Source organism: Apus apus, chromosome 1 (genome assembly GCF_020740795.1).
Source record: "Apus apus isolate bApuApu2 chromosome 1, bApuApu2.pri.cur, whole genome shotgun sequence".
In the NCBI taxonomy this organism is placed as follows: Eukaryota; Metazoa; Chordata; class Aves; order Apodiformes; family Apodidae; genus Apus; species Apus apus.
In genome coordinates this window covers 44,873,975-45,018,153 of record NC_067282.1, presented here as the reverse complement: position 1 = coordinate 45,018,153, position 144,179 = coordinate 44,873,975, and the positions used below count along the sequence as shown (strand labels likewise).

The 144,179-nt window shown below is 39.4% G+C and overlaps 1 protein-coding gene across 4 annotated transcripts; it reads right to left on the bottom strand.

Moving 5' to 3' along the window:
- Positions 1-52,416: 52,416 nt before the first annotated feature.
- Positions 52,417-133,539, bottom strand: NDFIP2 (Nedd4 family interacting protein 2). Of its 4 annotated transcripts, none has more exons than XM_051608420.1 (9): positions 133,406-133,539; positions 114,151-114,307; positions 112,545-112,672; positions 108,673-108,732; positions 105,453-105,540; positions 97,176-97,300; positions 94,026-94,092; positions 91,343-91,448; positions 52,417-52,462 (listed from the first exon to the last, which is right to left on the bottom strand). In XM_051608420.1, exons 1-8 carry the CDS (start codon positions 133,439-133,441, stop codon positions 91,345-91,347), a joined length of 765 nt encoding a protein of 254 aa, XP_051464380.1. In that variant the 5' UTR covers positions 133,442-133,539; the 3' UTR covers positions 52,417-52,462; positions 91,343-91,344. The 4 variants fall into 4 exon arrangements, with proteins under 4 accessions (XP_051464380.1, XP_051464378.1, XP_051464381.1 ...); XM_051608418.1 differs by lacking the exon at positions 52,417-52,462 and adding an exon at positions 87,808-89,613 and having other exon boundaries at positions 133,406-133,538; XM_051608419.1 differs by lacking the exon at positions 52,417-52,462 and adding an exon at positions 89,620-89,718.
- Positions 133,540-144,179: the final 10,640 nt, after the last annotated feature.

Here is a 144,179-nt window from a genome sequence, read left to right as displayed (position 1 = left end):
GCCATGTGGCAGAGTTAAAAAGTAAGTTGTCTGCAGTATTTACTGGTAATTAATTCAGAAAATCACAGCTTATATGCTGCAAATTCCACACTGACACTTTTTCGTCATACAGAGGCAAAGCAAGGTAAAGCATCAATGTACTCTGCAGCACTGAGGAAGAGGACACTCCCTGCCTTACAACTCAAAAGCAAAATTGAGATCACTGCAGAGGGCAACTATGAAGTGTATGCTCTTCCACAATCTCACTCAAGACCTTATGTGATTCATCAGCTTGACTGGTCCCTAATAGCAGCACAAAATTCAGCTTGGGTGTGCTTTATGGGTTTTGTTGTAGCTACATCACTGAATCCTGTCCAGGCTCTGACATGAAAAGCTAACTTTGCCTACCCAAACTGCAAACACCACGCTGATCACATTGTAAACCTACCCTGGAAATGACCTAGAAGACCAGACATTGACTTGAGGTCTAGGAGACCTGGCTTTCATCACTAAGGAAAATGCATCTTTAAATGATGGGAAGATTTTACTAATCAGCTATTAGCTCTCAACTAATGTGCTTTTTGGAGGGCTGTCTGACTGTACCATTGTCTTTTCCCTTTTCATTGTTAATCTGCCAGACCCAGCTGAAGGGAGACGTCTCCAGAACAGGTTGATTTATGCCGGGGAAACTTTCTGGACTGCTGAAATCAGGAAAGCAATTTGGCACTCAGCTTGTACTATTTGCAAGGAAAAATGTAAGGGGGTGTGGGGAGGGGGGTGGAGGTGGGGGTGGGGGGCAGAGGGTGTGGGAGAAGGAGAGGAGGACATGCCTAAGAAAATAAAGAATTGCCAATAATGGTTTGGCAGGACTGCTAATAGCTTTTTCTTATTATTCTGATATTGCATGCTGATAATCCAGTGGCTTGTTAATTGATTAATAGGTGTTTTTTTTCAAAAAGTTTGTGCATTTTTGAGTGGCCTTCCATGGTTTCAGCTATTTTCATTACCCCATCACCATTAGGTTCTAAGTACTTACTGGCAAAGTGACACACATGTGGTTAACACATGAGTATCTATGAATTGGTTTCTTTAACAGGGCCCAAGGGATAATTCTTAAAACTGTCTGTCTACATGCTGTCTCATTTTTACTAGGAAAGGAGGGGTAGTTTGAAGAGGGACACTTGTAAATTGAATTTACTAAAGCATGTGATCCAGATTAATTGTAGTCAAGCATGCTTGCCTCAGACCAGAGTTTAGGGAGACCCTGTGGTGGGAAGCTATAATGTACACTAAATGATGTTACTAGGGCTCTGAAAAGATTGGATCCTCCAACCATCACTCTCAGAAACAAATCTTTTAAGCATGTTGTTTTTATACCTCTTTCCTGTCTTTTCTGTATCACAAGAGGCATGTTTAAAGTGAAGACAGATGCAGGCCACCATCCTGGCTACCTGGCACTTAGTGCAGTTGGTGTATTGGAAGATGCTAGTGCTCGTTCATCACCTTTGAATGTACTTTTTCCCTGAAGTGAGGACAGAGCACAACCACCTCTGACCCTAACATGCAGCCCAGAGCTACTGGGGTGCAGGACTACAAGGCACACCACCCAGCTTACTTAGCCTTCTGTGAGGACATGGCTCAGGTGACCCGGAGAGAGAGAACACAACCCTAGAGGAAGGACCCAGCCATAGAAAAAGACTCTGAAAATTGGGAATAGAAACAGGCTGAATCATATTCTGCTACTGATAATTTCAGACAACTACCACCATTCCAAACAACAGTCCAGAAGGCTCGGTGCCTACAGCCACCTTTTGTTAACCATTTTCTAGACCTCTGCAAGCCAGAACAAAGGCATCTTGGGCCCATGAAACTGTTCATTTAGGCATTATGAGAAGTGAATGCTAAAAGTCAACACCAATCAGTTTCAAAATTCAGTACGGACTTTTCTCTTTTCTTTCTTCACTGTGGCAGTGATTAACCATTGGCAAAAACTACCCAGGGAAGTGCTGGGTCCTTCATCTCACAAAGCCTTTAAATTAAAACGGAATAGCTTTCTGGAATATACACTTTATCTAAAAGCAAGCTGTGGGTTTCAGCATAGGAGTTAACTAAAAAAAATTATGACATCTTTAGATGAGATAAGACTGTTATCTAAGACAAGAAAGGAACATTTCATAAACCAAAAAGTTTTTTACAGAAGGTTCTCTCAGTATTCCCTTTATTTCTTCTCTGTTCTGACTATTATAATCCATCCATTTCTTAATATTAACACCTAAACATAATATCCTAATATATCTTGGGGAATGCCATGGGGTAAACACAGAGCAGCAAGTTCCAATATCAGAATTTCTTATTCAATTCAAACAATATTGAATTTTTTATAAGGTAGAGTCTTGACTTACCTAATGCTACAGTAAACTCTAGGGACCTCTTATTGTTTCTTTTAAAAGTCTCAGCATGACCCCACTAATTTGAAGTAAAGGCATGATTTAGACCCACACTCTCCTTCTCCTTTTCTTTGAGATTGAGTCTTTTATTCAGAGCAACTCCCCAACATCCTTAGTTGTGGAAATACCCCTTGTTATTTGTACCAGCTAAGCAAAGCTGGTTCAAGAACCATGTGTAAAGGAAAGCTAGAGAAAGAGGGTAAGTACTTAAACCTTCCTTCACCATTTCCCTGTACCTCTAGCAAACAGATAAGCCCTTCACAAGGTCAGGCAATGTTTCCCAGGCAATTGCACAAATAACAAACTGGCAGTGCCCAGCCAACTGATCTCTCAACATCCCTAATTTGCAGAGGATGGAAATGAGACTGCATTTGCCTAATGCATCCTGGAGCTTGACGGAGATAATTCTGCATCCAAACTGTCAGAGAAGAGATGGAGCAACAGGCGACCTTCTTCCCACGCAGACAGCTGTAATGAAGACATGTCCCTATCCACTGTTTGTTGAATGAGACCTAGATGATAGTAATCCTGTTGTAACCACACAAAACCAAAACTGAATTCATTCATTTTATTGAGCACCGTAGATTGACTACAACAATAAAATGGTAATACCTGTCCTCCACTGATTTTATCTTTATTGTTCACAGCTTAATTATCCCCCTAGCACTAGGATATACAAATGCATTATTAAAATGAGACATCTGGCAGTGGCCCTAAATGCCTCTATGTCAGGAATTTACTGTGTATTACTTGTAACAGTAAATCTGTTGTGCACATCTGCGGTGGCAGAGAAAATCACATCTGACAGCAATGATACAAAACATTCACAGGAGCTTTGCAAAGGCACGAGACTGAATGAATCCAGGCTTTTACAGTCCTTTACGATCTTCACTGAACCTGATCGAGCTGAAGAAACCCATTTTATGGCACTTTTCTCAATTTCAAATCAGCCATCCTTGCCTGAAGCAGAACACCAAGAAATCTTTCAAATAAATATGCCTATAGATAATTATTTTTCATGGCAGTTTTTATGAACTGGAAATTGAGTATATGTTTGTGTGCTTTGTGGATTGAGGCCTAGCTGTTTTGCTTACCATAAGAAACCAAAATATTCCTAAACAATCCATGTGGCCAAGTTACTACCTCAAAACTTTCTTCCATTAAAAGGCATTTCTAAGACAAGGATTTCCTTAAAAAATACTCAGTAGTATTCTTGTAATTAAGGAAATGATAACATTTCTATAGTTTCTTCTTGCCCTAGGTTTAAGAAGGAGAGAAAAAATTCCCTTGGAACACAACTTCACATTTAAAATCTCATTCCAGAAATTATTGTAAGTTTTATTTGATGGGTACACAGTTCTGCTTTGCAGAGCCAATGTTCCTGAAATTTTGATAAAACTGAAGTGATAGAATTAAAAATTTAAAAATCCTAATCCCTCTGTGGCCTCCGCAAATTTTTTTGCTTAATGAAGATAATAAGAAAGGAATAAATCAAAAGGCGGGGGGGGAGGGAGGGAAGTAATTCCTTCATATTCCTTTTTTTTATTATGAGCAGCTCATTTATAATATGAAAAATCCTACCTTTTAAACATGTAAGGCCAGATTTATGCTTTTCAGGTCCAATATGGAAAAAAAAAAATATGATAGTATGAATACTTGCAGTACATCACATTAAAATATTAGATTTAGCCTTAAAAGCATACATAATGTTCTATGTTACCTGAGATATGTAAGCTTTCAAAGAATGAGTGACATTGAACTCATCAAGTTACAGAAAAAGCTGATTTTATAACTAAAAGCATAGACTTGCACTTAGAGTGGGTTTTTTTCAGACTAAGCCCTAGTTTATCACAGTCATACAATAAGGTATAAATTTGGTGACATTCTCACCTGGTAATTACTTCTCATACTTCTGTCCTTATATGTATAAATTTAAAATAGTCATGTCCAATGAGCAAGCCAAAGAACTGGTTTTGTCTGCCAGGACCGGTACACAGTTTTTTTCTACATTTCTAGAGTAAGGCATACATGACATTTCTGTCATATATTCTGCCACTTCTCAAAATCAACAATAAGTACGTCTTAGAATAGACTCAGAAAATACTTTCTGTAAGCCTGTTTTGCTTGGAAACTTTTTTTCTTTTTCATGACACTGAAGAACCAACTCTGATATCAATAACCATTTTATTGTCTTAATGTAGCACCCAGGGGAAATAACACTACAACTCCAAATTCTCTCTTTGCTATTTCATCAAACCAGTAATTCTCTCTCTGGGTGACACAAATGACAAGTAAATCATGAAACATCCCTACACATTTTAGACACGGTTTTGCAAGTCACAGGGGCGATCCTGCAATTCTTCTTTAAGCAGGAAAAGAGAGCAGAGACTGTGTCTGTGCACAGGCAGATAACTCCTACCAAAATATGGAAGTATCTGATCAGGAGAAAAACAACCCTATGAGGCTACACAAATGAGCAAAACAGAGAGTTACACACTGAGGCGAGCACAGCCATGTACTCCTGACATGAAAGCATGGTAGCTAACTGCTCTGCTACAGGGACATGCCAGCTACAGAGCAAGCATTGATCATTTTAATTGCCAGGAATGCCACTTCTCAACTAGCAAACATGTGAAGTATGGAAGGCTTTGAGGAATATCAGATTCAACACTTGATATTGTACCAGAAATACAAAATAAGAATAGATTGTTTACATAAAATGGAACTAGTACAAACTCAGGAGAACTGGCTTTATGTGCTTCTTGCACCAAACAGCTCCTATTAGCAAGATACATTTTTAATAATTAACTGATAGTTCCAGGTGGTCTGTATTGCAGTAATAAGCAGCATGGTAAGCTTGTATTTGCTCTATCCTGTCACGTAGATGCTCTTTTGTGAACAGATATCATGTGCGAAACCAGGACTAATCTCAAACATCTCTAGGTTGTTGTACTTTTGAACAAAGGGCAAGCCAACCCTTTCAATAACAGGGATTAACATCAGTTCTGCTATGCTTTCTCTCTGCTTGAGTCAGAATACCAGGACCATCCCCTGTTCCTTAGGCTTAACTCAGGATACCAGCACCATCTTCTGTTCCTTGGATCCAGAGAAATCATCTTCCACGCTAGAGTGTACTGCTTTGTTTTATGTGGAAAGAAGCCATCAGGAAGAGCAAGATTACAAACCAGCATAAGGACAGGAAGGGAAAGCTTAAGCAGAATGTATTCCTCCAAATTGAAACCTGGCCAGCTCCCAGGAGTTCATGTTTCCACCAGTGAAAAAATTAACTGCCCTGGGATCCAGAACAACAGTGATCAGTCACTGCATTACTCTCATGCCCCTTCAGAAGGACAGTCCTTTAAATGATGCTGCATACCTGGATAGTGGGCCATAAGTTCAATATTGACAGAGGGAAGCTTGCCACCTACTGAATCAACACCTGAGTCACCCCGTAGCTGAACCACATATTAGAGAGCTGGAAGCTTGTGCTGCCGTACTGGAAACCATCGGCGATGATGCTACACTGAGGTCTGAGGCAAAGGAACTTGGAATTTCACAGGTTGCAGGTTTTCTGTCTTGTGGTTCCTTGGCACAGGAAACATGAAGTGTACACAACAGGCTATAAAATCCACTTTTAGTATAAACCACAGAGCTTGACGTGCATGAGGCTTGAGAAAATAGTTTCCATTTTCTGTAATAGTGATAGTGTATACAACTTCTACCTGTAAATGTAAAATACAAACTTGGATTATCTAAACATCCGCCTGCAAGCCTCTCACAGCTGCAAAACCCCTGAACGAGCTGAAGGAAGAAGCATGGCAATGGTTAGCGCTACATTTGAACCACTGGAAAAATAATGACTGATCCTTATTAAAAACTTAAAACTGTTTGAGAGTTTTTTTCCAGACCATTGAAAATGTTAAGGTGGTGGTTAGTCTTGAGCTCATGTCAGCTTGCTCTCTGTTGCTTCTGCTTTCGTTACTGTCGCATGAATCTGACCGTTGTTACTTGAAGATTTGCTGCAGATGTTTGCAGAAGGAGCTTTAGTCAACCTGTGCCAGCTAACCTGGTGCCTGCTCACAGGCTATCCTCAGGTACACCAGTGGAAGCACAGAGTCATAGGCAGGATAAACTGCAACCAGGTTTTACTTTTCCTTTACATACATAAAACAGAAGTACAACATGGTTAAGCAAGTATCCTAGTTTTGATGTTCCACATTTCATCATTCTTTACCGCTTCAATCCTTTGTCATCAATTGACAACAACCTTCATCTGTCCAAATGTACGGTGGTAAAAGCACTCATCCCACTGTCTTGTGTAGGATTCTTCCCCCTCTGAGCTCAGGAGCTCTCTGTCTGATACAAAGTCAGTGAAAAACATGTTCTGCTTGGGGAAGGGCAGTGGCAGAGCCAGTGTTTTTGCCATGGTGAAGCTCCCATTTTGGTGAACAGGTTTGGTCCCTGCTATGTGGTGTGGTTAGTAGGTCAAGGGAGGTTCTCCTCCCCCTCTATTCTGCCTTGGTAAGGCCACATCTGGAATATTGTGTCCAGTTCTGCGCCCTACAGTTCAAGAAGGACAGGGAACTGCTTGAAAGAGTCCAGTGCAGAGCCACAAAAATTATGGAGGGAGTGGAACACCTCCCTTATGAGGAAAGGCTGAGGGAGCTGGGTCTCTTTAGCTCAGAAAAGAGGAGACTGAGGAGCAACCTCATCAGTGTTTACAAACATGTTAAGGAGGAGTGTCAGGAGGATGGAGCCAGGCTTTTTTCAGTGACGTCCAGGGATAGGACAAGGGGCAATGGGTGCAAACTGGAACATAGGACGTTCCATGTAAACATCAGAAAAAAAACTTATTTCCTGTGAGAGTGACAGAGCACTGGAACAGGCTGCCCAGAGAGGTTGTGGAGTCACCTTCTCTGGAGACATTCAAAACCCACCTGGACGTGTTCCTTTGTGATGTGCTCTAGGTGACCCTGCTCTGGCAGGGGGGTTGGACTAGATGATCTTTCAAGGTCCCTTCCAACCCCTAGGATTCTATGATTCTGTGATTCTATTCCAATGACACTCTAGGAAACCAAGCCCATGTGGGGCTGAGGTTGGAGCCGCAGCTGAATTGGGTATGATGATACCAAGTCACGGGAGTTAAGTGTCTGCAGAGTGGACATGCTGCAAGGAAGGGGACAAGGGCAGCCTGTCCCTTCAGGAAGGGTGGCAGATTGCAGCCACTCCAGACCAGAGATGTCTTAGGGAGCCCAACTCGTGGATGGGCCCCAGGCCTGGCTTTTGTGAGCTTGTTAGACAGGCAGGCTTTTATTTGCATGCAAATAGACTTTAGGCAGCCATTAAAATGTAACAAAAAAGTATTTAATGCCCTAGCGTTACCGAGCTTATATCAACCTCCTTATTAGACCTTTCTTTTCTCTTTTTTTCTTCTCCTCCCCTCCCTTGGCATGGCTCCGCTGCACAAACAGCCCATATGGAAAACAGCGCAGCCTGGAAACACCTAGCTCTCTCTGTCCTCTTTTGCTTTTGGCTTTTGCAGCTGCTGTTTTCTCAGTGTTGTCTTGGGGCAGTTTCCTGTTGCCATAGCTGATAGCCTGCCAGCGCCTGCCTGGGCCTTTCAAGTGTCAACACTGCGAAGTTTGCTGCGATGGCCAAACGCTTGTTAATGAGATATAGCAGCTGGGTAGGGGTGAACCACTGAGATGTATAAAGGCACACCGCTGGTGCAGGAAGCGATGCCTTTTGAATCTTTTCAGTGCTCTGAAAGCATTCAAATCAAAGAGGGTATGTTGTATTCACTAATAAACCGAAGTTCCCATGCAACTGCGTTAAAGCCAGGAGTTTAACTTTGCAATGGACAGGTGATTTTTTCAACAGTGTTTTACACCGGAAGACAAAGGGCAAGAAAACAAGAGTTTATGTACTGCCAAAGGCATTACTTCCCTATCTAGCAGCCAGACAGAATTGTTAAACTGAGCTAGGTATTTGCCATTTCCTGACAATAAAAGCTTCTTTTTTTCCTGTATTTTTTATGCTTCAAAGCTCACAGCAGCCTGCTTGATCTCTGTCTCTCACATTTTTAAGACCCCTTGCTTAATTTTTTGTAAACCATGACTAAAATGTAGGATATATATAAAAAAAAAAAAAGGCAAAAAAAAAAAGGCAAAAGAAAAAAAGACAACTTGTTAAAAAAAAAAAAGACCAAAAAAAAAAAAAAAAGAGCCAATAGACAGGATTAATGACCAAAGCTGCTTTCATTCAACTGGAGTAGTCCATGTGATCTGTAGTCTGCATCTGTTTTGCTATAGCAGAACATAGGAGTGCCCAACAGCTGGGCAAAATAGGCAGAAAGCAAAAACAAAGGAAACTAGCATAGAGTGCAAAGTTTTAAAGGCAACATGAGCCAAAACGCATCTTAAAGACTTTTCCAGCATTTTTTATTTTCTTTTTATTCTTCCTTTCTCTTTTTTTTTTTTTCTTTTTTTTTTTTTCTTAAGAGAGGGGCAGCTGGGGAAAAGATTGAATGCTAGGAAAACATGTTTAAAACTGAAACAACCACAGTAATAATAGTGACAAAATTGCTTTGGAAAAGTTAAACAAAAGAAGTGTTAGAAACAGGAAAGGGCCATATGGCTCAACACGCCTGCCATTTTCTGGTTTATCTTAATTGTTTCCCTCACTTCTCTGCAAATGAATACAAGTGTCTCAGACTCATTTATATGCTTTCATTTCCCTTTCACAGTAACTTGTTCCAAGGCAGTTTAAGCCAAAGCACTTAAGTGATATTTAGCTATTTGACTGTTTAGAGAACAGCAGTTTAGCTATACTCATCAGCCCACTGCAGCTACTGTACTTGTTTTCAGAATTCAGTCACACCAATCAACTACCTACTAAATGATCCTCTCTGGATCTCGAAGGCCCTGACCCAGAAGCTGCTAAGGTCAAGAGGAGTCATGCCATTCACTTGAACAAACTTTGTTTCAAGTACATTCTTCCATTCTGAAATTTAATTCCAGTGAAATATAAAGGTTTCAAGTGGGTTTTGTTCTCTTCCCAGGAATTTAAGCATTTATTTTACATTTTCTGTAAAATGTTTCATTTTAAGATAGTCATGTATAACATTATTGTGACTGAAATGATAGATGAAACCTGAATTCCCTGTAATACTTCCTAAAAAGATTTTCCACCAGAGTTTGTCTCTCGGGAGGGCGCTGGAGAGAGTACTGAGGCTTGAAGGATATTTTTGTATGTGAAAAATCCAAAGAAAAGATTTCAAATCTAGCCAGACCTACTCTTAGGCAGGCTGTCATGACTCTGGCCCTGATTTTAGTTGTTGTGTTCCCTGTGCTGCCTACCTGGTTGCACAGATATGACTGCAGAACCTGTGGAAAGGGACCAAAGGAAGGCACATTTAGATATCTGGAAATGGCTGTGGTGCAAAAAGGACCCTAAGTCAGAAAGGAAAGAGTGTCAAAACAAAATACTTCCTATTAACAATAACATCAAATGAAACCATGGCAAGCTGTTAAGCCTTTAAATAAACATACCATGACAAGCTGAAGCATAAGCTTCAACCAGCTTGTTAGAACATAGTTCTCTACCATGACAGAAGTTGATGTTCTGCATGCACAAAGCTTGTGCCAGGGCACAGTCCACATCGTGGCTACCCTGGCTACTCAGAGTAAGCAGCAGATTGTGGGGGAAGCTCTGTTAATGGAGGAAGACAGGGATCATCTTCAGGCTCTTTTCAGCCTCAGAAAATTCTGAGTTGTAGAATCTGCTCAGAAAACTATTTCAGACACAAGCCAGTAAATTCACTCATTCTTACAAAAGGTAATAAATTATTAATAAATGAGTCAATGCGGTGAATGTCTGGCCTGTGCTCCTCCCCATATGGCTTCAAGAAGATAATTGCAGCAGTGGGGACACAGAAAGGCGGGACAGACATCTGTTGAGTGAGAGTGGAGGTCATTTTTTTAAAACCAGCTCCCGTAGATGTACTCACTTAACAGAAAAAAAGGAAAAACAGGGATTTTCATATCAATTACTTGACTGAGTGCTTAAAACAAGGCAGGAATATAAATACATGCATCCTTCTTCTACCACAGTAGCACACCAAATGGGGGAGCAGTGAGCTTTCTAGGGTACCTGGACCAGAACTCTTGCCTTCTGTGGAAGATTTAAGTAAAAAGAGCTAGAAGAGAAGCCAAAGTATTCCCAGACCTGTCCAGTTTTGTGCTGCCTTTTTAGTCATTTTTAGGTGTTCACAATCCTATAAAACATGTAACCCACAGTATTCCTGAAAAACAGGGAAAACGTTAATAGATAGCTATGGATATTGTCATATACAATTGGTTTTTTTCTATTGCCAAGGTAGAGAAAGTGTAAACTGTTCTCAGAGATTTTTCCATTAAAAATAAAACATTTTTGAAGATCTCCAAAAAGAACATCTTGAAAGCTGGATAATGTCCTTTGGAAGAACTCACATTTCTTACACAGTGTAATTTATATATATGCACACAAAAACACCACAATAAAGGGCTGGTGGTAAGGGCAAGCAGCTTTTCTAGATCCTGAAAACACTGCCTAATCTTACCATAGCACACCACTGTGTTTTCTGATGTTCTGTTCCCATGTCTAGGCTTAATTCTTAAGCTTAGTTTTGTCATAAAATCTCCAAATCATGTTTTTTTCCATATTAAATGCAATCTTCATTTGCGCTTCCAAATATACCTTATATCAGCATGTGTTTTGTACTCCAAGTACATTGTAGTTTACTTTAGATGTGTGAGATTTTCTAAATTGCAGACAGACAGACTGTGACTGGTTCCTTCCCTGGGTATGTTAGCCCTGACTCTTTTCTCAGCTTACCCTTTATAAACTTAGGTTTGCAGAATGCTTCTGAGTCTCCTTCTCAGCTCTTTGGTGTATTGTATATTATCCCCTGAGCTTAGATGCATAACAAGACCACTGTTTAATGCTAGCTCCTGAGCACAAGGAAGCACATCTCTTTCCCAGATATGTCCTCGGCACCTTAAAGAGAAAGCCACACGTTCATTTGCCTTTCTCCTCTCATTCCCAGAATAGTAGATCTATGTGGACATTTGTTAGGACCAAGCCCCTGAAAATCTCAAACTCTCCCTTCTTCCCAAAAGAGACACTTCTGTATCCCTACAGTTTCCTTCAGCTTGCTTTCCTGCAAGCCTTCAGTCCTTATCTTTCCTCAAGGAATTACAGACCAACTGCCTGTTCCTAAAACAGACACCGGGGCGTTTCCTCAGGGGAATAGTTCAACTTGTTTTACACCCCCTTTTCAGAGACAGCCTGCAATAAGCTATGTGGATTATGGAGAGGAATGCTGGAGGGGACCCCAACATTATGTTATATCTGCCAACCTGACAGGTTCAACAGAAACCTCTGAAGTTTCCTATCCCCATGCAGTGACCCATAGCTAATCTGCATGACAATATATTGTGTAATTGCAGGAAGCCACTGCAATATCATTCAGGAAAAGGAAGCTTGGAAACTGTTTACAGCCACAGCTACGGTGATGAAACCTGTCATTACTTTGTGCACTATTTCTTCTGAAACATGGGTGCAATTGCAGAGTCTTATCACTCAACCTTACAGGGAAGATCTGCTGAAGGAAAAAAAAATAACATGGAAAGAGCAAAAAAGAGGCCAGGCTTGGTTGATTGCTGTCATGATTACATTACACAAGTTGAAAGACAGTTTCAGCAATTGCTTATTGTGCATGAGAAGACAGAATTGTTTGCCATCAGTTAGGCTTCAGTTAAGTTTACTATTCCTTATCTCTTGTTTAAGGTAGTACTTCAAAGGAGTACTTGCTTTTTGTCCTTTGACTCAAGTGGGCACAGCAATGGGATGCCATGTGGGAGATGTAGATTTGAGAGCATTCATGTGCTCACAACCCTCAGGCTAACGAGAGGCAGGCAATTCTGCCAATTCTTTACTCTGCTAATTTAGATTAACTCATTAATTCATGCACAGAATTTACTAAAAGGAAAACTACACCTGCATGCTGAAAATAACTAGCAAGCAAACAAGCACATCACAGGCCCCCAGTAGCTGAGTTTTAGACACATTTGTAACCAAGCTGGGCTTTTAGGATCCATGTTCACATTCCAGAAGAATGAAAACAAAGGAAAGACTGTTTGGAACAGAAACCTATGAGCTTCCAGGGCAACAGTTTCAAATGAAACACAGCTCCATAGGTAAGGATTGTCAAGGAGAAGAAGCTGTCTCAGATATATATAGGAGCTGTTATAATTTCAAAAATTTCCAAAATCAGAGAAGTTCTTGTTAAGAAGTAACCTTACAAATCTACTATTAAAAATTCTGAGCTATTCATTTAATAAGTATCCTAAGCAGGCAACCATCAGGTCACTAAATGCAATAAACCCAAAGTAGAAGGTGTATTGACCAAATGTGGATCTACAATACCACCTTCAGACTGTCCACAGTGGGAGCATTGTCAACTCAGAGATGACACAGTGGCGGTCATGCTAATATCACCTTCTCTTAGAAGAGTAATTGGTTCACTTGGACTCAAAGGATGCTATGGAAACTGAATATACAGGATACTAATAACTATTGCTAGAACTGATTTAGTCACAGATTCTTTGGTTCACTAACCAAGCCCTTCCCTCACACCCCAAGCCCCCTGGAAACAGATTTGATAAATTTTATAAGAATGCACCAAGTGCTTCAATAGCTAAAATGGGAAGAGATGTTTTAATTCAAATTTTTACTCAGCTGTATTGTTCTTCTGAGATTAGGGTTTGAGCTCAATATTAAGCTACAGAGAGCTAGTATATTTTTATTTGTTTTAATGCTGAAATTAAGATTATTTGTATTACAGCAGTGTCCCAATATGCAGGTTGTGGGGTATTATGTTGTGGTCTACAGAGCCAGACAGTAAGAGACAACTTTTTCTCAGTGAAGAATGTATAATAACCTAAACATTTAGAGTAGAATATAGGGAAGCAAACAATCTGTCCAGTTGTTGGTCAGAGACACGTGCAAACACGATAGCTGGGACTCATCTGTCCAAATTTCAAAAGCTACAAAGTACATACTTATGTTTGATGGATGTTTTCTAGACTAATTTTTTAATCAACAGAGAGAATTAGGCCCTTCCAGGGGGCCTGTTTATTTTATCTAGGTCACGTGGTCCACAAGCATCTGGTTTTCTTTTTCCTTTAGGAAGGCAATACAAACTTGTATATTAGCTGTGATGTTGGTACTGTTGAAGCCCACAGCTGGGTGTGGTAAACCCCACACTGTGGGCCAGGGAGCAGTGAGAACAGGTTGCACCAAGAGGGAAGGCAGCCTGGGAGCCGCAGGTCAGCCTGCCTGACAAAAGACCAGCCTCACAGAAGCCATGCAGGGCAAGGTGGGGCCAGGGATGGTGAACAGCATCAACTGAGAGCCTGTCAATCAGTCTATGCATCCATAAGGGTGAATCAGTTGTCAGGCCTAACAAAACAATCAAGTCAATTAATCAGGATCAAGGTCCAAATTGGGAACATACAAGACCAGGCACAGGCACAGCTCCAATATAGCTCAGGCAGAGACCAAGGGTGAGAGCCAGGGCTTAAAAGCAGCTCCCAAGCAAAGGAGAAGTAGCCTTCTGAGGCGTGTCATGGCTGGACACATAAATCATCTCTATGCTGGCCTGGAGACCAGGCAGCCAGATTGTCCTCTGGGCACTGTCACCCTGTTTCTCAAAGCTTCCTCCAGTACCTTCTGTATCAGACCACAAATCTGGAGATGTAAAACTACCCTTTTGTTCATAACCAAGCAAAGGTAATGCTTTGGGATCCTGTGACCTTCAGTCATAAGGTGTTTTCAGCAAGTTGCCTCTGGTGTAGCCAAGCCACGTACTTTGAGGTCAGTCCACAGATCAAGTTCCAGTCTAATGTCTGCATGGGGAAAAGGGGTGTATGTGGCTAAACCATACCAAAGCTTGGAGTAAACGATTTTCCTTGTTCCTGGCATGTACCAAAGTGAGCTCCCTTTGTTACCAATACCACTCTGGCATACGTGCTTCTATGTAGTTTGGTTATCCACACCTGCCTTCAGGGTCCCGGGAAAGCTCATGTTATCACCTTTTTATATTGCAGTGACACTGTTTTTAATAATTACATACTTGCAATACATAAGGAAAACATCTTGTATAGGTGACCTTATAGCAGGTATGTATTTTAATGGCCAGAACCCTGTTCCTTTGAAGGAACACTGTATACTGCCATTAGTACTATTACAATCTTAAGGACTCTTGTCGAGGAGGGTACTGCTGATTCTAAGAAAAGATATCGGATTTGGCCCTAAATGAGTAACTGTTCAAAAAGCAGGAGAGCTCTTCTCTTTAATCAAACACTTTTTTTTTAAAGAGGAGGAATTGAAGGAGCAGAAGAGAAGAAGGGGAGTGAGAATATGCCTAAGAACATGTTCTAGTGGTTTCAGTCCTCCATTTAAGTCAATGTCTCCCATGTCCTTGAAAATACCATTGGCATCCAGTCACTCAAATTTAAGTACACATCTCTGAGCTGACTGTATGATCCACTCATGTTTGATTTGGGTTTTTTTTCCTCTGGTTACAAAGGGGATAAAGAAAGAGAAGGAGAGAGTAACTATATTTCAAAAGATAAGTGCACATGTTTCAATCACTCACAGTTTCCATTGTTCATGATTATACTTTTATTAAACAACTGTTTCACTTTCAAGTACATCAGAGTATTTGAAATATTTCAAGGGTGCTTCTTTTAGCTTCTAACAACTAAACATTTCTGTCACTGTAGGACTACTGTTTAGAAGGAACATGAACCGGAGATATTCTGACCTCAAAAGTCATGTTGCTTCACTGACAGGCATGTAGTCAGGTGTAGCTTAAGTAACGGAATCCTTATTTGTAATTGTTACCAGGATGAATTGGGGAAATTAAGAAAGACTCAAGAAGCATTAGACCCAATTTTCCAATTGTTCTCTTAGCTGCAGTAAAACGAATAGAAGTACATTAAGCCTAAGCCAGTGAGAAGTAGTATCATTTCTGCTTCTTTACACTATTATTATAAAGGATTGTCATAATTTTCAACTTCCTGCTTGTAAATAAAGCAGAAAGCAAATTCCTTAACCTGTGTATTTGGTTGTTTAACAAGACTTTAAAAACAAGTTAGCCAAAGGTGTGTGGTGGGTGCACAGGTTTGCTTAAACGAAAGCACACCAGTGTCCTACTTCTAAATGAGACTCAACCCATTTGTAAACTACTTCTCAGGTGAATTTTTGAGTCATCTGGCACCAAAAACCCCTGCAAATTCAAACGTAATGCCTCTGAAACACCAAAGGAAAACAGCACATGATAAAGGACTAGTTTCCAAAAGTATTTCTAAATATTTTCTTACATATTCCATAGCAAAATGTCCTACCTTTATTATTACTATTGCAACTAATCCAAAATACTGGGGTGGCAGAGGGGGGGAGGAGGAGAAAAAGCCCACCTCACTGCTAAGTCAAGCAATTCAAATAAAGTCTGAGGCCAGACTTTCATTTTGTGTCAAATTCTATGTGCAAGTGGTGTTTCCTGAGTTCAATATTATACCAAAGAATGCAGTAGATGACTGAGTTTGGTCTCTACCAGCTAGTCAAATAGATGATATGGTTCTGGCTTTACACTGTGTTGGAAAGAGATCCTGTACCTCTGTAGTTTATTAGTCTGCTTATTATCAGTCTTGGGGAAAGAAAAGACGGTCAAATTTAGATTTCCACAGAACGTTTTGATTTAAGTAAAAGAATTCAGTGACCACCAGTTTGGAACATCCTTCTGGTGTCGTAAGTAAGTAGTAAGCAGATTCAAAAAAGCTGTGCATGTACACTTAATTGATTGAAGTGAAGAACAAAGAGAATATCAGCCTTCCAGGTTTAGATGAGGATCAGGTGGTCTCAAGCTGAAGAGGAGCCTTTGTTTCGCTTTACGCAAAATTCTGGAGCCTCCATGTTTCCAGACATTCTGCATTGCTCTAAAATGAAGAAAGAAGCCTCTACAAAGACACTTGAGGGAATTTGTTCCTATATTTCCCATAATTGATCAAATTCCCTCAAAAACATTGCTCTTATTTAGGTAAATAACAACTAGAGTAATGCAGTAACACCGGGCCATGGCACTTGAATAGGGCTTGACATTACAATGCTTCAACTGGAAAATCCATTGCCTCAAAAGTACTTTCTAATTATTTAAATCCTACAGAAAATAAATAAATAAACAAACAGATAAATAAATAAATAAGGTCATATGGAAAAGCAATGAACTTTAAAAAAGTGAGAATGATTGGCAGATCCATCAGCAAACTGTAGCACTGGGAGGATTAGCACCAGCAGCCAGAGATTCCGCTCTTATTCCTGTCCGAACACTTGGCAGCTTATGCTGCTGCCTGGCTGAAGTGTGAAGGGCTGCTCCCTTCACACTTCTGCACTGTAGGGTTAGGAAATTCCAGCTTGCTCAGAGTTCTCACTTCAGGAGCTTATGCAGATGGAGAATTAATATTCCACTGTATTTGGCCCTCTGATGGCACTCTTTGGCTAATATGGAATTAATCTGCCAAGCTTGCCTCAAAAAATGCATCAAACAAGGACCCCAGGTGCTGAGGAGAATGTGTTACTCTCCTATAACATAGCAAGGAATGCTGTACCATATGGTGGCCAAGTGAATTATTTTCAATAAATAATTTACTTTCTGTGGACAAAAAGACAATTCATCTGGGAAAGGTTCTTCCATGTGAATCAGATTTGGCAAATGTAGGTTGGCACAAAAAATTAGGAAAATGTTCAAATTTACAAATTAGCTCATCTAAGTCGTTCTGAAAATAAAAGACAAACCAACAAACCACCAAAAAAATAACAACTGATAAAGAGAGACTACATTTGTGAAGGAGATTTGGAACGATTCACAAATCAGAGGAGGCATATGTCTTACTGGTTAGGGTAATATTATCCAATATAGGAAGCCAATGTTCAAACCTTTCCTTTTCCTCATTCACTGTATGAGTTTAAAATGTGTCCTTCAGTGTTCCAGAGCACATACCCAGCCTATCAAATGTGAGCTTTTGTGTGGAAAGCTGCTCTGCTTTGCATCACAAATGTAAGCAACAAGGACTGGAATCAAAGAATGACTTTTCTCTCCTAACTAGCCACTCTATAAGCCTCAATTTCAGTAGGACAGAAAAGTACAATCTGTCTCAAGGATCCTTTTATTTAGTTATAAGAATTCAATTCCCTACTGTAAAGTTCTAACCCAGAGCCCAGATCTGATGAACTAGATGCAAAGTTGTTTGAGTGCATGTGTCCCTCCTTCACCACCAGCCAATACTTTTACCACTAGAATTTAGATCTAAAGGGAAGTGATGTATTGTCCCTCTGAAGTTTGGGATTTTTCTTCCCATTTTAAATGAATGGCAGTCCAGCTTCCACAGTAGTGATGGAGATTTCCTCCATTCAGGCATTGCTCATGCAATTGCACTCAGGTCTCCCAGTTACATCAAGCTCTGGGTTGTTGCACAAAAGGTAGGCTCATCCATGGCTTGTGCTGACTGAAAGAGGGTACGACTGCTCTGCACTGTGTGGCTCTTCAAACAAAAGCATCATAGGACCAACTCCCAAAAATGTTGCTCTCCAACTGCTTTGCTATTTTTCTTTTCTCTTTTTCTTTACTAAATTGAATCAAAATAATTGTCTTGTTGCCCTACCAAGTTAGAAACTGAGAATAGTGAAATACATCCTAATGAAAGAGATCAGCTTTGAAAGGTGCTTTTGGTTCTGAACTACACTATTATACCTCATAAGGAGCTAAATAATTTCATCTCTGAAGAATAAAGTTTATAACAAAGTAGGCTATATATAGCAGAGTTCTATATTTGAATGAGAAAGACCATCTCTGTTCTGTCACAGGGATTATCTTTGGCTGATACTATCTGGTTTGTGTAAAACAAATCTGAGAGCACAGTGTGCATATTTTAGGCTGTTAAATTCCCTCTTTTGTTAGTGTTAATGTCAGTATCAGGTTCCTCATGTATTTGACATAGGTGCATTAAAGTTGTATCTATGTGTTCCTGCATGTGGACAAAGTAGATAAATAATTAATTTTTCCCCTCATACATTTATTATATCATGATTCTTCTTTCTGTCTACTTTAACTGCCAAACTGTCTGATATTTCATGCATTTTCCATTCTTCACTTTAAAAAAAAAAAGTTTGTCTGTTCAAAGTTACATTGTCCACACTTCAGTCGTGGTACAGCTGATTGAATTGCTACACAGAATATTTGTAGATCATGGTCAATTCAGCAGTTCTAGTTTTTGAGATGTTGCTATAAACATGGGCTCACTAAATCCACATTTAATTACCAACAGCAGCATTTTACATAGACTTATGGAACTCCTTAGGATGCTTGATATGCATCATTGTAAATTCAAATGAAATCAGGTATTAAATCTGGATATGTAACCCTCTGTAAAGGTGATTTTCTGATCTGAGACTGAAGCATGCAAGCAGAAAATGCAGGCTGCAATGGACATTCAGAGGACCTTCTCCCTGAAGCTGCGGGGGGTCCATTGTAGTAACACTTGAGCTTCCGTGGCACATGGCAGAGATATTTCTTTACACAGGGGAAACTGAGGCACAGGCTTGGGACTCTTAAGTACTGAGTGCTTAAAACCTGAATAACTTTGAGGATTTTGAGCAAAGAGAAGATTCCCATAATGGTTTTGTGGAGATCTTAGCTTCATGATCAGCTCCCACTGAAATCAGAAGAAACTAAATGCATGAAATCAGCTCCACTCCTAAATTTCACAAGACCTAACCCTAACTCTTCACGGAGCACATTTTCTCCTTCTCAGTGGAGAAGTATTGCAAGATACTTGCAAAGATTTGGGATGGAGCACAGTTAAATGAATGTTTAAACAAGAACACAGGAGATGGTAATTTGTGGCAGAGGTGATACCAAAGAACTGGGACTGTGCTAACCACCTAGCACATCAGCTGCTGAAGTCTTTGAATCTCATTTTCAGTGACAATATTACAGAGCACTACAAATGCCTAGATATATGGATAATACAGAGCTTTCTAGAATGACCATTTGCACTGCCATCAGGTGCTCAAAATTAATCCACACCTTAGTTCACAAGAGTTTTTTTAGGAGGGATAAGAAAGAAAAAATGGAGATTACTTTCCATTTTTTTATTAGGAATAATCAGTATTCTTACAAGCCTACATCAAAATTCAGTGCTCTAAATTTGGTTTTGGTAGTCTTTCAGAGACTTTTTCTTGAATGGAAATAAAATTTCAAAAGGAAATCAAAACTGTCATCAAGAGGGCTAAAAATACACTACATCTTCTTCAGGCTAAAGCATAACCTGATTTACTTTTTTAGCACTTTAATATCAGGGATTCTAAATTTTTGTTTGTAAAAGGCAATTCCAGTGCTTCCATTTTAAGTAGAAAATCGATAAACATTTATGTGTTATCAGATATTTCCGCTTATAGATTGAAGAGGAACTTGATAGTCTATTTGATGGTCTTACTGAGTGTGCTGACAGAATCTTGTCTCTGTATCTGCATCAGAAAAAACCTGCTGATCTGTGAATTGGAATGAAGGCTTGAAGTCTTGCCTGGGAAGTCTAGTAAACTAACAAAATGTTAAGTCCCAGAAATAACTGGCTTATGATCTGAATCATCTCTTTTCCCTTTTTGTTCTCCTTTGTTTAAATACTACCTAAGAAAACCCCAGGATCCTCAGCTGGCCTTTGCCTACTTGTTATCAGAAGACATGAGTTCTCACTGTCCTTAGTACTACATATAAAACCTATTCAGATTTTTAATCTTGACATATACATACAGATATACATAGAAATTGTTCAGTCAGCAGAGGGAAGAGCTGGCTTTTTTTCCCCGGGTGTTCCTACTCTATATGTCCTTCCACAGTCCCTTGAGATGCCTCCTATGTCCACCAGCTCTTTGGTCAGGAAACCAGTAACACGTGCAGTCATGTGGCCACCAGCGTGTGCAATCTGGTCACCTGCAATCCCTGCAGACATTGCAAGGCTGGTTTATAAGGCCTTTTCCCTCAGTAGCAGCCCTTATTTGGGGTTCTCTTGCCACTTCAGCCATCAGTTTCCACAAAATGTATAGGAAATTAAGGTTTCTGGGACCTCTTGCTTGTTAGTTTTGGTTGTCACCTAGCAACTAGTTCCAAATTTATTATGAAGGAGGAAATGAGCAAGACATATGGACATACTCTTCACTATATGATGGCCTAAGCCTCTTTCCTCTCAGAAACCAAACTAAACTCACACATGTATGTGTATATATTTAAGTCAGGGAAAATACTAAGGGAGTTCTCTCCATTTAAATATACAGATTATAAAAACTGCTGAAGAAAAGTTCAAACAGAAAAGCAGGGGATTTTATGTGACGCTTTTTATCCATCTCACAGTTTAAACAAGGCAGTCATGTCATATCTCATTTCATTGACGTTGAAGTGTAGCATGTGCAAAGTAGGGATTCAGGTAGTTCAAGATCCTAATTCAAGCTCACAGTAGCCTTACTCAGGGAGGCTGTTGATGCCTGCTCATGCATACTTCCCAGTTTTACTATCTGTCTTTAAAGTGTGGCTGCACCAGTTCCAAACCAACCTGTGAAATCTGAAGTGTGTTTTGGAACACTATCAAATGATGTGAAACAATAAACCCATGAAACAGTAATGCCATTAAAAAATCATGTTCAAATAGGTACCTTGTCATCCAAGGAGTTAAAGGGAGTAATGAATCGGATTTTCATCTTTGACAAGTCTGGAAAAATAACCTTAGATTTTTATAGAAACTATAAAACCATATGATTAACTTTTTTTTTTTTTTCTCTTTTGTATGTTCTTGGACCAACTCTTGCATTGCTGGAACAAAAAAATCCTTTAAAAGGAAACGGAAGTGTATGTATGGGTACAGCAGGAAAGCTTTGGTCCACAGCCTTTCTTTTAGGGAAAGGCTGGTGCACTAGTAACAGCTGCATTTGCAAATCAGTCAGAGAACAGTATTTGGATTTCCATAAAAGATATTCTAAAGTGTGGCAGAAAGCCCCAAAGCTGCAGAATACCTGCTAGTCAGCAAGCCTTGGTTCCTGTCTCTCCTGCTCAAGTGTCTCAGTGTTATGTAACTGGAGAAGGGAATGTTCTTCTCTTTTGGCAAAGGACACTGAACCCAGCAATTTGTCTTGATGGGACTGAGCAGAGCACATGAAACCAAGTGAGTTATTACGGCCTGCGGTTTCAGGAACTGGTTTAAAGATAGCCTCCAAATTATCAAAATTTACATAAAGAAAGACATCTGACTATGGCCATGAAATACTTCTTCCAAGTTTGGAAAGCAAAGCTGAAGCAATGAATGGTCTATGCCATAAATCAATTTTTTGGCTGCATGAACAGGCCAGCGAAGAAAGAACATTGAATAAGCAAAGGTTTTAATATTCTGACAATTATAAACAGTCCTTTGTTTTTCTTTTTCCCTTACATGCGTATGGGTGTGGGCTGGGGAAGCCGTATATTCATAAAACATCTGGTGTTCAGCTTGTTGTTATAATCAATCAGTCTTTTTATTTTATTTTTCCAACACTGAGGGGAAAAAAAAAAAGGACTTGGGCTGCTTAATTAAAGAACCAAAGCCTCCTTCTTCTGGATACAAAGGCAGTGGGATCTGGCTCACGGGCTATTCTTTGCAAGATTTGCCTTAAAGGAGAGAAGTCCTCACTGTAGGAAAGAGCAGTTTCCTGTTTTTTTAATATCTTATGGTAAAAGCTATTGAACTGATGCTAGATAGTTTCCAGAGCAATTGTTTACTCACAGGACAGAGAATGGCATTGCTGACTCACTCTTTTCATGCATTTGTAGTCATTAGTCCTGATTTAAAAAGACAATACATAGTGGGAAAATTATGCTTAACTTTAGTCCCTATACTTATAAACAAGGTAATAACTACATAGTAGTGTATTAAGCACACATAGTAATAACACTCCACAGAACTGAATGCTTCCTGGCTCCCATCATTCACAATAAGGCATTGCAGCTGATGATTCATAATCTGCTAGCACAAAGCTTGAAACCACATTCAGCAGTGAAGGTCACCCCACTTGGTGGTGGTGGAATCTTTTTGTACCTCTGAGAAAGAAGGGCCACATTTACAAAAGCACTTTTCATCCTGCCATCCCTGCAGAGGACAATGAAGTTATTTGCTGCAGGATATTTGAAAATCTGACTCTGTTTCTGAAAATGTAGTTTGTGGCACTGATTTTCATCTGCTCTCTTACCTGTAGTTCTATTGTCATTCATGCTGAGGGAACACAATTGCTGAGAACCTACATGCTGGCTGTCCCTTCATCTTTCAGATCTTTGGAGTCTGAGAAATAAATAAGTACTAAGAATAAAAGTAGACATCAGCCATACTTCCTTCAATACAGTAGGCGTGTCATATTTATGTGTCTGTTTATGCTTCTGCATTAGTATAACTACATGCTGTTAATATGCTCTCTCAATTTGCCTACTTCAGACACTGCTATTAAAGCCATAGTTTATGGCTTCCCAGAGCTACATGTAACTGTTGGGTGGGTGGTGGGAAAGATAACAAAGTCATGAGTCTGACCTTTCAAAAATCATTGAACACTAGCACTGAGAGATAATACAGAGAAGAGTACACAACAGCAGAGGCAAATACTATGTCCATACTACAGTGCACTGATGCAAAAACTATGAAGACAGGCTGAGAGGGTTGGTGTTGTTCCGACTGGAGAAGAGAAGACTCCAGGGAGACTTTAGAGGAGCTTTCCAGTACCTGAAGGGAGCCTACAGGAAGCCTGGAGAAGGAGTTTTTACAAGGGCAAGTAGTGATAGGACAAGGGGCAATGGTTCTAAAGTGGCAAAGGGTAGATTTAGGCTAGATATTTGGAAGAAAATCTTTAGAGTGAGGATGGTGAGACACAGGCACAGGTTATCCAGTGAAGTCATGACTGCCCCATCCCTGGAAGTATTCAAGGCCAGATTGGATAGAGCTTTGAGCAACCTGGTCTTGTGGAAGGCATCCCTGCCCATGCAGGGGGTTGGATCTAGATGATCTTTAAGGTCCCTTCCAACTCAAACCAGTCTGGGATTCTGGGAAGATATGAATTCTAGATCCACAAGGTAACTTGCAAATATTTTTGCATTTCCTCCCCTCCTTCTTCCCCCCCCAGGGTTTGTATCTTATAAACATATTAAAACACCACAAGGAAAGGAATAAGATAACCCACTGCTGAAATGACTAGCCACACCAGCGTACTCACTCTGCAGGAAACCTCGTCATGACTTTGCCTTGCCTACACTTTAATGAAAAAATCTTGTGTTTTGTAAATAAGCTCTGCAAAGTCTGGTGGAAAAGTGCTTTCTTCCTTGTTTCATCAATAAAGTTACTATGCGACTTTTAAAAAATTCCACTGCACTAGGAAAACTTCTGTTTCCTTTTATGTCCAGATTTAGCAAGTTTTTCAAAGCCCTTCTTATTAAAAAAAGTTGTGGCTGGAAACATGGATAAGTAGCTACAACGATTCCAGAAGCTATAAATATTCAGATTATGATATTCAAGAAATTATCCTCTCTGAGGTGGGCTTTATTGTCTCCTAGGGCCCACCTGCAGCTAGGTAAGGGCCTCCCAAAGTGAAGTGGATGGCCCTAAATGATCATAGGTGGTTTTTAAAAAATAAACACAAAATTAGTTTCACACCTACTTAGACAGTTTAGAATTTTAATGTGCAAAGTCTGCCAGGGCTTTGCAGTGAAATAAGGCCATGCATTCAAGCTCCCTGAAGCCAATCAGAAAGCCAGGCTGAGTACTACCCATTTCACAATTAGGAATCACTGCTCAGTTCTAGACTATATTATTAATGATCAAGCTGTTACCTTGATAATGTTTTAATATTTATAAGCTCACAAAAACTAAGTATGTTTAAAAATGAACTGTTCTAGCCTCAAAACACTGAGAAGAGTTGAGATGTGTTTCATGTCACTGTCTGCAGGCACTCTAGTATGTAGCAGGCTTTTTCAAATTTTTCTGAACCTGCTCCCCATCAGCCAGCTTTCTGCTGAGAGGCTCCCTCTAGGCATATTTAGGTACATTTATAGTCTTGTTTATGATTTCTGGATGTCTGGTAGCCCTGACACAGGTCAAAAGCTTTATATCTGGGGTCACAAGCCGTATGACGGCTCTGTCCCATCTCCTTTGAGGTGCCCTGACTGGCCACCCACTTTAACCTAACACCTCCAGAGAGTGACAGCAGACAGGCAGTCCAAGCACTGCTCCTTGCTCTGCACGTGCAACCCATCCAGCATGTCCTGCATTTGTCTTGGATTTATTCCATATCTGCCAGACAGCTTTTATGCACATTACCCATTTGGAAAAGCTCTAGGTATGACTGAGCCTTACTCCAACCAGTCACTGGCTTTAGAGGAGTGATGGATAAATATACGTCTCACTGTTTCATATCAGCATTTCTTCATGTCATTCAACACTGGGCAGTGCTTGTTCTTACTGGAGCTCTGGTATTCTGAGGGATTTAACTCTGCCACCTCTATTTCACCTTCAACGGAGTGTGACAAGGCAGCCTCAGACTGTGCAGTTTTCCTATACTGCCTGCAGATCCTAAATAGGGATCAGCCTCCACTGTGCCTGGCACTGTTTGGATTTGTATGAAAGAACATTTATTCATCCTGGAAAAGCCTTGCCAATTAACATTGCATTGTTTCAGGGTTTTTTTCCATTTGCTTTCAGTGACTCCTAAGTCCCAAAAGATAGGAGTTTATGATAGCAGGATAATTCTGTCACTGATTTTTATGAGGGCACTTTGTATTAATGGGTTTCAGTCTCATGAAGTTCCTGGCCAGCAGCACATACAAACAATACCACATTATGAATGTCACCATAATTAGATTAATTAAAAGACTACAGTGCCCAAAGTGCACCTTCAGTTAAATCCAGACCCTCTGTTAGGCCTAACCTAATTAGTCAGTGAAGGACAGGTGTCACAGGAGGACTCCACCAAAGCCAGTACATTATTCATATGGGGAAATAATTTAAGAAATAATAATTATTCTTACACTGCCAGATAACTTGGCAATCCCCCATACACTCTCGATTATCTAATGTCCCTAAGCTAATACAGAAGCCCTCATTAGCTCTCTGGTTTTCTTTTGAAATGAAGCAAGAGGTTCTTTGTGACACCAGACTTGTGAGATGTCCCAGGGACACACAACTCAGGCATCACTCCCACCTGCCCTTGTGGTTGCCCATGGCTGCTGCCCCAATGCCACTGCCACTACTGACCCAGGTAAAGGGAGAAGGCTATTTTGCATCAGCTGGAACAAATGCATTTTGCTGCAAAGACACAGTCACCGTGGACAAAGTCATTCCTGAAACATTTCCTTTCTTTGTCCCTTATGTTATCCCAGCTACTTGAAGGCCACAAGCTAGAAATGTTTCTGATTTTTTCCTTGCTAAGTTGGTGATGATGATGATGATGACAGCAACAGCACCACTTTTATATAATAACCTATATGCAGGTCTAAGGGGGGCTAAAATTTAAGCACCCAGCTCTAGGACACATGTGCCTACGCCTGACATGTATCACCATAAAAGAGCAATACAGTCCTGACAAATGATGCAACATGTTTGCCTCTAAATTCAGTGAAGGGGCATATGTGTCTATGAAGAACTCCAGAAGACAAACCAAGGACCCTAAGCATATATTTCTCAATGCAGACTATACAGAGAACCAATGTAAATGCTGTGTGGCCCCATCCCAGCTGAAACCGGGGTCACCTTCCCTTCTTACAAGAAGAGGACCCACGCTCAGAAAGTTGGGTATTTTTGCACAGTAATGTAAGTGTTAGAACATGTGCACTGAGACTCTACTCATTCTAAGACATTTGTTAAACTGTCACCTATTTAATTTTAATGACCCACCTACAAAGAGTAGGTTTAAATGACACAGATTAAAGTGTTAGCTGTCCCTTTTAGCTTCCCTTCACTAGCAATCACACCATTATGATTTCTGTAGGGGATAAAACAGCATTAGTACTGGAAAGGAAATGTAAAATTACTTCAGAAGCTATTGTTTTAATTACAGTCAGTGGAATGGGGAAGAGGACAGAATAGGAAATATAAATACAAAAGGAGTATAAATAGCATTCTCTCTTAGGACAGTACTATTTATCTAACTCTGGCTATAAAGTTGTTTTATTTTCTTAACTTCCTCCTTTGGAAAGCCGCCACTAAATGAAAAGAAAATGTGGTTTTGTAATGCAAGGATGATTTTTTTAAATTATAAAACTGTAGAATTTAAAGCAATGTTTAAATTGAAAAGCAGATTGGAGAAAGATTTTGCTAGTTCTAAATTATTTTTTTAAAACAACACAAAACCAAAAAAAACCAAACCAAAACAAAGGTAAGGGTATCATAATTCCATAAATAGCTATATAGAAAAATAAGAAAAAACAGATTTTGCAATCGATTACTTAAAGAAAATTGGTAAAACTGTGATTAATGAATAAGTGTATGATACAATTGTGTAAACTCATGGCCCTGTAGTGACTGCAGGTACCACAGGATAGCTCAGTGGGTGCCTGGCCTCCATACCAGAAGCAAATTCCCCGTAGGCTCTGTGCTGTTTCCTAGTGCTGAGAGGTCATGCTTGGTACCTCAGGGCATCTCAAATGGCTCCAAATGCCTTTTTTTGGGAAACTGGACCTCTCCCATAGAGTCCTCCTTGTTTTTAAAAACATTTCCTAACTTCTTTGAAACCCAGTACTTTACTTGTACCTAGGGCCCATTGAACACACAGTCATCTAACGTTGCTGTAGCACGGGCAGTAGCTGTGTCTGTGCTGCTAAATCAAAAGTAATTTGGCACTGGTTGGCTTGGGCCCTCCTGAGAAGATTTGTCTTGGAGACAGCTATTTGGAGAGGTCCAAAACAGAGCCAAAGAGCCATCTGCTGACAAGGGTGGATGATCACAGGTCTTGCACACAAACCTCTCACCCTAACCTCTCCCCTTCAGCAGTGAATGTACCCACACACCAAGATGCATCCCCGTGTGTGCATGCACACACATGTGTGCATCCCCATACCCAAGACCTAAAGACTCCAAAGCTCACATGGAACTTAATGAAGACCTGCTGTAGTACTGCGTTGTCATATACCTCCATAACGAGACGCTGGACAGCCATGATTGTGAAATTCTAGAAGCTGAGCACTAAAATCAGGTTGTCATGTAGAAACGGCTATTTTCTCTCTGAAACAACAACCAACAGAGTGTTCTAGAGTAGGCATCCAGCAGCCTCCAGGAAAGAGAATGAAGGAAAGAATATCTTGTTCCATCTACCTCCATATCCAGTGAAGAAGGACAAGCCTGCTGAAGGGATGTCTAGCTCACCCATAATTTAGGACATACTAAACAAGCATCTGAAGGTGCTTGCCTCTTTCCACTGACCACAGAAGAACCGTGATTGGTAACTACAGACTAGAGAGACCTCACTTTTCAAAGAATAAAATAGGTGAGTTCCTGCAAGTGACTGCAAGTTTGCATGTAGACAAAATTGCCTGTGATGCTTAGATCAGATGGGACAGAACAGAGCAGACCTTCTTGTAGATCAGGGCCTCTGTGAAGCTGGATGGGGTGCAAGTGCCCTGCCACTAACAGCAGGGGCTGCAGGGTCACCTCTGTGAGGAAAGGCTGGGGCTGCCCCGTGCCAGACACAGCCGGTTCCAACTGGCTCCAGCTGACCCCCTGCAGGGCACAGATAAGCCCCTCAGACAAGGTGGTGGTACCTCAGGGAAAATGTGTTTCAGTAAGGGTAAAAAAGCCACAGGGCATAGAGTGGAGATGAGAATAGAAATGAGAAACAATGGAGGGAACACTAAGGTCTGAGGAGCAGAAGAGGTGCTCCAGGTGCCAGAGGAGAGATTCCCCTGCAGCCAGCCCCTGAAGAACACCACAGTGGAGCAGGTTTTTCCCTTCACCATGCCAGAACGGGCTCCAGAAATGAACCACAGCCCGTGGGAAGGACCCACGCTGGAGGAATGGAAAAGGGTGAGGAGGAAGGAGGGGCAGAGAGGAGCTGTTATGAACTGACCCCAGCCCTCACTTCCCATCCCCTTGCACCACTCCTGGGCAAGGAGGTAGAAGAGCTGGAAACACAATAGTGATGCTGGGCCTGGGAAGAAGGGGAGGAGGGGCAAGGCATATTAGTTTTAGTTTCTCACCATCCTACTCTGTTTTCACTGGCAATAAATCAAATTAATATTGTCTATGTAGAGTCTGTTTTGCCTGTAACAGCAACTGGTAAGTGATCTCCCTGTCCTTATCTCAGCCCGTGAACTTTTCCATCCTCTTTTCTCCCTTTGGTCCAGTTGAGGAGGGGGAGTGAGAGTGGCTGGGTAGGCAGCCAGCCAAGGTACGCCCACCGCAGGAGGTTAAGGTGTTCATACCTGACATAAAACATAACTAATTCAGAGCGCTTCCAACTCCTGCTGACCTAACAGCAAAAAACAAACATAAAAGCCATTGCAAGAACATAAATGGAACCAGCATGATCTGTGCTGGTTGTGAAGTAGTGGGATACAGTGCCAGGAGGTGCAGCAATCGAGAGTTGCACCAGTCTGGGCCAAAACTCTGACCCAAACCATTAAGTACTTCTTGTTTAACACTGAAAATTACATGTAGTTTTAGGAAGAGAACATCATAACCTACTTTCCTCAGTATGCTGGAGCTCATCCTCATTTTCATTAGGCCCATTCATGATTGCAAGATAAATAGATGTGCCATAAATAGAACTGTATTGGCATAAACATAATTTCTGTACTTGGCACTTGAATTAGGAAAACAACCATGCACTTCCAGCAGTCCTTAATGTTGGGGCCTCATCATTTCACACTGTCAATGCAGCCTTCTACAGTTAGGCAACCTAAATATGAGGCAGGCTGAACTGGCTTTTGGGGTTGTCTGCTTTCCTCCATTGATCACAGAAAGACTGTCTGTCAGCAGCCTTGGCATTGGGTTCTCAACAGTTTCCAGCAAGTTCTCTCAGGTACACTAGTTGGAAGCTGTGGACATTAACACAGAAGTCATTTACAAAGCAGCATCTCCAAGGTTTTCAGATGTTACAGGTTACTGAAATAACAGAATGCACAAGATTAACAAATGTTATCCCACACAGCTTTCTCCTAGAAAGAGAACAACCACAAGCAGTCTTTACAGAATAATTAAGATGTAATGCAGCATCTAAAAGTTTGGTTATTTGTTGTAACTGAAACTCCTACGCCCTAGCTGAATCCATGTGCCTTTAAATTCAGTGTGTGTGGAGTCTGTTGAAGGTACAGGGCTGTCAAGTCCATATAGAATCAGCTTCAGGAATGAAGACAGGAACCAGACATGGTAATTATTTGCAGAAGAAATAACTTCCTTGCACTGAAAAACACACCCAAAGTTAAAGCAGTGCATTTGTGATTTTTATCTTGTTGTGTAACTCCAGTTTGTGAGTTAGCTTCTTCTGCAGAGCTTGCAGACTCCTTCAATGGCAGTGCTGTTTCCAGTGAAGCATGCAGCGAGTAGTTAATCATTAATTCTTCATGGTTCATATTTGCTGTCTGCTTTACTGGATATAGTTTGATATAGTTCCTTCCAATAGACTTAATGCTGTCATTAGGAGTCACATGCTGGATCTTTATCTGAACTATTGTTACAGTCCAGACATAGTATTACAGCCTCCCTTTGTAAGCCAAAGTTATGGAGTTCAGAAAGGCTTAAAACTTAATAAATACTATGGTTTTTATGGTAATGGAACAGCTGCAGTGCAGACTCACACACACACACACACACACACACATCCCCTGACTGACCCTGCCTAGTTGCTGTAAACAGGTGCATCTAGAGGCTAAAGCTCTTTTTTTTCTTTTTTTTTTAACCATTACACTAATTTCATTGTCAGAGTCTAGCTTGACAATTGTGTGTGTGTTAGGATAATGTAAAGGAATCCAGACACATGTGGTGAAGGAAATTCTTGGCTCTTGCAAAGGGGGTGAATTTTTAAATTGAAATTGCTGTTATCATTATACAGATAAAACAGCCAGCCACTTGCAAAGAAAAATAAAAAGTCTTTTATTATTACTGGAAATCATAAGCTGTATGGCATGGGGAGACTGCCCTCAAAATAATAAAAATCACCACAAAATGGTGTGAATTATAGTATGTAGCATTTATTCTAGGTATACTCTAGGAAGCTCAAAACCTTTATTTTAAAGTCTCAGACATAGTCTGGGATCAGATTCTTATGTGCTTTGGAAGAATTAGTTTCTCACTGTGTTAAAGTGCACAAGTGGGAAGGGAGAGGCATTTGAAAACTTTAGCCCAAGTGCCTCAGATCAGAACACTAGGCCTGTGGCTAACCTGTTCAACCACACTAGCAACACTTTCCTTCTCCTCACTGTGCATTTGTCTGCTTATTTCTTGGAAGATAATCTCTAGATCAGCAGCAACAGTAAATAATTACATTTGGCATTCCCATTTGTGAAGACCTTCCATAGGGGTTGCAGTGAATTTGACTTGTATTGGATGAGTCATTTCTCATGCAATTGTTTTCTTTCCTCTAGCCACTTTCAGAGTCTGCTTAACAGGATGTGACACCCCAAAAAGCACAACTAAAATTGAAATAGATTACTGTGGAACCACAAAAAAAATTCATTGCATTAGTAGAACACCTCCCATAGGGTAATAAGCTCAGCTGAGAAGCAAATTATATGAGCCTGGGTGAAGTAATGTGTTCATACAGCTGCAATGTTTCCCATAACGAAGCAAGATTATCCAGGGCGCCTTCCAGTATCTCTGTGTGACACTGAACTGTGTCATACAGACATACCATCACTCCATGGCTTTTAAATGGGCTGGTTTTCCTTGTTACAGGTTGTAAAGGACTTTTGCTCATCCACGTGGAAAATCTCATAGGCTTTAATAGAGATGAGACCAATAAAGACTGTGGAGAAGAAGAAACTTAGAATTACATCCTCTCTGAAAATATGTAAGCCATTCAATTAAACTGGACACAGGATTACATCTTCTTTAGAAATCGATGAGTTGATTGAAAGGTGAATATGCTCTTTAAATTCCATGGGGTTTTCCTCTAATGGGTAGAAATTGTGTAGAAACAGACTAAGGTCTTTTTAGGATTCATATTCTCCCAGCAAGACATCGAACCTAGAGTTTCTGAAGACAGGTTTTGTCACCCGTCTCTCATGGACTCTTTCATTGTCTTTAAAATTGGCAGCTGTGACCTGAGCATTTATGGAGATATCACAATCAAGTTTCCTCTGCTTGATATCTGGAAAAGCCATCTTTACTTGCCTTGGAGAAATTAAACTTTCCAGACAATGCCTTGTGTTTAAGTAAAAAAGTTTTGATACATTTTTCAGAAACTAGTCTATCAACCAGTGGTCTGCTGTCAGATTTGATAAAAGTTAGTTACCATATGTGCTTAGTGTATGATCCAAAACAGGAAGCACAGCATCCGATGCAGTAGATGACAAAATGCCAGCAGCAGATATCTGGAATATGCATTCCTCAAAAAGAAAAGATATTTTACCATTGGGCAATAGTTCACAGAAATCAGCTGCAATTGTCTCTTTTTACTTGGTGCTCTGCAATTCAGATATTTGAATTCTTTTGAGAGCCTTCTCCACACCCCTTGAAATTACTGAACCAAATGATAGTGATTAATGTCTTCTTCTGCCAGTTTGTCAGTGAATGAAGAGCATAATTTCCCTTTAACACTTCTTCAGTGTGCACTGCAGACTTATGAATTCAGTATAGACTATAATTTCAGTTTATTTCAGGCAATTTTTAAAAAACATAGAATCATAGAATCATAAAATGGTTAGAGTTGAAAAGGACCTTAAAGATCCTCAATTTCCAACTCCTCTGCATGGGCAGAGACACCTCTCAGTATATCATATATGTTTCTTTGTCGATCTTTAAGTGTTTTAGTCTTCCTTATAACCACTACCCACAATTTTTGTGGTTTCTTCTGAGATTGGCAAGGCCCTGCAGTTTCAAATGTTTCTCTCATGTCTTAAGTGGATGGCTCAGTCCCTTGCTCTCTCCTGTTGAGGCACTGACATTCTGATTAACATCACATAGGTGTGCTCTGGAAACACTTTATCGTCCTGTAACTTTCTTTCATCAATGTTGTAAAAGATTGGTTTTGTACTTTCCATTCCCAGTCCTAACAAAATAATCTACATTAATACATGAATATGCATAAATTATATACATTTTTTGTTCATACATAATTGCTACCTAGATACAATAGGAACAAAGGTCCCAGACCTTTAAGTGATAAAGAAAGCCGGGAGCCCAACTGGGTTTTTAGAGATGCCAAGAATCACCTTTAGCTTCTTCACAGAGACCTGGGTCCACACACACCTGGAATGACTAGAAAACATCTGTTTATAGTGCTTATCATTCTTTGCTTGTTTGTTTGTTTATTTGTTTCTTTAAATGTAGAGAGCCTGTATTTTACCACATTCAAATCCTGCTTGTACCTTACCAGTATTTTTCTTTTCAGTATTGTCTCAATTTTGGTTTTCGTGAAGTATCAGTTGTTGGTTTTCTCTGTTATTTCCAGTATTCACTTATTTTGTTCCACTTTTCCATGCTTCTTTTACAACCCTTCTCCAGATCTCTTGTGTCCAAGTGTGTTAAGTATGCAGACAGCTATGACAGTATAGCACTAACCAGAATATAACATGTAAATAAATCTGTTTCTCAGAAGTAACCACATTTCTTTTGGCTGTTCTGTGGCATGACAAACCTTAGTTCTGCTGGTGCCACCTAAAGTGAAGGGTTACTATATCTGCTTTCACTGAAGCCAATATAAACCAGAACTAAGTTAGAAACCTTAGCCACAATAATGAAATTACAACAGTAGCAACGGAAAAGGCAAGTGCAATATACAACCATGCACATGCCCCAACTCATTTATAGATCAAGATGTGAGTCACAAATTCTGGATTCACTAAACAGGCAGCAATATAGCCTGGTCAAGGGAAAAACAAACTCCTTACCCAAGGAGAGATTACATTGCATATTTTTATTTAGTATTGAAGCAGGCTTTTACAAATTGTTTTATTATTTTTCCTCAGTTCCTGTGGGAAGACTGGCTGCAAGATAAAGAAACTAATAATAAGAAATTGTACAGTAATTAATCAGAACTACCAGAAGAGTTCCTGTCAATCTCCAGACTCTGGGTTTTCATCTGTGTTTAAGAAGTCAAACAGACTCTGCTCAGAGGTTCAGCCACCAGCTCTAAACGATTACCCCAGAAACAGGGAGCATTTGAAATAAATGGAACAGCTGTCTGTATCGACTCAGCTATAAAAGAGACTGTATTTCAATAAAGAAACACAAATAATGAAGTGTTTTCTTGGGTTATGGTAGGAGGCAATTGGGAGCTTTTCCCTTCCAGCCTGCTGGTTCCCCCTGGAGCTTAGAGACCACCTGTTCCAAGGAGCTTCTGGGGATGAATGGCTGGAAGGTGCATTTCCTCCTGAGACAAAACCAAAAGACATGGAGGATACCAGCACCCTAGAGTAAGGGAAGGCTTGCTATTGTTGTTGCTTCAATTGTTTGAGTTATTTTGCTTCAAATAGAAGGGTGATTTCAGCCAAATATTATGTGCTTGCTCGAGGCTTGTGATTTTTTTGGTAGTTTGTTCTCATGCTTACATTTTTTTAAATCTATTTTTAAAAAGACCAGGGGAATTTTTTTTTTCTTTCAACAGACAAAGAGTAAGAAACAAACCTGAAGAGGGGTTTTCCCCTTGCTCTTATTTGCACAGGGCTGTTTTGAGTCATCTGACTCATGTGACAATGTCTAGGCCAGCGCAAACACCTGTTTTTTGTGACACAAAATATTATTGTACAGCAGTTAATTTTGTAGCCTGACAGAGATATGCATTTTGTCATTATTTTAAATTAAATTAAATCTTCAAGTTTGGAAAAAGAAATGTTTAAATTGTCTTGGGGCTGGGAGGAAGGATTAGAGACGAAACCTTTCTATCCCTCTACTTCTCTTCCATCTTTCTGCTGACTGCTGGGACAGAGCCAGCACAATACAGGATAGCCTCTGCTATAAATATAACAAGTGACAAATTGTGACACACTCCCCCTTCCTCTCCCATCCCCACTGAGCAAGGTGCAACCTAGGGTACATTTGGAATCCAGGGATGCACCTCTGGGAGATGGAGTGACTCCAAGAGGGTTTGTGATTATGTGGTTTATGTAGTTCATCATGAATTTCCAAGGGGAGAAATTCCATATTCTGAATGAGGAAGAAGAGATGGCTATATTGTTTTAACAAAAATAACTTTTGGTTTTCCATTTAAAACAAAACAAAATAAAACCTCTTTCAAAACATGAGACTGTTTCATTTAAAAATAAAACTCATTTTTAAAGCATATTAAAAGCGTTAACACAGTGTCTGCTGCCAGAAAGAGCCCCACTGCAGTGCTGTTGAAGGAAGGAGGACAGCACCGTTATTTATGAGCGTCTGCACTCTCTCAGCCTTTCATGAAACCCTAATTTTATCTGGCAGCTCTTAAGAATCTCTGAGAAACTGGGTCTTTTGTTACCACTGCATCCATCTACTTCTGCACCTAAAAAGACACGGACACTTTTTCTTAAATAAAGAAAAGAAGTCCAAAGTTTCTGACATTAACGTCACACTACTGTTTGTAGGCCCTAAACCTTCAAGCTGCTCTCTCTGGGCAAGCACCAACAAGCTCCTCTTTTTGCTCAGCTTCCAACTCTAGCTTTTACAATAATTTTGCTGAGAACAGGATCAGGCCTCAGTCATCTGTTTTCATTGGGGGGGAAAACAAGACAAAACAAAACAAATAAACCCCCTTTATTACTCTTTGACAGGAGTAGACTTAAGCCGAGGGGGTTATTTTTCTCCCATTAACTTTTTCTAACCTCATGCCTCCCTCATTTTCTTTCTCAGATTTACTCCCAAACAGTTCATGCATACGTGTGCATGTGCCTGTGTGTCTATCTGTGTATATGTGTGTACGTGCACATTTATCCTTGTACTGAAAAGGGATTTATCTGTTCAGATAATTTGCTGTTGTTTGCAACATGATACAGCTAGTCCTTTTGACTTCAGTGTGAATAAACAGCCTGATCCTGTAAAATAGGCCTTTTCTCTCCCAAGAGCTTGTTCCAAGATTGTGGAACCCAGGCTAGCAAAGAACATCTGCAGCAGTTAGTGGAAACCCTAAGAATTCTTGTGAATAAATAGATTGGAAACAAAGTTGGAAATTTCTCAGTGAGATATAAATTTTAAAAATAAAATCCAGTTGAAGTACCCAGTTTCCCTGGGAGAACACAAGTCTAGCCAACCCAAGTCTAAATACATGTGGTAATGATCACTGTATGCTGTTTTCAGTTTATCATCAAAAACAATCATAGCAAAATTATTGTCATTCAAATTTAGCTTCTAATAAATAAATGTTACAATTTTTATCATAAGTTTGGTTGGAAACCTCCTTTATAATGAAGATATTAAAAATGATGAAAGTATGCATTTCTTAAAATTTCCTCCATATTTTTTTTCCCTGTTGGCAGATACAACCTCAATCCTAGATAAACATTAAAAATATCAGTAAAGGCCACCAATGAAGAGCGATATAGATCAGGTAGACCTAGGGGAGGTAATTCAAATTTTACATCAGTCTGCTTTTCAAAATATTCATGGTAGTAATTCTTTGCAGATCAGTCTCAGTGAAAAACCTCTTTTTAAAGGCTGAGATCTCTTATCTGTTTAGACTTTCACTTTTATGCTCTCTTTTCTTAGATGTGACCTCTTCATTTCAGTTTCATGCTCACTCTCCCAGTTATTAAGTTAACACAGTCCCCTAGAGACTGTCTTCAGGTTCTGATTTTTTAAAAATGTTTAACACTGACAGAGTGTTATATAACAAAAGCATTTGGGTTATATAGATTAGAAGTTAGTAGATAGAAGTTACCAGCTTTGTGGGAAATACTTCACTCTTCTAAAAAAAAAAAAAAAAAACAAAAGGGCAATATTGTTTGGTTTGATTTAGTAGAGCTTTGGTACATAGAAGAAATCATTTGCAGCTGGCTTACCCATGCACATGCTCTGGGTGTGAGGAACACGTGCATGTTATCAATTCATTATTTGTGCTGCAGTTCGTTACCACTTACGTGCTGGACAGCGACATCACTGTCTACCCTACATCTGAGGGTACAACATTAATGGCAGTAGATATCAAGCTGCTGGGAAGAAAGTAAAAACTAGGCTGTGGTCGGATTAACGTTTGATTGCCTAAACAGTAGAGCTTTGAAAGCATGGGAAAATTTGCCTAGTGAGCAAGCTGGATTTTTTTAAAAAACATAAAGCCTGCCAAGCTCCCAAACCTAAGGGGAAAAAAAGCTTGTGGAGAACTTTAATTAAAGTAAATGGAGAAATCTCCCCTCCTTTTTCTGAAAAAAACCTTAAATGTGCTATTTTAACTCTATGCTCATACCAGCTCTATTTTTCAACTACAAAAAAAAAAAAAAAAAAAAAGAAAAGAAAAGAAAAAGAAAAAAAAAGGTAAAGGAAGAAATTTTCACAGATATTTTCCAGTCTACAGGTCCCTATTTCCCCTTTTTGCTTGTTACAGTGAAGAGGAGAAAGCCTGTTCAAGGGAATACTGGCCCCAATTGTTCCACAAGACCTAGTGTTTCTCATAAATATGCACATGTACGAAGTATTTACTCAGTTTAGTCTACTTTGGAGGCAATATGAAGTTTGATTCCACTCTTTGCTGTATGGATACAGACTACTGAAGTGGCTGTACTAAGGATGCCCTCTACTGAGAAAAAAAGGATAGAATTCTAAATAGGAGAGCCACAGAGAATCTTCACTAGCTAGTACAAGTAGTAAAAGACTGATGGTTTTGGGGAGTAGAGAACATTGACCTTTATTTCATTTTTCAGTTTGAGAACAGTTCTGATGAGGCAGTGGACAGATTTGGCCACAGAATCATAGGTTATAGCTGTAGTAGTAAATTAAACTGGGCCAGAGAATGTTCCCAAATAATTTGTTTTTAGCAGCTGCACTGTTCAAATGCTAGAAGGGTCTCTACACAACTTTGGCTAACATCAGTTACAGCTTCCCAGACAACTTCTGGGCATGATTTGGCAGCTGGAACATGACAGTGTCCACCTTCAGTAAGGTGGATCTGACCACCTTGTTTTGGGTGTCCAGAGTAGTTCAGCATAATACTGTATGCTACTAAGCACCATGTCAGAAACTGACCCTGGACAGATTTAACTTATCAGTATGGATGTAGCCTCAGAAAACAGGCATACAGGGAGCCTGATAAAATTACCTGCTTCTTGCAATGACAAATGCTCAGTGCTCCAGACAGATTTTTGTCCATACAGTTCACAAAAATCTCCAAGGACAAAGATACCATAATCACTATTGGCTGATCATTTAATTGATAACCACACCTGTTTTTCTTCAAATCTAACCCAGATACATCCTATAGCAACATTAGGCAGCTATTATTTTCCTAACTCAGTGGACTTTTGAAATAATGTTTTTCTTTCCTCTTTGCAGCTACCATTTAATTATTTGGGATGACAATATATGGTTTCAATCTTTTCTTCTTCAGATTGAAAATACTCAATTATTTAAAAGTTTCTTGTTGGCCATGGTTTGCAGATCTCTAATATCATATACATACGTGAGGTATTTAAGTCAACACATTGACAAATAATAGAACATAAGAAAATTCAGTCAGCAAACTGAGTCCCTGTCTGTTGTCAATGTAAACACATACACAGCTCCTAATGTTGAGTGATCTCATCCAACACCAGCAAAGAAGTATGACAAATATGTTCTGAAGATACCTCTTTCTTTCCACTGACAATAGAATTAATCCAGGTTTACTAACTCATACTGAAATGTCTTAGAGAACAAGAGCTGGAGAAGGAAGCGTGATCAATTCTGATTGTGAAAAATGGTTAAAAAGTCTGCCAGCACATCCTGAATGCTTGAAAACCACACTATCTGTGACATATTCCTGTAATAGCTACCACAGGTTCAAACAGAGCCAGACAGCTTCCTGACAATATGAATAATTTTGTTCTGGCTCATAAGCTTTCATGATCAATAGCTCTAGTGCAGCCAGCTAGCAGATGGGCTGCAGACATTTATGTGAAAGCTATAAATGCTCCACATGCTGGGTGAGTAGATCTGATGACCACAATATTTTTGTTCAGAGGAGTCTCCTGAGGGAAAACCAAATATTCTGTATGAATGTGGTCTACATGGTCGTCTTACTACTATGCACAGGGTGACATATATTGTGTAAGACATTACCAACCATTTACAAACGCACCCTCAAAAGTGATAGGTTTCACTGAGCCCATTCTTAAAGGAGTATCCAAAATACATCCTCCAACATTTTCTTGTCCTCTTATCTATAAATAAGAGACAAATATAACTAGTCTTGGTCATTCTAAGAGCTCTCTTCCTGGAGCCTGAATACCATCTACAGTAATTAGGAAAGCATTTGTATGGGAAAGAAAAGCATTTGGGTTAAAGCATTTGGGTTTTTGCCAGAAGGAATGCCATAACAAGAAAATTATTTTTTAAATTATGTTACCCACATGCATTATTGACCAAGTTTTGTCCCTGTCAAAAGGAGGGCCTGTTTTATTGCCTATTTCTGTGTCAGAAGTGGCCCACTCCTGCCTTTAATGTAGGAGGAGGGAGCCCACCGACATTTTTTCACTGACACAATCAGGGCATTCTCCTGAGTCCTCTCCCTTGTCAAGAGTCTTTGAGGTTTTTCCATGTCTTTTGATCCCAGAAAAGATGGAGCCAGACAGGCAAATGCTTCCCATCACTTGATGGCCTAGCCATTGTTAACTGAAATCCTTTGAAGCTGGAAACCTGAAGCTCTTATCTGTGCCATTGTCTCACCTTTCCTGTTAAGTTCTACAGCCTTTCCTTTTACAGTTTCCTTTGACTTGACTGGGCATTCAGGGAGGCATCAGTACGAGAGAAAGCAGAGCCACACAGAGCCCCTGAAACATCACAGATAATTTTCCAGCATTGCCACAAAGGCAATTTCAGGGCAGGAAGAACAGTAGGGTTTTTTACATACGTCAAGAGAGTCTGCCCAAAATATCACAAGAAAGTGATTTCTTGGTGACTATGACAAACCGCACAGGGATGCACGTCAGTGTACATGCATTCCCTGATTTCACCCTCTTTTGCATAGAATGTGTGTCTGGAAGCTGCAACACAGTTATGTGAGACTGTAGGTCCCCAGAGTCTGAGGCATCTTCCCACTAAGGTCTCTGGTGACAAGGAGCCCTTAGATAAAGTCCAGGCATTTGGAATTATTTCTGTGGAAGGATATTCTGCATTCTAAAAAAAAATATATGTCTAAAACCTGAAATTAGATCAATGCTGTGCTCTTACTTTCACTGTGTTTTTTTCTGTATTGACATTCTGATCATGTGATATAGAAATCTTTAGATTTGCTTGAACAGCTGCTTACTGTGTGAGGCAGCAAGGATCAAGATTTAAGTATGTATCTTGCACAGGTTACTCTCAAATTACTTAATGAAGTGCCTAAGTTAGGAGACCAGTGTCCCTTGCATTCCTTTATGGTCAATGGAGAAAGAGAGAAAAAGATCTCCAAGGTACTGTGTAGAAAATGTCTCTCTCTGGAGAAATATTTTTTTGTAATGATAATTAAAAAAAATACAAGTAGGACAATGTTTGCAGGCAGAGGTAATATCTGTTACTTGATCAACTGGTGTAGGTGGAAGAATTAGAGAAGCCTTTAGATATAGAACCCTTTCTTCAGGTTGGAAAAAGCAACAAAAACTTTGATACCTGGAATTGGAATTGAATAGTATATGCTTTGTTAACAACTTTGGTATACAAAAGAGGGAGCTATCAAAATGAATTGTAGAGAAAAGGAAGGTATCCTTAAGAACATCTAATATCAGATAAGTAAGAGAAGAAATGGTCATAATTGCTGGATTTTTATTTTGCTTTTTATTGTCTCAATAGCTTTCAGTTTTGTCTCATTCGTTTCACATAATAATTTTAAAATGGATATCATACTTGATTTTCATAGTACTAGTATTTTCCTAGTTAAAGCTTCTCTTTCAGATTTTTCTGGTTAGAACTGGAACATACAAAGAAAAATAACAGTCATCTCCAGAAAGAACTGGATGAATAATCATATTTTTGTTCAGTACAATAACAAAAAAAGAGCAGAGAATGGGAAAGTGAGAATAGTTCCAAAAGAACCAAATAATCAAATTAAGACATTTTTGCAAAATGGCCAAACAAGCTTTTGGAAGATTTTTTGGTATCAATACAAAATACTTCCGTTTCCAATGAAATATATTCTTTAATTGGTAGTTTAGATAATTTCCCATCCACTTTCGAACTTTTTATCTTTTTCTTCGTTTGTTTCATTTAAGCCACTGTTTTAAGTTAACGCCTCACTTCAAAATGAAAAGTCACAGAGTTTAATTCTAATTGTCTCAAAAAATCCATAGACAGTTCCCTGGTAGGCTGATAGACTCATACCACAGATTAACATGATAACTAGTACTGTATGGTTGGATGGAGGCAGGTGATTAGTCAAAAAGTGGAATATTTTCCAAAATAATAAGAGGCTGATAAAATTGTGAAGGAAGAACAAATGGGTTTCAGAATCTGTTGATTCTGAAAGTTTCTCTCCAAAAGTTGCCTATTTATTCCTCTCCTTTCACTTGCCTTGCAGATGAGCTACCAAGTAGGTTGTTGGAGAGCTGGGTGAGAAGGCTGCCAGCCCTTCACTAGTGCAGAGGATAGAGATAGAACCAACACTGTTAAATACATCATTCCCAAAGAGTGATGTCAATGCTTAGTGCCACACAGTTTAAATGTTGTGAGTAGAATATATCCACACTGGTCAGCTTTAAACTCTCCAAAAACCATGTCTACCTGTCAAATGTTACTAAGTTACTTCTGAACTTGAGTTTGTCTATGTCCCTAAAACACAGCATGCTAAACTTATGCTGATCACTAAACCCAGAAAATCCCTGGCACTTAAGAGAAAACCTAGGAGTACAATGGGCCACACAATTTTGCAAAACTGTCCAAAAGCCAGCAAAACAATAATCGCTTAGACAAGGAAGATGGCAACATAAACACTACCTTAAATGACCTTTCTTAAGCGGAATATTCACTTACGTCACAGCAGAACATCAGTAGATCATGAAAGCAAGAGGAATATCATTACTTTTAAGCTGGAAAAATGCACACAGGCTAATAGACAGTCAGAGACAACATGACTAACACTATAAGAAAAATATAATCTGAAGAAATAAGACAAATCATAGAATCATAGAATCATCCTGGTTGGAAGGGACCTTGAAGATCATCAAGTCCAACCATAACCTAAATTCGTCTACCATAAAACATTTCTGGGAAAGAAAATGGACTAGAGTAAGGTCAGGACCACTGTCACCCGTTTGTCTGATCAGAGGAGGAATGGATACAAGAGTGTAGCTGTTACAATGTAAAGTTGGGAATGAGACACAACAAAAACACTATTGAGAAGGAACAAAATTTAGTGCAGGACCTTCCATTCTTAGTTGTCCACAGGTGCCTCCACAGGGTATGATTATTATAGTTCTCAGGCAGCACAACAAGCAAAAGTGTAAATCAGTGGTTTGTGCATGTCCTACTCAAAATGACAAATAATATTGCTTATGGTCTTATGTTATGGCATAAAGTATGTTAGTGAACAAAACTGCACTAGACCAGGTTTTGTAGTCAGAACATGCACCTATCAATCAGATAATGGGAAAAGCAGAAGAAAGGACATCTTTTCCTTACCTCCAATAAAACCAGTTAGAGGCAGCCCTGGCAAAAATAATTGACTGTGCCTCTACTACTAGACAAAAAAAAAAAAAAAAAAAAAAGGAAATTATGCCTGTTCTTTAAGCCACATGGTAAAGACTTGCTTGCATCCAAGGTGCTTATCATGTGTCCTGTCAAACATGGATGGTGGGAGGACCTTATAATTGTGTATAAAAATTGACATTAATATAGTGATGAAGAAGAGGTAACATCACTCTTCTTAGTAGTACCCAGTGATAGGACAAGTGGCAATGGGCACCAGTTAAAACACTTGAAAATCTATCTGTGAAGCTGGTCAAACACTGGAACGGGTGCTCCAGGAAGGTTGTAGAGTTTCCTTGGAGGTTCTCCTCCCCATCTACTTGGCCCTGGTGAGACCTCACTTGGAGTATTGTGTCCAGTTCTGGGCTCCCCAGTTCAAGAGGGACAAGGATCTACTTGAGAGAATCCAACGGAAGGCACAAGGGTGATTAAGGGACTGGAACACCTGTCATATGAGGAAAGGCTGAGAGACCTGGGGCTTCTCAATCTGGAGAGGAGAAGACTGAGGGGGGATCTAATTAATGTCTATAAATATATAAGGGCTGGGCATCAAGAAGGCAGGGACAAACACTTTTCAGTTGTGCCCTGTGATAGGACAAAGGGCTATGGATCCAAACTCGAGCACAGGAAGTTTCACCTCAACATGAGGAGGAACTTCTTTACTGTGAGGGTTACAGAGCACTGGAACAGGCTCCCAAGAGAGGTTGTAGTGTCTCCTTCTCCTGATACTTTCAAGACCTGTCTTGGTGCTTTTCTGAGTGATCTGCCCTAGTTTTTGGTCCTGCTCTGGCAGGGGGGTTGGACGTGATGATCTTTGGAGGTCCCTTCCAACCCCTAATATTCTGTGATTCTGGGATTTCGTGATTCAAAACTTGACATAGTACTGGACAACCTGCTCTAGATGACTCTACTTGAGCAGGGGGGGTTGACTAGATGATCTCAAGAGCTCCCTCCAACCTAAACCATTCTGCAAATCTGTGAGACTTTGAAATGACCCAAAACCAGACAGGGAGTGAGCTAGCAGTTAAACCGTGTGTGTACAGTCAGGTGTTCAAAGAGGGGGTTCAGTGTTTGAGTTAGGCTTCTTTTTCTTAGCAACTTAGATGAACCCATTTTACAAATAGCCTTTCTCTGTATTCCAGAAAGTAGAGGCATGAATGTCAGTAAGCTAATTGCCCAGTAAGATACCTAAAAACAGCAGCTCCAACAAGTTTATAGACACTTGTGCCCTCAGACATGACATAACTTTAACTAATAGAATTGCAACTGCCTAGGAAAGATTTGTACCAATAGGAAAACAACACTACTGCACACAGCATATCAAGCTGCATCTAAATGGCAGACAGATGTTTGTTGTGTTTCTTGGTCATCCCATGGTACCTGCTAGAGCTCACAGCAGCTTTATCAGTGCTTGAGCAGGCTTCCCTTGCACAACCTGGCTGTGGGAGTGGTAACCGGCTTAGTGATTGGGGATGCCACTTTTCCTTTTTCCATGAGGGTGATATAAGGATAAAGCCATGCTAGACACTGAGATGTGTGCTGCAGAATTGTCCACTCCTCCACATTCAGAAATCAAGAGTCCATGAGCAAGCCAATCTATAAAGCTTTCCTTTTACTTCACTTATCCATCCATCTGCTCATCTTCCATCTGGATTTCCCAGTAAAGGATGATGAAGATCCCCTGTTAACCTGACTATTTGGTTTGTTCTTTCTATCTAGCCAATTAATATGTGCAATGTTCAAAATCAGACACACTACAGGCTGCCTCTTGTCCCAGAAAGGATGTGAAATGGGAACCCAGGTAGCTACTTACTGTTATTTCTGGTTTTCAATAGATATAGCAACTGTGAGGGGGTGGGGATATAGGAAACACATTTATAACAGAGTAAGTTCATAATTTTCACTGATGATGGAACAGCTTGCAAATAATTTTCACTCAGGAGTAACCAATTCACTTTCAAATAGTTTAAATTATCCATATATATTGAACTCTGAATTTTATTGGTATGGTTGAGCACTGACCATTTAAACATGGGCAATCATGTGAGTAAATTTGCCTCCCCCCCATTCATACTCACTCAATTTTAAAACTGGAATTCATGAGAAGTTCCCAGGCTTCTTCCTGTGACCAAAGATCCACAAGTACTTTTATTTTTCTTTTTTTTTTTTTTTTTTTTCCAGATCACAGCTTTCAGTGCTCTTAGAAGAAAACAGAAATATCTTAAAGGAAATAGTAGGTAATGCCTGTTATTTTGCCAGCCAAGGACTCACACTGTGAAGCTATTATATTGAGCAAGTTGAAAACACTTTTAAGAAGAGAGGTAGGCTCTAACTGTATTCATCCATGCTGTTTGCAAGCAGAAAATGATTCTGATATTTCAAAGAAGCTGGGAGGGGGGTGGGAGAGGGTGTGAAAAGTCAGGATAAACTTTTGAACTTAATTTCATTTGATTTTTCTTTGTAAAGTGAAATAATGGAAATTACAGCTCTTAAATTTGTGAAGGAAATTTTCTGGAAATAGGTAAGCAATTAGGTTGGATGAAGCAGACCTTAATGGAAAGGAAGAAAATGGGTTTAGTGTAGAGAAACATATTCATGAAGAGTTCACTGAATTGCACAGTCTAACCCTGACACCATCAGAGTTAATCAATGTTACTACTATTTTCTTTGTGGTTATCATAGCACAGGACACCAAATGCTCTTTGTATTTTAGAGAGCTAGCACAACTAGGCAGTTATTAACCCGTGTTATTGTGTCTAAATCTGAGGCAAAGATAAACAAATGTGTTAGAAAATTCCATGTTGGAGCTGCTATGTGTGAACTTTAGTATCAAGTGTAATAACAAAGCTGAAACAGGAGAAACCATGAGTATGTATATTTTTAGAGCTGTAGGAATGTTTTGAATTCAGTCTGACTGGACTATATAAAAAATTCTGCCAGAAAGGATGTTATTCAAGTTATTTATGAACTCATGGTGTTAACAATTTATTTCAGTCAAGCAGGTGAGTTGCTATATTTCATATATAACAAATGAAATATTTAGTTTATCACATATTGTGAGAGAAATATGAGGGAAGATACCACTTTGTACCTGGGGCATAGCTGCAAATTCATGAGCAGGTCAAACAAAACATAAAATCTATTTGCAGAAAGTTATGGAACTTGACCAAGGACTTTATAATTTAGCCATGTTTGTTGTAGAAGAGAAGGCATATTTCCTGACTTAAGAGAGATGGAAGTTGAAAAGAACATAATCCAATTTTTTTCCCAGCATGTAGTCCCTCAACTTTCTCTAAGAAATTTATTTCAAGAAAATCTTGATAACTCTCCAACAAATCAATTTACTCCACATTTAACTTCTGAACAAGGTGATGGGGTGATGGGAACTGGAGCAGTGGATGGACCACCATCCGTGCCTGGTCAAGTGACAGAAGCACAGCACCCTCACTGTATCAGGCGATAGGGTTTGCTCCAAAATCATGTAATGATATGCTAAAATCAGTGACAGGTAGTGAATCTTGGGAAAAGAGGGAAGCTGTAGGGTCACAGAGCCACCAAGGACTGGATGACATGTGACAGGGGGTGGAAAAGGAGCCAACAGAGTCAGGAAGGACCTTAACCTTCCTAATCCTCACCCTGGATACAGTAGCATCAGAAACAGTGCCTATTAACTTATGAGAGAGAGAGACCAATGGAGCAAAGGTATCTGTAGGGTAACAGGAGAGAGAAAACTGGGAGAGAAAGATCTTTGGTACAATCTAGTCTTCATTCCTCTGTGTACCCCTCCCCTCTGCCCCATATTTTTCAACAGTGTCCAAAAGACAGCCGGAGAAGTACTAAAAGGATACATTAAGTAAGTGTAGCTAAGCTGTCCTAGTCTCTGTAATCAGATGTTATATAGTTGTTAGTTTTAACCTCTCTGAGACAAAGATTTGTAGCTCTGAATTAACATACTATTTCAATTCTCTGTCCTTCAGTCTCAGTAGCAGGACAAAAACTACAAGGACTATGGATTTTAAAAAATATATATTGGTTGATGTCTAAATTGTGCAGAGAACATACTATTTCCCTAGCATGTAAAGTCATTGCCAAGGGATATAGTGACTTAATTCAACAAAGCTGAATTCTGCATTCATCTCTGATTGTTGCCCTCTATCTACTATAGAATTAGTGGCTTAAATTGGTTCTGAAGGTGTCAGTTATAATTTTGGTTTTATCTTTGTGTGATTCAGCTCTGAGCGATGAGTGGCACAGTCTGTTCTCTAGTTTGCCTTATGTGTTCATTCACTACTGTCAAAGAAGCTTCAGTCATATGCACATCTCAATATTCATACAACATTCAAACATTTGGGTTTAGGCCTCAGTGCTGTAATGTGATGGACATCTGGTGTTTGATACAGACTTCCACTGCTTATGCTGGAAAATAGAAATAAAATACACAATTTTCTAAATAAGCTTTTTTTTTTTTCCCCCCATGAGGAGGTAAAATGGGTTAATTCCACCTGATGTCATGTGGTGCAAATGGAAAGATCAGTTCCTACAGTTCCATTATAATTTTTGCAGTTTTGTGAATGTATTGTCATGTAAGGAGTTTGTTCTTTTAACCTACAAATACATCACTCATTTACTTGTCACTGGCTTGTTTGATTTAGGATAAGAACAAACAAATGATTGTTTTCTTTGAGGCAGTATCAGCCACAGTAAATTCAGTGTAATTATGTTGTGTTTTAAGAGTATTTAAACCTTGTATAATATTTTTCTCTTTTCAAAAAAAAATCTATTTATTTCCCTTCCTTGCGAATGAACCTCAGAATAGCGTGTTTTCAAAATGTATATTCAATTACTGGTTTTCACATCTTGCAAAGAAAGGCAGTCATGTTTATTCCATCAGGTATGCCACAGAGAGTAAAAATCTTGTAAGTGTTCTTTCTGTGATGTTTTCTCTATTCTAATGCTATAGAACTTTAGGAAAATGGAAATTTACTATAAAAATTCAACAAAATTCTGTTTCAGATGATACTGAAGGTCCCTGAATTACAGTTTTCTCTGTCCTATTGAAAATAGGAATAAATGCCAACATTTCCATTACATTTTTAAAGGCAAGTATTTTTACCAGTTATTTATGTGCCTTATTGCTTACCAGTTTAGCCATCACCGATATTCTGCTGTGGCCTAATTTGCTTTGTCGTGCTCTGTTTGTACTCATCTGCAGCCATAAAAAGCTGGTGGACACTCCTAACAAATCAGTACAAAAGATCTTTGCACATGTTTTGTCCTGTTGTTTAGAAGAGCTTTTCCTTTAAGAATATGCTTTAGGATAGCATTTTAATACATATAATTGAAGAATTAGAACCTGATTACTCCACAGAAGTATTTGTCAGTTGTCAAATTAGTCGCAGATAACCTTCCACATTGTTCTGCCACTTTTCAGTAACTAAGCAGTTTTGAGCCAGAAAGTGATTCTAAAGTGCTTTTTTCTTTTTGTCCACGTGCAAGGAACTGAAGCAGGAATGGATTTCCACAGCCATATCAGATGCAATGCTGAACCAATCTCCTTCCTTCTGCTGCTCATCCTTGCAAGGCTGAGTTGTGTGCACTCAGGAACGGAGTGTAAGTGAGAGGAACAGACTGCCACCCTCTTTTTCTTTCCTCCAAATACCATGCCACACTATTTATATGTGGGCCAGACACAGCCAGACAGAGGAACCTGGCATACGTAGACTAAGGCTTCTGCCAAGCAGTGCTTAAACTCAAGTACTTAAACTTGATCTTTTGTTTAAAAAAAAAGAGTGATATCCTCCATCCTACACCTACTACAGATCTGGTATAACAGACCAATGACGAAAAGGGTGAGCAGAAAAATAAGATGGGGAAGTTCTCTACAGTTCTTGCCATTGGGTGACACCTCATAGAAGGCATGAGATAAGAAACAAGAGAGATTATTGTGAACTTTCTTTATCCTGTAGAGCTGGGAGGATGTTTACTTCCACTTACCCGGTGGCTACATATCAGAAATTTCTCAATATCTGTCTTGAAGCAAACACACCTTTTTATGATGTCTTTGCCACCTCACTTTGGATTTATATGCAGTCTCCATGGAGCCTGAGAAGCAAACGGATGTGAACAGTCTTGACCAACAGGTGAGATAAACAAAGAAGATGCCAAAGCAGGAAGACAACATTCCTCCTTGTACAAATATGCACACACTGAGCAGCAGAGGAGAGGGCAGAGCGGTGAAAGTTGTGATGGAGAGTAGCATCCGGTTATGGTCAAAACAGAATGAACAAAGGGAAATGAACAGGACTGAGAATGGGAAGGGTAATATTTTTATTTTGGGAAGGGAAGGGAAAGGGGTAATATTTTTATTTTAGGAGATTTCTTCAATACAATTGCTGTGTATTTTCTTTTTTTAAAAAATAGTAAAAGGAAGGGTAAACACCTACTATTCTGACCTGTGATCCCAAGGCAGTTTTCTTGTTTATCTACTGATAAATTAATGTAAAGAGGGTGCACACTGTAGTTAGCCAGTTCCAGCCAGGCTCCATTAAGAGCTCTAAGGGCTCCACACACTCTCTGGGTGACAGAAAGATGCTAAACAGCATTTGTCTTCTGTTGTCAATTTTCTTTCAGTGTGCTAACCACCCAGCATCTCCGTTCTTCTGTCAGCATGGTAGACACTCAGCTAATTAGCAACACATGGGCAGTGTCATTATATCAAATGAAAGTAATCATTGGGTTGATGAAATCTCATTTTTCATTTTTTTTACAAGGGGCTTGGGCAGTATTTGAGTGCCTGTCCTTCTCAGCTTGGATCCCAAACTGCTTTAGATGACAGACAGACACCCATTTCCTAGCAACAGCAATCTGAGCATTTTAAGGTGAATAAAATCAGGAAGCAAAGTAGCTTTCAACTAGGTGGTGAGGCTTAGAGGCTTAGTGAATTTAGATTCCTGTAGGATTAAGCAAGACTGGAAAGTGAGTGGCTTTTAGGAACCTAAGTCCCAGCATAAGCAGTTTTTTGCAGATTGGATCTCATTCAATATTTTTATCATCTGATATCTTAAACAAAACGATTCAACCACCTACAGCAGCAGCCTGATTTAATTGTTCTCCCACCTTCTGTATCTCCTTAACAATCTTCACCAGCTTTTGAGCTTAGAAACAGCTATGAAAATGCCTGAATAATTTTATACAGCTGCATTTAAACACCAAGGCTTGAGAGTCTGGGCCTAGAACACTCAGTGAGAATGTAACCAGTATTATTGTATTTATTTTCCCTTAATTGTGAACGAGTGATTACTTCAAAATCGTGTTTTGAATGGAATCATTGTGAAGCATTACTGCAGAACTAGACAACAGTATTCACCTTATTTGACACATTTTAGTGCTGTTGCAATAGCTGATAACACACAGGAGAGGGAGGGAGGGGATAAGGGGAAGAAAGACATGCCAGAGAATGAGCAGCAAGTGCTTGCACAAACCTTTCTTTCAGTTCAAGTATGTAAAGTGAGATAAATGGTCAAACTGCAGACATACTGTACACAGCAGGAGCCAAAAGCTGCTCCCCAGATTGGCAGCTCCAGAAGCCATCAGCACCGGATCCTCTCAGCAATTACCAGCTCGGAAATGTCCTTCCATTGATAGTGACAGACGTAAAGCAGCTGCATCTCAATAGCGAGAGAACAGAGAGAGGAAGAGCCAGACGGCAGGACACAAACAGCACCCAACAGTGGGACCAGCTGCAGCCTGCAGGTCACACTTCCATGTCAACAAAAAAATGTGATTTAATATTTGCCAAACACTGAAGTAATTCATCACAAGGTATAAGTGGATCTATAACATCTGAGATCGCCCGTTGAAGATTAACTGGACGTATCAAGTTTCCAGTACAGCAACCTAAATGGGAAACAAAATAGCCTGAACCTTATAGGCAGGGCACTTACTATTCTGCAGTAGCAGGGTTCCCATGCTGGTCAGCCTCAGCCATGTAGTTCAGGAAGCCCTCATGCCAGAATATTTGCATGCATGAAGGATGGTGCTAAAAAAGGACAGTATCAGCCTGTCAGAATTCAGCTGATGTGAGAGTCTGGTCAAAAGTACACAGCTGCCTTCATCTAATCCAGAGCCTGCATAGGACAAAATTGCTGTGAATCACAAACCAAGAGTGGAAGAGCTTGATTAGTGTTTAATCATAAACTGGCAACAAATGGTTCATTGCTGGAGGGTGCCTCTAACAGTATCTGCTTTCCCTCATGGACACCGAGCTTCTTGCCCAAAAGAGGTGGCACTTCCAGAGGGGTAGAGTCACAGCAAGATACCTGCGCTCACATGTTGTACCTGATTTGCACCACTTCCAAGTTTTTTCACCAGAACAAAGAAAAACCTTGAAAATACTCAGTAAGGAGGGAATTCCCACAAAAAACTTTATGGAGAGAAGGAATTATGACACATATCCCAAAGCGGAGATGAAAACAAAAAAGGCTGGAAATTGCTTGCAATTTTTGCTTTATTAGTTTTAACACATCTATCTCAATCTGTAATGTTTTAATTGTATCTAAAGGAGCTAGTAAAAATTAATTCAACCCAAAGAGTCATCCAGCAACGGTAATGACTGATATTTCTGTTCTCTAAACTTTGATCCTCTGTATCCCAGTTGGACTCCAGTACTCTTAGACATTGCTTCAGGTAGAGAGCAGTGCTCAAGTAGTGCCTGTGGAGCAAGACAGTTGTGGCAGTGACTGCAATACTGTCACTTGTATTTTCTCTTCTAAACTGCTATTTCCTGCTGCAGGCATGAAGAGGCAGTGAGTTAGTGAGTTATTTACATTTGTGTCATTATTATGCCATAACTAACCCATGGAGTGCTTCTACAATATAGTATTTCACAGGATTTCCCCAATAATTGCTTCAGGATCTACCCAGGACTGTTATGCAAAAGCTGTAAGTATGCCTCTAGAGAACTGAGTAATTATAAGAGGTTTTAAATAACACAATTAAGTGTTTAAAATAATAAAATATATCAAAGTCACAGAGTGATGAGAAAGTACAACAAGCAGCGTTGTCCCTCTTGCCCCAACGCTCTTCCTGGCAGTGTGCAGCACTCATTATGTGGGCTTTCCTAAAAAGCTTTGTGCACATCACAAAGGCCAGCATTCAATTCTCCTTTTTCTTTTCCTTTTTGGTGGGTACCACGGAAGCACACGTTTGGTGTTGCAGCTATGTGAGACTCAGGATTGTGCACAATCTCATTCACAGTAGCAGATGTTTTCTGCAGGCCCTGCTCTCCTTCAAGGCTGAGTGTCAATGATGTTTTGTACCGAGACCTGCCCCCTAAATACTCCCTTTCCATTTCTTTTCTCTGCCATATCTCTGCTATATCCCATAATCCTTACCATCCTTCTGCAAAGTTTCCTTTCCACCTGCTAGCCCTCATGCCTTCTACCCCAGCTCACAAGTTCTTCATTCCGTCTACCATTTCTGGAGCACTGCATCCATTTCCTGATTTTTTTTCTTCATAAAAGTTATATTTCTACTTGAACAGTCATGATGCAAATGTGATTTTAAAAGATTTTAAATTCTCCAAGGCATTGGAACTTTGTGATTAGAAGAAAAGTTTTTCACAGATGAATACCTCACAAGGTAGTGAATTCCACAGGTCATCATTCACAAGTCCAACTAACATGTAAAACTAACAAATAGTCCTACATGATCATTGTGGATCCCAGGGCCCCAGTTTATACTTCCATTTCCCTCCCATCATTCTCCCATGCCAGAAGCAACAGTATTTTTGCTTGAAGCACTAAAGATGCATGAATCAATGATTCTTCATGGGAACACTGATTAAATACAGCACTTACACACCGCAGTTATCAGTTCTCCTTTCAGACTGCAGGGTGGGGTTCATGTGCCCTACAGCAGGTAGGAACAGAAGGAGGAAAAACAAAAGTCAACATTTAAGCAGAACCTCTCATCTGACACTGTAATGCATTTTTTCCCTTGTTTCTTCAATAAATTTTAAAATTATCCATCTCTACTGAGTGCTGACAGTCTGAAAGTCTGGTGAAGCTTTTTCCTCTGTACCCATCCAGTTAGCCCTGCTGGAAAAGTATTGCCAGAGCAATTTGCTTAGAGTGAAGAGGGAGAAGGGCATGCCTGTTCTGGTTTTATTTTTAATTCTTTTAAATTTTTTTTAAATTTTTTTTCAGAGAGAGAGCTCTCTTATTTTTCCAGGAGCGGTACCAAGGCTTGTCAATACACATCTATCTGAAACTGAAACCCTAACAAGCAAAAATTGATGGAAATGCAGCCAGAAAAATTTCAAGTTCCCTTCTGATAAAATTTCATCTTTCAACAGCTTTTTTAAGAGTTAGTTTTGCACTGAAGTAAAGGAGAAGTGGTGAGGGACATACCCTGCTGTCTACCAAAAATCTTAACTAGCAGTCTGGTTAATATTAACTCCATTTCGTGTTAAATTGAAAGAAGCATGTTTTGTGTTTGTTTGGGTTTTTTTTTCTTGGAAGCCATCAATGTTGTCCTGCATCTCTGTACTACCCATTATACCCATTAACATCCTTTCAGGGTGATATAGCTGTCTAGCTGTATTTAACAGAAATCAGTTCAGTCACAGCACAAACTCTGCCCTAGAACTCAGATATATTAGTTACTAAGTGAAGGGATGAAGGAACAAGCCTGACAAGACATTTCCAAGTGTTGTCATCAGGACAAGGACTCAGCTCAGCATGATCCCAGCAAGAGAAACCACTGAGGAGAGAGAAAGCTCCCTGCATAACAGGCAAGGGTTTGCTACAGCCAAAGCTTTCAGCACGACAGACAGGAGCAGAGCAGGACTTTGTCCTGCCTGAAGGAGAAGTGAACTTCAGATCGTTAATAAAAGGAGGATGACTGACAACTGATGAAATCAATTTCCTTTATCACAGCTGGTGGTCTCACAATTAGCAAAGCTTATGGCATTTACGGGACTTAAATCTCTTCCTTTCTAGGTTTTGTAGGTTTGTTTAGGTATTACTTTACATTACTGTATTACTCCAGCATTTTTGGGGCTGAAATGACTTTTCAAGGCTGCACGCTGAGGTCTATGTCCTGAAAGCTGATCTGTGCAGTCAAACCAGAGAAGTTTGTGCACAGGTGAGGGGCTGCGCTGAGTAAGGGGGTCCCCAGGATGAGGGTGCTTGGGCTCCCAAGGCCACAGGGGATTGTGGAGGAAGAGAGAGCAGTTGAAAGAAGGGATTAACTCCTGAATTCACAAAGGCAGGAGGAGATTTTTAATTGACAAACAGAATGAAGAAGGAATTGATTTTAACATCCCTGACTTCTCAGAGTTCATGTCAGACTGCACAAAATCAGCAGCAGCTCTGAAAACGGTAAGAAGATCTGTTCTGGGGAAGCCGATACAAGTTTCAGGGTTGTCATTCCTGTTCAAGGTTCCCCATGCAAAGAAAAAAAACCCCAAGCTGATCTTGATTCGTCTTTTTTAGAAAGCCAAAAGATAAACAGAAGATGTGTCATCCTGATTAATACATGTATTTCAACAATTCGAAAGGATATGTAACAATATTTGTACTGTTTGCATTGGCAATGTGTACTCACAGCATTCAAATCACTTCAGAGGCATCCTGTGCTGTGCACGCATACCATAGAAGTCAGTGCACTTCCCCCCCCCCACCAAAACATGAAGGAGTTTCTAGTCAAAATAAGCACAACACACAAAAGATGTGAAGAGAAATTGCAAATACAGAGTTGAAATGTCCTTGTATGCAGTGAGGCAGCAGCTCAGCAGCAGGGGATATGCTGATCCAGTAGAAGCTTTTCCCAAGTCTCAATCCACTGAAGATGGGCAGCCAGGTCTTTTTCTCAAAACGAAACAACCTTCTTTCTTCCTTTTGAAAGATGGATTGGAAGGACTGTCACTTCTAAGCAATAATACAGTCTTTAAGGCTCAGTTCTGATTTATGGAAAGTGGAGGAGAGAAGGAGGAAAAGGAAAGGAAACTCCTCCACCTTGCCTTCAACATATTAATTTAATGCCACTAAAGTCTGGATAAATGGAGGGGCAGATGAGTCTATCTCTCTAGACAGGTAGTTTGGATGTGCCTGTGTTAGTTGATGCAGTGTCCAAATACCTGTGTTTTCTCATTAATCCACACCATAGCCTTTCTGTTTTCTGGTCCCCCCAAGAAAAAATGGGAATAAATACTTCCTTGCTCCACAGTGTGCTAGGACAGAAGGAGCACTGACCCCATATTGAGGGAATCCTCCTTCTGTCCTGCAAACATTATTTTAGCAAAAAGTGCACGACTGTTACTAATCTTAAAGTGCCAAAACGTGTGTACACATACATTTAGCAGTAAACTCAGCATGCATTGCCCTTTGAAAAGGACTGATCCTTCACTGGTTTGAGTTTTTAAAACTTTCTCAAAAAACAATGATTTACCCTTCATCACCACCACCCCCGGACTCTCACCCAGAGTCTCTGCCGTTTGCCTAACTGATCAAAAGTGTTGTGTTATGATTACCATAGCGACTACAATCCAACAGCTGCCTTGACATTTCATCTTCTACTGCTTTTAAAATGCTTCCTTTTTGCCAAGGAAAACCTTTCTCAATAATTTACTTTTTTTTGCTACTCACTGTTCACTCCACTTACAAGATAAACATTTAGAAAAAAAACATCAGTGGAAACTGCCTTGGTTCTAACCACATATTTTTGTAATCACTTTTATTCTCCTCTCAAGCCATTTTAAAGGTTTCTGAGGCTGTACACTAAAAAGTTTATGCTTTATTTTGCAGATAAACTGATGATTGTGCACTACTGTGCAGGGCCAGTGGCCAGGAACCACCTCCAGCCCCCAGGTGCAAGGGTAGCTGCCCAGCCCTACCCAGCCCTCTTTTGGGGAGACACAAACACTTTCCTCACCCTCGTAGCCACTCAAATCTAGCCATCTTGTAATTTCCCCACTTTGCTGCTCACTCTCCCACCAATGCTTTTAACTCTCACCTCTTTCAGTCACACACACTTCCCATGGAGCTTTAAGACTGGCTCCACTTCTGTCTTTTGAGGAGGTAGGGAGATAAGGCAGCAGAAAATATGACTGAACATTCCTTTTTGCTCCTGTTCTAGAAGAAGGAAGGTTGTACACAGTGAAGTACCTGTCGGGTGTGGAAGCCCCCAGGCATGGTTTTGGGATGCCAAGGAAGGTGCAGCAGTGGAAGGCCACAGTTAACCACTGGTGACACTGCCATAGGGTCTAGCACCTGAAGTTGCTACATTTCATGTAGAGACAGGGATAAGAAACCACCATACAGATTTTAAGTATATACAGATGAGCTCTGCTAACTGTTAAATCATTTCATTTCTACTCAGTTCACAAAAAAACCAAGCAATTTTGAATTAGCTAAGCTGGTCAATCCCTTTATTTTCCAAAAGGAGGGAATGGCATAGCTTTCCTTTGAGCAGCCTGGAGATGTGAGAAAATACCTTCTCTGCAACCTTTCAAAGTGCATGTCCCCAAGAAACTTTCCCATCCTAGCCTGCATTCGAGCATGTCTGGTGCCAGGAAGGTGTGAGCTGGAGACAAGCTAGGACATGGAGCTGTTCACAGGACATGCTGGAAATGGATTGATTCAAAACCCCAATAGTTTGGATCATCTGCAACTTGGCCAAGGTGGGAGACCCAGGATGTGTGGATTTTGACAATGGTAAGAATAAGTTTAAAACTCAGAGCTGTTTGGGCTGTAAAGGTTTGGAGTTTAAAATGAATAAATGGTTGAGGATGAAAATAAGGGTTTGAAAGCTTCAAACCACTTTTGTAGCAATTTTTCTTTAATTATCAGATATGATGTCAAATTAAAATTTACAACCCTTATCTGAAGAGCAGATATGTTTAACATGAGGAAGGAGGAAAACACCTTTAGAAGCAGTCAGCTTCCTGTCTTATGCCTTTGAAATCTAGCTGATGGCTCACAGAACAGATCTCAAATAGGTATGTATATAATCCTCACAGCTAAAAGTTGTCTATTTTAAAAGACAAGTGTTTGCTCACATGAGGAACATTTTACTCAAGCATTTAGTCTTTGTGATCCATATGGATTTCATCAGCTTGTTTGCCAGGAATTTAGGAAAAACAAACTTTATTCATGTTCCTTAGAGAAATGAATTCAGTTCACGGTCTGCACAAAAAGAAATACAGCTTGGGAACCAAAAAGCCTAGGACATTCCTGGAACTGGAAGGTCAGAGAGCCAAAATAATTGATCCACTTAATATGTGAAACGACTGACTTGCAATGGCATCTTCATCAGCACTGGAAGTACACAGTTTCAGCTTTGAAAGTGATTTTATGTCACATCCCATAAAGGGCTCCCAAACACGAAGTCCTTTCACAAGGTCCCCTGAAACCAGGCAATCCTGTTGCTCTGAGAATAGCATTCGACTCCAAATCCTAGGTTCCATCTTCTTCTCTTCCTTTAGCCTGAGAACCCATGAAATCCTCTTTTCTGGATGGTTCCTCAGTTATTACAGAGGTTGTATTGCATACATTTTCCGCATTGAGCAGGGGATGGAAAATGGGAACCGCTCTCCAAGCATAGACCCAAACCCCATCTTCTCAGTCCTCTCCCTGGTCTCTTGGTCACTGCACAAGTACCATGCCCCTTCTCTCATGATCTCCTCTAGGTCTGCTTCTGCTGTTTTCAGGTAGGAATGAACAAGCTTCAGGAGAAGACTGCAGGCTCCTCTCACCTCCCTGACCTCGCTCTGGAGCACCGAATAAAAACATTTTCTGAAGATATGGTAGAAATCACCAAGTTTCCCTGGCACCTGGGTTTTCTACTTCCCAGGCTGGAACTATCTGGGAAAGGTTACCCCCTTGTACATTTGAATAAATGTGAAATCTAAGAGCTCACCACTGTGATGATATAAGAGGAAGGCTAACAAATGCTAGAGGAAAGAGTCCCTAAAAGAGCATAAGGGAACTGCCAAGATCAATCAGTGCATGAGTTAATTTCCTGTCTGTCTGTCCCTTCATGACACAGACCTACCCTGGGAGGTACAAATGGCTTGCTCTTCCAAACATGGGCACCCACTGCTCCCTAAAATGTGTTTTAGATGCCTGTGTTCTATTCTGAAACTCCTGGTCTGTGTCTTTGAAGAATTTACTCCCTCCACCCTTTTTTTTTTTTTTTTTTTTTAGTTCATTACATTTTCTGTCTTGCAATATTTCTAGACATAAAAAAATGAAGATTTGTCTTATTTGACATTACATGTTTAGATGAGGGAAAAAACAACTTCACATTTTCAACTGTTTCAGAGCTCCAGCTTAAGGATGAGGTGTAAAATCCAATAAAAGCACCTGTACCTGGAGGCTACCAGAGTCCTAATGCCTACACTTCTGGAAGCTAGTTAGATGAAAGGAGACCTACCCCAAATTACTCTGCACCATACCTTGGTACATCAGTTTGTGTATGAAGAATTTAGTTGCATAGCCCTAGGTTTGATTTTCCAAGGATGATGAAAACCTGTGGACATCTACATAATTTATCAGTATTTTGGTTTATGTTTCAGAAAGAACAGGAGGTTTCTGGAAGACATGTTAACATACACTGCTACTGCAAGCAGAGGCTTTTTTTCTCCAATGACACTTACTTTAAAAGTACAGTCTAATGCAGGAAATATATACTCTGATTCATTCTTAAAGCAAATAACTATGCAGATTAATCTCTATACTGCCCAAATTTAACTAGCCAGGCCTAAAACTAATGCATTGCAAATCTTTACAGTTGTGGCATTGTAATATGGCATCTCATCAGCTTTTAAAGGAAGCTGTATTATTGCTCGGTGAGAGGTTTGTTACATTGCATTAATGTTTCATTAGAATCCTTTCAGTGAGTCAAATGGCATTACTCACTTATACAGCAACCTTGGCAAGCCTCATAAAATATTTTTAATACTTAAGAACTAAGACACAGAGCCAGACGGTGATCTGATGCTTAAAACGGGACCAGGTACTTTATCTCAGAATTGCACACAGGAAAAAATGAAAATAAAAATAATAGAGAAAAAGAAAAGACAGCAATTTTGTCATTAGGTTCTTAAGCTTAAAGACACCTATTTTTGGTAAATGTTTCTATGTTCCCCCACATCCTGACCAGAGCAGAGTAATTTAGCCTTTTCTTCACATGTGTGAAAAATAACTCATGAAACCACAATTATTCTTCAAAAGATGCTGAGAAAAAATGTCCATAGCTGATCTGTTCTTAGAAAATGAACCTGACATTTTGTAAGGGTGTTTGTGGAACCTGCACAGCCTGGTGCTGGCAGCAAGTGAGGGACTGTCCCCTTCTGTCCTCAGCTGGAAAGGCCCCAACTGTGTTTCCTCCGTCCCTTTCTCTGTCTGAGCAGTGCAAAGGGACCAAATCACATGAACAAATCCATGGTTACCCCTGTTTAGCATTCAGATGAGGAGACTTGCCTTGTCTTTCTCACGGCAACAGCCACCCTCAAACACATTCAACTCCTTGCCTGTCCATCTCTCAACGAGTCTTCAGGTGGCTCTTGGATACACACTAAGAAAGTGAAAAATTCTGCACGTCATGGGTTAATTCTTATGGCGATGATGACTGTTGCTGTTTACTTTTTAAACAAATGCCTGATATACACAGCAACTGACTGAGTGCACAGCCAAAAAGAGACCACAGGAAATCTTTTTGACAGCCAGGAAGGCAGAATTGTTAACATGGGGCTGCATTACAGTAAAAAATAAAAAAGAAAAAGAAGAAAAAAATAGGTTGTGAGACTTCAAGGGAAAAAAAAGTTAATGCTACAGAAAAAAAAACCCACAAATGACTGTTTTCTAAGAAGAGACATCTATTAATAGCACAGGGCATAAATAACTCTTTCCATTTTATCTGAGGGATTATTGTGGCTTTTCACCCCAGGTATTTTTTTCAACGGAAGTAAAGAAGACTCTGTAATAGCAAGCAAATAAACCAGCCTAATATAAAATTCTCAGCAGAGATAAGCAAGCACACTAGGTTTTTTATTGCTATATTTTTATATTTTGTTTCAGTTCTCCTTTGATCTGTGTTAACACAGGCATTAAACTGACAGCTTAGGGTCACAATTCGTACTGTGATATTGAAACCCAGTCATGTATAAGGGAGGATCAAACCCTTCATTTAAAACGAGTTACAAGTTTCGGTTAATGCAGTTCTATGGGGTCTAGATCCATCCACACAGCGAAAAATGTTTACAAGCTTTTTCAAAATAATGAGTAGATAGAGAAGTTGTGCATACTCCTGATTTTTAAGGTATAAACATCTGCAGCAGACAGTGGGGTTGATTCTCCTTCCAGTTACGGTGGTGTAACAAGAGTTGCTTCACAGACGGCAAAGGAATTTCAGCAGTAAATGAAAAAAGAATAAGGCTCATTGTGCTTTTAATTTTGTTTCAAGTAGGCAAGAGGGGAGAAAATTGATTTTGGTCCCAGTCTTTTTTTTTTTTTTTTCTCATACATGTCACTGATGCATTTTCAACCCTTGGAGAATTGGTGAATGTGGGAATACAGGCTCTAATACAAAACACTTGGCCTGTTTTCAGTTCCTAACACATACTCCAGAGTTCATGTTATGGTTATCAGAAAGAATCTATGAAAAATGAAGCTGCACACAACTGCAGACCATCAGCGTGGCTTAACCCCGTCAGGAGGGGATGAAGCAGGAAGTGCTTTGTGACACTGACTGGCAGAAATACAAACTGATGAAGAAAACACGCGGCAGGAAAGAGGGTCTTAGACGGTGAGTTAGAACTGAGGACATTAACTACGACTATACTCTGCCAGGGCCAAGATCAGAGGAGCCTCACATACTTGTTAAAGGTTTCATCAAAAGGATTAGTTCCAGCAGCTTTTTTTAACCTTTCCTACAACACAATTTACCCAAAGGTGGCTGAGGGCAACAGGGGCTGCCCTGTGAGATAACATTTTTAATTGTACAAATGCCATTCTTGATGTCATAATCCCAAGGTTAATGCGCTTGCAGGTCCTGAACAGATGTGCTGCAGGCTGCCCATCATACAGAGAAGTGGCCAGGCAGTCAGCTACAATGGCCACATTTCAGTGACAAATTCAGCAACTCCTGTGGGTTTTTTCCTACATTTCACCCACATATTTTTACACCCTACTAAAAATTCTTAACCTCTAAGTAAAGAAAATAAAAATAAAACTTAATTCAAACAATGCATTACCAAGGACCAAGAGCCAAATACAGCCTCTGTCCCAGGGACAGATCTGTGACAGGACAAGGCACTGTGTGAATGAAGGAAAGGAAAAGAGGAAGCACTCAGAAAACATCTGGACACCACCATGCCTAATCTTAGACCTTGTACTGATTAATAAGAAATATGTTTTAAAAACATATTTTTTCTGTTAAATTCAAATGCACTTGCTGGGTTTCAGGAAAGATCATATTTTCCATATGGGGAGAACTTGTCCATGGGTTTGCAGATGACGTACTCTATTCTTCCTTAAGAAAAAAGCATTTCTTAGAGAGATGTTCACACCACACAGTTCAAAGAGTAAAGTTTTATTCACTTTTAAACAGAGCAAGCTATTTGTTCCATGTGCTAAACTGTTGCCTCTACTACCCGTTCCCAAGCAGGGAAGCATGTCTCATTGATGTGACTCAAGCAGACAAGGGTTGCAGTTCAGTTAAGCAAATCTGGGCAAGTTTTATGCAGGGGCCAGCTTGAATATTTCCACTCCACGCTTCCAAAATCTGCAGTGTGGGACAGGGTAGTTCAGAGGTGCTCACATGGGGGTGGGAACGAGTGAAAAGCAGTGGGCGAGGACATGGGGAATCGCAACAGAAGTTTTAAGAAAAGGCAAAGACATTTGGGGGGTTAGATTGTAGGCTGAGCATCACTAAGAGGTGCCTCAAGTTGGGTCACTCTCATCTAGGCCTCAGAAAGGCTGGAGAAAATCAACTGGTCCTATTCATGTTTAATATGTCATCTGCACTGCCTACAAAAGAGGACTTGCTCTTCTCAGGTGCAGCAATTGTGACCCGGCATCTTCTGCCCTCAGGCCTTGTCTATCAAGGGTAAATCCATGCACCACAAAACTGAAGGGTATCTTACCATGGATCTACATTTTTCTGGTAATGGTGACAATCTTGTATTGCACATCTGGGGGAGGAGTTAAGAGATCACAGGGCTGATGCTTTGATTATTAAGGACATGGTTCAAATTTTGGACTTCTAGGTTATTCAGTCCTCTCCTGAAGAATTTCAGTTCATGTAGTCACCTGTCAGACCTCATAGTCTTAGGCCATGCCTAAACTTCAGTAGCGTGATATTCATACAGTTTATCCCTGCTAGAAGTACATTGCACAGAATACTTTTCATTCAAGGATGACTACAGACTCATTAGGGCTGTAGTTGCCACCCAAATCCTCCCCTGAACTGCCCTTCATCACTACACCTTGCAGCATTTGGCAAGGCAAATCTTGCATTTGCAGAGGATATGTAAAAGGCAGGTTACTCTTCCTAAATACTGGATGAGAATAAGGATGGGAAGAATCATGCAAGGAAAGGAATACTTAGCATGGCGAAGCCAAGTTAGTCAGCAAGACAACTGATGGAATTGGGAGGGGAAGGGGTTATTTAAAACAGGAACTGGGGAAAAGCTAACAGGTGCTGGGGAGCACTCAGGTCAGATAAAGACATCTGCTAGAGACGTCAAGAGTACAAAGGTAACTCTGTGTCTGGGGGCAGAGGGTAGGATAAAAATGACAACTGAACAGGAAATGGGAAAGACTGGGACTGTAGAGGTACATCCCAGCAAAGAAACAGGGTGTCAGATGGCAGAGTAAAATACAAACAGACACACAAAAACTGTGAATACAGACACTTGTGAGGAGCCTGGTTAAAAAAAAAAAAAAAAAAAAGTGAGTAAAAAGAAAAAAATAAACAGGTGCACTAGAATGGCTGGCACAGAGGGAGAATGATAACATAAAAGCATTTCTGAAACACCATGGAGTGGTAAATATTAAGGAAGAAATGTGCTGCCATTAGACTTTATAAGTGAATGGGAAGTCTTTGAGAGACTCTAGCTCCTAGACACTACAGGCTTGTCTCAAAATTGTTAGTTGACCTACACACTGCATTACATAGGAGAGCTGATGGGACATTCATAATGATCCTATAAAATATAACAGATGGACAGATTGGCTTGCACAGATGAAGCAACTTATACCAGCAGTTCTGTGAGATTTTAAGTCAATGAAAGCTGATCTTTTTCCTTTAATGAATGTGTGGCTACATTTAGTTAGCTTATGGTAAAGCATATTGCAACATATGCATTCATTCATTTAAAGAAGTGAGTGAAAAAAGAGTTAAAAAATAAACTGCCAGAGCATTTATGCAATATACTTTTGATTAACACAAAGAACACTGAGCCCTTTCAGTTAATTGTGTGTTTGATCATCAATATCCTGTCTCTTGCAAGTAAATACTCCCACGCAAGGAATTCAAATAAGGTACTTCTGAGTATAGAAGCTTTCAACTCCTTTTAGTTTATTTATCTAGGTTGTTACACATGTTGGTGATCATCTTTCTCATAACAGGACTTAAAAACAATCAGCTTGATGAGCTTTAATAAAAGGTAATAAACAGAGCTGACAATGAGAATTGAAAGTAAACACTAAGGACCAGTAACTTTGTATATAACTTTGTATAACACAGTAGGATTTATTAAACAACTCTCTCAGTAAAAACACTTAGATTTTTCTTCCAAAAACATCTATACCTAGAACAGGTGAATTCACACTCTGCCTCCAAATTAATTGGTTTTATGCAAGGTGAGCACTGCTTTGCTCCTGGCTTTTCTGCAAAGAAGCATTTGTGAGATAAGGGTGATGCACTTACATCGTCTGTGGCAAAAGTTCCATTTGTGGTAGTAGTACAGGACAAGGTGCCCACACCAAACACTACTGAGGTGTCCCAGACATCTCAGCCCAGAAGCAGGGGTACCTCCTTTCTGCAGGTGATTCTGTTTTTCCATTGCCTACATAGGCAAAGCAACTGTGCTCTTAAACTTGGATATTTCTTGAGATTTCAGGTGCACTTAGTCTTCAGGTTTTGAGCCTCTCAGGTTTTGAGTCTTTGGGGTTAAAAGTGAGATCTAGAAAACCTATGAGGTCTATCCCTCATATAGTTAGAATTGGCATTGCAGGGTATGTAGTAATGATCACGTCATGTAGGGAGACACAATGAAGTGAGTCACTTCCACAAGGCTGTCATAGGCCCACCTAGTGGACCTGTTATTTGGGAACTGGAAGTTCTCTCATCCTTACAGCTTGGATTTCATGTCAGGCAGCACAAGTGTTATCTGGAAAGGACTCAAAAGGTGATGCTGGGCTAAGTTCCATGCAGCCATACAAAGCAGCTACCAGGACACAGCCCTTGCTGAATTACCTCACTGCTTTTGTATGTCTCTAAGGCAAAATTTGGTTTTTCAAATTCTCTGTTTAGGTGCCATGTCACCTTGGAAGCACCCAGCTCATCATTTCTATAGTAAACTGCCTTTGCTACATAAATACCTTTCTCCTGGGCACGTTCGCAAGTTAAGTTTTGATGGTGTCAAGTAAGCTGGCACCTAATTCACATCTAAATATAGACAATTCACAGACTACATACACTTCTGCCTGCAAAGGCCAGTCTGGAAGCTGATTTGTGCCATACTCTTCTATATGTCTATAAACAAAGTAGGCACCTATATCTGAACTGCATGAACTTGCACCTCCTCATGTGGAATTCATGATCAAGAACCCTTTCTTGAAAGCTGGCTGTTTAAACCAGCCATTTCTCACAAGTGCAGTCAAAAGAGGAAAGAAAATCCTTGTATGCCTGATGTTGCCAAAGCACATGTTAACCGTGTCTCCCATCTTCTGCTGGTCTTTATGAGAACAGATGCACGAAGGTAACCAGCTCCAGGAGTTGTTTCCCCAGTTAGCAGTAGACACTTCTTTGCAGACTCAAAATAAGTGTTGCACTTTCAGAAGACACACCTAAACCACACTATCTCATAAGTATTTCCTGATAGCCAGCTAGGTTTTTCCACTCTGTACCAACTTCTGTGTATCTGCTTTCTGGCACTTTCTCTCCTGGTGGTTTGATTTCACTACTCACAAAAACACGGGTTCCTCTAATCCAACCGCAGCAGTCTGAAAAATGAAGGTATAATCTAAAATAGCCCTCTAGGCTCCCTCTACAGTAAGTGGAGAGGAACTGGTGTTTCCAGACAGTGCCACATCCCTTACCACAACAGTTTCATTTAAGATGTCAGGTGGAATCCACACCTAAAAGGAACTTCTAAAACAAGCAAGGTAAAATGAAATTGAGAAATATGGTACCAGTTAGACAAGCTTACCAGTTTCTACTTGATAACACTGAGAGGTTTTTGAAGGCTTTACCTAAATCCACAACACCAAGTGGGTGTAAATCTGAGTGTGTTATCTTCTGACTCAAAGCTAAATAAGGCTTTCCAGTCCTAAATTATGAATTTTAGAAATGGCAAAAGCTTGTGTAACTCAGAACAAAGCATTGAAGAAGTCTGAAGACAAGATAAACATACAGCCCCTGTCCAGATCCCAAACAAGGCAGGCAACAACTGCAGATAGTTATAGGGGATTCAGTGGCGGGAATACACAAACGTACACAGCAAGACACAACATTACACCATTGCTGCTTCCTCATGCTGCCTGCTACCTCCTGGAATTTCTTACCAATATTTAGCTATTTCACATTCATTATGAAAGCTGCTTTACCAAGTTGGCCAATTCATGTCAGATTTGGCAACCTGGTTTCCAGGTTTGTGTCATGTAACTCATTAAGTCAAAAAACTTTTCAGCAGGCCTTGTTTTGTAATGCAGTGCCCATTCATATCCATGTTATAATCTCTGTATTCACACATTCTTAGAATGAGGCAATTTTTTCCCCCACAACCAGAGTCATCAGTTCAGCCATTCCCCAATGTCATGTAAGCTAGTCTCCTGCTTTGAATTCCTGCTCACTGCAGGCGCAGTAGAGGGAAGACACCAGTGCCCAGAGGTCAGCGTTTAGGAAGCTCTTTCTCTAACTTTGGAGCAGGTCCATCTTTCTTCAACTGATCTTCTTTCTTTATAAACTAGAGCAAATTTTGTTTAACCTCTTATTGACAAACATCTAGAGGAAGTTCTCCATGGCCTCCTAGTCTAGTTTAGCACCTTTATGTCAGAAAATACTTTTTGCCAAAATGTCCTTCACTCCAGTTTAATTAAATTATTGCTTCTCCCTTTTTATACCTGAAAAGCAGTTGATTCCTCTCCATTTGGAGGTTAAATTTAAAAGCTGTCATCAGTATCCCCCCTTCCATTGCATCTTATGTTATGCTGGCAGTCAGCAAATAGCTTTGGTAAATGCAAACTGTCACAGGTTTTAAAGGTAGAAGCACCATCCAGCTTTTATGAACACCCATGAGTGGCTTTGTGCTGTGGGATGTTTTGACAAACTGTTGCAAGTGTCTTTGTATTAACCTAAATATTCTCTGGGTACCTTGACTTTCATCTAGGAACCTTTGCTTGTTCGTGGTACGATTGAACTTGTCTAAACATAAGTATCCGACATGTAGTCAGCTAGGCTAAGCATACTGCTTGAGTTACCCCTGAATGAAGGGAGAGAAGAATCCCTGGAGAGAGAGAAGAATGCCTGTGTCAGGCCATTCCTTTTGAATGGGATGAATCGGTCACCCCTGACCACAGAGGAACCTTAAAGGATGAGTTTAACTTGGAGCTAGAGAGACTTAACCCTAGCAACCAACTCTGGGATCACGAACTGTGTTTTTACGTGTCCACTTCACTGAAAAAAAAATGCAGCTTTCAAGTGCGGACTTTTCAGGAGGCGAGATAAGAAGGATTTTACAACTTTTAAATCAGTGTCCTGTGTGGTGCTCTAGGTTAGCAGAAATACAGGCCAATCCCACACAAAGTGTGTTGGGACCCCATCCTGTTAAGGAATGTTTATGCACAACCTTACAAGCAGCACTTGTGTGCAGTAGCACTGGTGGGAATTCATGTGACCTGCACGGAAAGAAGAAATTCACCACCTGGAATTATATACAAAACTTAGACAAAAACTCAGGCTTAAAAAGCCAGAAGACAAACCTATTAATTGGGTGTGGCCTAGTGGAGGCCATAAGGTTAGAAAATACTCTGCCATGCTGGTATATGGCCTGCTATTTTTAATCTAAATAAAATATTGTAGCAATTGTATTGTAGCAAAAAAAAAAAATTGTAGCAAAGCTCCCTCAAAGTCCAGGAGGATGGTGGTAGGTAGAAAATTTTCCCTGTTGATATTCAGATACACTTCCTGGCACTGCACCCTGCAATTTAATTTACTGTGAAACTGTGCCTTAAAGTATCAGTCCATCCCTGAATAAAATTACAGGATTACACCGAGAGTTTCTTTGGTCTTTTTTTTTTTTTTCTTTCTTTTTTCTTCTCGGTATTGAATGCAGAGAGGAAAAGGCAGGCAGATGCATGTCATAAATAAACCCAAAGTGAACAAAGAACAGATCTGCTGAGGAACTTGCTGTCTCAGTACTTGGAGCACAAAGAAATGAAGCAAGCACGGCCCTTCATAGAGGAAGTCCTTCACTTCCTCAAGACGTTCGAACATGCCAAGAAAGCAAAACAATTTCACAAGGCCAAAGTATACGGCATATCCCATGAAAGTAGTGCATGCTCTGTTGCAAATCCAGAGTCAACAGAGCTTTCCTTTAATATAGGCATAGCACAGTTAAAGCTAATACTAATAAATTAGACTAAAGTCTAATACTGATAAGGTTGTTGTCACTTAAGAATTATTTTAGAAAGTGTTTAGAAAGTTTCTTCTTTGCAGTATTAAAGCAGAGATTAGAAAAAGTTGTCTGTGTCTCTCCTTTTTTCTCCCTTATCTAATTCAATGAATTATAACATAGATGGACCTTAACATGTTTCAGACCTGGGGGGGAATCACAGCATGGCCAGAAGGAAAACTCACAAGCATTTTAAAGCAGTCTGCTTTAAAAACCCTGATCCGGGTCAACTCCTGTACAGTAAAAAACCCAGGAAACAGCAGGAAAAAATATGCAGAACCCACCATACATTGTAACGAAAGGCTGGTAGGATCTGCTCTATTTACTCTGCATTGAAGGCAATTGTTTTATATTTCCCTTTCAGCAAGTCCCCTGCACAAAGGTGGGTGCAGCAGGAGGGCCATGGAGCAGAGCCAGGCACCCCCTGTTGGGTGGGCTGCAGCCGCTCGGCACAGGGGCAGCAGCGGGGGGACAGGGAGACGACAGGTGGGGCTGGAGGGAGTTGGGGGGAAGGAACCACTCCCAGCAGCACAGCTCTGGCCACAAATATTTACTGATAAGCCCTGTTGGAGTGATGATGGTCTAGGGACATATAAGCAAGGAAGACTCTGAAAGGAGAATTCATAGCTTTTATTAGTCCTAACCAATGTCACCGGGGAAAAAAAGAAATACAAGATTTCATGACCTTCCACTATATCTGGAAGTTGTATATTTTTTCAGCTCTATCAGTGTGTCTAATGAAAGACATTACCTCTCCCTGCAGCTCTTGGTTCACATATATTCCCAGATCAGCATTTTTAGCTGTTAAATTTTTAATCCAGTCTTCCAGAAAGCTGAAGGGAAAATAAAAATTAGGAAGCCACCAACCACAAGCCAGAGGGAGATGTGAATAAATAAATAGACTGGAAAGCTGTTATAACTCTAAGAGTCATATGCTCCTTGGCAGTTGCATTTTTGGACTCAGGCATATACCTGTTTTGACAGCTCTCAGTATTGGCACGTGCTGAGGAAGAGGAAAGGGAGGAAGGAGGCAGCTTATCTGTGGTGATGTCACAGCAATTGCAACAGACTGGGATGCCGACAGAGCTGGATCCCTCTTCCAACTGCAATGGAAGATGGCCAGGAAGGACAGTAAGGATGTAGGATGGCTGGTCCACAGCAGTCCTGACTTGTCAAGGTGTGAGGCTGGCCCCAGAACTACAGGCAGCATCTACCCTTGCACCATATGTGGGGCTCTGTTCTTTTTTTCACTAGAGTCACACTCAGGCTTGTCATCACCTCTCATCTTTGATCTGTTTTTTCTCTCACCTTCTCTCTGCATCTGTTTCTGTGCTGCTCTGCGCTTTCCTGCCCCTTTGCACCACCAGCAGCCCCTGCCCAGCTTGGATTTTGTCCCTTGTCTCCTTCTGGGAATGTCCGGCCCTGAGCCTTGTTAGTTCCCACTCTGCACTGCTGATGACACAAGAGCTACTGGGCCCATCCAGTGCTCCTATCCACCAGCATGTCAGCAAACTCTCTCCAAGACACCGCTGTTGTTACCAGGGGCTGGCTCTCCTGACTCATCTGCAGGGGATGGCTCCTCTGAGCCCCTGCTCCAGCTCCTGCTCACCCCTCCACCTGCCTGTACATCAGCAGCAGCGGGAGGTGGGAGGCTGCAAACAGCTAAGGCAGACCCGTGGACTAAAAACGTGTTAGACCATGGGTATCTACTTCCAAGAGCCCGTTTTTTTCCCTACACAACCTGAATTTTCTCACAGGTGAAGGATATGTGAATGGAGAGTAGTGTTCTGTGGCTGGGAGAAAGAGAAATGGGGGACTACAGAGAGCAGTTCATCCCTCTTAGCACAGGATCAACACAAGAGGCAGGAACACACCCCAGTTTTGTAACATGCCCAAGGAGAAACTCAGGAACAGTAGCTTTCTGAAAAATCACATATCACTATGTGTCAACTTTTTTCCCTTTTTCAAACTCCTGTATCATCTTTTTTCCCTACACACGTCTTCTTATGTGTTGTCCCAGCTGAAATGACAGTATTTGCCCTAAAAATGTCACAGAGGAAAGCCACAAATACTGTCTGTTCTCAGAGCATGTTTTTATTTCTTCCAGTAGAATGTGAATTTTTATCTGCAATTAGCTTCCGAAGGGTTAACTTAAGATGATTGCAAAAAAATAAAAATAATAAAACCTTACAGCTCCTGAGATAGTATCAGCCCATTAAACATAGGTAAGAATATGAGAGGGAAAGAGAAGTGAACAGATATTATATATGTAAGGAAAATTAAAACTCAGGATGTTGGGCGTGGGGGGAATGTGCTTTGAAGTACAAAAGATCCATTGTTAATGTGGGACAAAACCTCCCCAGTATGGGACAGAGATAAAAAGGAGGGAGTTTCTAACAGATCAAGGTCAACCAAGATATATGAATAACATAAATGCTATTAATCTCGTACAGCATGAATCAGAGAATTGCAGCAGGGTATAGCTGTGTGGCAGAGTTCATGGCATGAGTGTTTTATGCCACTTTGTATTAGATAATGAGCGTATTCATCACAGACTCCTACACATCATCCAAACTGGCAGAGAAGGAGCTTTAAGGAGCTTGAGAGAACAAATCAAAGAGCTGGATCTAAAGCTCAGAAAGGTAATAGGGATGTTCAAATACTGCCCCAACTTTAGATATTTGCAGGCATCCATACAATCTGACTCTGCAGGATATAGCGTGAGAAAGCAGCTCTTAGTTGGACAGCTTGCTGCTTATTATTTATGATGCTGCCTCTGTCATAACAGCCAATTTTACCAACTAGAAAAGATGTAGAGCAATACAGGAAAAGACTGCACCAGATAAAGTCTGTCTTTCTTGACCCCTTTTTTTTTTTAATTCTCATGGCTGCAAATTTAGAGACACAAAGAGAATCAATTTTCACCTGGGAGGGCTGAAACTAAACATCATTGGGAAGCAAGAGACTGAGCCATACTGGAGTCAGGAAGTACATAGCCAGATGTAATTCTGATTTCACATGTTGCGTTTCCACACTTTTAGTATCCTGAAATTCCAGAGACACATGTTCCACAGGAGAAGCTTAAGGGATAATTTATCTTGGGGAGGAAGGAAATGAAAATGTATACACGTGTGTGTATAATTTTGACAACAATCTCCAACCAGATTGTTTGCAGTGGTTTGCACTTCCATTTATTTATTCCAAACAAACATTTTAACTAAATGACATGGATCTATGTAGCATGGTTTTCCGGTTTGTTATGCTTTTCAGATTTTTTGAAAGAAAGCTGAAATACAGTTGGGACCAAATTAAAATTCCAAAACCGACTAATTCCTTCTCCCTGAGGTTAGCAGGGTTTTCTCAGCATGAACCTAGACTTGCATTCAATTCTACATTTCGGTGCCATGTAATCAATGGAAAAGGGCAAGCCCCATAATGGGGCAGCTCTCCACAATGAGAACATCCAAACATAAAAAAGGAGAGATTTTGAAAGAGGGGCTGGTTGGTTGTAATGCAGTAGCATCTAGAGGCTACGTTGCATTTGGAACTATTCTGCAATGCTCTCTATATGCATATACATCCATCCATAAATACATACTTTGTGTGTGTACATATACACCAAGCACGCATGCATATGTGCATTATACATACACATACATACAAAATATATATTATAAACTGCTTCTCTACCTGATCTTTAGGAGATACACTCTTTGAGCTTAGTGAAGGGAAGTTGGAGCAGGGGAGGGGGTCATAAAAAGAGAAGGAATGGCTGAAATAGTTCAAGGTAAAGAACCCCTCAGCAAACATCTGAGGATTGTTCAAAGGCAACGCCAGTATGATGAGCATGATAAATACTGTCACTCCTTCAGCTATCTTACAAAAGGGTCTTGAGCAGGACAGGAGGAGTAATGGGAGATCAAAGGAAAAGCAGCAGATTTGTTTGAAAACTGCTAGCACAATCATTGATTTGTGTCAGGAAAATAAGGCAAAAGTACAGACCAAGATTCAGACCACCAAATTCTCCTTGTGGTAACCTATATCCAAGTAGCCAAAGGACCTTGGAAGTCTATACTGGCCAGCAGCACCTAAGCCTGAGGATCCTACAGTCCTCCAGCATCTCCCTGGTGAGCCTGGGAGTTTCCAGAGCTCCTTGTCTTGAGCACACTCCTCTCTGGGAAGAGGCCTCCATATTACACACAGGCTCTGCAAGCTCCTGCTTTATGTCCTGCAGACCTTATCTACACCACTGAATATATCATGTCTGGGGTGGCTAAGCACTCTCCTTTTAAAACAGGCACTTGCTGCATCCAGGGTCCCTTCTGGGAATTGCTCCGGTGCCAGACATGGATGAAGTCTCTGGAGAAGACATTAAAGTCTTCACATACAAGTTTATCTAGAGAGCCCATGGTGCAGAGAAATATGTGGTCACTGGACCAACCTGTGCCAGGGCCTGCTATCTCAGCTGCTGTGAACAAGACATCAGGATTGTGATTCAGAGGAGAAGGAGGAGTTGGGGACAGAGGAAACCCGATCCTATGAGCTCATTGTCAGGGCATTAAGCTGAGAGGGGGGAATCAGAAATACCAGACCCAGCTTCCATAAGTTTCTAGCCAATGCATCTCTATGTAAGACCCACTCCCAGTTTCCTTCCACTCCTTGAAAATTGCCAGCTACAGCAAACGGGTACACTCAAGCAGCTATTGCTCACACAGAGCTGGGCTGCCCCAGTGAGAGGACACTGAGACAGCCTCTCTACCCTCTGTAGGAGGGCAGGAATCATCGTGAGAGGTGGCACAAGAAATGGTGCATTCCCATAAAAAACTGAAGTGGGTCAGAACATCTTCCTTACAACTATAGAGAATTAAGCTATGAATGCTTCATGTGTGGCAGCAGCCCCACAAAGCTGGGAAGGCAGCAAGAGATGCTTCAACCTTCATTCCTGCCCCACCATGCAGATGCCCAGCCAGGGCATAAGAATGAACCAAAAAAATAGTATTCATAGTCACATAGTTATGGAGTTGTGAATGCAACATTTGGGGTTTTTTTCAATGTAATTGCTATATTCCATTTATTCGGATGTGCAAGACCAAAAAAATCCCACCTCTCTCAGACACTTTTACCTCATAGTTAAATATAGGGGTGAAGCAGTTAACACAGTTATGTATCACCACTTTGGCATGGGGTTTTTATCTTTTACTGGCACCATTTTATCCCTGGAGACAATAGGAGATTGTTCTCACTGTGTGTAAAAAGATCTTGTTCTGGCAAGTAGGATTTTCCCAGTCAACAAGTTTAAAATCCTTGGTAAGGGAGACATAGGCCGTGTCGGGACTGGCCTGCTCAGCATCTCCTGGCAGCAGCAATAATTTTGCCATTAATTACTCCCGGGGCTGCTGCAGCACAGAGCCCGTGCCTGCTGTCAGATGAGGTGGAGGAGAAAGCCAAACTTGCAACCCCCAACTATACACTTACTGCAATTACAGAGGGAAGAAGCTGATAGATCTTCTCTAGACATAACCTATACAGTAACTGTTAGAAACTATGTGGTGAGAGGAAAGTGTGCATGCTTCAAAACCACTTCATTTGCTAAAAGGCACAAAATCCACATGAAAACAAAGGCTCTGATTCCCTGCTTCTCGTGCTTTTGTGTGCTCTAATACAAAAGATGCACAGGACTTCCTTTTTAATTCGTATCTTCCTGGTCGTATAAATAGTGCACTACATAATTACAGCAGAGGCATTAGGGATAAGAAGGTATTTACATCAGAGATGTACATACAAGATTATATGTGCATGGTACACTTTTATCTCCATCATTAAATAAATATTATGCTTCATCCACACCCAAAGTCTTGAAAGAAGGCTGTTTTAGTGTAAACAATCAACTTCCTGGGCAATTGTTGAATTATTTGATGACTTGTTGCTGAGAAATTCAGATTCTTTGCTGTCAGATACACCTTACAAATTTTGATTAGACAGATAATCCACCCTAGATTCATCCAGATGTAGTTTATTTGTAGTCATACCCCAGTGCCTGGCTGACTTGGTATTTCAGTTGTTCTCATTTGCAGAGGCTATAAAGTGATTTAGTTGCTACCAGATTTGTCAGCAATTAGAAACACAGGCATGAAAGATGGCAGCCTCCGCTGTATATTTCATGAGTGCCCACAGTTCCACCCTTCTGCAAAACATGCTTTGGATCTCAGATTACATTGAAAAATAAAGTCTCTAGCAGTTGGAGCTGCAGTCAGCTTTCAAAATGTTTACGGAGTGTAAGGAGGTGCAACAGTGATTACAAACCCAACCAAACCCCCAGGCTCCACAGCAATACGAACCACACAGAAGGTCATAGCTGAACTGCGATCCTACAGCCATATCTATTTTCCAGATGCAATAAAATTCATCATCTTGCAGCTGATGGAAAATGAAAAGCTATCTCCTTGCCCTGCAGGGATCAACCTGCAGCTGCACTTCCCTCTCTGCCTTTTCTCTGCAAGGCCCAGATACCTACAGACATGTCAATAAATTATTTGGGTTTGGTTTGTATTTTGGTTTCATTTTACTCAAGTCTTGGAAGTAAACCACTGAAAAAATGAAAAGGCATTTTTTTCCAAAGCAAAATGAAACTTTAAGAGAGGTGTCCTCATTGACATTAAACAAAACCAATCTGTTTCTGGGCAAATAAAATGTTCAAATGGCTGCACTTTGGCTTCATTTGCAAAATGAAGGCAGTAAAGCTTTTATTCAACAGCTTGTGTGCAGGATTTGGTGAATACTGGTTTGATCTCTGTCTTTCCCTACTGGGATGTGAAATCAGCAGCAGCCATTTCTCGGGAGAGGATCTTGCCCGGCCCTGACAAAGCAGCCCTGCTCTGCCAAGCTCTCTTCCTGGAGCTGTTCCACCCTTTTGTATAAAGTAATTACTTAAATATACATTGAACAAAGAGAGAGGGAAATGACTTTAAGGCCTATCAGTCAGGGCACTCTACTGGGAGATAAAGCAAACCAGTGAATAATTCATTAATGATGTTGTTATTTCAGTGACCCAACACACTTTTATTGGGGAAGAAAAAGTCACCACTGAGGATTGCAAAAATAGCCCTCAAACACCTTGTTACTTGGGGCACTGTTTTAAGGGGAGGTAATTGTCATGGTTCAAGTTGAGATGAATTAAAAAATCCCCTGCAGGTGAAAGGAGAACTGAAGACTCCCCAGGCAGGTGCTCTAGGGACAAAATTTTTGGAAATAAAAAACAGAGGAAGTGGATTTTGTTTGTTTGTTTGTTTTCAGAGCCTTAAAAATGCTGACATCTGAAAAGAAAATAATTGCAACCAAGGCTTTTAAGGAACTCAAATCAGCCCACATTTTTAATAAATTAATAAAACATAGGGATAAGCTAATAGTTTTAAAAGCATCCCTCCTGCTTTATTTGGAGGCTCTAGACACCAGTGGCAGAGTATCTCCAGGTCCCACTGACGCCTGGCATGTCTCCTTCACTTGCCAGCACCACAGCCCAGGAAGAGCTGTAGGTGCTGAGCTGGGCAGATAGACCGCCTGAGAGCAACTTAGATGCCACAAAAATCAATAATAAACTCCCACATTTCCTGATATATAAGAAAGGAAGATGCCTGACAGTATCACATTACAGGCCCCAAGTCTTGCTGAACAAGGAAGGGGAAAATGCAACTTAATGAACTGTCATCAGGAGTAATGACCATGTCTGTCAAGGAACTTTATGGCCATAAAATTTTCAGCTTCAAACCATAGTAAAGCAAAGGGAGGGTGGCTGGCCACAAAGGTAAGTTATTGTGACAAAAAAAACGTTGTTGGAGGATTTAGACATTCCTGCTGAAGAGAGAGGTGACACGGTCCCCTGAGAAGAGCTCCTGGTCACATCTCCTCCTGACCATGGAGCAGTCTCCCTCTTCCTTCCAGAGCCTGAAAACTTTACCATCTGTTCTCACTTGAGGAAAATTTTTATCTTTTCCGTTTGTTTTTACCTCATTTTAAACACGAGAGGCTCAAACTACAGGCTGTGCATAAGATACAGTTAATTTCTCTCACCGTCTAATGTTAACAACATATGGAGATTGGCCTGAGCTGCCAAGGACATAAATCTATCCTTGCCTCCTGGTTTGTTCACTGAATCTCCATTTTTTATTACTGCACATTCCTCCACAGGACTTCACCAAACACCTGGTGGGGACCTTCCAGAGGAATGAATCTCACTGTGCAGGAGAGACTCCTCTTCCCCTCACCCCTCAAAAAACCCCCATCTTCCATCAACCTCCTTTCCCCCAAATCCAGATCCCCATTTCCCCTGATAAAGCATATTCCACTAATAATATTGATTCATGTTTACAGTGTTATACAAATGTCTACAACACACCAGGTGTTTCTTTAATGTTATTTGATTTGGGGGTGACTTCAGAGCTCCTGATGGCAAGGGACATTAGCATTAGCTAGAGCCAAACTGAAGGCAGGCAGGTATTGTGCAAGATTCCTTGACGTTTTGCCAGCTGACCTCACCCCTGACCCACCAGTTTGCTGCTATTGCCTTCCCATGACAAACTATACAGAGATTTTGAGATGCACACAAATAAACTATCTGGCTCTTTCCAACACACTGAATTAAGCAATGGTGGAACTCAAGTTTCAGGCTAAAGACATGTATACAAACCTTGAGCTGCCCTGCCACCAAAGTTTTGGATTTTGAGGTCCCTTCATCAAATGGCTATCACTCTTGTACATTTTATTAGTTACCATAGGAAATAAGTTGTAGTATCAGGAAGAAAATTGTAATGACAGTTTTTTACAGGGTTGCAAATGGCCCTACACAGAGGGCAGTTCACTGGAAAACCACTAACACGGGAAGTGATGCTGTGGATTTGAAGTGGAAATTTTTCTTTTACTTTTCGAGTGACTTGACAACTTCAAGACAAATATGGATGATTTTGTCCTCCTCCCTGCATACAGCATGAAACTGCTTTTTTAGGTAGTGTAGATATGAAAGACAAACTCTGCCGGCAATCAGCACATGCATCTGGTCTCTCACAAAGCCTGTATGTGAACTCTAAAACAGAACAAAGTCAGGGATATGAAACCCACATCTGCCTCAGGTGAAGCCAGATGTTAATTGATGCTTGTTTATTCTCCTCTCTGTGTATCCTGTCTCTTTACAACATATGTAATGCATACATTTCATCGTCCCTGTAGCAGTACAAAACATCTTTCAAGTCTGTCAGAGATGGAGAACTAAGCTGTCATCAGTACAGGCTATGAGTTCCTTTCTGTTAAAGCAAAAGTTAGGTAATTATAATTTACTGCTGATGTTTTCTTTGAAAACTCTTAGCTAACTGTGGGACAAATTCTGACCAGAGTTGTTCATAGAAATTAATTCAGGAATATTACCATAAAGAAACCCTAACTGTACGACCTCGAACAATAATTCTGTTTTTCAGTATTTACTGGAATATTGTATGATGAACTGGATTATTCATTAGAAACTTCTTTTTGGCATATTGTCTTACATAGTATGAAGACATCTGGGTTTGAAAGAACGTGCCACATTACACCTTAATTTTAGCTTTTTCAATAACTTCTGTTAATTTGCATCCAGGTTTGCAGCTTTCCTTGGTTCCAGTTCTAGTTCTTAATCCACCCTTTTTGGGAATACATTAAGCCTAAAGAAGGCAAACATGCAATCAGTATTATTTCAAGTTATTATATTTTGTTTGTTCTTTTGTCATATCTAAAGAAATATTTTGAGAAAATCCCCAGCCCTCAGAGTGCCCAGTGGAGGTGGAGGGTGCAGGACCGAGGACTGCTGTACCTCATCCACACAGATGTTGGGATCTCTCCTTGGAAAGCACGACACACCAGATCCCAACCCACTGCTTTTCTGGTGCTCAGATGCATTGCACCTTTCCAAAGCAGTGAAAGAGAGCAAGCAGCAGGCTGCAAAAGCTGCTTTATCACTATGTCAACAATAGTGCAGGCTTCAGCATTCAGCAAGAGATGTTTACTTTAGGTCTGAGAAGTCTTTTTTTGGTATTGATAGAGCAAGGTGCAGAAACGCTCTGTCCAGCCACTGTGTTTCATGGCTGGAGAGTTCAGGTCAAGCTCTGACTCAGCTGGGTCCCACAGAGAGGGAACAGGGAGGAGAAGGTGGTTGTGGCACAGAAAGCATGAGAAGCTCCCTCCCCATCCACGCTATTTGCCAATGTGGAAAGGAGCCCTCATTAAAAGTTTATATAGCTAAATTCAGGAAGCCTCCTCTCAGTAGAACAATGGTAAAGGGGGGGAAAGGAAAAAAAAAAAAAAAGGGTTTTATTGAGCCTTCTGGGTGGGCACAACCACCAGGCCTGAACGTGAAGGCCAGGTGAAGCATTACCTTCCAGATACCCATCCAACCCCGCAGAGAGCAGCCAGTTACCATTTACCCTTGCATCAACAGCTCTGCAATCTCTTCTGTACCTGTTCACAGAAAGTCAAAGGAGGAAACTGGGCTACAATATTAACAAGTTACATTTGCTGTGTTTTCTTTTTAACCAAAAACACTAACTGACATTTCAAAAAAAAAAAAAAAATCAGACTACAACCCAGACCCACAAAAGAGGCCTCTCTTCTTAACTCCCCCTCTCCTCAAAAGCAAGCAGACCACTTACTAATGCAAAGCAAAGATTATGTGCTAACATTGGCAGGATTTGAGGCCGTACAGCTTGTGAAACTATCCGAAATGTGGTCTCCTTGGCTGGGCAGGGCAAGCGTATTCAGTAACACACCTTCCTTTCATAGCTGTTCGGACCCACGGATATTTTCAGAGCTTGCTGCAACTCCCTTCCTTTGTACGGAAACCAGCCTGCCAGAAGATGGGCTGTGGAACAGAGTTAGGAGGGGGGAGGCAGTCCTACGTGTCACAGGATGAAAATTAAATATTAACACGCACCTTCTGCTACCTGCCTGGAAATCACACAGTCACAGGATTTTAACTTGTATAGTGCTGGCAAGGGCAGGTTTGAGTTTCAAGTGGTGGCAGACCCTCCTGTTCCCTAGTGGCCACAACTAAATGTTTTCTGAGCCCTTCAAACTTATTGCGCCATGTTTTCAATCCCTTCTCATTTCATATAACAAACTAAAATGTTCAGGCTTAGCTTCCAATTCACAAGAAAATCCTGCGTAGTTTGGAGCAACTGAATGTCTTTCCCAGAGCTGAGAGAAGGAATGTACACAACTTGTTGAATGGATAAAGGCTCCTTCCAGGGTTTTATCTGATTGAGCTTGCAGCTAAGTAAATGTGTGGCATCGTGAAAATAGGTCCTAAGGTTATGCCCACATTGCTCAATGAAGGAGTCAGGGGACTGAGTGCAAGCACCAGAGCCCTGATCTTCTGCACAGCTGAGCTGTAAGGCCATTCCCTGGCATTGTTTTGGACTGCTCCAGCTAAGCTCCCTCCCCATGACTGAACTTGGAAGAAGTTCTGGCAAGAAATTATTCCAAAGGAGGCTCCCAAAAGGCAGCAAGGCTAAGACTACACCAGGTCTGACTCTTTCCTCTGCTACTGTATCAGTCCTCCAAACACTATCTCAACAGCTTTTGAACACTTGAGTGCTCCAAGATATTGCAGACTGTCTGCTTTGTGCTAGAAATGCACCAGTCTTAAAAGTGCAGGCCACATTTCAGGTGCTTTGAACTAAAACACAGATGCGAAATAATGCTTCTGTCATAGGATCCAACAACAGCCAAGGCCATGAGGTATGGACAGGTGCAGTGTGAATGCAGCCAGGTCTGCCACTAGCATGGCTATAATCCACTCCGCACCACTGGCCTGCGGGCTAAGGGATCTCTTTCTGCAGCTGACATATTTAGCAGAGTACTAACAGTCCTAGCCTGTCTCTGAACATTGGTTTAATTCACAACAGTGCAATTGCCATAGTTCTATCTATGAAGAGTTGTCCAGCTGCTGAGCAGCACTCCTGCAGCAGGGTTTGTTATTCTTCCTGCCAAGCTGCTAAATAAGACTCAGGATCGGTAGAGCTTTTGCTTTTGTAGGGCGGAGGATTCAAGAATCAAATGGGCTGAAGGTCTCACAGCACTTGAGTGACCTCTCAAAATCGCAGAAGCAGCCATTAATCCCAAAATAACAGTTACAACTACTATTCATAAACTAGGCAAATGAGCTAGGAATGTGACAAATTTTGACTAGCACCTTGCTGCATGGCACTCTTATCACACTTTGCCACCTCTATCATGAGAACATAGAGCACCAAAAGAGTTTGGCCATGGAAATTTGTTTCTCTGGTCTTTGTAAAGAACGTAGCCACTCAAATCACAACAACATACTAAAATACCAGGGAAAGAAGTCCCACAGCTCAATGGCATGTTTTGTGAAAAAAAATTGTCATCTGAATACTTGCTTCCTTCTGTCCCCTCAGCTCTTGGATCAGAATGGAGTGAGCAGCTGACCCTTATTTGCTTGTGAAAGGAAGTCTGTTGGAAAACAGGATTTCACAAAGCCCAAACCATTCAATTCAAATCACCACAGACTGAAGTCTATTGCCAAATACAAGGCAGGATCCTGGGGGACTGACAACTCTGGAAGTTGTGGTATCCTCAGCCACAGGACAGATGTGCCTGAAGGGCAGGAAAACTGGAAGCTGAGGCAAATTGCTCAATTGAATTTCAAAGAAAGAAAAGCAATTTTCCTATAAATGAGGAACTTTTCAGCAAGCTCCAGTGTGACCAAAAGCTATTGTATTTTCAAGAACCTGCAGGGCACATTTTGCTAAAGGTACTGAAAGGTGCAGTTTGCAGTCCAAATACTTTTCAGTGCTGATTCAGTTGGCTCCAATTTGGTCATAAGGCTTTGGGTTAAAAAAAGCATAATTTGAAGATTAAGCTCTTGATCTGACTACACAGTAATCTTTGGTAACTAGCCTAGACTAGATGACTAAACTTTTAGGCAACTGACATTCGATTACATGAGTCCTGCTGCAAGTGATCCAGATACTTAAACCTACAGTTAGTCTGAAACAGGAGTCACAAGAGAATGTCCAGGTGCCATGTATGGAGGAAGAGGCCTTGAGAAGGAAAAATTTTAGGAATCGTTAAGAGAACTGACAGCATCCAGTGCTTTGAGTGCTAAGATATTTCAACAATCTGGCAGGAAGCCTTGGAAGACCCTAAGGTCTAAACGCTTTTCTCCCCTCCATCACTTGACAGCTGAGCAGTTTGCAGAGCTGCTCAGTAACCCAGAGACCCAGGTTACAACCCTCTTCACATCAGGATTTCCCTGTCAGGAGAGAGCTTGGAACTTTGGGGTGATGCAGAAGGAGTGATTGCGCACATCCCTCATTGAAAACCGGTCAGAAATTATCATCAATGAGGATGATGAAGAACTGGGTAAGTCACCTGGGGAGCATCACTGAGCTCTGGAGTTTTCAAGACCCAGCTGGCAAAGTCTTAAGTGATATGGTGTGAATTCAGCACTGGCCGTGCTTTGAACAGGAGCTTCCCTCCAGATTACCTCCTGTGGTCCTACCAGGGACTGGGGAAACTACTGGTCCAAAGGAAAGCAGGTAAGAGGCTACCCAACCCCTGAACCTAGCTACAGCACTCAGATAGGAGGTGGGATACTCAGGGAAGGAGGTTTTCCTTGATTCTAAACATTCAAATGATCCATGGAAATGCACCGGGAATCCTGTGTACAGTTCTGGTGCCCTCAGCACAAGAAAGATATGGAGCTGTTGGAGAGGGTCCAGAGAAGGGCCACCAAGATGATCAAAGGCCTGAAGCACCTCTGCTATGAAGACAGGCTGAGAGAGTTGGGGCTGTTCAGCCTAGAGAAGAGAAGGCTCTGGGGAGACCTTATAGCGGCCTTCCAGTACTTGAAGGGGGCTACAAGAAAGCTGGGGAGGGGCTTTTCATCAGAGAAGACAGTGATAGGACAAGGGGTAACGGTTTTCAACTGAGAGAGGGGAGATTTAGGTTAGATATTAGGAAGAAATTCTTTACTATAAGGCTGGTGAGGAACTGGAATGGGTTGCCCAAGGGGGTTGTTGATGCCCCATTCCTGGAGGTTTTTAAGGTCAGGTTGGACGAGGTTTTGTGCAACCTGGTCTAGCGGTAGGGTTCCCTGCTCATGGCAGGGGGGTTGGAACTTGATGATCTTTAAGTTCCCTTCCAACCTTAATTATTCTATGATTCTGTGATCCTGAGAGCAGGAATTCAGCTTCAACTTGCTATAGACTTCAGCAATACATGTAAAAACCAGGATCATAAAGGAACTTACAAGTTATATACATCAGCTTGGTATTATTTTCACACTGTCATGAAAAAAGATCTTGTTAATACGGACACTCAAGATGTGCTGAAGAGTTGATGCCCAGAGTGGCCCAAAAGGCATAAGCTTTAGCCTAACCAGATTTCTTTTACCTCAGTTGCAACGAGCCGTGTCAGACCCAACCTGGCTTCACACAGAAATTTCTGGATAACATCTCCTAGCAGCGCAGATAGTAGAGAAGCAGCCTAGGAAACCAAAGATGGCTCTGCATGCAGTTAACTCAGTTGCAAAGGATATCCTAGCTCAGGACCAGGCACATAAGTTGGCCATGACAACTTTTTCAAACTCAAACCTAAATCAAGGCTTATAGCAATATAGTTGCCATGAATAAAGTGATGAGTGCAGAGCTGGAAGCCAAACAAGACCAGTGCAGGTGTCAGCCTGGGGCATTCACTGATTATTCACACACATATGTTGCCTCTGGATAGCTGATTGTTAATCATATGGTACTTCTCATTTGAAGGGCAAAACAATTCTGTACTAATTAGGAGCAAAAATACTACTGGATTTCATTTTATGCATTTCACAAGACCCAAATCTGGATTAAATCACACACACTAATCACTTTTGTAATGCAGATGCTGTATAATTAGAAGATCTAAAAAAAGGGGAATGCAACTGTGCTGAGCACTGCACTGAGTGTTAACACAGGCCTCAAAAAGAGAAACAACCCAGGGAAATACAGATGCAAAAGATCACTATTATCACTCCAATTTACAGTTAAGGCTGAGCTGCAGAAGTAATAAATGGTCTGCTGAAGCTTCAAAGCAAACCAAAACCAAACCTCACTAGATTTTTTTTTCGACACACTGTCTTTTCTCTTGACACCATGGCAGAAGAAATGTTTACTGCATATACATAAAATACAAGTCACTTTATAGGTACAGAACACAGAGCTGAAATTCTATATATAGTACTTACATAGTCCAACTATCATCATGAGGAAGACTTCACAACAGCAGCAAGGAAATAACAACAAACATTCCCCTATACTGGACAGTTTTAAGTCTCAGCTTGACAGGGTGCTGAGCTGTCTCATATAAACTATTGTATTAACCAGAAAGGTTGGACCAGATGATCCTTGAGGTCCCTTCCAACCTGGCATTCTATGATTCTGTATTTTCCTTAACTTAAAAATAATTAATTTTATCTGTAGGGTATTTTTATTTAATGGATTTTAAGTACATTAACTGTGAGGAGACTCCAAATACAAATTCAGTTATAAGAGCATAACTGGAAGTACAATTTATTCTGCTGAGTTTTTTATTAACGCTGTAATTTACAAGATCTTGCAGAAATAAACTGAATTTTCTAAGACTGGCTATAAGGAAAGTCAAAAAGCTGGAAGACTAAATTTTTGTTTTGTTTTGTTTTATTTCTTAAGCATGCTATTTTGGTCGATTAGATTCTTAAATTCTAGGTGAGTCCTTACACTTGAAACCTTCCCAATTGTCACATTCAGAGTTCAAAGAAGCTTGATCCTCTAAGAAAAACCAAATTAAGTGACTCAGCCTTTGAGAACTGCAACATTCACCCTTTACCTGTCTACATCCTGTAAAGGAAAACACGTCATACAAATAAAATATAAAAAATAAATCAAAGCTAGAAGCAAGGAAAAAAACCCCACAAACACCCCAACATTAAAAATTTAACAGGATACTTGAAATTTTTCAATCACTGAAATAATTTATTACGTTAGACGCTATTAGTAAGAACTATAACCGTTCCGGGCTACATCCCTCCTACAGCTGTTACTGTAACTGGATCGATAACATTTCTAATAAGCAGCACTTTCTCTTAAGAAGTGCAAATTTCATGAGTAAAATGGTAATTCCTAGGAAGCCAGTCACAAATCTCAGTGACCTCTTTGTACTGGAGAGGTCCACTCAAGTGTCCATGAATGCATCACATCGACCCAAGAGATTTTAAAAAGCAAGCTAAGAGGGAACATACCTTTTCCCACCCTAAACTGAACCCTCATGTAGCTACGACACAAAGTACCAAAGTGAAATGGTAAGAAAGCTGCCCAGCTTTACAAGATTTGTGACGAAATATGGAGTTCACAACACAGATTTCTTTGTGAATGTAAATCTCAGTGTCGCAAGAGTTGAGAAGGCTGCACACGCCATGCAGATTGTACAAAGACAGGGTTGCAGACTGCACTCCTGCTGGCAAGGCAGAGAAAGAGCCAGGGCATTTCCCATGGGGCCCGCTAGGCTAACAACTGCTTGCCAAGTACCCCCATGGACAGTCAGCTGGGACCTCCTTCCCTCTGTCCAAGTGAAGCAGAGTTTGCTATTCCAGTTGTCTCCAGGAAGAAAAGAAAACTTAAAGGCCCTTTTCACAGATTACGTAGGGACACAAAGTGGCTGGTCAACTGGGGAGGAAGGGGATGAGGGCTGCACTCATCTGTGCTCCCATCATCTTGTCAGCTATATCAGCTCTTGCAAACCTTGAGCTAAAAGTCCAGAGTTAAACTCTCCTCCCCTTGTTTTACTTTCACAGTGAATCTCTGCTTAATACAGAGCAATCTCAGCCTGAACCCTTGGCATATGCACAGCACACTGAACAGCAGCACCCACCATCCCAATGAAGGGGGAATCGGGCAGAGACCCAAGCCAAACCATATGTAACCTGCCACATCCAACACATCACATCAGCTTTCAGTTGGAATTCAGAAACTTTTAAGTCTCCTGAGTGCCAACACTTGATATTTTTTAACCACAGGATTATGCTGTCAGTGTTTCTTGCATTTAACATATGTCCATGTTATGATGAGCACCGGCAAAAATCGAGTGTTGCAAGCTTCCTACAGAACAAAAAACAACCAAAACCAAAATCCACAACACAAAACTTTGACTCCTCAATGGAAAAACAGCAGCACTTGAGAATCCAAAGTAGAGTAACACTACAACTGACTGTCAATAATTATTTACAATGGAAATTCCTGGCTTTGCTTAACCCCACTGTCAGACTACCCCCTCCAAAGTAACAGCTTTTAAGTGGGATCTGATTCATGCTTCAGGTAGAAATGGTAGTATTTGCCTTATCAATTTCATCTGCATAAATTATTCCAGTTTTTCTGCATACATGGAGAAGTGAACCGATAGGGCTGTCTTCAGAGTTTCCTTGTTCAGAGACATACAGAGGTAAATGTTTTAAGAAGTTTTGAGTTGCCATCACTGGAGGCATTTAAGATGTGTTGACATGGTGCTTAGGGACATGGTTTAGTGGTGGACTTCACAATGGTGTCCCTGTCTTGGTGTCCCTGCCCATGCAGGGGGGTTGGAACTAGATGATCTTTAAGGTCCCTTCTGACGCAAAGATTTCTATGATTCTGTGATTTGATGATCTTAAAAGGTCTTATCCAACCAAAATGATTCTATGATTCTAAATTTTATCTATCAAAAAGAACTCTCCATCCTTTTAAGACAAAAATCCCCATGAAGACTTTCTATGAAAGTTGCAAGAGACACTATCAAATCAAGTCGTTAACTAGAAGTCAGCTAGATTCTCAAAGAAGAGCAGCCCAGCTAAGCGATGGTCCCGCAGGTGCTCATGCTACCAATTACACTGCTGGCTTTATTCCAATAATGCTTCCATCAGTAAAAACTGAAGACTTCGCTCACCCAGTCAGTACTAATGGGAAAAAATACACCAAAGACTTCAGACTCCAGGAGTAAGATCTCATCAGCTACATACAGCAGCAGCAGAAGTGGACTGACCAGCAATGCTACTGTAATTGCATTAAATGACAAGACTCAATTAACGAACACATGCAAATGAAGCTTCCTTTATCGTTATTTTACTACCAAACAATTTATAGCAGCAGCAGTCTGTGCCACACGAAACTGGGAATTTGGAAGTCATGGGACTGCACCAACCTAGAAAATTAAGGATGGGCAGCCATATATAATAAAGAATCAATGAACAACTTCTTACATTACACTAAGGATACCCCCAGAGTATTTCTTTGACCACAAGAAAAATTGAGTAAAGACTACAAGAACAGATATAAAACTGTAACTACTCCTCAACATAAAAGAACCAAGACATTTAATTTTTATTTTTTTTTAATATATACCTTTCTGTTTTACACAAAAAAATATTAATAGCTGGAGAGCTGATGCTGTCTACAATACTGCACTGAATGCAAGTTTCCTTATGTAGAAAATACACCATATGCAAGAAAACAGACAAGCTAACCTTTCATTTGAGAAGGGTGGGAGAAAAAAACAGTTACCTATCACAAATATGTTTAAAGTTGATAACACAGACACTTCAGGAGCTAAAGGAAAAGAAAACAAAATCTTCCACTGTTTTAATTTCACTACATATGTGATACTTCTAACAGGTGGATGGAGAAGTCACATAGATTAAGCATTTTCAGTAGTCTGAAAGTGATTGATTTAAAAAAATTGTTTACCTGTAAAATATGTAGGCATGAAAAAACAAAGCATCATCACAGTTAAGGAAAAGTAGTAAGGAATTGCCATGTGGGTCATTTATTAACTGCAGCCAACATGCCTTCTGCCTGTCCTTGCAGGGTACATAAGTGCAGAGAGCCAGGAGAATGGGAAAACGTTATGCTAAGCACAGAAAGTACAGATGGTAAAAGCATCCTTGGAAGTATAAAGGAAAACGGTAAGGCTCTTTGGATTGTGGAAAAGAACAACATACGTAGGACTAACAATACACTGGACTCCACTGCTTCTGGGTAGCTGTGTTCATTTGCTAATCATGTTTTAGCATGATTAGAATATATATATTTTTTTTTTTCCTTATTGGGAAATATCTGCTTTCATACTAGAGGTTATTCACCTTCTCTTCCAAAGTCCAAGAATTTAATGAGATGAACTTTTTGTTCAAGTGAACAATTAGAGCAACAACACAGAAGGGACTAATGTGGAGCATTATGAGAAAACATTCTCAAAAAGTGGACAAGATTAAAATCTTTGATAGCTTTCTTAGGATAGTTTGTGAATAAAACCACTCTTCCTCACCTGTTATCATCATTCAAAGTGGAGGAAGCAGACCCAGAAAGAGCAGGGTGTTGAAACCAGGTTAAAAGTTGTGATGAGAACTATGTCCATGCTCTAGGTGAGACAGCAAAGCGAAAGCCTAGAGGTAACTTCCTCTCTGTAAGAGGACTAGAAGTGTGACTGATGGATCACTTCTAAAATATGTAAATAAAGGCACAGGCTACTTGAATGATATTCAAGATGTCCACCTTCCTGCAGTGTCCACATCAATAAAAGCAGATGACAAAACTAAAGAAATTATAGTCATGCCAGCTGCTCGAATAAAATGGAATTTTCTCCCCAGCTGTTTTTGCCCTATACTTCAAAGCCCTATTTGCATTCATACAAAATCTGTTTACAGTCAACTTCACTGTGATACTGGAGCTTCCCCCTCCTCCTCCCTCCCAAGACACAAAGCAAAGCTGGCCAGGTGTCTCTAAACCACAGAGCCAGCTGCTCCTAACCAAGCTCACAGGAAATAGCAAGGAAAATATGCAGCATTTGACACATCTGGAATAGATTGCAGAATCTTTGAAAACAGTGTCCCAGCTCCCTTCCTCCTGCTGATGAGATTTCAGGCTACCAAACTGCTGCATCAACTATACAGGATTAGATAACGTGTAGATTTTTAACCCCTGCATATTCTTTCTGTCCAAATGAGAGTTTTTCCAAGATAATACAGAAAAAAACCACACGAAACTCAAGTATCTGTATGAGGCTTTTTGTAACATGAAGTGGAGTAAACAGAAATAATTTGATCAAAAGACTGCTGCTTAATCTGGGGAAACTGATATAGTTAGAAAACAGTGCTAGTCAGTAATGGTAAAAATTGAAAATTAATCAATACTGCATTATGAGACTAAGATTAGAAAGGAGTGGTTAGTCCCTCTTTTGCCAAGTAATTTGCCTGTAACTCCACATTGACACAAATATTACAGTGTACGTTTTTCAGTGTGAAGTAGAAAAAACCTCCGAGTGTAAGTCTTAATTAGCAAAACAAAGCACTGTTTTATTATCTGCTTCTTTTTCATATGGACAATGGATGCAAAAGAACACAGAAACAAACAGATAATTTTAGAAAATCCCAATCAGGTATTGAACATAATACTTAATTTTATTCTTTCCATAAAAAGCTGGGAAGTGGAGGTGCCACTAAAGTGTTAGTCACTTTCAGTATCTCTGAAAGATCAAGAAAGTGAATAATGTGACCAGTTTACATATGCATATTTTAAACATTCATTATAGATACAAAACTGAATACAGCACTAGCTTAAAACAACAAACTTCACTGTTTTTAATGTTAGTAATAAAAAGGCAGAATTCTAATATAAAAAGAAAAAAATGGAGGAAAGTATTTATATTTTTTTCCTCAAAGGTGCAACCAACAACCAATGTATTTTTGCAACCGAGATTCCAGTTGTACAAAGGACTGAGAGATGTATTCCCCTACTTAAGGAGAAGCATAAATTTCACAAACTTTTAAAGGAAATCACACATGCATGAATGGTAGACAGTACCTCTTAAAGAGATGATATTTATAGGAAAGTAATAGTATACTTTAAATGGATACTAGGAGAGGTGCAACACATATTTTCTACTTTCAGAGCTTTTTTTCCTTCATAGATTATTTCCCAAATTACCTTACATTTAGTTTATTCTTAGGAAATGGCAAAGTATTCTAAACAAGCATTGTAAGATAGCTACAAGAGTGTGTTTTCGTGTTTTTTTGTTTGGTTGGTTTTTTTTGAGAAGCCCTCAGGGTAGATGTTGTACTTACAGTGAACTCAAGACTTATTAAACAGAGCCAGTGTTATAACCCACTGTTAGATAGATTTGCAATACTGGTTTCAGGAACAAAGATGCACCTACAAGGAACCAACTGCATAACAAAGGACTATGGCTGTACATCCTGCTAACATGAACAAATTCTTATATTTTAATGGGATCATGCATGTGAATAATGACCTTCAGGCTCAAGTCCCAACTTGTTAATAATAATTCATGTGAGGAAAGTTAGGATGAGACAAACTATTCAATGCCTTTACCTCCAAAATTACATCTAATAGTAACTATATCCTTAATAGCCAATTAACAAAAAATATGTATGTAGCTCTAAGATTAAACAAAATTTAGAGAATATGCTGTTACAAAATATATTTTGACATTTTTCCTAAGAAGCAATTCAGTCATTTATGCAGAGTTATTTACAGGGGACTCAGAGCAGAGTATCAGTTTTAAGCAAACCAGTATATTGGTTTGAATTTGATAAAATATTGGTGAATACAAGTTTGTGGCAAGGAACTTCAGGGTTTAGTAAACTTAAAAACCTTCTACAGAATCATTAATCTAAATTATATAAAAAACTATCTGAACTGGTTAACTTGAATATTTAATGCATTTCATTGTACTCAAAAGTTCAGATCAACAAGTCAGTGGTACATACACGCTGTGAAACAAATTACCACTTAAATCATCCAGATACAACAAGCATAGATTAACCAAGTCTGACTGTACCTAATCTATAATAACAGATGGTTTGTTCTTACTTCAATACTATCTTTTTAATAAGCACATATACAAATGTGCTAAAACAAATGGCAGCAATTATAAATATTTATTAGAATGACCAGAACTGATACTTGAGCATAAACCATCTTGTCATGTGCTTTTGAAGCCGTATCTTCACTAATTTGTCTTCTGGTTTTAGTAGTCTTCTATTCTATTAACTTGGAGGGTTACAGATCATCTGGAAGTTTCACACTGGTATAGGAAAGGAATGTCTGTTCAATGCAGTCTGGAGATAAAGAAAGAGTTGCACTTCAGCTCATTGCAGCGATTCACTAGAAGCAGCGTTGCTTAAACCTAGAAGCAGCAAAGCAGCAGCCTTCTCCCTCCCACCCTCCATGTCAGGATGGGAGAAAAAAAATAAAGAACCTACTGTTATTTTGTTATAATTTCAAAAGAACACCTGAGAATATTTTGTAAACACAGAGGTAATATTTTTTATTTATTAAAACAAATAGTCACCATAGAAGAAGTTATCTGTCTATTCAAGAATAGGGACATTTAAGTGTGATAGCAATTAATTTGAACTTGTTTCAATACTTAAGGTGCTTCAAAAAATGCTATTTATGTGTCCAGCTGTCTAAAAGCTCCACAGGCTTTCTCAGCCCATACAGCTATGTCATGCTTACAGGCAAAGGAAAAATTCAAAGCCATTGAACTCAGATCAGACAACTCATTAACTTTGGCTAATGCTGAATTAAATAACCCTAACAATTATTTTGGAAAGAGTATTTTTAAACCTTATTGCATTGAAAGCCAACAGACATTTTCAGTCTCATCTCTACAAATTTTGGTATTCTGAAGAGGCTGCCATATTACTAAGGAAAGAAATTATATTAAATTACTGTAAAAAGAAAATGCTGCCATGTAGATGCCAGCTTAGGTTGGTTACTAAAATGCAATATATAACTTAGTTATTTACCTTTAACTTGCCGCATAATTTTGACAAAATGACAAATTAAAAAGCAGTATTATGTTACACTTATGTTAATAGATTTCTTCCATCAAGAATTATATAGTATAGGATCATTAGCTGTTTTTAGATGTGTATCACTGTCTTAGATAAAGGAAATATTTTTTTCCTAGGCAAATATTGTCTCAGTTTTTTTCAGGCTTCAATAATGCGTTGTTGGTTACTTCATATTGATCCTGTGGCCAATCTTGGAGAGAAGTTCCAAAAAACCCACTTTATTATGGCAAACAAAGCTTCTCTATTAAGTCAAAATACAGTATTTCAGCATTTTAAGCAAATTGCAGAGAAATGGAAATCCTACAGTACTTATTTATAGGCTTAAATTTATCTCATCATGTAGTTTAAGTGAAAAAAGTGAACACAAATGATGACCCATGGTTTCGGTTACATAGTCAAGTCCAACAGATCCACCTGATGGATAAAATGTATTAAAAAAAAAAGTGGCTATGTGCCAGACTGATTACTCAGCAGCATGAAGGATATAAAAGGCACCTTGCTGCATACACAATAATCATATCTGTACATGACTGTCTTAATCCAGTCATGTATAGAGAGACAATACTCATCTATTGTATGCATGTCCAGACCCCTGCCAATCAGGTTTAATATGCAGGCAGATTAGTCCTTCCTAACTTGCTGACAACAGGTTGACTACTAAATCCAGTTTTCCAACACAAAGGAGAGTGTCCTGACAGGCAGCAGGTTTCTTGTTTAGGAAAAGCAACAGGTTACTCTTCATTGTTACTGAACATTAGTTCCAGAGAGGACTGGAAGTAACAAGGATGCATAGTTTCCTTTCAAATTTCATCAGTTCAAGAGACTCCAGATATTTCCAAGACCATGTAGAATATATACAACATTCATGACAGATGTTCAAAAACCATGTGACTTCTGTTTTGTGACAGAAGTTTGATTATTTTCAATAAATATTTAATTATTCTCTCTTTTCCTGGAAGAGATAATCTTATCACTAAAAATTGCTTACCTTCAGTACAAGAAAAAAAATCTTGTTCTGTGAGCAGCTGCCATGCTTTCAGACATATTTCTGACTTTAAGATAATTAACAAAGCCTCGGAAGAACAGGAGGAGTCCTGAAAGTGTAAAATATGCACAAAATTAAGTATATCAACCAAAGTACATGCTAACCCATATTATTCTTATTAAATCATTTTTAAACCCCTAGATTACACTAAATAAAGCAAGGTCTTTACACATCATTGCAAATTCAACAAGCAAGTCTTCTGCTTTTGTCTCCTGATATTAGGATACAGCCTTATGGAAGGCTTTAATTTTTTTTTTCTTTTTGCTTCTTAAAAACCAAAGCCTCATTAGGACATACACACAAAAAAACCCCAAACACAGTGAATGCACTGCTAACCACTGGAACTTTGACCTAAGCCAAACACAGTTCTGTGATTAAGGTGAATTCTTCTTGGAGAAGAAAGCACTAAAATCTGGATCAAAAGCTGCTACCCAGACACTACAAGAGATAGTTCCTTGTTCAACTGAAAAGCAGCTGAAGCAGCAAAAGGTGGGCAGGCAGCTCTTAAGGTGCCTGAAAGCATATTTTCTGCATTACACATGTTGGAAAACTAGTCCAAGTTCAATCCGTATTTTATATTTCTCTGCTTAGGGGAGAAAAGAAAACAAAACAAAAAAAACAGCAGCCAAAAACCACTTTCCATTGTGTTCCTCAAAAAGAAACATTGGCTAACATTTAAATTTAAAAATTAGAATTGTCTCTCTCTTCAATTTGTTCACTGTACATGACAGCTGCTTGGAAGTAGACCACTTTTCCGTCAAGCATGAGCAGATTTTTCCAGACATTGAAAGAAGAGAGCAGAAACTGATAGGTGAACATCAGAAGAGAGGAGAATATTACAACAGGTGAGCTCAAGTATGTCAAAGGATGATGCAAAGAAAAGAATCCAACTCAGTTCATTCACTTCTGAAGAGACGCAGGATAAGCTACATCATGTGCTCTTACGGGAAAGTTACCCGAAACAATGAAATACAGATCTGGTTGGCAGAGCTCCCATGACTTGATAATACTCCTCCATGCCCTGCTAAGCAGCTCTGTTGGGTTAAATCCTTCTATGGTGTTCTAGCAATCTCGCTATATCCACTTTATCAGTTTAAAAACACTGGTGGTGTATTTTATGCACAACATTCAGAAGACAAGGGAATGTTGACTGCTGGATGAATACTGAATGCCTCACAGTGCCTTCTATTCCAAGGCATATTATAAACTGTGAGCTAAAGTAAAAGAAAACAGAAATGTCTTCAAACAATTTAAAACTGAAAAGAAGGCTTTCCTAAATTTGCATGAGCTAACTTCTGAACAAGTGCTGCAAAAGTACAAATGCACAGCTTTTTCCATGGGCACACTGGGGGAAATTTGGGGGGGAAGAGCACACTATTTTCATCCAAGTGAAAACAGTGTCAGCTCTAAATCTCAGGCACCACAAGGCTTTGTTTTAATAAAGATTTATCTGGAAATGTTTGTAGGTGTAAAGAGGAATTTCACTTCCTACTTAGTTGCAATCACCTCAAATAGAATACGAAAGCATTCAAGGGACCGATGCTGGTATCTGTTAACCATCTGCAGTTTCTATAGATCTCAAGCAACCAAGTGCACAACAGCAGAGCAAGTATTAAGCCCCCAATCTTCGCTAAAAAAGGTAGATAGAGAAAGTTTTAGGTAACATTTAAGATTTCTGGCATCTCTTGCAAGATAAATAGCAAGTCACAAACAGGCAGGATCTCAGTGTTGGGTGGGTTTTGTTTTGTTTTTTAATTTACTCAGCATTTCCTTTTAAGATCTGCTGTTAGCCATTTGAGACAATTGACTTAAGGGGAAGAGTGCCACCTACTGAACCAGAAACAGTTTACCATGTTCCCAGAACTAGAAGAGAAAATGCAGAGTAGGATTCATTTCTGTAAAATAAAATAATTTCCAATTCCATACTGAAATTATAAAATGCACAGCAGGAAAAAAAAAGGTATAGTGGTTGACGTTTGGTATAATGTAATTAAAAACAGAAGAGCAGAATTTGATGAGTGTAAGATTTTGAACATGGGCAGACAGACCTCTTCAGAGAAGGCTGACATCATGGGAGCACTGTGATCAGAAAGCATGAAGCCATTCTCTCGTTTGAGAAACTACTGATGCAGTATGCATTTCAAAGGACTAGAAAAAGGATGTTTTGTGACCTATGTACAAGACAGCAGACTCCATCTGCCCAGGATCAGTCACATTTCTTAAAATGTAATACTTGACATATAAGTTTATATATGCAAGTACTAGATATCACTCACTTTTCAGTATGTTCTCTACATAAAGCTGGAGTTTTGTTACACAGTTCTGCACCCCTAGATCAGTAGAAACATTTTTAAAAGTACAAATTACAAGTCTCAGGTATGTACGTAATTCCACATGTATGACATAATTTTTTGAGCTGAACGTTATTGGAATAGTCAGCAGTTCACACAATAACACCACTATGGAAACCTTGTAAATACTATGGAAACAAAAATAACACACAAAACTATAATCAGCTAAAGAAAAACACAGAACTAAACATGTTACAGAACTCTTGCTTACAGTAACATGATTCATCTTTAAGTACTTCCACATCAAAACAGAAACGTTTTCAATTTCCACTTACCAAGTACAAGGAATATCCACCAGAGCCAGTACTGTCCATTGAAATATCCAGTAAAGTAATCTGAAAACTAAATTCATACACAAGGCTTAGCTGCAGTAAGGCAGATGACTAAGACACATTTAATGCACTATGCAAATACAGAACACATAGAGGAGAAAGCAAATTTAAATAAAAGTAATATAGTCAACTACAATGCAAAACTGGTATTTGCACAGCAGTTTAATATACAAATAACACTTTCAGTAACAGTTGGTCTGTGAAAAAGTTATTTAAAAACCTCTAAAACTACATGTGTTTTAAAAAACTCCCTCAAACTTGTATTGCCAGAATCATCTGACATGTTCTATTATAATGTATCACCACTTGTAGATTTTCCTTTTTTCCCCCCAATGCCTGCCATCCCAAAAACATTACAGCAGCCTGCTGCTTTAGATATTAACACCAAAAGCCACATTAGTTTAATCTTATCAGACAGGGATGTTCTGCTGACCCCTCAAAAGAAGAGCTTTTGACCTTCTGTATACCCCCTACTGTTAATCGCTGCCAAGAATACCAGCCCCATAAAGACCCCCAACTCATTAAAGTCTTTTCATTTTCAAACCCGCATTCAGTTCCCAGCAGTGAGCTGAACGCAACTAAATGAACCTTGAAGTGGCATTTCAACTGTTCCTGCTAGTGACCATGGTCGACAGTTTTGTCCTCCCTGTGATGTGGGAGGCAGCTGGAGGGCAGGGTGTGATAGTATTGGAGACAGGTATCTGTGCCTTTAGCAGACTCCAGACTGCATGCTTCACTGATAAAAAGGCTAATCAAATGTCTCCAAAACTCACAGAAGGAGTAGGAATGGGGAGATGCACGAAAAGTTGCCAGAAGGAAGAAAATAACCTATTTACTAATGCTGCACATTTTTCATATGCTTCTCATCCTACTGTCATTCAGTATGTTTATTGCATCCTGCCACAGCACTTTCCATTTGCTGTTTCAGTAGTATCAACCAAGAAATCATGCCATTCAGGCACGTAAATCAGTTTACTCTTAAGGAAAAAAAAAAAAAAAAAGAAGGGAAGATACTGACCCACATATAAAAATCCAAGACATCTGAAGAATTAAAGAACTCTAGATATATTTCAGAATAAAGCCAGATCATATGAATACTTAAAAGGTTTGATCTTGTAATACATACATTTCTATGGGCAATCCAAGAAAAAAGTATGAAGAAACAGAATTGCTAAATTGAACTAAATAATTGGTACTTACATTATCCCTATATAAATACTAGCATTTCTATGGCCTGGCAGAGTAAGCATTTCATATTTTGACACTTCATTAAAATATCATATAAATACTCAATTCCCAGGAAGCTGACAACAGTATTAATCCCATCTCACTTGACAGTATTTTCAATTATCTAACACATATACCAGCAGAGTCTTCTTAAAGCTACAATTCCATTTAATTGGAAAGAAGATTTACTAAAACCAGCAGTCAAACACTGGTCTGTAAGCACTACTCTCACACTTTAGGCAGAAGTAGGGATGATGCTGGGACTCGGTGATCCCAAGGGTCTTTTCCAACCTGAATAATTCTATGTTTCTAAGTAGCCACAGCTGCAGAATTCCCCCAACAGCAAAATTGTGCTTAAGGTCTTCTCCCCCACACCCAAAAAAACCACCCCAAATGAACCCAAAACCAAAACCGGATACAGCAAGAGTGTATGTGAACTCAGACCATCTAGACAATATGAAGATGCGTACTACTGACCCTGAGAAAGGGCAGCGTATGTCTTCAGAGGAGCTCAAAACAAACAGAACCAAAATTGTCAATATACACCTCATGAGCTTTCTGCTATTGCCTCTAGAAAGGGAGACATCACAGGAAGATAAAATCTTCACTATGAAGAATACCATCCCTGAGGAATACAGATCTATATTGAACACCATTCCTGAGGAACTGGTCTGCTCTAATATTTTAGAATTAGTAAAAGATGTATATACAAGAATTTAAAAATAGTCTAGAACACAGTAATTCACGGAAGATTAGCATATATTATTTTTTATGTTTGTTATGAGCACATTTTCGAGCAGACAAAAATAACAGAACTGAGACAATGAGCGAGTTTTGCTCTCTGTTTAGTATGCCTCAAGGGAAGCCAAATATATCCCCAGTGAACACATAGTTGAAAAATTAATGTCTTCTCGCTCCCTTGAGATAAACTCCATCCCAAATCCTGAATTCCAACTAAATATGCCAGAATCACATCTGGCCCAGCAGCACTTCCCTGCCCTGGCAAAGCAAAAAACCCCAACAAACCAAAACCACTCTCAGCTCCAAGAAGGATACAGGACATGCTCAGAAGGACCATGCAATCTCCTTTCTACAGTCCTTGTAATATCATGCTAAGGCCAAATCAAGTTAAGTTACTAGTACACACACAGAAAAAGAAAAAAAAAATACTCAGAGTTGGTAGGACATAAAAGGTAGCTAAGTTATGTAAAATCTCTTTGCTAGACAGGATTATACTTTAAATGTTGTGACTCACAGACACGTAGAATGCAAGTTCAGAAAGAATCACTATGTTTCACCTATCATCCACTTAGTCAGGTAAGTAACTTCCATTTGGTTTATATAGCTGTCTGAAAAGTATCTGGTATCTTACAGTAAAAGTATCAATAAATTGAACATCTAAGATGGTAAAACTGTGACTAATTCTATACTCAATTTTTACTTGATTCAGTATTTATCTTAAAAGGAATAAAGCAATCAGATATAAAGAAGTTATTTCTGATCCACTCTCACCCCTCACTGATAGACTGAGCCATTTATAAATCTATCATATAGGACACTAATAATACCACTGATATTTTAGGTACCTGGTCTACTTCTTAAATATAAATATTTGTGCAAAGTATGAGTCATTCTGCATTTATTTGAGTGGAAAGATGAAATGCTGTCAGACAAAAATAGATTAAGCTTTATAAACAGTTAGCAGATATGAATACACAGCAAATAAATTCTCTACTGAAGTGGAAATTAGAGAAAATTCTAGGCACTCCGTTAAGCACTGGAGTTTAACATACTGATTTTTAGTTCATTATATATCCTTGAATAAATTGTTACAAGAGTCTGTACAGCGTGAATCAAGAAACATACCCGTACAATGAGAATCCATTTGATCAAGGAGAGACCAAATCCACAGATTGCACCATACCTTCCAGCTATGGTATTTGTTATACAGAAGGATAAACAAAATCCAATCCAGTTGAAAATAAATGCCACTAAAAAAGAAAAGAAACAGTAGCTTCTGTTAATCTGTATAGCTAAGCAAACAGACTTAACAGTAATTTCACTTTTAAACTAATAAGGACATGCTTACACAGTCAGTAATTCCCTTCTGGTAATTCAGGCTTTCAGAGATTTACTTTGAACCCAGACATTCCCCATGGTATAGTCACTTAATAACAAAGCAAATGGTAAACAGGCTGGAACCTACTACTTTAAACAAGAGAAAATTTCAACATAAAAGAAAGTATTACACTGCTACAGAAATCTAACAGGATGACACTAGACATGAAAGGTAAATGTAAACAAGGGACTATAACATACAAGACTTGGATTACAACAAAGAAAAAAAACCCTCGCTACACTTTTATAAACAAAAATATAGTTATATGCACACATATGTGCATGTATCAAGGCTGCACATTAAGTTTTCTTCTGTTCGATCCAAACTGGATAAAAGTATCCACTCTTCCTCTGTAAACATAGTCTAGAAATGAAGGGAAGTTGAGAAGCTGATGTTTCATTTGTTAAAGTCTTCCCTTTAGATCTATATTCATGCATAAGATATAAGAAGCTTTGGAATTTTCACACAGAAGCTTAAGAAACAAAAAGGATATTGAACTACCACTGTTACTTCAATTAACACTTCTACACAACTCCCAGTAGCTTCACAGTTTAACATTTCATATTTGCATATGTAGTTCACAATGAACACAGAATCATTGGTATTGACTTCAGTTTGCATGCATTAGGTCAAAGTGTAAGAATTCTCAGTTAGATGATCTCCCAGCTTTGGCAGGAAGTGAGGGCAACTAAAAAGAAAACCACCAAAAAGAAGAGCTGGGGAAGTTGGTCTAAGAAGACTATTCAGGAGTTATGGAAAGGACAAGACAGTGGAAAATTGAAAACATTAGGAAAATCCACAATAAACACAAAAATCATTGCAATGAGAGGCAATGAGAATGGAAGGCGGGGCAGAGGGGAATAAAACCCCTGCCAACAAAACCTTCATGTATTAAATCCTTAAACTTGTGGAAAAAATAAAACTCACACAAAATTCAGAAATTTAATCACCACAGAAAAAAAAAATAAAAAAATCTGTCTTTTCAGTAAAAGTTTGAACACTTACAGAAAAATATTAGGAACAGAAAACTGGTCTGTGATACTCAAAGAAAAGTCAATCTACAAACAACCTCTTTGTATCATTAAAAACCCTATTACAACCCTCCAACAAAGAGGTAATGATTTGCCCACAAATGCCAAATGAGTCTGTAAAAACTGCAGTAGGATTCCAGGAACTGTAAAGAAATTGAAGTTCCAAGAGAAGTTTTGGAAGATTTTACAAAATCATAGTCATTTTTTTCAAGTAAGAAAACATCTTGCCTCTGAAAGAGCCATAGGTAACAAGAGTGGCAAGGAGAAAGCTTACTTTTATTGTTTTAGTAATTACTAATCTTAAAAACCAAACAAACCACAAAACAACCAAAACACACACAATTTTGAATGAATGCTGATCTTAATCGGTATATGCAGAGAAAAGAGAGCATTTCTATTATGTAAGAACTACAAAACAACTTCGTGACCCTCTCATTTAACTATCTTTCCAAAGCACAAGAAAAGCATTTACATTTAAGAATGCTCAGATACATTGTTTTGAAAACAGGACTGCCCTATTTTAAGCAAGCTTTCCAAATCCACCATAGTTTTCAAACTAAAGGACTTCAGAAGCTAGCTCAACGGGTCTCGCTGTCTATCTCAGCATAACAGTTTACTGCTCTCTCCCTTTCTCCCCACTACTCAAGCTACAAAGGGCAAATTTGATCATGGCTCCAAAGACAGGCATGCTAAAAAGAACCAAAGACAGACATGTTTCTAATGGATTGTGCTGACTAGAGGAATTCTCAGAAAGCCTGCAATTTTAATAGCTTTTTAATTATTTTTTAAAGGATTTTTAGAACACCTGAATTAATTTGCATATTCACTAGAGATTTCCCCATCATAATTATGAGTGGGGAAAAATTAGTTCTTATCATCAAAGTCTAACAGTTACAATTTTGTCCTCACTTCAATTTTACCTAAAGGAATATTCAAACTAAAATCTACAGTCAGTAGATGAGTACTAGGTAGATATTAAACCATAAGTTGTTTACCCAGCTCCCAGAAAAAAAGGGATCACCATGTTTCAGTGTTGTTCCCAATAGCTTTTTTCCTCTAACCAGTAGGCTGTTCCATCAAGTTATATAAGCAGACAATGAAAGCAGAAAAGGCATCAACTATACAAAAGTTGCAAACACACATCCTAATAAAACTGCGCTATTTACAAAAGAGAAATTTCACTACTTAACTTTCTATCTGTAATCACGGGCTAGAAAAACTCTGAAGACCTATTCAAAATTCCCTGTCTTCAGCAGTGTAAGGAACATATTACTTCTGCCTCTATAAAACCTAGGCAACATATTCTGAGCAGACTGCATCAAATACGATTTTTATCTACCTTCCAATTGGGCTTTCTCCAGACCAAGATTAACCTCATCTATCTATCTTTTTCCACAATTATTTACATGTGTATTCTCTGCCAGTCACTCAAGTTGCCTGAGCTTTGTGGCCTACACTGCATCAGTTTAAGAGTTATTAATGTTATTTTCTGTATAATTCCCGACCTCATTCTTGCAATAAAAGTAATCTATAATATTCATCCCTATATTGCCATACAGAAGCCATCTTCATAAAGTTGAGGAAGAAAACACAACGGTGAGGGGAAAGACTGGTAAAAGGAAGCATCTACCATTTTCTTGAGGTGTCTCTACTTCCCTTTCTATCTCCTAGGGACAACTAAATCATTGTGTGAGCTTCTTGCTGCAACAAATGCAATCCTCCACTATTTGCCAGTATCCACTCACTTTGTGAAATGTAAACACTGCTCAGCAGAGATCACCTCATCCTTCCTACTGCTTCAGCTTCCTATGACATTTTCACACAGATAACATTCCTGTGTCAGAACACTAATACATTCCAGAATAAAGAAGAAAACCATTCCTAAAAATGAGATATCAAGTCCAAGAAGCTGCTACAGCCAAACAATGGTTTTAACTAGAAACACATTTCTACCTTCTGTTGACCCATATTGTTCATGCAGCCACGCTCTGTGTCCATCTCCTAGACTTCCACTGAAGACTAAGAACTCTGCAGCATGAATTGTTTCCTACCCCAGAGATTGCTACCATTTGGATTAATACTTGAGCCCAACTTTCAACTCCTGTCCTCTTTCTTTTAATAGATTTCAGACATTCAGATAAAACTCAAACTAACTGTACTGGCATCATGAGTTCAGTCTCTTTCTTTGTTACTGTATCACCATACAAACAAGCCGGACCGACAAAAGTAAGATTTTTGAGTGACAAGAGGAGAAAGTCTATGTTAACGTAGTTCACATAAAAATAATATAACTCTTGGAGTTATTTCCTCATGACAACAGAACCCATAATGAAAACACAGGTAAGAAGATGTCTTCTGGGAAGCAGAGGCTTGGACTAATGGCCTTTTTAAATAAAAAGTCTTATTGATAACCAATGCAGTGCCCACAACAATTATGCTGCACTTAAATTTTGCTTTCTGGTTTGGAGTAAGACAATCCCAGCTCAAATAAAAAGCACAGGATGTTCTAAATGTTTTAAAAGTCTTAAGAATCTGACACACAAAGTAAGTCTATTCATCAGCTATTTCAACCCCCAAAACTCTCTTCTGAGGGGTAGTGCTCAGCACAGGATATTTCATATCAAAAACTGAAGTTAGAAACCACAAGTGTTTTATCTATCAGCAATTCCAAAGAAGCTAGAGTAAAATAATTCAGCTTGGCTTTGACAAACAAGTTGGTTTCCACTGCTATTCTTAATTTTCTGGTAACTACCTACAGGGGCATGGAGATGATATATGAAGCTGTACTTTGTCATTATGAATTTATTAATCTGTGCTTGCTTTTTGTCAGTGCTCATTACATTGCAAAGCAATACTGACACACCTTTTCATTCTATTCTCAAAATCAATATTCCTGCCTAAAATTTATTCAATATGTGAACTGGGATGCATTTTTGCTCACCTGAAGCCTGATGATGATCACTAGAAGCATTTGCTATCAACTTCAACTGACTTTTTTTTTTCCTCCACTCAGATATCAATGCTCAAAAACTTCCCTAGGCAATTTATTTTTGCTGCTTCATTACCCTTATTGGTAAATGTTTCTTAATGCCCAACTAGAAGCTTCCTTGTTCCAATTATTTTGCATTGTATCTAATGTGTATGAAGAAACCATGTAAGTCAAACCCTTCCCACATCAAAAAACAAGTCAGGTGGTCAGATAGAAATAAACACTCCCAAAACAGTTCCTTTGTCTCTTCCAACATTTTCAATTTCAGTCAAACTACTTCCCTCAGGTTCTCTTGAATGACTAAGGGAAACCTCCATAACATTCATGATCTGGACATACAGATTTCAGGTTTCCTAAATTCACACAGAGAAATCCCCCCACTGGAAATTTAGACCATGTTTACCACTCCTTGGGAAGCATGTAACAGGAACACCATGCTCTCCTTGAGACTGTGCTACAACTCTGCCCTCCAATTTGTGCCTGCTTGAAACTCCGTAAGTAAATATCCTAGCTTGTACACAGTTTATTAATGACTCAATGCATCTAATAGCTCTGAAAATTATATGAGCATTAGTTACAAAATGGTGGTAAGGTTACTTTCTGTTCCAATACAGCATCTAGGTCAATATGTACATTTATATTTCTCCACATCATGATATTTTATTGGGGTGAGTTGTATTCAGTGTTCAAACTGCCCAGATGTTGCTCAAAAAGAACAAACCAGATCTCTGTACAAGAACTTAAAACTTGGGTGGTATGTTCCATTTTTTCCTCCTTATTAACTCATCTGTGTGCTTCAAATTACAATTTATTTTTTCTAGGTTGCAGGGACAACCTAAAACTCCCTTCCAGGCTTTTAAAGAATCCAGATGAGGTCCCAAATTCCTTCTGGGACCCTCAGGTGAAAAGGCTGGTTGGTATTTCTAAAGCACTCCTTAAATATAAGGGAAAACCATATAAGCCTTTTATTACTGCTCAAAACTATCTCCTCCACCTAAGGAACCAGGATAAGCCAATAGGATATGAACAAAAAAGACTTCTACTACAGGCAAATTAAACATGAAAACCAAACATGACAGTTACTTGCTCTATCACCACTACACCTGTGTTCAAACTGGAAAGAAACAGCTCAGAAATGCCTCCCTTTTTTTGTGCATACAAAAGTAAAATTTAAAAAAATCATTCTGAGAAACTAGCCTATTAGGAACCTTCACTGGCATTCTGAAAAGTTTATCCTATGCTGTATAAGGCACAGCTGACTTAGAAATATGTAATACGAAAGACATGGTTGCATAGCAGAATTTGCTGCATTTTGCCTTAGCAAAATCAATATATTCCCTAATAGTCATTTACCTCAGCAAACAGCAGCCCTGACCATTACGGAACAGACTGCTCACCAACATCATCACAGATCTCTACAGCAACACTTTCTTATACAATTTCTTACAACATAAAATTTTACCACACATTAGAAATAAAATGGGTTGTTTTCCAAGTTTTTCCACAAAGTTTCTGAATCAAGTGCTAAAGCAAAAAATCCACCTGTTCACACAAAGGACTTTCATTCTTTAGAGTATATTGTCTCATTCTATGCAGTTATGCTAAACAAAATAGTGCTTTATAACTTAAATGGGAAACAGTTTTGTAACTCGCATGCACTAAGCTCCAAAAAACTAACAAAAATCCCCAGCCCCCAGACCTGGCCAGCAGATGGCCTCAAGACTGCAATTTTATGCAACTTGAGCAACGACCACTAGATGGTAGCTACATATCACTGGTTGATTACAATATGGAGGTAAACTCATTAAAAAGTTTGCTTTAATATACTTCAGTTGAATAAAATGAGATTTAGAAAGCTAACTTCACTGTTTTATATTTAAAACCAAGGCAGCCCCAACTCTTTCCCCAAGATCTTTCTACCAACACTGTATTTAACAGACACGGGAAGAGGTGGCAGAGCACATCTGGAAAAAGCCATTTGTTCTGTGTTCCTCTCAGTAGAGAACAGTTCCTGACACCGTTCTCCTGCATTTTAACTAAGTGAGGGGACTTATTCTAGGCAAGGTACAAACATATCCCACCCTGAGAAAAAGCAAATAACAGCCATGCTGTAAATTTCATTTTAACTCCTGCTATCTTAACTCTACATACAGTAACTTATGGAGACTTTTCTCTCCTTGTCAGAGGGACAGGAATACACCACTCACTATTTATGATCTACCCTTAAGTTAAGCTCATTTTTCATTTAGTTCTCCAATTTCCCTAAGAAATACTACTGTGAATTAATATTATGGGTCTATAAATGCTGTGGTTTTGTGCACTCCTCATATTATGAGCACAAACATGTAAACTTTATCAATTTCTGCATGTAACTAGTATCTGTAACAGCCAAAACAGATCCCGATTGAGCATACACTTGCATAAATGCCTTACAATGTGTAAGCACTGATGTTATGCATTTCATTCATAGATGGGCAAAATAATAAAGAAAACTTATGTTCTACAGAGTATTTTTGTGTATAAGTAGTGCTCAGTGCAGTCAGTCCCAGCTAAACAGCTATTTGAAAAGAAAGCTGTCAGTCTATCCAAGTAAACGTCTGCATTCTTGAAGGTGAATACAAGGACATGCAGTTTTGGCCAACTGCATCTGAGTATCATTGCAGCCTTTCTGGAGCTTTTTATTCCAGTTCAGCTTCTGCATAGCAGGGTTTTTACCAGTGCTATGCTCTTAGCTGCAAGCTAACAAGTCTGTTCTCTGGCTTGAAATAGACCAAACAATCCACTTGACATGAAAGTGCAGTGCTAATGAAGGCCTAAACCAGGATTTAAAAGCAAGAACAAGTTCACACAATACAGAACCTGAACAGGCTAAATACAAAGAAGTTGTAGCACACAGAAAAGGAGGAAAAAAAGAAAAAAAATAAATAAAAGAAGTCATACCCACCCTTGAATCCTTTCTATGGTCCAACTACAGAAAGAGGGCAGACTGCAAAACTCATTTTTTTACTCTATATGTGCATTTATATATTTGCTATGTGAGGTAGACACATACGCTTTTATGCCAAGATGGAAACAAACACCACATTGTCCTAGTAGATCATGCACCAACGTGAAAAAACTTCTGTGACAGTTCTGTTAAGTAAAGAAATTAAATACAGATACTCTGAAAGAGAACTAACATGAGACCTACGTTAAAAGACAAAGGATATTGTAGTGGATAATCAATCAGCTTTCATCCTGATGAATGCTGAAATGAACAGCTACATCCTAAAAAAACAAGCTTCCAAATAGGTGGCCAAAACCATTTATTTTGGAAAGGGAAAATATGCTCAGAAATTAGAAAAAAATATACAACTGGCGAAACAGAGCAGCTTCTTTCTAGAAGTAACTTACAGTGGTTAAATCCCACTCTGCTCAAAGCAGTACATGAGTTACAAAACATGCACAGGGCACACACACAGTATGTGTAAGCAGTGGCAGAGCAGTGATGGCTGCAATCAGGAGTTACCTGGAGATACTACATTTTCAAATCCTAGTAGTTAGTTCAACCTGAAAACAAGCACGGTTGGATTTGTTCCAAAAATCCACCCACAGCTATTTAATGCACTATGCTAACATCAGCAACTTTGATATGGCACATGATCTCTCTGATTTTTTTTCTACTTGAAAATCGATTGTCAGATTTCTGTGATCCAGTCTTTAATTGCAGTTGGTAGTCGAACTTCAGGATGACAGTTTCCCAATTCAAAGGTAACCGTGCAGCTTTGCTATGCCTCGAAACATTTACTATGACTTTGCTTTGTCCTCTTATCTGTGACAAATGCCACAGAAACAAAGTGCAACGTATTTGCTACATCTGGAAAAGGAAGCGTTTATGTACAAGGTAAAAAAATCCATTCATTACAGTACATTAATGCAGTTTATCACAGCTATCTTTTATATTTCAGAGAAAAAAGGTAAAATTAAGATACACCTCAGTAGGTCTCGGATACAAGATAACTTACTGAAAAATGCCAACATGAAGATGCCATCATTGCCCACTCTAAGCTGATCTGCATCACTGAAATCATCCCGTGGTGGATACTCTTCTTCCTGGATTTACAGGTTAGTGATAATTTAGTGAAAAGTTTATTTTAGAGTAACTATCTGTAGGATTAAATTATTAATTATGTTTCTAAAGCTAGAAGAAAATTAACATTTCTGCAACATGGTCATATCAAGGAAGTTTAATAGAAAAATAATGCATATTTATAAAACAAGTCTGAGACGTTGCTTACATTTGCAGAGCCCAAATTTTCCGTTGAAGATATGTACATACTGCGTATTCATCTTAAATGAAACTATAAGTTATTTCAGGCAAGTACTTTGACAATGAATACCAACAGAAATATATTTTTTTTTACTGTAGCTATCTTCATATTCAGCCAAGCTATTAATTTTTTTAATAGTCTTTATATAGTATGCTTCATTTTTTTCCTGCCAGAAAAGTCTTTGCTTCCCAAAATATATAATAAAGTTTTAGAATAAGGTTAGTATCTTCAAACGAATTGCTGATGCACCAGCTCTGCACTAACCAGTTTCACTACCTTACAATCCACTGCAAAACAGATGCAAAGCAAAGCAAAACTCTGGGACACCAGAGGGCGCGAGCACATCAAAAGTGTCTAAAGAGCCTTCTAACCTCAAAAAAGCACAGTACTTAAATCAAACGAAAGTAAACAGATGTCAATCAAAACAATCCAAAGATTTCTCCCATCGTGTCAAAACGCGTGATCTTAAGATACTGAAAGCATGAGTTTGTTTTGTTTCTCAGTACTCTGTTTTCTACAGAACTTGGTAGATCTTCGGTAAGCAGCTCTGTGCACAAGTACAACGTTGCTGCTACTGGGAAACAAAAGTTTTCATGATGGCAGCCTTTACTGAAGTGAAAAATAGTTCAGTATACCATTTTTATACTTAAATGAATAACATCAAAACAATGCAGGATGATACAAGTTAAATAATGCTGTCATTAGCAGCAGTAGCATGGTTTAGACATAAGCGAAACATAAGCATGAGTAACACTTTTCCTATTTTTTCTCCAATTAATCATCATGTATTAGAACTGAGATAAGAAATGACCTATCAAAAATATGAAATCAAGAGAGATCAGTTCAAGTGAGATTTACTTTGATGTTTCACCCACAGCAAACACTTACTACTGAAATAATTTACTTTTTATTTTAACTTGCTACTGTCACTGCACTAAACGTTATTTTGTATAACACATTCATAACTAAAAGGGCATTAAACGGTCACAGTGATCTAAAACCCTGTCATGTGATTGACTTGTTCACCTTTGTCAACACAGCAAAATAATTTACCAGGGTATAACAACTATGGTTAAAATTATGCTAGAACAGATTGTACTGACTCAAAGCAGCCAGCATTACTCTTCATAACATGGCCATGAAATTCCAGCTGCACAATTTCATTTCAGATTAATTAACCAAGAATGTGTATCAGATAAAATGATTTTAAAAACACTGCTACTCACACAGACAATACTAAGGAAAATGCAAAAAGTTTACTGAACTACAACCTTAAGGGGCTACAAAATTCAACTCTATGTAATTTCAGATGTCCCTAATTGGTCCTCTTAAGTGACTATGAAAGCACTAGTTTATTTAGCTCAACTTTGCTTCAGCTACAAGACAGACTGGGGAGAAGGATGGGGAAGGGAAGGAAGGGCTGAAAAGGTGTTTAATAAAGAGCTACATTTAAATGTGCTTATGTCTGAAAATTATGCCACAGAAGTTCATTTTTCAAGACAGATCAACAAAAACTATTTTCAATTTTAATTTCAGAAGGCCTGTAAAACCCTGTATAAAATACTTTTTGGACCTTTTTTTTTTTTTTTTACAATCTGCTAACTACTGTGCTTCACACTGACATTTCTAAACCAATTAGTGAATTATGGTCTTTGCAAAATGCTGCTTCAGAAAAAGAATATTTTGCTCAACTAAAATAACAAGTTTAGCAGGTTTCTTTATATGCACAGGCTTCTTTAAGGATTACATGTGTGAGAAACACAGGTCAAACCCAGGGACATGAATGCAGACATTTCCAAGTAGGCACTATTGCAGTAAGTGTGAACAAATTGTAATTTAGCACACTGCATGTAAACAGGGAATTATATTAAATCAAGTTCTATTCACTGTCTCCAGAAACCCAAACATAAACATTTTCAGAATTTTTAAGAAATAGTTTCCGGCTTTTAAATTGCATTCAGTCTGTATCTATACCATTTAGTATTATCATGTGGGTTTATAATCAGCCATGCAGATGGAAGATGCTGATCTGCCACTGCTCAAGCACCACTCTTATTGGCTGCACCACTTGAGTGCTCTCCTTTCATCTAGTTCACATCAACTGCCCCCATCTTTCTTGAAAATGTAATTGTTTCTCACCATTCGTTGAGGAATGAAAAAGGACAATGCAGAATGACGGTTCTCTCTGCTAATGTTTATAACGAAACAATTTCATAATAATACTTCGATTTTGATATTTTTATCAATAATTGTATATTTTACATATATTTTTCCTTTTTAGTGAGAAGAATGTCATATAATGCCACACACGAATCCAGAAAACACACAACGCTGTTTCAGTATCTCATACTGAGTTTTGACAAATTTAGCCACGTTAAGGATCATGGAGAACTTGCTGAGATCTATGTAAATGGAAAACTTACTGTTCCTGTGACCAAATAAACAGCTAAACAGCAAAATATATTATCAACATAAATGGCATGTTACACAGAGTAATTTCTCTAAGCAAAAAGCCATAAAATGGAATGCTGCATTGAAATCAAACATATCTCTGAAACTTCTGCAAAAAGAGGCCTGTTTTTTTATCTCCCAGTACTTTGTAACTTATTTCAATTTGAAACCCAGCATGGTCTATAGTGAGACAACCACCTTTAATCAAACAAAGAACTCAAGTTTTCAGGAACTCCTTGGATAACTAAACTGAGAAAACTCTTCTCAATACAGTGGATTTACAGAGAAAAAGTTCTGAAGAAAGGGTCAATTTACATAATAAAACCATAAATGATAACTTCAGCATACAATATGGATAAGTTAATGGTGGGGGCAGAAAAGGCACAATGAACCCCAGAAGCATTTGTTTGCCTGCAGGAAAATGCATAGTTAAAAGGCTAAACTAGAGAGAACTATACCATACCTCTGGACGACTGAGGAATATTTCATCAAACAGACTCCTAGATTCCCTAAACTGGGCGTGCTAAGCATGTAAAAACAGAAAAACATAAGACAAATGCAACTGAAAAGCGTTAAGTAAAAGCCATTCATTGCAACATACAAACAAGTCATTTAACTGTTAGCAGTATTTTTGCCCATTTAATTTAACCTTTAATATACCTTGAGCATTTGAAAAGGAAAACATCACAAGCCAGGGCAACTAATTCTATTATTACTGATGACATAGGGCTGCTATGATTGCTTTGATACATGAGCTATCTGGAAGCACTTGAAATAAGTAAGTGTTTATGTACAATCTATTCTTGTTAGAAAAACTACACAAAGGACTGCAAAAACAATTACTGAAAGTTTCAGTCAATTTTAAGTTTAGATTTTCATAAAATCTGTGATGCAGGACCTATGATGAAGTCTTTGGTCACACTAACGTCTTTTCTAAGATTTGGAGGGAAAAAAAACGATGAAATTTATTTAGTGACTGCATTGCCTTTTTATACCATTTTCCTCTCTTCTCAATGAGTATGTTTGTAGCCTTCTTTAATGCACAGTACGGACTACATTATGAAACAATCATAAGCTTAATGTAACACTCAAGGTAACAAGGACATAAATTTTTTTCAACTGTTCACATTGTTTCCTGATTTTTCCAGGAAGAAACTAGGGGCATGGACCACAGCAGAGTTCACATTCCTAAGAGCACTAATTTTCTACGGCTGAAAATAAAAGCTGAAAAGAACTATATTATATCGTTTGTGCATGGTTTGCAACGTGTGTAACACACAAGTCAGATGCTGTCCACAGTACTGTCACTCTTGTGGTCTCCAAGACAATGAAAGAGAGAAAACAATTAACTACATACCAGTAGCGCAAAATTCAAGTCACTTATTCGTTCTTCCATGGGTATTCAGATCTAAAGGATCAAAATCCTTGCCCTCAAGATGGCAAACCACAACTCTAACCATACTATGACCTTTTTTCTTATTCTAGTCATCTTCCAGGTTAAGACAGTTTTACTAGTCTTAGTCTACCTCAGTGTAAATCCATCAGAGGTGTTAAATAAGGCTGGGATTTTTTGGCAGTATCACATGGTAAAATAATTTAAATGGCAGTAATTAAAACTGTGCTTGCACATAATTTTAATATAATCTACAAAACTGGAACTCAACTTTTCCCCAAATCTCAATTTTGCAAGTTTAATAATGTTTCTTTAATATAGCTTGTGTGTGTGCATGCACGTACTTTAGAAAAAGAAAAAAACAAAATACACATAAGCAATCTGAGAAGAAATTCTATCAAACTTGAGATCCTTAGCAGGCACTAGGATTGTGGCTTTTAGGTACACTACGTAGACTTCTGATACTAACTTTGTATTGCTGTAAGTCTACAACCTTTCAGCCAGTCTCTGTGTTGGGGAAATGATGGTGTGGTTCCTACTGATTTTTCATAAGTAATTTAAATCCTTCTGGTGTCAGCGCCTCGTTCTTGAATGTCAAGATCTACTGTTTTGAAAAAGCAGACTACACAAAAGTTTGTAGTGCTTTGTCACCATATTCTACTCTCCTACCTCTTAACTCTGAATTCTTTCTCCCTGTCTACTCCTCTTTTCTCACACACCAGCTTCAGCTCCTTTCCCAGTACCACATTTTGTTCCCACTTGGGTTTCTTTCTCCAATCTCAGTTTATCCTTCTCCTTCCTGTTTCTCATTTAAATCTCTCTGTACTCACTGTATATCACTGCTCTCCATTCATCCTTGCTTTTTCTCATTTTGACTTAGACCCATCCTCCTGATCCTGCTTGTGTCCACTTTGAACCAGTTACCTCACCTCCTTGGCCACTGAAAGTCACACTTCTCTTCCTACAACACATAAGCTTCAGAGGCTCAGAGTTGTTGTCCTTCTTCCCTCCACCTATCATTGATACCCTTGCAGTTGAATCAAGTGGCTTTCCTCTCCCTGTCTAATCAAAGGCCAAGAATAGCAATAGTACTTCAGGGCACACCAGAAATTCTTATTTCTCAGTTCCAGTGTTTTCACCAGAAGCTGTCAAGTGTAGCCATAAGGTCTATCTACTTTTAGTCCTACAGAGTCCTACTCTGACACCAAACATTTGAGAATGTTCTCTGGTGACAGCAAACTTGCTGTCCCACTCCCTTCAGAGCTATGAGCAGTCTAAACTTGTTCAGACAAGACAAACTCCATACATTTACTACACTGTGAGCTGTACATATTAACTGCAGAAACTAATTTTTCAAAAACTTGTAATTTGGCCAAAACCTTCTAAAGAAGGGCAAAGGATGTTTCTGGACACAGTGACCTGAACAAGTCACAGTAGGAGAGTTCTCAAAAAAAAAAAAAAAAAAAAAGGCGCTTAAGATGACGAGGAAGACTTTTTTTTTTTTTTTTCTCCTTAGCTTTTTTCTCTAAATTTTTCTTTAATTTTTTTCTAAACCCTAGCCTGGGTTTTTCCTTGTGAAATTCAGGTCAAGGAATATTTTGTATGGCTGAAACCTCCACTCCATAGAGTTCTAGATATACAAAGTTAAAGGCAACAAGAATCTTGCAAGAGAGTTGCACATGTCCTGTCTAAAGCACCACAGAACTGGTAATGGTACCCTAAAAGTTAAGATTTGAGTTGCTAATGATCCAACTAAGTCTAAAGATCTGTAATTTCAGATTAAGAGTTTCATTCAGACTAATACTTCAGCTTACACGACAGGTAGTAAGGATAGACTACATAGAATCCATGCTCCTGTAAAAGCAGTTAAAAGGTTACAACTGTAAAACGTAACTTCATAGCAGAAACTTGGCAAGTTACCACACAAATGTTCCTAGTTCCCTGCTGCACTTGGTAAAGCAGATTTGCTTCACCTTCACTGGAGATGTTACACAAATACACTTGAACATTAGCTGTGCATACCTTCAAGTGTATATTGTGCGCTGTGACTTCTGCACAGCCACCAAGGAAGGAACAGCCTCCCATTGGGTGAGCACAGATTTCTTCCAGTCACAAGCAAACTCCAGGCAGCAAGATTTTAAATGCACCTGAAAGATTTTTAGTGAAAGCACTGGAAGCCTGATTTGGGTATAGTATACTGTGGTCAGTACTAACAAACAGCAGAATTTCCACATTCAAAATCTTGGAAGGAAAAAAAGGAAGACCCTTCCTTACAAAACTAGCATTTAACAATAACTGCAGATATCAGTCTTCTATTTTGAAGACTCCGGCTCTCAATAAAGTTAATTCTTACAAAATTACAAGCACTGAATATATACCTATTACATAATTTAGTGTTTACCGTAACTCATGGTGTGGGGTTTTTTTGTTTAAGTATTATTTCTTTGAACTCCAGTACTAAAGCTGTTCATGGAGCCAAGAACAGGGACCTTTCATTTTTAAAAAGTTCTACATTATTTGGCACTCTGCCCCTTCCAGAATGTAGGAATTCTTTCCTCTCTAAAAGTCTATTTCATTAATTACTTTTTTTATCATCTGAAACAGTAAACATCAGCAGTAACTCTACAAAGTAAAATTAGTAGTGATACCTAAGTAAAAGATGACAAAATACTGGATGAACTATTAGAACAGGACAAAATTCGGCTTTAAAGCTGCTTAGAAAGCAGCTATGCCTTAGAAAAGAGTGAATATGATACACTTTTCATAGTACTTTACAACTACCTTATACTATCTATACAAACACTAAGCATCCAAAATATTGAAATCACCATCCCACCATAATTTTAATAAGCAGACCATAATGCAGTCCCAACTGTTGTAAATACTGAGATCAGCCTAACATGTCTTACAAAATAGAAATAAAGCAGAACTTGATCACTTACTCGTTGGGCAACTTCTGCTGCAGCAGCTGCCATTGCTGCAGCTTTGGCCTTCTCTGCTTCATCGTAAGTAGGAAGAGAGGTAGCTACGCTGTATGGAGGTGGTACAGGATAAAATTCATTGTGTGTTTCTGTTCAAAATAAAGAGGTTGTGCATTTTTAAGCCAGAAAGATGTCAATATTGAATATCACATGCACATAACTATTGAGATTTAAAGTATATTTTTTCAACAGAGGCCAAAATTGGTATTTGTATTTCACGTTCTTTTAAGTTTAAAAACCCCCTTTATTTTTATAAAACAAAACACTGAACAGCTTGATGGTGCTTTTAGCTGCTACTTGAGGCAGAAACCTTAACCCAGACACTGCAAGGAGACAATAAATTTATGAACAAAAAATTCTATTTACTGAGTTACATATCTAGGCTTTCCAGCCAAATGCCTTTTATCAAATCATACAAAAGCCATACACAGGAACATCCTAAAAACCCCTGTTAATTATCAACAACAATTAGTTACTTAATTCCATTGATAATCATGCTGTATTTTTATTAGCATGGCTAACCTCAGTTGTTCTATGAAAATCAGTTTTTCCAATATTTCAGTTTTACCAATGGACTACACACTTCATTCTTATATATTGAAATAGTAATGCAACATCATATAGAATATAATTATCAACAACATTGATAAAAATTATTTAAAACACACCTTGAGCTTCCTCCTACAGACAGCAGTATATTGTAAAAAGATTGCTTACATGGTGAAGATTTGTCAGCACAGATCACGTGGTAAAAAGATTTGTCAGCACACCACCACAGAGATGTTATATTTAGGAATAATTCTGCATAGCTATGTATTACACTTCCAAACCCTGTCTCAAAGAACAGTGACAGGAAATTGCTCCTTTAATCAACATTTATATATATATATATATATATACATATATATATATATATGTATGTATTGGAGAAGACTTCTAAAACATTTCCTGGCACATGGGAGATGCAAATTCAAGCAATTTTGCTTAAACAGGGACTTAGATGTTGACTGCTGTTAAATCTCATACCCCAAAGAAAAGTCACAACCTCATGAGAAAGTAAATAAATGGAGAAAAAGACACTCATTACTCATTTCCACAAGAAGTTTCATCAAGAGCCTTAAAAGCAAAGAGTATCTTTTCATGGCAGTATTTTTGCCAAACAATAGTATGCACTTAAGAAGTGTGAGTTTTGACAAATCAATGCTTTGTTCTTTTTTTTTTTTATATATATAAAGAGGCAATGATAATTGCTAATGAGGTCTAATAACAGAGCACTACTCTAAGATGTAGATTAAATGCAGAGCTGAATTACATGCAGACTTAAATAAAACCTATTACACTAATTAATGAACATCCATTTAGTCTCCCAAATTGGAACAATCAGTGTAATTTAGAAGTGTGCTTCTTCTGAAAAAAACAAAGGGCTGTGCATAAAAGCATAGCTTTTTACTGCAATTGCGTGCGTAGGGGGAAAAAAGAAAACACCACCACAGGCACCGTACCACGCTGAACCAAGTGCTGATTCACACACACTCCTCCCTGGTAAGCTCTTATGTAAGAAAAATACCTGAGGTTGCAGCTGCTTCTACAGCTATGCTACAGTAAGGTGGAGGGGAAGTATCTGCTTCAGATAAGGCTGTTGTCTGGGAAGTCTGTGCAGTCTCTGTAGATGTGGAAGGCTGCTCAGCTGCTGAAGACTCTGGGGGGTCATCCTCATTGTGAAGCTTAGAAGAAAAACAAAAATTTCAAGTGCATTTAGGGAATACTTTCCATGACAATGTAGTACTTGCATATACAGAAAAAACAACTAGGACAAGCAAGAATGTCTATTAAAACAGTGGAATTCAGATCCACAACTCCTATCACACAATTATAGAATCATACAATAGTTTGGGTTAGAAAGCACGTTAAAGATCATCTAGATCCAACCCCCTTGCATCAGCAGGGACACCTCCCACTAGATAAGGCTGCTCAAAGCCCCACTCAACCTGAACTTGAATACTTCCAGGGAGGAGGCACCCACAACCTTCCTGGGCAACCTGTTCCAGGGTCTTAACACCTTCATGCTAAAGTATTTCTTCCTAATGTCTAACCTAAATCTCCCTTCCTCCAGTTTTAATCCATTATCCCTTATCCTCTCACTACACACCCATGTAAAAAGTCCCTCTCCAGATTTCCTGCAGGTCCCTTCAGATACTGGAAGGACGCTATAAGGTCCCACCGGAGCCTTCTCTTTTCCAGGCTGAACAACCCCAATTCTCTCTGCCTGTTCTCATAGTAGAAGTGCTCCAGCCCTCTGATCAAAAATTGCGGCCCTCCTCTGGACTCTCTCCAGGAGCTCCATGTCCTTCGTATGCTGGGGGCTCCAGATGGACACAGTACTCCAGGTGGGGTCTCATGAGAGCAGACTAGAGGGGCAGAATCCCCTCCCTCAACCCACTGGCCAGGCTTCTTTTGATGCAGCCTAGGACACGTTTGGCTTTCTGGACTGCAAGTGCACATTGCCAGCTTATGTTGAGCTTCTGGTCCACTATCACCCCCAAATCTTTCTCCTCAGGGCTGTTTTCAATCCATTCTCCACCCATTTGTGGAGATCCATTCTACATTTATTTGTGCATGGGATTGCTCTGACCCAGGTGCAGGACCCTGCACTTGGCCTTGTTGAACTTCATGTACTTTTTGCACAAGCCCACCTTTCCAGCCTGTCAAGGTCATCCCTTCTGTCCTGCATGTTAACCTCACCACACAGTTTGGTTACATCAGCAAACTTGCTGAGGTATTTCTGATTATTTTAGCTAACTTGATAATGTTCAGACTATGAATCAAACATTAAGAAGAGTACTAGCATGAAACAGAAAAGTGCTAGTTCCCACTAGTGCAAACTACAAGAAAGATGCCTAGACATCAGCTACAGAAGTTCCATATTTAAACCCCAGAAAATAAAGTAAGTTGAATACATCTGAAAAAAATAATTCTGTAACTTCAAATTAGCAGCTTTTATGAACACCCTACAGGAAAATATTCTTTGAATTTCAGTAACAAAAATATTAAGAATGCATCAACATTAATTCCATATTAGGCAAAATACAATCAGATTATTGGAAAAAGTGTGTTCTGAGGAGAAGGTGAAATTATTTGTTAAGTAGGGTAATATTCATATCAACATTGTTTTCTATCAAAGGGTATATCAAAGTTCACAGAATGGTTGAGGTTGGAAAAGACCTCTGGAGATCATCTAGTCTAGACCACTGGCTCAACAAGGGCCACATAGAGCTGGTCGCCCAGGACCAAGTCCAGATGGCTTTTGAGTATCTCCAAGAATGGAGGAGACTCCAGAACCTCCCTGGGCAACCTGTGAGATCCCCCTGGTCCTTTGCTTCCCCACACTGAACTGACTGAGCTCTCTCAGCCTTTGCTCAGAAGAGAGATGGTCCAGTCCGTTCATCATCTTGGTGGCCCTTTATTGGACTCTCTCCAGTCTAGTATGTCCATGTCCCTTCTATACTGGGGTGTCCAGACCCAGTCACAGCACTGTGGCCTCACCAATGCTGAACGGAGGGAAAGGGTCACCTCTTTCAACCATTGCCCAGTGCAGCCCAAGATGCTGTGTAGCGTTCTCTGTAGCAAGGGTACATCACTGGCTCATGTTCAAATTGTGCAGGTTACAAATTCCATGCTTTTCTTTCTAATGGAAAACTAAGGGTAACAGCAGGAATTACAAGAACAGAAGACACTGCAACGGTTTGCAGGTAAATCTGAAAGACAGTTGAAGGGAAAACAGAAAATGTTCAGAAGAAATTGGTGTAACAGAACAACTTCACACAATTCTCATATGGCTACTACCACACTACTTAAATGTGTCAAACTAGAAGAAGTGACAAAGTTCCTTGCTAAAGCATTTTCCAACATTTTTAATTAGTCCCTTCAAATACTGTATTCTATAGCTTAAAAGATTAAAAGGTTTACTCATATAAATTACATCAATGTGCACACACATATGTAAATATATACACAGGCACAATACATAGGCGAGCACATACTACTACAGAGAAGTCCCCTCCAGTGTAACTGATAGGATTATTGAGGGGTTTTGGGTACTGAGTAATCAGGTCACTAAATGGATAAGCAGGGATTCAAAAGTAGTAGCAACCTAAGAAATATGTACAGCCATTTAAAGTAGTTAAGGCCAAAGAAAACAAAACCTCTTCAAAATAACCTCATCTATTTAGGGAAACAGAAGACAAGTGAGAAGACAAAAACACTTGATTCTAAAAAAGTCAAGCAGGTCAGAAAAACAGCTTGACCAAGAGCTATAAATGTTATGGTTCTAAATTAAGTAAATTAATTTGCAATACAGTTCTAGTATTGCAATGGATATAGCTAAAAAAAGAACCCAAACATTTTAAAATAAAACTGTAATTTGGTTAGCCATGAGACAAATAACAGAATATTACTGGCTTACTTTTACACTAATGGCTGATATACCCACCTTCATTTGGGATGCGTGTGTAGTTCTGACTACCCCACCACAACAACCTGGTCTATGAGCAGGGGATGCAGTAAAGTCTCATTAGTGGAATTCTGTCTGTTACCTATATTCTTCCTCTCCTTTTGGCCTTCACTTAAATCACTGCCAACTTTTTTTTTCCTACCAAGCCATAGTATGTGCTGTCACTATCCTGGTGATATATGGAAAACCACAGCAGCTCATTGGCCAAAGAGCATATTACCGCTGAAAAACCACTTTGTCATTACTAAGCAAATTAATTTTGTGTCTTCTACATCCTTTCTTGAAAGTCACCTTTCTCAACATTATCTGTAATTCACTAAGTTACAAACAATGGCAGTAACATGAGGATAGGAAAAGAATATACTGGTAAGACTTCTTGCCTTCAAAGACCTAGTTAACAAGTCATTCTATTGTTATAGCAACTGCAATTAGGAAACAGAAAAATTCCATCCCAAGGGCTCCATACAAAAGAGTCCCATTATGCCCTTTAGAGCATTCAAAAGGTCTTTATTTTGTAGGAATCATAGTCAGGGACTAGGCATTTCTATATATCCTGTCTTCTATTATAAAGACCTTTCAGAAATTCTGAAAGGCATCAAGATTATCCTGATGCAGCAACTTACAGAAAAATCACAGCACTCGTTACAGATATTCCATCATAAAAATAACATGAAGTGGATCAGGCAGCTTGACTATTTACAGCTACAATAATAAATACATGTTGTTCCATGAACAGAAACTAGCTTTTGTTATTTTTCATTCAAGTGTCCTGTATCCTACTCTCTCCTCAAGGCAGTAACTTCAGCTCCTCTCAAGGGACTCCACTGGGTTAAAAAACAACAAAATAAAATAATAGAAACCCACAAATGCAGCAGAACTTGCCCTGACAAGATGGAAGTTCTCCCTATGCCAGCAGGGTAGACAGCAATGGTTATATCGTTTTGTCTTGTAGTAACTCTAACTTTGTCTTCACAGGGCACTGTTTCTCTTCTGAAAAATCATCAGTTTGCTTGAAAACAGTAGGAACCCAGCTACCTTTGAGCCTCCCCCTTCCCGTTTAATTTTGGCTTATACATGCTGGTAAATTTAGAAGTTATTTTTGGAGGGGCCTGACACTGCATAGGTTTCATTGCCATAGAAACCAAGCTCAAAAACACCCAGAATGGAACAGAAAATGTCTGTTTCAAGGCATTACTTATGCTATGTATTTAACTATTATCTGAAACAGCATTTAACATTAAAAGGAAATAAATTGTATCCAAGATTTTTTTTTCCCAATAGTAAGATTATTTTGACCACTTTTTAAAATAAGGAACTAAGGAGAACTTGCAGTTCATCATCCCAGCCCCCTTGCAGGCCCCCAGTGAGCCATTATGTGGTAGTTAGAAATACAGCTGCTTTTGCCAAGGTTATGGTCAAAACAATTGCCAGGACCTATTCAACTACAGACAACTGTAAATTAGTAACTTCTCCTGCCCCTCACCCTCAACTTTTAAAAACAGGACACAAAGATATTTTTTCCTTCACATCTTATTCTGTATTCGTGGTATTTGGCTGACTATATGGAGCTTCATAACTGAATAAAGGGAATATTTTGTTATTAGGCACATTACTCTTAAACAGTTTATGCAACTATTTCAATCCCTGCTTTTACAACCCTCAAACAGCACTAAATTACAGGCTCAAAAGTCATGATGCTCATATTCTCAAGACATGTTAGGATACTTATCCTCAAAATTCAATCAAAAAGTAATGGGTCTTCTGCCACCAATGGTTCAAAATCTCATGTTAACTACTAAAGAGCGTATGATACATGAAAAAACATTAGTTTCCTTCATATGATTTTTTACTCTATACTACCTTCAGTTTCCTTCCCAGAAAAAAAGCTCTATAAAACAATGACTCACTGTTTCACTTCAGAATAAGTTAAAATCAATGTCATATCTTTCAACACCAAAATATTGTGGAAAATGCAGCTATTTTTATAATTTCTTTTTATATATATATAAAATTTTATTTAAATAAGTACATCTCATCCTGTAATTTATTTTCTCAAGTCTGTTATTTTGTTTGTATAATGATTTCCAAAGTAATCAGATGCAATGCTTGAAACCAGCTGACACCCTACAAAGAACATGGACAGCTAGAAAGTGCTTCTCTACTGAAGTCTCTACTGAGGCTACTGATGCAGGTGCTTTTAATCTTTGGGCTTTTCAAAATAAAAACTTGAACTGGGAAGTAGATCTCATTCTCTGCTTACACCTTTTATTTACCTGCAGATCATAATTTTGCCTGACCTACAAAAGTTTGCTTGCCTGGATAAAGAGAGCTTGCTTCATTTGTTGTGGACTGACTGTACAAGAGCAGCAACATGGGCAAACTGGGCATGTTAAAAAAATATAGGGGAAAGGATATATAAAGATGTCTTAGGTCACCCATATCATACTTAAGTTTAGAATGATGTTTTCTGATAAAGTGTATTCAAGTAGCACACGCAAGCTCTAGTGATACTCAGTGTAATACACAAAAAGCACTTGGTCTGTTTCTGTTATCTGATTCTATGCACATTTCAAAAGCTGCTCTTTTCCCACTTCATAAAACACGATTTACAGAAAACAGTACATTGTAAAACTATTACAACATAATCAATTTCAACAGCACCTTGCATGGCATTTCAAAAAGACTTGCTTTATAAACACACTTGATTTTAATGCTATTTATATAATTTCTTTATTGTAGAAGGAAATTATGCAGAAGATACTACCATAAAGGAAAAAAAACAAACAAAACATAAAACAACTGGCCAGCTTTCTGTTTCCTTTTATATCTTAATTACCAGTTCATTTTGAAAATGCCTAACTTTTAACTTTTGTATAGGTTTTAGTAGTGGTGGTTGTCTGCTGCACCAGAGCTTCACAGTTTTCTCACCAGGGGTCTTAAGTTATAAGCACTTTTAATGTGTCCTCCTTTATAGCCTTTCAAATGATAATGTAATAATGTTTTTGAAGCAACTTGGCTCCTCCAGTTTTGACCTCACGCCAGCCAGCTCATGAGTTCTCTCAAATTGCAATAAAACAAATACAATACATGGAAACTCCATAAACTAAAAGTATAGAGACAACTAAGTAGATCATGCAAGTTTAATTTTTGTATGCAAACCAGCCAGTCAGCACACTTCCTCCACAAAAAGCAACAGTGATTCACCTTCTTCACTTTGTAGAAGTTATCATTTTAGTCTCCTAGAGTCTGTTTTTCAGACTATGTCAAAAGGTCAACCAAAAATATCTGTTTGCTGCAGCTTCTGGTGCTGGAGAAAAGGGCATGAAAGACTCATCTCAAGATTGCCCGTGTAAAAAAGTATTCCAGCATTTCTGCATTAGACTCATGACAGCATCCATATTGACACACAGGTATTTATTTATTCCACTGAAATTCTACCATTGTAAGTATTAGAGATGCAACAAAGAGCAGGTTAAAAATAAAACTGCTATCATCTTTACTAAGCTTTCAGGAAGCTTCTCCCCTCTTTATGTTACACCCAATATTTTCATTTGCTGAAAAATATTAAGGCCTTTTACACCTGCCTATTTGTAATCTACTTTCTAAATCTATATGAAACTGCTTCCTATAAAAGAGGCACTACTCACTCATAAGAGACTGAGACTTGAAAGCAGAATTCTCTACTTGCATAAAAATCATTTCACTTGAAGCTTGTTTTGTAACCACATTTTGCATTTTTTTCAGCTTTAGTAGTCTAGAAATAGGTCTATTCCTCTGGAAATAGCTAAGTACTAATATTGAGATTTTTAAGGGGGGAAAAAAAATGAAATATTGAAATAAAATTTAATTCAAAGCCTGTTACAAAAACACTTCATGTTGGAGACAGCTTTGACCTCTCTTAATCTCTGTTGCTTCTGAATTACACACAGAAGTCTCAACAGCTCACACTATTGACTATTATTTTTTTTATTTTTAGAAAAACCCATAAAACCTATACCATTAACCCATAAACTTTATTCAAGTGCTAAAATCAATCAGCCCTAATTTAGGTCACTAGTAGCCACTGAACAATCAAAACTAAAACCAATAATCTGTAACTACATGTAGATAAGAATTATAAGAGCTGAAGAGATAAATACTTCTGTAAAATAAATGTTTACATTTTCTTATTTATCAGGAAAACTACATGTCTACTTGTCTGAAATAAATACTTCACAATTTTGAAAAATACAAGAAAACTAACCCACATTACTTTTAATTTACTACCTTTCTCCTCAGTATCAGTTTTTATCCTCTACCAATAGTTTACAATATCATACCTTTTTTTCTTCAAATTCCTGTTGAAACAGCAACGTACCATTTACCCACGCAGACCAGACTGTTAACTACCCAACTAGCAGGAAGGCAGCACCAAACGTATTCCCTCCTGAAACACAGCCCTGGCCACAGCCACAACACTCCTGAGAATAAATACTCTATTATAAGCAATTAAATTTATAAGGCACTTCAATACATTCCAGAAAAACAACAGCAAGTTTCAGCTACATTTTGGTTTTCTGTATTTAAAACTAACTAATCAAATTTGATCAGAATTCCCAACTGCACAGAACAGAACCACAGCTTTTTTTTTCCCATCATCCCATCACTTGGCAAGCATCAACTATCACATACCCAGACCTAGCAATTGCCCTTCATGACAGCAGAGTGGGTGTTTTTTTTCTCTGGATGCATCTCTGCAGAGAGCTTTCATCAGCAGTCAATATGTTAGAAGGTCAAAGGTGTAAAATCTGCACTAGAAGCAGAAAGCAGAACAGAAGTCCATTGCTGCCATTCCACAGCTGTGTAAAAATACCAAGTGTGTCTGCTAAATAAGGATTAGGTACCATGGAAACCCACAACCTCTGGAGGCAAATTTCTACCAGAAAGAATTCAAAGAGATTTATACTGAACCTTGCTGAAAAATATGTTACAACAGAACAGCTTTTCTGCCAAAGTGAGAGTCCTCATGTAATAGTAAAGTGATCCATAACAACTGAAAGTGTTTTACATGCACTTCACTTAAGTCATAGTTAAATCATTTTAGTCAGTTTTTTTTAAATAGGGATCTTTAATCTATCAGATTTTTCAAGTGTTGTTTTGTTGTTTGTTTGTTTTTTTAAAAAAAGCTTATAAGCATGTCAGGAAAAAGTTAAAACAAACAAAAAAGAAAATTAGTACTTTGTGAAAAAAATAATGAAATAAAGAAACGTTATATACATATATATATATAATATATATATTATATATATATATAGATACATAGATATAACTCTCTCTTCATCCCAATGGCTACTTAACATTTTTCTTGCTCTTTCATTTTTCATGGATTATAATCCAGATTTAAACAATTAATTACACATTTAACAGCACGATATTTGCATTTCCAGTAACTGCCTATGGCTTCTAAGACATCTATTCCTTCCCATCCCCCACATCAGCAGCAAAAGTGGAGCTATTAGTAAAGCATAATAACATGCCACGTGTCAATACAAGAACTCTTTTAGAAAGGTAAGTACTCTCAAACTAATGCTACTAGGAGTGTGTTGTTACCCCTTAAAATACATCATTTTCTATCTACTTAGTTTTTTAGGTTTCTTCTCCACTAAAGAATTATCCAGAAACAATTCCGAATACTGAATTTTTTGTATGATCCAAACAGATACATGCTTCATATTTATTATTAAATTATAAATCAGGCATCGTTTCCAAGACTTTTTTCCTATTGCATGGTTATAGGAATTAATGGTGAATTTTGTCAACAAAACCCTGAAGTCTCTAATACGAATAAAGACTATGGCTGGGACCAACATTTTTCAAATCTTCAAGCAAGAGTTAAAAAATACTTCCAGAAAAAGAGCTGGCAAAAAGATTATTCTAGAGCTTATATTAGTATTGCAACCCTGAGTTACTCTAGGATTTAGAAGTTACTAAAAAGATTAACTTGTACCATGTCACCTTCTTTGTGTTAAATGGTAACTCAAGAACAGCTTGAAGAACTGGTTTAAGTTCCACAAATAAAGTACAAAATGAAGCTCTCTTCCTCAAAGACTTTCTTGTTAGAAGAGTGCATAATACAGACCTACTAATAAAATGGAAGCATGTTACTGAGACTAGAGGCCAGTCTAAGGAAGTATTCCCTCTCCAACAAAATCATCAGGATACACGGACAGCATGCAAGCCTTAGTCACTTATTTGCCATTCTTTTTCCTCAGACTCCTCTGAGAGTCACAGCTGCTGTATTATGGCTGGTAACATGTACATCTGTCTATTCCATTTGTATCTGTTACGGATGTGATGTGTGTGAATTTACATTCCCAAACCTGCTAGCGCTATCTGCCTCAGTCTGTATTAACAAACTCCGTATGTTTACTTCTCCTTGTCTTCTCAGTGATGCAAACCAAAATTCAGTGAATGCTCTCCAGTTTTAATATTGCACAATTTGGTGAATAAGAGCTCCACAAGTGCTTCATCCACTGCCTTTGACTTTGTAAGCACTGATCACTTCCAACTGACCCCCTCCACTTCAGATGCCATTTTTAGGAAGGCTCCTTCCCTTTGCCATCTGTAGCTCCTCTAGAGTCCTCTTTTGAGAGCCCAAAACTGTGTACAGTACCCAACATGTGGGCAAGTCATAGGTTTCATACAACGATTCTTCCTGTTTATTCTCACCACGTTCCTTGACAATGGATAACATTTTATCAGGATTTGTTGGCAGCTGCCATTAAACCAGCAGCTTCAGCAAGCCATCAGTGACAGCTTCAAGAATTGCAAATCTAAAGGTCATATCTTTTACTTACCAGCAGCTTTAAAGAATTAGCACAGAAAGTACATCCCAGTCATGCTAAAGTTGCACAGAACATACAAAACATGTAAACTGTAAAAGCAGAATGAATAGGAAAGCCTGTAAAATTAGGAAATGGACAGGGCTGTCACCAAGACCTAACTCTATATTCAACAGTTAGTTTCAGCTTCCATTTCAGCCTACAAACGTCTGTGCTGAAAAATTCAATGTTGATTGAAAAAGCTGAATATTTATCGAAATATATTATGTATGTTTCACTTAAAAGCCCAAGTGAAGCAGTAAGGTTCACATACAATGATTCTAATAAAGACAAGGCAGGTAAATGCTAAAAATTACAAATTCCTTCTACAGAGGGAGGGATAAAGAGGAAGAGCTTTTTCCCAAAGAAGTATCATGGTAACTGAACTGCAGGAGCATACATACAGTTGCACTTTAAGTCCCTGATTTGAGAGAAGGAAGGAAAAAATTACTCAAGTTTGAGCCTCCTTTATCACAGGTAAGTAAGTCCCCAAAAATTCTGGAGTAAAACTCCAACAAAAACTTCAAATGCCTCAACTTTATTGAAAACACAGAGGATTTTTTTCTTGTACACTTGAATAAAGCTGGACAAGCAGGAGCAGTTTCCTTCTCTACAGTACTGGTCAGACCAAAATGAAATAATTACATTAATAACATATAAATCAGAGGACATTATTAATCAATAAGAGCAAACCCTCTTTATTCTTATTAGAGGATCAATTGTGCTTTTTTCAGCTTACCTACTTTTCTTAGTAACTGAAAAGCAGAGCACTCAAACTCCTCAATATAAGATAGCAGAAAATCAAATAATTAGATAATACAAACAGAAATTTCAATAGCTTAAAAAGCCCAGACACATACACATCAGCAGAACACACTTTTTGTGCACTGCATGCAGAAAACAGACTCTACTGAAAAGATTATGATTTGTGGTATCCTTTCCCTTTCATCCACTACAGAACTCGCTTCAGTAAAGTTAAGTTTTTTATTGCAGAAGAGTTAAAACCAACAAAAACAGCAGCAGTCTAGGATGCTCGGCTCTTCTTAGGAGACTACAGGACCAAAGTAGTACTACTTGTAAGTCATAGGGAGTAATTAAACAAAAAAAAGCAAACGTAGCAGACATTGAGGTACATAAGAAAGGAACATGGGCCATACTGCTTCATCATCAGCCATGGCCCCACGCTGCAGTGCATGAGTGGCCTGCTCATTTGTTCAAATTATGCACTCTCATGCTAGAACTTGGAACAGTCTTTTAGAGCAAACAGCTTGTGCAAGTCTTTTTCCTAATAATTTATTCTATGCATTTGATGCAAGTCAATTTTATAACCACAACTCTGGAGTTTCAGTTAAGAGTCTTAGTGCTTCACTACAATCTTTAAAAATATCTTAGGTATTGTTTCCCTCAAATTCCAAAATATGACAATTGATTCAGGGTACCATTATCAAAATGGACTACTGGCCTTGGTATCACCCGGGACTCAAATTCCTCAAAGATGACAAGTGTTAACTACACTACTACCAAAGCAACACTTAAACATGAGCTTCTGCTACTTTACAAGCAAAAAAACCCCCATCAAAACCCAGCAAAAAAACCTTTTTGTTTTTTGCAATAAGCAGGTAACTGATACTGTAAGTATCCTCCTGCCAATAACCTTTCTTTAAGACTTTCTAGAGAACCTTTTCAGATTAATGAAAGCAATTATATTTGATTACTCCAGCTACATATACATCCTTACTAAAGACATGATTGTGACCTCTCCTACAGCAATAATCAGTCAACATTAAAAGGATTACTGTCAAAAGGTAAAACAGTGTTCAAAGCTACAATGGACAGACTATGTCTGATAATAAGTTACCATGCAATAGTTGAAGACCAAAGTTTTTCTTCATTCTTAACTGGAAGGACATGTTTTACAATAAGGAAAATGAGAGATCTCTGCCAAACACCTTGAACAGTAACTCAAGAAAAAGAAAAATGGAATTACAAACTGAAATAAATTCATATACAGGTTATTGACCAGATGTTTCTGTGTCTACACCATTCAAAATTTGGAGGCTTGTTTTCTAAATCATTCTGTCCACTCCAAACATTGTTGGAGGAGGTACGCACAGCCAGGGCTGGAGTTGGGGGTGTAACTCAATATCTAATGTTTTAGCTATAGAATGACTGAAAACTAAGTTATGCTATAGAAGTTTTAGTCTAATCTTAACCGATGGTAATGGAAATGATGCTTAATTGGAATAAACAGTTAAAAGATAAAACGGAAACATATTTTCCACTTCCACTGTAAATCTGAAAGCCATACATAAGGCATCCACATCCTGCATGTGCTGTAAGCCTGCGCTATGCAAGTCTGAAATTACTTCAGCACAAAACAGAAGAAGTTAGTCATGGTCACTAAAAACCCAGCTGGCAAAGGAGGTGCCCGTTTTTCTAAAATCAGCTAGCTGTGACAGCACTTGTCCAGGAAGTGGGAGACCTAAGCCTCAGGCAGCTCAAACCCACAGTCTTGGCTGTGCAATAGCTCAGTTTCAGTAGGAAGAGTTGGCAGTGCCTCTCCAATCTAACAAGTTGCCAATTTGTTTTCATTCTCTTAACTCAATCTTTTAGGATTACTTTTCTTATCCATTTTAAAATGGCTTGTTTCATGTGGGTGAACCACTCTACGTCCATTTGTTCATTCCAAAGTAGCTGATGCACCAAAAATCTAGAAGGAGGCTTGAGGCTATGAAACTCAACTGTAAACTGAGCACTGAAGTCTCACAAAGTTAGGTGTGATGACATTACCAGTTGCCACATCTTCCTTGTTTTGTCAACACTGACACTAGGAAGAACTCTTCAAAGTAAGACTGCTCCTAACATTTTCTATTAACGTAGCACTTGATTCCTAAGGTTATCCTGATGTGTTTGCTACCACATTTTTCAGATACAAAGAAGCTGAGTGCTTAGAGTTTATCTTTTTTAAAGCAGCATGAAAACTTCCAGTTTGCCCACATTACAGCTGACTTCTGTGAAGAACCCTGCTATATGAAAATATTCCATTACTGAACTTCTGCCTTTTTAAATAGGATTAGAAGATTTACTAGATGCAGCATGTACACATGCCACAGCCTGAAGCTCTGAAGTGCTTAGATCAGGTACATCTTTATTTTGACTGTGTGTGTCTTTCAAGAATCTAAAAATCCCAGTTTCACAAGCTAGCCTCAGCCATGCCAGCAGCCTTCTGCCACCACAAAGGACAGGCCTGTTCCTACCCCTCTTCTCCTTCGCTACCCTCATGGAGACTCAACCAAGATTCTGGAGAAAAACCTGAGCAAAACGACCCAGGTACGTCTTTCTGGTTTTTACTACTCATTTTGGTTTTTTCAGCACAGTGAAACTGGCACCCTATATAACTAAATCATTTTGTGTCCAGGGCTGATAAAAACCACCTTATGTCCTTCCATGCCCACACCAAAAAGAAAGGAAACTGCCCACATGCCACAATTTACGCCCACATAAAGAATCAGAAAGCTATTGCAACTGCTGTTACTACTGTCGTACCAGTGAGCCAGCATTTCTTCCTGTGAACCAGCTGCAGAGCTGGGTGTTTAACCTGTAGCCCTCTGAAAGAGAGATCCAAACAACCTGACAGTGATGGCAACACACAAAATTAGGCCATCATGCTTTAAATTTGCAAAAGGGAACAGAAAGAAAGGAGTGTAGCTGTCTGGCACCTGACCACCTTGGTAAGAGGTTTACTTCCTTGTTCATATGAAACATAAAAGTATTTAAAAACTTAACTAGAAAGTGAAAAACATGAAAAAAATGTCTTACTTTGTAAGCATTAACTGCACTACTACTGTATCTGCAAACACACTTCAATGTTTATAACTTTTCTCTTCATTTAGGCAGGATGCTTCATAAAAAATTATAAAAACATTAAAACTATTATTTCAAGAAAAAACCCACTATGCTTAATAGACAAACCGGTCACAGCTAAAAACGTTACAGAAATAAATTCAAAGTTTAAAATGTTTATTGTTACATTCCAAAAAACAAGATGCAAGGACAGCCCATTGTTTTAAATTGTCATTTACCTCATTTCAGGAGATCTTAATTTGCCCTTCTAAACTATTAAAGCTCTATGTTAGGAGTTTCACATGCAAAAAGCCTGTGAACTGAAAATTTTTTTCTTCAATGATTAAGACGTTCATAAAACTAAAAATATCAGTGCAACTGTCACAAGCAAGCAACAGTAACACTTATCACTTAATGCATCTTTAATCAGTATTTTTCAGTATTATGAACACAGTCCCTTAAATGCAGTATTTTATCTTCCAGTTACAACATCACCACCAGATCTGTGGAAAGCAACAGAATTTCCTAATGTAAGCTAGCTCATCTGTTCAGTAACACCAATTACTTAAGAGCTCTCTGAAGGCAAAAAATACTATAAAAATACACTAGATGTCAGTTAGGTGTCTTATATCAAAAGTATAGAATAAACAATACGTGGGATTTTATTTGCCAAACACTATTAGCTCAGTCCCATTAAAAGAAAGGAAGGAGGAAGAGATTCATTTTTTGGTGCACCTTTCCTGTGAAGGCTGACTTTGTGTTTGAGACCTACAAAGATAACTTGACTTGGACTAAGGTTTTTATCAGATGACATTGTGAGAGTCAATGACAATGGACTTAAGAGATTCAGAAAACTAATTCTCATCTGAGATAACTGTAAAACTACTCACAACACACAGCATTATGCAGGGAAATGGACGGGAATAAAGTGTGTATAGTAGCAGTTTTCATCTCTTAACCCTGTTTCTAAAAAGCCAACACAACTTACATTCATACAAGATTCATACACATTTTTAAAAGTACAAATTATTTATCCCTCTGTAGTGTTGTACAAGAGCTGGCTGATGTCTCAGAGTCTTGAGTCACAAGTCATTTACATAGCCCACCAAATCCAGGTGCTACAGTGGCACAGTAAGTTCAGTGACAGCTAAACTGGATTCCGTGGAGTCTGCTGCCTTTGGTTCCACCTGTCCCAGTTCAATACCTACTCACTCACCTATCAAGCTCTGACCATCCCATAACTCAAAGGCTGATGACTGCCTGATCCCAGACTGACAATCCAAAACTTTCATCAAGAAAGACTGAGGGGAGAAATGAGTTCAGCATGTGAGCCTAGGAGCCTTCACTGGGATTTCTGTGCATAAATCAGTCATATGCATATCAAGTCTTCCCTCATGACTCAGTTATCTGAAAAATCACACTTCACAAAAAAAATAAAAGCAATTCCAAGCTTTAATGCTTAATTATTCATGCAGTTTTACACACTGCAGAAAACAGCTGCATTTCTTATTCTTTATTTCAATATAGATTCTCTAAATATCATTCAAATAACTTTTTCTGCAAACAAGCTGGACTAGGAGCAGACATTTCAGACAAGATAGTAATGTACAAATTAAGGTCAGATGACAAAAGAGCTGGAAGGCAAAAAGGATCAGGAGATAAATCAATGAAGAAATATCGTTTTCCTAAAGCTGATGCCTCAGTCCTCTTATCCAACAACAAGCAGAATACAGGAAAAAAAACAGAAAAAAATATAATAAGGAAACAACACAAGTGAACTGACTATACCTGTAATTAATGTAAAATTTAACATGTGTTTACCAGCAAGACTGCAGTGTGCAGGTGACTAAGGAAAAAAAAAGGAAGTCAAGCAAGACAACAAAGGTTGGCTAATTTACTTCTGAGGTCATATTCCTGCAAGGACGCATGACAAATTATTACCCGTCAATTAGCTGTCTTTTTGCCTATGAAGGAAGGACAAAATAAGAGGGGTAGAAAGCAATACAAATCACACATGCCTGCAGCAGAGAGTTACGTAATGCTGATGTACTGTCTGCTCTGTGCTCACAACACTCACTTTGCTGCAACTCCAAGGACCACCTTTTTAACAGTTGCCTGGTTTGAACATTTTTAAATAAAACTCAGACACACAAGAAAGAACAGAATGCACAGCAAGGCTTTAGTTCTATTTCTGACAGAGATAAAAAACATGAGAGTGAGGGTTAAATCTATGATCAGACATCTTCCGATTCATAATAAGATCATAAAACTGGATTCTTGTGCTAAAGCTCAACACAAAACTAAAATACTTGAAGAATGGCAGGCAGTTTAACTTACTTGAAGAAACCACAAATAAAAAGCGGCAGCAGCGAGATAGCTCCTTCAAATTTAGTGAAGTGCTGTTGTCACTGCCAGGAACAGAAATGCAAGTCAGTAATTCTTTCAATAATAACGTACACCTATAATTCTTTCTATTTAGAAGAGAACTTGCCCTGAAAGAGCAAAATAGATCAGTAAGAAGTAAAGACAGAATCGGTACAATTAAAAAAAAAAAAAAAAAGTGTTTGCTACTATTCATGAAGATGGGGGGTGGGAAACAATAAAAAAAGCCAACTTGGACAGAGTTCATAAGCTTAGCACTAACAAGTGGGATGTTCACAAAACTAATGAGGTATTAGCCACGTTAATTCATATTTCTCTTCTACATTTTGTCCTTAAAAATTAGGACAGAGCCAAAAAATCTGCAATAATCTATTGCTTACTACCTAGCCCAGCCATTATGTAAGCAAATCCATCATAACACTTAAGATCACATGCTTGAATAATCAGGTGCTAATTAAGTATATCTGCATTTGCTTGTTCCTTCCATTCTCTGACCCAACACAGTAAGTAAATAACATTACAAAAATCTCAATGTCTAGCAGCCAAATATAACAGAAGACAAAGCACTACTTTTTCCTACAGGGCAGTAATCAGTAAGGTCATATTTTAAACTCCAGAGTACATCAGAGATTAAGATAGCCCTTTCATTGTGACTTAGAACAAATTCAGTGGAACTTCATGTGCTGTAACTGCTTCAGAGAATGCTTCGAAAACAAAATTCAATGGCATAAATTGACCAAAATTTAATACACACAGGGAACTGACTAGGCCAACTCCCACCGCCAAATATTAAGATTAGGCCTTTTGGAAGAACACACTGAAGAGTGTTTACCCAAAGTTGGGCACCAGTACATTTGCTGAACGTTCCAAATTAAATGTAACAAAAATATTACAGAGGCAAATTACTTGTTCCATTTTTCCGCATTTTTTTCCAACTCCTTTGTGTAATGGAATTAAGATTTCCCTTATATTTGTCTGAAGTTTAATAGCATATACTTTTAAGGCCTTTTAAAACATACTCAGATTACTTCAGGCTTCAGGGAGGCTAGTGTTGGCAGGCTCTTTAAGAAAACGCTCGGCCAGCATTTTTGTTCTGTTGCAAAGAAGGAATGACTTTAAGAGTTCTGCTGATTCCAGGTTATGATAGCGTGGCTCAGAAATCACTGACCCATAAAGTATCTGGTGGCCCACTAGTATCCTGAAGGCATACGTCACTCCTATGATGTCACAGGGCACTAGGTCCACGTGTCAGCTGCACGACCACCTCAAACATCCAAAAGCAAACAGAAATTTCCCACGTTGTGAGACTACCAAAATAAATATCCCACACCTACTGCAAGGGTTTTCTTATTATTTTTCTAGATCGTAACCTAGTCACAAAATGAATCTACATATCAGCATTTAGTCGTATGTATGCACAAAATAAAATGTGATTACTTCTGTGAACATTCTTTTGCTGCTCAAGCTGTAAAACACAATCAGAAAAGTAAATAATTCAAGATTTAGCTAGAAGGAAAAAAATTAATTACAGACAGTAGCAAAGTCTTCAGACTTCTACAGGTACAACCTTACATACAGGGCAAAGCCATGAAGTAGAAGGAACGAAACGACAAAACTGAAACTTTTGAGGAGACTGCACATAAGTAATTTTTGCAAGCAACAATCAGAAAAGCTTATACCTTTGAAGTATAGTTGACATTAAGCTAATGATTGCAAGATTAGTCAGCAGTGGTGAGGCCCCACCTTGAGTACTGTGTTCAGTTTTGGGCACCTCACTACAAGAAAGACATCAAGGTGCTGGTGCGGGTGCAAAGAGCAACTAGGCTGGTGAAAGGCTGAGAGAAAAAAGTCTTCTGAAGAGTGGCTGAGGGAACTAGGGCTGTTTAGTCTAAAGAAAAGGAGGCTGAAGGGAGGCCTCATTCACTCTCTACAATTACCTGAAAGGATATTGTAGAGTGGTAGGCCATGGTGTCTTCTCACAGGTAAATAGTGACAGAACAAGAGGGAACTGCCTAAAGCTGCACCAGAGGAGGTTCAGACCAGAAATTAGGAACTATTTTTTCTCTGAAAGGGTTCTCAGATATTGGAACAGGTTGCCCAGAGAGGTGGTTGAGTCACCATCCCTGGATGTGTTTAAAAGTCATATAAATGTAGTGCTTGAGGATATGGTTTAGGGGTGAACACGGCAGAGTAGGGTTAAAGGTTGGCCTTGATGATCAAGGTCTTTTCCAACCTAAATGATTCTGTGATTTTATTCTATGATTCTATAACTGATGTTAAACTAGACTGCAAGAAACAAGCAGTATAATAAATTCAGGCAGGTGGAAAATTATTTCTGTAGTGAAGTTTAGGAAGGAAAGCACAAGCATTTGAATTGAACTCGATGAACCGCAAAGTGCGAAGCCTGATCTTTCGTAAGGGAAAGTGCTCAGGTGTGTGTACACGTGTGTTTGTGCGTGTGAATACACACAGAGCCTCACCGAAGGTCAGGCTTCTGCGTTTTACAGTCCCCTGCCTCTAGCCTTCAGTAAGCCCCTGTACACGTGTGTGTGTGTGCACACGGACACTGGCTTAAGGCTGACAGCACACCCGGACGCACTCCACCCCTGTGCCAGACAGCTACGGGCTATTGTAAATAAGGTTTCAGAGCAGAAACGCCGCTTCGCTCCCAGACACGTAACCAGGCAGGGAGAACCCTGCCCCTTCTCTCCCTCCGCAGCCAGGCAGCACCGCACCGCTCCGCCCGCGCCGCCCGGGGCGGCCCGCCAGCCCCTCACCGCCGGGGGAGGCACTCGGGAAAACCCACCGCCCCCAGGCCGGGGCCAACCGCCGAGGGGGAAGCGGAGGGAGGGCAAGGGGGACGGGGAAGGCGGCTCCCCGCGCAGGCCGGCAGCTCGGCCGAGGCCGGCCGGCCGGCCAGCCGCCCCCCCGGAGGCCGGGGGGGAGGGGCAGCGCCCCCCGGAGCCGCGGGCAAGGCCCGGGTGCCGGAGCCCCGCCGCCACCGGGGCAGGGAGGGGACGGGGCTACGCTCGGGTCCGTCCCGGCGCTGGAGAAGCGCCCGGGGGTCCCTGCTAGACGCCCGCGCGTGGGAGCCGAGAACCGGGAGGGAGAGAGAGAAAGAAAGAAGGGGGGAGGGGGGGCGGGGAAAGGCGCCTCTGCCGCCCACTCCCCAGACCCAGGAAGGCGGGAGGAGGCGAGCCGGGCCTCCCCGGAGACGCCACACTCACCACTTGGTAGCGGCTGGCAGGCTGGTGGTGATCCATCCCGGCCGCCCGCGGTCACGCACCGGCGCGGCCGCAGCTTCTACCGACCGGCCCCGCGTCCTTCGGCCCTTCCCCCGCCCGCTCCACCGGAGCCACCGCCCCGGCCCTCCCCCGCTACCACCGCCCCCCGCCCACCCCGCGGCGGAGCCGGCACAGGCGGGGCGGGGAACGGGGCGGGGAACGGGGAGGGGGGTCCCGCCCGCTGTCCGTGACGCTGCCGGCGCGCGTGCGCGCAGCCGCTGGCGGGCGGGGCCGGGGGGGCTCCTCGGGGCCGCTCCGCCTTCCTCCCTGCTGGCCTGGCTTCTCCGCCCCGTGTGTCTGCTCTCGGGGCTGCCTGCAGCCTCCCGACTGTGGCATCGTCGTCCCTGCCGCTGCTGGAGGTACCGAGTCAGGTCGATCCGCCTGACGTCGACCCGCTGGAGGTCCTGCCCTGCTGCGGGATGCGCTCTGTGCTGCGCTTGGCGTTCTCGGCCCCTTCCCCGGTGCTGGACGCGACGCTCCACTTGTGACTAACTGTCTGCACCTCAGCCCTTTCCCCACACCTTTCTCTGCAGTGCTATTCTGTGAGACGCTTTTGCCCCAAACGCATATCGTGCTTAGTTACTTCTCTCCATGGGGCAAGAAGTAGGATACGGAGCAGAAGACATCTTCGGGACTGGGGGAATGGTTTTGAGTAGTCATCGACCTAAAGTCATTTTGTGTCATAAGCCTATTTGTCTTTGGTTTCTTTAATGGTAAAGCACCATTCTCTGGCAAGAAAATGTGACTTTCTTGTCCTTTCTTCCTCCTTGTCAAGGTTTAATGCTGGCCTGGCAATTAAATGAATGACAGATGCTTTATATTAGACCCCTCTCCCTTCCCAGAATGGGAAAGGAAAAGCATTATCCTTGTTTGAGCCAGGATAAAGCAAATTTTATTGTTGGATTGTTGGGGTTTTTTTCCTTCAGTGAGCTCTCTTAACTAGCACCAAGTTTTCCAGCTAGTGGACTGATAATGCTGGAATGTTAATGTTCCTGCTGGGACATCAAGAACACTTTGCTCTGTCGCCTCAGATGCTAGAGGAGCAACCCCCCTGTAGGGAGTAGTGAACTAGAGGGACAGCAAAATTGACCAAAGTATTCCGTACCATACATCTACGTAAGCTTGGTGTAAGGTCAGGGATCACAGAAGTCAAGCCCTGTCCTTTTTCTTCTTCCCTTTTCTTCCATCTATGGCCAGTGTCCAAGGAGGACTCCATCTATCCATCACCATTGATCCTCAGGCCTGTGCATTCCTGACCCTTGTAACTCCACCCTCAGCTCCTGTCTCTCTGCTGCTCTATCTGGCAGCTACCAGACGTTTCAGAACTGCTCACAGCTCAGGAGATGCCATGGGAGTTGCTGGGGGTGGGGGGAGGCAACAGGAGTTTGCACATTCCTGCACATACTTGTATATATTTGTACATATTTTCTTTTATCATTAGTATTTAATTAAAGCTGTCTAGTTAAGTTTTCAATCTGGAAAGTCTGTCTCCTTATTCTCTCTCTCCTTCCCTACCTGGTTGGAAGGGGAGGGGATCAAGAACATTATTATCGCTGGTTCAATTCCCAATTCTGAGTCAAATGGTGAGTTTGGGAGAGAGACTTATGGGTTGGAAACTAAACTACACAGTTTTAATGAAAATAGTAATGATGATAAAGGAAATAACTGAATATATATATACATATAGAAACCAGTTATCTTTCTTCCTGTCACCCCTGCCCCACTAGTGCTTACATCACCATAGTTACCACCACTGAAGCTGCAGGGCAGCCCTGGGAAAGTCCCAGACTGGACTGCTGTTGTCAGCGGCCAGTGGGAGCTGGGTTCAGCAATGCATGGATCGGGATCAAAGGCAGAAGAACAGATAAGAGTCCCTCCAGGCATGTACATCAAGTGTTTAAGACCTAGACACTGACTGAAAAGCCTGCAATTTCAGCAAGTGCAGTTACTTAGAAGGAACTTAACTGAAAAGTAAAATTACTAATAAGAAAATTGATTCTATTTTCTGTTCCGGCTCAAACCAGAACAGTCCTAAAACTGTAAATGTTCACAGTTTTTTACCTTCTGCAGTAAAAACAGCGAAAAACACCTTCACCCTTAGTGATAAGTCAGATGAGGATGATTCATTCTTAAGTTCCCAAACTGTCAGAGATGTAGGTGTGGTAGGAAACAATTTTGAAATAACTGTAGATACAGCTCCTAGCTGCAATGGAGAGGAGTGTCTGTGTGTTTAGCAGAGTGTAAGTGAATTTGGACTATTCAAGTAATAAGTTTAGCTTCTACCATCTTCTGTATTGTTAGAAAAAATTTCCCCTAAAGCAAACTGTTTCTGAAGGGTTGGATGTGGCATGTTTCCTGAAAAGTGGAGTACAAATCAGAAATAAAGTGTTGATCTGAATTTTTGAAAATGTCACCTGACCTCCATGGTTTTTGTGGTTTTTTGTATCTCAGCTCCATGGAATACACTGGGCACTCCATCTTGGGCACTAGTTAGTAGCTTCCAAATAGCAATTCAGTCTGCAAATATTGGAATACAGGTGACTAAGCATTTATTAAGTTCTGACTTGTAAGTTTTGAACCTCTGCAAATCATTTCTTTTAAGGCAAGAAAGAACAGTAGGCAAGAACCAGAATATCTTTACTAGGAAAATTAGAGAATATTCCATAGAGCTTGGGAAAAGAGTCAGTAGAGGCAGGGCTACGTTCAAGTAGAGGTAGTAAAGGTGCATGTGGGGAAAGAGTTTCATACCTAGGGACAAATTTTGGATCGGTGATACAATTTATGGGATACAGAGAGACACCACCTCTTCTTCTTCAGGAATATTATCAGTGTACTTATGGGACTTTACCCTCAAAAGAGACAATGGGACTGATTTAGGCTTTAAATATCTCCATCTTTCAGTTCTTACTCTTTTGGAACCCCATCACTTTAAAGCTCTGTAACAGCATAGGAAGCCGTGTCATTGTACTGGTAAAAGCCTAAAAAGAGTGGTTTTGAATTTCTGACAGATCTTTGTATTTTCAAAATTGTGTTATCTGTATATTTTAATTTAACCATCTGGTTCCAGAGTTTTTAACTATGGCATAATATTACTCTCTAATGCAAAGTAATTGGCAAACATTAAGACATCATCAAATCACAGAATCACAGAATCACAGAATGGTTAAGTTTTGAAGGGATGCGTGGAGATCATCTGGCCCAGCCCCCTCCTCAAGCAGGGCCACACAGAACTGGTTGTCTAGAGTTGTATCCAGACAGCTTTTGAATGTTTCTGAAGACTGGGAACTTCACAACTTCACTGGGAAACTCGTGCCAGTGTTCAGTCACACTCATTGTAAAAAAAAAAAAAAAAAAAAAAAAAAGTTTCCTGAAGTTTGGAGGGAACCTCCTGTGTTTCAGTGTGTGCCCACTGCCTCTAAACACTACTGAGAAGAGCCCGGCTCTGTCCTCTTTGCAGCCTCCCTTCAGGTATCTATATGCATTTATGAGATCCACCTGGACCCTCTCTTCTCCAGGCTGAACAGTCCTAGCTCTCTCAGCCTGTCCTTAGAGAACAGATGCTCCAGTCCCTTTGTTGTCTTGGTGGCCCTTTGTTGGACTCTCTCCAGCATGTCTGTGTCCCTCTTGTACAAAATGGGGCTGTTCAGCCTGGAGAAGAGAAGGGTCTGGGGGGACCTCATAGCACCCTTCCAGTACCTGAAGGGGGCCTGCAGGAAAGCTGGGGAGGGACTTTTTACAGGGGCTTGCAGTGAGAGGACAAGGGGTAATGGTTTTAAACTAAAAGAGGAGAGATTTAGGTTAGAGATCAGGAGGAAATTCTTTACTGTGAGGCTGGTGAGGCACTTGAAGAGGCTGCCCAGAGAAGTTGTGGAAGCTCCATCCCTGGAAGCATTCAAGGCCAGGTTGGATGGGGCTCTGAGCAACCTGATCTAGTGGTCCCTGCCCATGCAGGGGAGTTGGAACTCAATGATCTTTAAGGTCCCTTCCAACTCAAACCATTCTATGATTCTATGATTCTATTAAAATACATATTGAGTGTGAGAAATGTGTACAGAACTGTTAGGATTTTATTACTTCGGTGAACAAGTGTTGACTGAAGCGGTTTAATACTAGGTGCAAGATTTACTTTTCAGTTTGACCTTCTTTATCCTTAAGGGCCTACAGTGACAGTTTTTGTCCATTGTTTTCTGGATACTGCAGTAGATAGTTTATTGTAAAATATCTGTATTAAGGAAACACAAATAGTGTTATAAATAGCATGCAAACAAAATAGTGCCAAAGTGACATTTAAAGGAAAGTATTGCTTCAGATTTGTTTTAGGAATAAGAATCTTAATTGCTCTTAGCCAGCAAACTTACGATAGTTTAAACTTCGGTCCACCATGCAAATGAGTCAAGAAATTAATCTTCTTGGTAGTAATAACTGTTGCAAACTCAGTTCTGCAAAAAGTTGAGGGATGTGATCTGAATTCAGACAAGTCTGAACGTAATTACACAAAGGCAAGCAGTACAAGTCTGTTAACAATTTTAAATTTGTTTTTTATTCATTATTCAGTCAATGGCCAGTGAATGAGGAAACACTATATTTAACTTTACACTTCTTCACCTGTATAAGCCTATTCATATTTTTAAAGGTTTTTGATGGAACTTACAGAATAGGTAGATTTCAGAGCTAGGTTTATTTTGTCTTAATAAACATACATAAAACCAATCCTGCATTTTTATATTATTCTACAATTTTGTACTGTTTTAAGTAAATCTTATGCTCACTGTCCTGTTTTTCTTGCTGTATCTTGCAAAGAATTTAGAATAAAAGCTCTATGTTTCTATCAAAAACAAAACAAAAAATCAGGTTTTGTTATTTCATTATGCATCTTAAGCATTGGTTTTCAAACCTCTAATACAGATAATGTCAGCGGGAAATACATAGATTTGTTTCAAATGTAAATCTAATTGAATTAATGTACCTAGTGTACTCATGGACCAACCTGAAGCCAGGCTGTGAATTTACTGGCTCTATTTGTTTTCCTCACAGTTTTCAAACTCTGTTGATAAACTATTTAGTTTTAATTCCAAGTTCTTGGCTATGTAAACTGCACAATATTTCTGATCTCTGCATGGGTTTAGATAGCTGCTTGAAGCAGGAAGTTGGCTTAAAGACACTACTGGGACTGAGTTTCTTTGAAGGAAACAGCAGGAGGCTGGCTTGGTTTTCTTCATCTTTCTTCTTCCTTTTTAGGCAGCACAGGCAATGCCAGAGCCATCATTAGTAGGAAGACTGGGCTACTTTGAAGATTTTTCAGCTGAATACAGATTTTTCAATTACATTGTTGTCATTTTAGTTCTGTGTGTATACAGGTGTCTAGTCTTGCGAATTTGGTCCATGGGTATGTCCAAATACGCTGCTGGTATATCTGAACCAACTTTAAATGCCATTACTGCAACACAGAGCTCAGGCTGGGAAAGATCACAACTATTTGCCTTGGTCTAGGGTAGATTTTGCAGTCTGCACGACTCTATAGAGCCACAGCTATTTCCTGTTAGTCACAGAGACAGCTTTAAACTAGTTCAGGTATATTCTGACAAGCTCATCACAGCTGTGCATAGCTGTACTTTGTCTAAATTGGTAGCATGGTCAGATCCCTGTGTCTCTCTTGTCTCCCTTAGAACTTACCCAAATTACTTTTACAAAAGCACAGTTAAATCAGGAGAACATAGAAGTGAAGGAACACTTTCTGCCAAACAGACAGCAGCACATCTTCTTCAGTATAGTGTGGTGTTTTTGCAGGAAAATAGAACACAAGTTGCTGCTGAGAGCTGATTGCTTAGCCAGTTTTGTGCAGTAAGCTATAAATCTAGAGCAAATTGTATGATGTCCATAAATAAAGGCTGAGGCAGTGTGTGCTTGTCTCTGAGAGGGGATTCTTCTTAAAACCTCGTATTTTCACATAATGTGACACAAACTACATGTTTCTGTCAGGAATTAATGCAAAGGCTAATGGCACTTCAAGGTGACAGCGGAGGGTCTAGCAGTGAGTTAGAAGGATTTGCTAAGTCCTACCTCTTTGGAGAGGAGTGTGCACTTCAAGGAGAAGTCAGTACAAAGCAGAAAAATCACAGGAGTAAAACACTTGAATATGTGCCAGTTTGAAGCTGTTCTCTTTAGTCTGTCTCTTTAAAAATCTATGAGTATACAATTAACTTTTGGAAATACCTTGTAACAATATCATAATTTAAATATGTGCGTGTAACAAACATGCATAGTCGACACTACCTAAGAAAACCTCAAACAATAAAACCAAGAAGTAATCACTTTTTTTTTTTTTTAATTATATGGTGTAGTCTTTCAGTCCTTTTAAAGATAAAAAAAATATGTTAAAAATCTAGTCTTGGCATTAGCCAACGTGTGCTGCTATGGAAATAAACAATGTTTAACAAACAAGAAAATCCCCATATGGCTTTGAAGTTTCCAATTAACAAATTGGTTGAATGAAATGTGCAGAAGTCAGGCAAAGTTGATAAAACTGATGACAGTAATGTAGAAAGACACAATATAGAATGTAAATATACACCAAATTATGAAGGAATTTGGGAAATGTGTGAGAAAATACCTCCAGTTAGTAAACGAAGAAAAAAAAATAAAATAAAAAAGTCCCCAAACCCTTGAGATCCATTGGGAAAAATGGAGGAAACAGTAGAAAACACAGATGGCGATATGCTTTGTGCGTTTAAAGTCAATACAGATGGCTACCACAAAAAGAAATCTATTGCTATTATGGAGTCCTATTTGAATGAGACATTTTCACCCTGATCTTGGCAATTCTTGTGTATTTTGTATTATCAATAAGGTATATTTAAGTAGAAAACAGGTTTAGTGTGTATTCCTTAGCAAAACATTTATTGAAATATTTGTTCAGCCATTAAACTGAAAGCTACTTTCTTTTTGAATTGGTTCTTGGTCTGTGAATGATGTAGATATTGTCTCTGCTTTAAAACATCTTGAAGGAAGTTATATGAGAATAAGTGTGCAAAAATCTAAACAGCAAAGACCTGGATGTTATCTGAAAATGATTTTGTTACACGGCTAGAAGAAGAAAGTCCATGTAACTCCATGCTCTTGTAATACTCATATTGCTTTGAAATATTAACTGCAATGCATGATCTCTGTCCTAAAGGAAAAGAGGGAAGCAGTGTATATATTCATGGTAAGTTGCTGCTAGGTCAGTAAATCTAATGTATTGGCTTTTCTCCTAACATTTATAACACAAGAACACAATGTAAAAACCTATTTAGAAAAGGTATAAAGCAAAACTGATCTGTTAGTATCAAGATGATGCGGATCATTCAAATTAGATGTCCTGCACAGTACTGATAATGGTTTTGTTCTAAATAACTTTCAGTCTGTTTGTCATTATATGTGTTTCCCATAGCTATAGCTCTTGAGCAGGTTTATGCCCGAATTGTTTTTCTTCTATATAAAAAAGCTCTGCAGAAATAATAAACCTCTTGGATTAGGACCTACTTTTTTATTCTGTGTTTGTAATGCAACTGCATTCAAAACCACTCAGTGCTGTGCTGTTACAGTGGCTCCTTGTAACGCTAGCTTAGTTTCCTTTGAACGTAAGTCAGAATATTAACAAAAATAAAGCATTACCATGCCATTAACCACCCTATCATCGACCAAACCTAGCCAGCTGCAATGCTAACTCAGCCTAAATTCTGTCTAAGGCCCCATGCCTTGAGTTTCCTGTTGAGTAAGCATTCTGTATCTTGCAAAGCCCTTCAAATGACTTTCAGGGGATTTCTGACATGCATTGTTTTTACCTATTAGCTTGACACATGAGCTCAGATGGCAGTTAAAAATGTCTGAATATGACTGCTTACCTCAATAGGTATCTTAGTAAACATGAGGAAAAATGTTCTGTTTTAACTGGACTAGCATGTTAACAGTCAAACAACATGTATCCCACTGTCTGAATATACTGTACTATTTCAGCTAAATAAAGGCAGTCCCCAAATTTTATCCAAACACACCTCAGGAACTAGTAATATGCAAACACACAGTCAGAACTTTTAAGTAAAATTTCTCAAGTCTTTTCCATACTTTTGTTTTCAAAAGCATGTAACTCTCTGGAAAAAAACAAAACCAAAAACAACAACAACAAAAAAAACCTACTTTGCTGAATCTGAGTGGAAGTATCCATCAACATCTGAGCTGACCTAGGACTGCAGAGGCAGGAAGTAAAATTAATTTTGAGAAACAATCTTCAATGACAATTTCCACTGAAGCTAGCTTTTGTTCAGGTGTGTGGTGCACACCTATACCTTAAAGAATTATCTTGCAGTGTTCATGTCAGTTTTGAGACAAAAAAAGACAATGCTATGTCTGAGTGTCTTACATGCTGCTGGGAATGTACAGAAGTGCTCTAAACTCAGCAGTTCAGTAAGGGTTTGATAATTCATGTTGTTATGTGAGTTCAGCTAAACAAAAGGAGGAACACTTACCTTTCTTGTGTACTTGTGTTGCCCAGATTTATTGCACTACAGAGCAGTTAGCTTACCTAAATGTAGTTGTTTCTGTTACAGATGTCTGCATCAGATCTAGGTATCTGGATTTTTTATAGTTAGTGAAGAAAACCAGGCACTTTCATGATGCAGTTTATCTCATTCTAAGATAAATGCCTCATGTCCTGTCACTGGGCACCACTGAAAAGTGTCTGCCTGCCTTTCCTTCATTCCCTCCCTTCAGGTATTTATATACATGGATGGGATCCCCCTTCTTCATGCTGGACAATCCCAGCTCTCTCAGTCTGGAGAAGACAACAAGGAACTGCACCCTTCTGGATCTGGTACTTAGAAACAAGGAAGAACTGGTCAGGGCTATCAAAGTGGGAGGCAGCCTCAGCTGCAGAGGCCATGTGACCTCTGGAGTCACAGGATCCTAACAGGAAGAAGCAGGGTTAAATGCAGGCCTGAAAGCTTACATTTCAGAACAGAAGACTGCTTGGAAGAATCCCATGGGATATGACCATGAAAAGAACAGGAGTCCAGGAGATCTGGTTGGTATTCAAAGATCACCTCCTTCAAGCTCAAGAAGGTCCAGCATGACAAGCAGAAGATCAAAGGCAGCAGGAGACCTGCTTGGATGAGCAAGGAGCTCCTAAATGAAGTCAGGCATAAAAAGGAATGCAAAAGAAGATAGCAAGTGACCCATGAGGTGTGCAGAACGTATCTTACATAATGGTATGTTTCTCATAAAAACAGCAGAAGGTACTTAATCTCAGTGTTGGAGGTCTTGGGTTTGGTTTTGGTGTTTATTTTTTTTTGGGGGGGGGCAGGGTAGGGTGAGATATCTTGTTGATTAGCCCTTTCTGTCTGAAAAGTTGAGGAAAAATAAGAAGGAGAAGATGAAAGAGCGAGAGGATATTCAAGAGGTTAATTCTAAGCATAGGATACTAGTGTCTTCCACTTCCCTTGGAAAAGAAGCAGCCATATTCTTTTGGAGTTGAAACCTTTGGGCATCAACCGCCACGCTACTTCTGCAATGTGTTCATAACAGAAAACAAACCAACAAAAGAGTTGCCCAACTCAGAAAGGAGAATGAGAGACTGAGGATCATGACCATGGCATGTTCTAGCCATAAGTCTATAACTTAACAATTATATTAAGAGTTAAATGAGTTTATTTCCATGTAATTTGTCATATTGTTCATTGAGAGGTTTTAGAAATGCAGAATCATGTGCTGGCAATACTACTGTTAAGCTATTTGCACAGACAAATATAGGAAAAAGCAAGATAGTGGGAATGGAAACTGGGTGCCTCTGTAAAATCAGCAGGCAATGTTGAGTATCAGAAAGAAGAGAAGGCACCAAACAGCAGGGGAAACAGGCAAAAAATGATTTGTGAGATCATTTGCAAACTTAAAAAATGAGAGATATGACAAACCATATTGCCTAAGATGCTGGCTGATACTTGAGAGCGTCTGACTGAAAGTAAGAAACATTACTTTACTCTCTGTATTATGGATCTAAGATTGCCCTCCTATTCTGATGGAATTTGTTTCTTTTGACTATATCCCAACTCCATTTGAAGGACATACTCAGGCATGCATCATATCAAATTTCCTAGCCTTTGATACATACCATATCAAGTTTCAACAGAAATGTAGCCCAGAATTGCAGGCTGAATGGGACCCATAGTGTTTTCCAGCATGTTTGGTTTTTTTTTTTCTAGTATCTACAACTGGAGATGAAGATCTGGGTCTCATGCAAGCAAAGTTAATCTACATGTAGCAGGTATAGTGACAAGTCAGCATGTACTACAGGAGCAGGACAGCAACTCAGTCGTCAGCAAGCAACACAGAATGTTGTTCAGCTCAGCACACAAATGCCCACTTGGAAGGACATGCTGGTCTCGACTGTACTCTGAGGCAGATGTCTCAGTCATGAAGGAAGTGTGGTATTTGTTGGGGTCATTCAGACATCAGAGTTATAAGAGACAGAAAATCTGGTTCCAAATATGTAGTGTACCAGTTGTTCTGATGTACGAGCTCTCACAGGTAAAGCGTGTGTAGGTAAGATCACGGTGTTTGCATTTTGCCAAGTATGTGCTTTTCAGGATGACTTTGAGAAATGTGATTTGATCTCAGCACTATCAGAACTAGGTAAAGAAAATGTTAATAATTGACTCTCCTTGAAGACCACGGAATGCCTTGTCAG

Bases quoted from the DNA above. Each gene is read 5' to 3' on its own strand.
- NDFIP2 (XM_051608420.1), bottom strand. From the start codon at position 133,441: ATGGATCACCACCAGCCTGCCAGCCGCTACCAAGTG. The intron at 114,308-133,405 runs GTGAGTGTGGCG...TTTTCTTCTAAG, and splicing joins CTGCCAGCCGCTACCAAGTG to CTTCACAATGAGGATGACCC. The intron at 91,449-94,025 runs GTAAGTGGAAAT...TTACACTTTCAG, and splicing joins GTGGATATTCCTTGTACTTG to GACTCCTCCTGTTCTTCCGA.